The sequence below is a fragment of the Aulonocara sp. 'chitande type north' Nkhata Bay genome, linkage group LG8 (assembly GCF_057382095.1).
Source record: "Aulonocara sp. 'chitande type north' Nkhata Bay isolate Kocher_YH1m ecotype deep benthic linkage group LG8, A_spYH_male_GT1.1, whole genome shotgun sequence".
NCBI classification, from domain to species: domain Eukaryota; kingdom Metazoa; phylum Chordata; class Actinopteri; order Cichliformes; family Cichlidae; genus Aulonocara; species Aulonocara sp. 'chitande type north' Nkhata Bay.
Genome location: NC_141351.1, coordinates 4,882,443 through 5,026,621, shown reverse-complemented (window position 1 = coordinate 5,026,621; position 144,179 = coordinate 4,882,443). Strand labels below are relative to the sequence as shown.

Here is a 144,179-nt window from a genome sequence, read left to right as displayed (position 1 = left end):
GAAGAAAATACATAACATTAAACATGTTAACAACACAAAAGCCATATTAAACGCAGACTACTTTAGACCCGGAAGTAGGATTCATCGCGTCATCACTGAACAACAGGATAGCAGGTCATTTCATTTATTCTCGCCATGAAGTTTGTTCATCACCTCATTACCTCAGGGTGCAGGCCGTGATAAAATACTCAAACAGGAAGGACTTACTGGATTTAATATCTTCAAATATTGGCTCCTAAGGGCCCCAATGATCAATTACTTCTTAATGTTTTATAGTTTTCTGTGACCCCTCCATCTTTATGTAAATAATTTTTCCACCTCTCCACTTGATTCCTGTAGATGATCTGAGATATATGTGAATATCCATGTACTCCTAAATAAATATATAGGCCACAATCCTGGGGTCGTGTTAACAATCCATTAAAATTTGGGTTACAGCCACCAAATCTTCAAGGTCATTTCAGTGATTTATTGGTCGATTTCATTTGACAAAAAGCCTTAGAGACTGTGATTCTTGCAAATGTGCTGTGTACTGTCAACATACAAAAAATACAGTATTACATCACATCTGCTTCAAGGTCAATAGATTGACCTGAAGGTCAGAATGATAATAATCCTATATGGAGCTATTCAAAGCTAGTCATCATGCAGGGACTTATATATGGGAATTCTAAATATTCTCAATAAGGACCTCTTATGTCTTTCTTAAGAGCAAATAAGTTCAAGCTTTTGTAAAATGTATTTTTCTATATAGGTATGCTTAAAATTCAAACAAGCAAAGAAAACAAAATGAACATACACAAAATATAATACTGTTTTGCTAAAAGTAAATACAGCCTAGAGAGTGAGTTTTGTGTTCTTGGAGTTTTTTCAATTTCTAACTATAAACATGTTAAAACTGTATTCTTCATTCATACCTTTACAGCACATGGGAAAAGCGATTGGCCGTAAGAGTGCAACCACTTGAGATTCTCGCTGCTTTTGTTTTCTGATAAAGGTGTAGTACTGGAACATTGCAGAGAAATATATTTTTGCAGATAATTATATTTATACAGTGCTGGATCTGATTCTGTCTAATGAAATAAGTGTTTTGCATACTAAGTAGAAGAAGTGCACATTTACAGTATATTACATCAGGTTTCATAGTCACTGCATATGAATATTTTATTTTGAAAAGTCCTTCCTTGCAATGTATTGAGGACGCTGACTAGGATAATTTTCTTCACACAGAAACCTGTACATCATAGATACAGCAGAGTTACAAACACTCAGAGCTTATGCACGACTGCAGTGCCGTACAGGTCTCTAAATATTTGAAGAAACTGGATTTTACTACATGTTAAACTACAAAAATTTTCCTTCATTCTGCAGTTCTGGACAAAATAAGCCAGGCTTTAGTCTGAGGTGATCTCCTCCAGATGTTGTGGCCTCACACTGCAAACTGTGTTTCAAAATATTGTGCTGGAAGATGCTCCCCTTTTGCTGTAGCTTCAGCACATCAGCTGACCCCTATTATTTTTGTTTTTGATGGAGATCCTATAAATTTAATGGAATAAGAAGAACCCTACCCCCACGCGGCTCTTCCTTTTATTAGCCAGTAGAGAAAGATCCCACAATTCATTATTTTCTTCCTCAGATGAACATGGTCAGATTCCCATGCTCTTAAGAGCAGAGTGAAGACGGCACAAATAGCAGCAATACGCTGTGGATTTCTATTCAGCAGTGACTGGAGGGTTCATATTGTCACCAAATCCCACTGCACACATTCTGAGAATAAACCCACTTTGAAGATGTTAATTTACTGGAAGTGGTTGGGCTGTGTGGAAGAATAAATGCCCCTCTGGAGCTCAATAAGGACACCATGGTCTCCTGCTGTGATGGATTGAGGAGTCCTCCAGGACATGCAAATAGCTTGACAAACACCAACTGGGAGTTAATGTAGCACTGACCCGCACCTGCCAGCTGCTTGTTGCTACACACTGCAAATATGCACATGTGTTTAACCCTTTAGAGCCGATCGGAGCGGGAACGCTCTGTTATGCGTAACTATTTTTAAATCCCAGTAGCACTGCAACCAAGTAAGCTAGCGCAAAAATTTTTTTTGCATATGAAACCGGAGGAGTTGTACTTACATCTGATGCCATCAGCTTGTCCTAGGTCACGGTTTCCTTCCACATAAAGCTTTGCAAAAACTGCATAAAAAGCGCTTGCAGGAACAAAAACATAATATTCCAGAAACACGCTTTACCGATCTGATCAGCTGTTCAAAACACTTCCTACGTTGGAATAGACGTCAGCGCGAACTTTTGCATTTCCGCCATTACCTGCCCGAAACCGGAAGTGACGTCATTTTCGCGGAAATGTAGTCTTTTTTGCGATCAGGGCCTCAGGGCCTATACTGCTCTTTTTAAAAGTTATCTTTGACTTTATGACTTTCTGTGTCGTTTCTGGGATTCTTAGGACTCATATTGCACTGCTGGAAATAGTTTATTTTGATGCATATGCTGCTTTTTTGCAAATTTGCAGTATAATATTTATTTTCATTTTTCCTGCAGTGTATAAAAATTGGTGTATTTCAAAAATAAAACTATGAAGACACTCAAAATAAATTTCCTGTGGTGGGAAACTATTTTGTGCAACTTTTTTGTATTTACAGTTTTGAGGGATAAGACTCTTAAATTTCTCTAACTACAAATATATGTTAAAAAATCAAAAACGATTTTCAATTTTTTTGTAGTTTATTGCACTTTTTTGCAATTTATGTAATTACTATGCACTTAATGAATACATATTATTAAAATCTGGGCTATAATGGTTGTATTGATGTATAGCAACTTGAAATGCTCCCAAAAATGGCTCCACAGCATGTAAAAATATAATATAAGCTCTGGCGGACTTGGTTCTATGGTAGGTCTTAAAGGGTTAACCGGAGACAGGTGGGGTGCTGTCGGGCACTCGTCTTGTGCGTTTATTCGTTGCCACAATCGGCTGCCTGACTCGCTCCTGGAAACACTTTATTGTGTGCCCTGGGTGCAAGTGGCTCATGTATAGCTGCCAGTGGAACAAAATGCTTCAGAGTAAAAAGCAATCCCGAGGGGAGTAAAGCGAATTAAAGAAAAAGACAGTGGTGGCCACGAACGCTTCCCAGAATTTTTTATTAACATGCAAGCATGTATGAAAAGGTGAAATCCCATCTGGGAAGCCGACACGCCCAAGGAGACGACAATGTGCAAAGTGTAATAAGAACTTTTTAAATATTCCAGCCCTTTAGACACCCTGAAATTGTTAACGAGCTCTGAGTATACTATAAGATGCTGGTACGGGCACATTCTCGCATAACCGAGAGTCCTCTGTGGTTTACCTTTGCAAACTGTATGTGCAAGAAGTACTGAAGCCTGCAAGTTTGAATAAGGGCAGGTATTTCTGGAAGGAAGCTCATCAAAGTCAAAACTTCACAGTTACTGCTGGCTCTATAAAAAGAAAAGAATTAAATAAAAGTGTCCGGGCCTGCCAGCCACCAGTATTCACGACACATACATAGAATTTCCACAAACTCTTGCACCACAGCTTCTCCGAGACACTGTGCTCTGAGATAAATGTGTCTGAAAGTGATTTTTAACATTAATGATACTGGCTGGAAAAGCAAATTTAATTGGCAGTGGAACAGATGTAGAAATTACATACACAGTCTGAGACACAAAAACAATTACACAGACGTTGTGTAGACGGAGAAAAACAACAAAATCACCTCATGTTGGACTGAATGAAGACAAATGAGGTAAAACTAAAATTGATTTTCATTTAAATTAGAGGGCAGTGAGAGTAATGAGTCATGATGAGAAGCAGTTTGACCAGAACCGTTCAGTTCCTGAAATAATTTCCTACAATTAAAATTAGACTGAAGTCAAGCCACCACTTTGTTTTTTCAGCAAAGATACACGTTACTTAAATCTGACACATCTACTGCTCAGCTTGTGGTTCCTCAAAATGTCATCATGCCTGAAATACCTGCTTCAATCAATGGCAAAAAATCCAATTTCCACAAAATTCAATCTATTTGTTTTACTTGTTACCTCTTACCTCCAGTGGCTGATCAATAAACCTATGTCATAAAGTTTAGGCAGCTGTTATTTGTGTGCATGGAAAAAAGGACATTTTGTGCCCATGAAAACAAATCAAACATTACTGCTATGGGACCTTGTTAGAAATACACATTTATTTAATTAAATTCACTTTTATTTATATAACACCAAATCAATTGCCTCAAGACTTTTCATATTGTAAGCTAAAGACCCTATAATCATATAGTCAAAACACAGAAAACCACAAGAATCATACGACCTCCCTATGAGCAAGTGCTTTGGTGACAGTGGGAAGGAAAAACTCTCTTTTAACAGGAAGAAACCTTTGGCAGAACCAGGCTCAGGGAGGCGCAGCTATCTGCTGCGACTGGTTGAAACAATCTGCATAACTGTTTTAAGTAACTGAAGGCATCTCCTGATCTCCCATTTTCTTATTCAGGGATTTTCAGGGATGCGTGGGTTATTCATATGGTAGAAACTTGTTTTTCTGGTATTTAGACTCATAAATATGAGTACAATCACATTCTAGCTCTGTCCTTACAAGTACAAGCTACATGAATCTACCCCTTGGGACTAAGGGTGCTGGCATAACGTGTTCGTTATTTACAGCACAGAGACAAAATTGCATATAAGAAGGTGGGAACTAAAATATTTTTGTTACTTATCCTGATGTATTTCTGGGAGTTCCTACCTCAAATTGCTTCATATAGGGAGGAGAATATTCAAATCAAGTGTACAAACTAATTTACTGTACTAACATCTGCAATATATATATATAATAATAATAATGGATTGGATTTATACAGCGCTTTTCAAGGCACCCAAAGCGCTTTACAATACCACTATTCATTCACTCTCACATTCATACACTGGTGGAGGCAGCTACGGTTGTAGCTACAGCTGCCCTGGGGCAGACTGACAGAAGCGAGGCTGCCATATCGCGCCATCGGCCCCTCTGGCCAACACCAGTAGGCAAGTAGGGTAAAGTGTCTTGCCCAAGGACACAACGACCAGGACAGAGAGCCCAGGGATCGAACCGGCGACCTTCCGGTTACAGATGTGATTCCCAAGTATATATATATATATATATATATATATATATATATATATATATATATATATATATATATCTTCATATATTGCTGCTTCCTTTTAAGGCTGAATTAAACCCATTTAAAGATAGCTTTTCTTTCTGTATCTTTAATAGCAAGAAGATTCTTGTTTCAAGCACACGTTTATGTGAGCTAGATACACTTCTACTGAAATGCCAGTCCTTTTCCAAGTGACTGTGTCTAATTTTTGCACTTTCATATTCAATTTAGCATAATAACCTTTTGCTGCAAGATTATTTCCAGAGGTTCAAAGCTGGTTCAAGACTGGGTTCTGTAAGATATGAACCACAAGGGTCATTGTAACCTTAGAGAGTACCCAGTGACAAGCTGTTTTACTATTAATTTTCTGAGTGAAGGCAAACTTACCCTCAGTGTGAACAAGACTTAGAGAGGTCATGCTCACTGTGTCTTTAGGAGTCCAGGCTGCATTAGGAGTAGTAGTAAGTAGACACTGATTGTTGTTCCATTAATGCAGACACTGGAAACCAGTGTTAATTTCCTACTTCATGCTGCATCACTGCCCTCATGCTACTTGTAACTATTTGAGTGCTTCATCTTGTTATGTTCTCATTAGTCATTTATGCACAAAGAAAGGACTTGAATCAGTTTCTGCTCCCATTAAACTTTACAGCTCGGTCTCAGCCCAACACTGTTGGCTCTGATAGCCTCATAGCTGTTCATTTTTGAGCATGTCCCTATGAAGCTTTCAGATTATAATCATGATCCGAATACAAGGATAATTGATTATTATTATTAATAATATATTTTTCTGTCTCATTCTGCTTGCTGATGTGGAAATATAAAAAGCCTTCCCAATTAAGGCTGATGGAAAAGTGCATATATTATCACTCACTGATCAAGTGGACTCGTTGTTCCAGTGGGGAGAAGAGAGACTTTTAATAGTAATTACGACCCTTAATTTAAATGTGCTTAAACCTCCAAGGATGGGGGAGCTATTTATGGAGAGCACTTTATAGCACTTGGAAGCTCTTGTTGTTGAAACTGAGAAATAAAACTGTAATGCTCACAAACAGCAGAATTCACATAGAGCACGGACAGCAGGGACCTCTTAATCATAGTAATAAGAACGTTGTTTAAGACAGGTTTTGCACAGCTTAACCAGTTTGCTTATTTTCTACTCTGAGCTTTTTATTATTGGAAGTTACGTGCTTACTACAACAAAAACCACGCAAAATCTTTTGCCGTCTTTGCCCTCAGTAATTGAAAATAAATAACAAAGTAGCAAACTCAACAATGACAAGTGAATGATAAAAAGCAGATTGGAAAAGATGAAAGACCGCTTCACACCTTTTATTACACTGCCACACTTCTTCTGAAACAGCAAAGACAGGTTTTCACAGAAGGGAAAGAGTTGGAATAATACATTAGAGACGTGATTCTTCCGACAGCACCAGCCAAATGACTGGGGAGGGGCAGAGATAAGTTGTCGGCCAGAGTTTGAGCCAGCCAATGTGCTCTGTAATTATAGCCCTCCTTTCACACATGCACACCGCTGAGGCACAAATAAGGAATGTGGAAAAGTAACAGAGAGGGAGGGTAGGATCATACACACAACACACTCATTGTAAATCACCTATCCTTTAAAAATTAGTTTTGTGACAACCAGTTTAGAGTTACGCATGTCGCTGCCATACAAGACCATCCTTTCACTGTGTTTCAGTTTTTAGAATAATTATAGTGGGTGGTGATAATTGATGTTATGCAGAGTCACATAATAATTAGGTATTTTTCAAAATATTAGGTTTTTCTTTAGTTAGATTGGAGGCTACAAAGAACATGGTGTGCATCACAGTCCTCCAGACATTTGATCAGCATGTACTGGACAAATTATTTGTTCGCTGTGGGCTTTTAAATTTTGATGGGACTGATTCACTGGGAAAATGTGAACAGCCTGTGTTGAGCAAAAAAACATAAAACAAACAAACTACTAGTTTTACTGAAACTCTTTATTAGACATTTTTTGTCATTGAGTCAACTCTGTAGTAGAATTATGCATAAAAATGCAGAAAGTGGAATATGTTTTCTTACCAATGATATAAGCAACAAAAAGTAAATATGTGTGAACTGAGTTAGTGCTAAGCTGTTGTTGTGACACCACAGTGATTATGTAAGACATGCAGAGCCTTACAGTTTTAGCTTCTTTCACCTCTATTGAAAGCTGGTAGAAAAGCTAAGGGTGAAGTAAACAGCATAACACGCCCCACAGTATCACAATATCCATTTAAATGAAAGAAAAAAATCCAGAAAGCAGGAAAAATCTATTTTGTCTTATTCATCATTGTAATTCTATTTTTAACATATTATAATTTGTAAATATGGTCACTGGGTCGCTTTCTTTACCTTCATTCATTTGATAAGTACAAGCGTCTCAATATTTTGCACCAGTAAATTTATACATAATAGTATCAGTGAAGAAAGTGATACAATATACTGGCGTATTCGGCCATTACTGTAAACTATATGTTACATAAGTGGCCACCAACCTAAAGCATGACATTCAATCATCCCCATTAACCTCGTGCTGGCTTTCTGGTCTTGGGGTCAAAATGGCCCTGACGTTTTCATGGTTGTGGTAGCGGTGATGAGACAGTTGTGTGCTTGCTGTTATTGTGGGGTTGCGGGATTTTCATGGGTTTTCTCTGTGGTCATTGTGTTTTACTTGACGTGCTTCTTTGTTTTCCTGTTTATTTACTGCTTGTCTACTGGAGCCTGCTGATCTTGGCCAGCGTTTAAAGGTCTCGAGGAGAGGCTGCTGCCAAGATGCCGCTCAAGAGGTTTGAGTCCCGAGATAAACCTGGACACAAGAGTGGTCCTCCAGGTGACTGAAGAACTAAGGCCTCTGAGCTCGCTTCCCTGGTGTCCTAGATGCCCAAGAGAAATGCTAACGTGTTGCTGCACCACAGCAGAAGGGCCAGAATCTGCCCACCGCCATCCTCCACTTCACTGCCAACAAATACAGCTGGCTGCTACATACAGCTGTCGCAGGATGGCCGCTTGCTGGCTCTCTTCTACAACATCGTCAACTTGTTGGTGTAAAATGCCTTCGTCCTGTGGCGAGAAGTCCACCCGGAATGAATGGCGGGCAAGTGACACAAGTGTAGTGTTTCTCAAGATGCTGTTTAAGGCACTCGTAGTTCTTCTCATTTGTGTCATGGATTGCGTTCCTAGCGCAAGCACAGCATGGAAAATGGTGAACCAAGTCCAAGTGTCTCTGTGTTTTCTGTACCATTGGCAGTAGGAGGATCAAGTAAGAGGAAGAGGTGCCAGGGGTGCTCCGTGAAAAAAGACTGTAAGATGCAAAAAGTGTGTGGACGGTGCAGCAAGTACATATGTAGAGGTTGTGCTGTGCTCTACTATTCCGTGTGTGCAAGCCAGGTCTAAGTAGGGAGCAAGTGGTCTTGGGGAAAAAGAAGAACAAGAAGCTCATGGTGGGTCAGAACGACCTTCTAGGACACTGAGTGCAACCAACAAAGAACGTGGAAAACACGCTCACAGTGGGTTAAAAGGTTCCCCTTAGGACAGCGCGTGTAGCAGAGTCGGAATGAGTGAATTAAGACACAGAGACGAAGGGGAAACACACACTCAAATACCAGTCTCCAGAATCAGTCTTCATTCATATTTTAGGGTCTTGATATTGAGCTTATATAAACCAAAAGCAAAGAAGGTCTTAAATATTGCTCATTGTTCATATCTAAAATACCAGAATGTAGAGTTTTGTCCCATTAAAGAACTTTGCTCTTAGATTGCAAGTTTACTTGTATTTCTTAGAGTTTCAAAAAGTATGGCAGAGTCCTTTTGCTATCAGGCCTCTTTCCTGTCCAACAAGTTTACACTTGGGAGACAGACATCTGTACTTAGACTTAAAACTCTCCATTTTGATAAGGCTTATATTTAAGGCTGCTTCGGGCTCACCTGAAGACTCACACTGCATGAGGACTTCCCATGATGGACAGGATGTCTTCTTCACTGACCTCTTTTCACTCCCCTTTTCTTTCATTTTCTTTTCTACTGCATCTCATTAATTTTTGTCTTCTCTTTTCTAGAGTTTGACTCTCTATGTTCTCCTTTTTGCTCTTCTCCTTCTTCCACTGGCAGATGGCTATCCCTCCTTGAACCTACTTTTCCTGGTGGTATTTTCCTCTGAGTTTTTCCTTCCCACTGTCACCAAATGCTTCCTCAGAGGAAATTTTCTAACTGTTTGTACTGAAGGGGCTGTTGTTGTTCATTTTTGCAGTTAATTGATAAAATAAATTGAGAAAATTGAACAGAAGAAAGTAGAAGAGAAATAACCATAAAACATAAACTAGTGACACACTGGGGCCTGATCAACCCTGGCATGGCCTCCTTGGACGAAGGTGTCTAGTGATAATGGCCGAAACACCCATTGAATACAAGGTCCACTGCTGATGATGTGTCCTAAAATTTTAATATTAAAATCTAGATCAGATTTCTAATTCCTAAACCTAACCAAGGAATGTAAAAAGAAACTTAAAAATTGCAGAATAACTTGTGATAAAAGACCAAAACACCCGTGAAGTTGAACAACAATGCATCGCGCTGGTAACGTTTCCGGGCTGCTTTTCCTCATAGTATCCATCCCTCAAGACTTTCTCCATTTAAAGCAATGCATTATCAGGGATTGTAACGTCTAGTCCTTTTAATGAATCAGAATAATTGTTGCTATATGAATAAATTTGAATTGAACAGAAGACGGGAGATGGGATTAACAGTAAAACATATCTGCTTAGTTGTGAGGAAAGTAAGTGTACCGTTCTAAGGGAACTATCACAAAATTACGTGGTAAGCATCTCTCACTGATGGTGACAGATCCAGAAATCTGTTGTTGGAATAGTCTGTCTGTGGAGCTAAGATAGCAAAACCCTTAATTAAAGGTGTTTCTTCACCACCTGCCACAGGGACTTTGTTAAAAAAAGAGTTTTACTTTAACACGAAGGGAAACTTTTTATTAGAAACAGCAGTGCAGTCAGCAAATAGATCAAATACCACCCAGAATCGTGTACCTTTTAAATTATATTTGGAATGTGTTGTGTAGTAACAATGTATGGGTAATTAGCATTTAATAATATTTCATCCACTGTGTCAAAACAGTGACTCTCCATCCTAAATGTAATTTTGCAGATGAGGACAAAGTAACAGGAAGATAAACCTGAGGAGGAAGGTCGTGAGCGGAGCATGGTCAAAGGTTCCTGCCTTTTCATCCACATCCAAATGCCTCGGGACGTTATACTAGAACTTGATGTTGACAGTCTGATCATCCAGGATAAATTCATGCTGCACGGCCATGAAAAGAAACTTGCAAATTAAAGAAGAGCACCTGAATACAACATGTACAGAGTTCAGGTGGTATAAGTGGTTAGGACAAGAGTAATCCAAACCTTAAAAGTGATTCACTTTTATTACTTAGAAAACTGTGTAATCTGTGTTCCTGTTTGAATAATGGGCTGCCCAAACATAAACACGCAGTAATGCCACTCTAATATACCACAGGTTGTGGCTTATATAATATCAATATAAGTTTGGTTATTTTGTCTCGAGTCTTGTGTTTATACAGGACATTCCTATTATTTGGCAAGAAATGTGTTTATTTATAGCAAAAGAGTGGGAATAAAGTCTAAATCCCAACAGCTTTGCGGGCGTTTGCCAGTACATTATTTATAGTGGGTGTAATGTACCCAGTGCCTGGTGTCCACATCACTTGTGATTACCCTTAAGGCTCCAAGGCAGTGAATACTGCACAAACAGACAACGTGTACATTGTGTGCCTTGATTCTCAGCTTTGTTCACTCTCTCCCACCACCCTGTCCTGCTCTCTGTAAATCTATCATCAGCCTTCACAGATCTCTACTTTGATTTGATTCTTGTGTCCTTCTCCTGACTTACACCATTGCACTCTACCTCTGCCCTTTCCCCCATCGTTTTCTCCTTTTTTATTATCTACTTCTTTCCATTCCCCATGTAACTGACCTCCACACACCTCTCCTTTATTACTCTCATGCTTCTTGAATTTGAAAAACCATTGTTTTAAATGAACAATGATTTCGCCCTTGGTTACTTCATGTAAAGTTGGGATGTCAAAGAGACTGACTTTCCACATTAAACCTCCGTGTTGTTTCACCTCGTTTTAAAACAACTCTACTAAGAGGCATGAATTATCCATGAGTAACTGATGCTGCCATAAAATACACAGTACTTACTGCAATCAGTTATTCTATGATACTACATTTGCTGTTAACCAGTGCTACAGCAGTTTGAGGCATAGATATGAAACCAGAATGTTTTAAACAAAAACAAAAGATAAGCAAAAGCACACAAAACAAACACAAAAACACAACAAACCACTCGAGGAAAATACAGACGTCCACATACTTTAAATACAAATCATCCCCAGAACTAAATGTAAAGAACTCAATCACTGTTGACTTTCTCTAATACTGAAATCCTGTTTTAAAGTTCATCAAGGTTGCCTAAACTCTTTCTGTTTGCCTTTATGCGCTGGATAAGACAGATAACTCAGTCAAACTGGTTAATGGGACTTTTTTTCTGGAACAGTTCTACAAATGTTATTAAAACCCGAGGTTCATTAAGGTTTATTTTATTGTAATCGTCTCCTTCTGGATTAAAAAAAAATAAAAATAGCAACAGATTTTGATTTGATGAAATTGTAAATAATCTTCTCACATGTCACTTTCACCTCTTCAATAACATAAATAATCAATAACATGAAGACAGATTGTAAGAAAGAAAGGACAGGAAAGAACATGAGAAATTATTAACAATGGTAGGGACTACTCAGATAGTAACAGAATTTTTCATGTGGAAGACGCTACGCTTCTTTCAGCTGCTCCGTTGTCCACCAGGGGTGACCCAAACACACTGCTCTGCATATTTGGTTTGGCAGTTTTGATTTTGATTTTTCACATCAAACCCATCCTGACTCAAACCCCAAATCCCTATGTTCTCAAACTGGTTACCTTGAGTGTGTTAGGTGTCAGTCATTCTAGAAGTAAAATAGGATGGTAACCTCCATGTGACCAGGAAAAAAAATAGTGGTTTACTGTTGGGAACCAATGGCAACTGTTGTACAGCACCTTCAACCTCTGGTCGTTGGTCCCAAGACGATTACATAGGTCACATGGGAGGTACCCTGTCTCCAAACAATGTCAGTCAGACTCAAACTGATTTGCAAATAACTGCCATCTAATATCTAAATGTAGTGACACTACCAACACTTTACAGTCAGTCTGCGCTGATGAACCCAGTTTATCTGCTTTATCAAGTTAGAATACGCCATGATGGATCACACAAACATGAGTTACTGAAGTTTGTGGTGGGTAATTTACAGCAAATTGTGTTAAATTTTATTCTTAAAATTTTTTTTTTGTCCAATATATGTGCTGCTAGCATACACAAAGCACACTTCAACCTCTTCAGGCCCTCTTCTTCCTCTCTTCTGCAATGTCATCTGCAATCATCATAGTCCATCATCAAAAAAGGTAGGGGATCAGAGCTGATGCCTGATGTAATCTCATCCTCTCATCTTGACTCCATCTGTATCTCCTACTGCACACCTTTCTTTCTCTCCATGAAGCCAAGCTTGTTGATCATCCCCTATCTTCTTAACCTATCTTCAGCAAATCCTTCTCATAGCTTCATGCTTCATAGATTTTATTCCTTTGCAATTACTACAGTTGTGCACATTTCATTTGTTCTTGAAAACTGTACCACTACTCCATTCGTCAGGTGTCATCTCACCCTAACCAATCTGGTTAAAAAGCTTCCTAGGCATCTCCATAGCTCCTACATGTATGCCATCAAGACCAACCACCTTTTCATTATTCCTGGTAGAATCTTGGTTATTAATGAAATGCAGTAGCTGCATCTGTTTCTAAATGTGTAAATTAGAAGTTTGATACATGTAGATTTGGCCCAGTCTTTGACTGGGGGTTGTGCCCGATGTGTGGATTCTGAATGGTCTGCTAGTGTGGAGCTGACTGAGGTACAGCACCACCTGATGTAGACGACAGCAGATTGGATGTAAGTGCCAACCTGGCCCCTTCAAATTTCTGTCAAAAATTGATAACAGACTGTCTCCATGTCTTATTCCTCTCTTGAGGCACTAAAGTTGATTTAAAGATGGCAGCTGACAGTGAGTGGTCTAAGAATAGAATAGAATAGAATTCAACTTTATTGTCATTGCACATGCACAGGTACAGGGCAACGAAATGCAATTTGCATCCATCCAGAAGTGCTTTAGTGATATAGATATATTACAATATATATTAGCAATAATATAGATATGTGAGTATATTACAGAAATGGGTCTATTATAGTATGTTATAATGTACACGGTATGAAGTATGTTGTGAATATTCTATAACTATAAGTATGTACAGGCTGTAGTGAGTACAAGCTATGTACAGGCTATAAACAGGATATAAATATGAAAAACTATACAGAATATGAAATAAATAACTACAGAAATCTGAGATATACAGTTATACAGAAATGGGAACTATGCAAGTTGTAAACAGTTGTAGGATTAAAAATTATCGAATGTACAGAATGATTATTTACACAGAGCTATACAGTAGTGCAGTTAAGATAAGTGAGATATAATTCCTACAGAGGCTATATAAAGTGCTAGTGGTTGTGAGTGGTGGTTCAGTCCATGTTATTATTGTGTGTTTGAGGGTACAGTTGTCCATTGTGGGTGTGTGTATGTTCAGTCCATGTGTTAACGTGGGTCAGATGTCAGGAGGCAGAGTTCAGGAGTCTGACAGCTGTGGGGAAGAAGCTGTTCCGGTACCTGGTGGTCTTAGTCCGGAGGCTCCTGTAGCGCCTCCCAGAGGGCAGGAGGGTGAAGAGTCCATGTGATGGGTGACTGGGGTCTTTGATGATTTTCCCAACCCTTTTCAGACACCGCTTCCTGTAGATGTCTTTTATGGCAGGAAGTGGTGCTCCGGCGATGCGCTGGGCAGTTTTCACGACCCTCTGCAACGCCTTCCGGTCCGAGGCAGAGCAGTTCCTGTACCAGACTGTTATACAGTTGGTCAGGATGCTCTCGATGGTGCAGCGATAGAAGTTCACCAGGATGTCTGAGGACAGGTGGTTCTTCCTCAGAGTCCTCAAGAAGAAGAGGTGCTGGTGAGCCTTCTTGACCAGCTTGGAGCAGTTGGTCGTCCAGGTGAGATCCTCGGAGATGTGGACTCCCAGGAACTTGAAGCTGCTCACACGCTCCACAGCCGTCCCCTTAATGTGGATGGGAGGATGTGGGTCAGCATTCCTCCTGTAGTCCACGATGAGCTCCTTGGTCTTCTCGGTGTTAAGCAGCAGGTTGTTTGTGTCGCACCACTCAGCTAGACGATCCACCTCCTCCCTGTAGGCGGCCTCATCGTTGTCACTGATGAGGCCAATCACCATGGTGTCATCTGCAAACTTAATGATGGTGTTGGAACCATCAGCAGGTCTGCAGTCGTGGGTGAAGAGGGAGTAGAGGAAAGGGTTCATCACACAGCCTTGTGGTACACCGGTGTTCATTGTGATTGTAGATGAACAGCGGTTATCCAGCCGGACATGTTGGGGGCGGTTGGTCAGGAAGTCCAGTAACCATTTGCAGATGAGGGAACTGATGCCCAGGTCTGTCAGTTTCCTGATGAGTTGTGAGGGGTGGATTGTATTGAACGCTGAACTGAAGTCTATAAACAGCATTCTGGCGTAGGTGTTGTTGTTGTCCAGGTGTGAGAGGACAGAGTGCAGTGCGATGGAGACTGCATCCTCTGTGCTCCTGTTCTGGCAGTATGCGAATTGGTGGGGGTCCAGGGTGGGGGGGAGACAGGATTTGAAGTGTGAAGTGAAGTGTCTAAGATGTGATGCCTATCATTGAAGATAACCTTTGAAAGGCAATTGCAAGTTGATTACACATTGTTGCACAGTGGACCCCAACCATTGTTTTCCAGAGTGTAACTTTAGGGTTTTGTTTTGAACAAGTGTAGTAAACTCACAAAGTACAGTGGAAAGGACAAAAGTTCCAACATCATCCAATAATCCAGTGCAGATTCATAATTCATCACTGAACATCATTTTCATCCAATGATTCACGGCCCACAATCACGTCTCTGTAAGCCCACTGTAAACATGTTTTGTTCTGTTTAGGCGTTCGAGCTGGTTTTCATTTGGCTTTTCTGGATATACTCTAAATCTTATTTCATTCAGCCCATTTCTTATAATTCTATTACAAAAATCACTCCTGTTTCTCCCATTTATTTTTCATTTACTTTGTCCTTACTTGTCTGTTTTCCATATTTACTGGTTGCAGTTTTGCATCACGATTTTTGAAGACATCTTCTCATGTATCATTTATAACCTTTCAATTTTGTTGTCTCACTATGAGTGGCTGTAGCTCAGGTGGCAGAGCAGGTCAGCCACTAATCAGAAGGTCGGTGGTTCGATTCCAGGCCAAATATCCTTGGGCAAGATACTAACCCCATGTTTGCCTACTGGTGGTGGTCAGAGGGCCCGGTGGCGCCAGTGTCCGGCAGCCTCGCCTCTGTCAGTGCGCCCCAGGGCAGCTGTGGCCACAATGTAGCTTGCCAGTGTGTGAATGGGTGGATGACTGGTTGTGTAAAGTGCTTTGGGGTCCTTAGGGACTAGAAAAGTGCTATACAAATGCAGGCCATTTACTATGAGTTGGATTTCTTTCTTGAAGGAGTCTCTTGTTGGGTTCATGATTCCTTTCAATCGTCAGGAGCAGCAATGTTAAGGTCTGCAACAACTCTATTTAGATTCAAGCAGACATTTGTTTTAAAAATGCAAATTACAAGTTGTTTCCATAATTTTTTACTTGAGCTGGTTTTGACTTTATTTTTAATGAAGTGCTTGTGCTGCTATTGTAAAAAAAAATTGACTCACAATGCAGTTTGAGTATTTGCTAAATAAATTAAGAAATCCTAATATACATCCAGTTATAGCAGTTCCACATTATTGTGTCGTGTTAGGTGGATTAATTTTATATGCTTTTACAAAATGTCTCAACTTTTCTATTCATATATTACACACAGATGATAACAAATGACATATAAGAGCTTTCATGCAGATCTTGGATATTTAGACCCCCAGAGCTTAAATGTCACATCTGCTCAACCTAGTGTAAAAAAATCATTATACCATACTGACTTATGTGTAGACATCATAGTAAATGTAATCATACTTGACAACTGCATTACCAATCCACTTTTTCAGGGTTTTTCTCCACTCTTTCAGAGTATAAATACATAAAGCCAACACAGTTTCTCCCCACAATTTTAAACATAAAAACATATGGTATTTTATTATTATTTTGAAATAAATTCTTTGGGGTAAAAAGGATGCTTTGGACATGGCTCACCACTAAGAGACCCCAGGGCAGACCCAAGACATGCTGGAGAGTTTAGCTCTCTTAGCTGACTCAGGAATGCCTCAAATGAGCTGGAGGAAGTGGCCGAGCAGCAGGAGCTCTGCTGGTTATCCAGGTCTGGGTCTGTCCCATGATCCAGACCTGGATAAGCATCAGAAAATGAGAGAGGCAAACATATCTTTAATATTGCTCTATAAATAATTAAGACAAGTATGTTCAAACTTTTCTCTGATACTGAACATATTCCACAGTCAGTTAATTTTGGCATTTTTGCTGGAATAGTTAAAAGAATTCCTCTGAGATCTGTTGTCCTGCACCAGCTTTCCTTCCTGTAATTGAGCCAGGTTGATCTATTATATTGACAGGAGAAAGCTAGTGTGGGAACTTGGTGAACAGCAAGAGCTCCAATCCCTTTGTCTATTCACAATCGGGCTTAGGTGCATGCTAGATTTACTCAAATCTTTGTTGATCAATCGCACAGTTTCACAGCTGAGGCCGTGGAGTTTGACAAACGCCTGTGCTGGATAGTTGTGCAGTTTCAGTTCACCATCAGCTTTTCCCATTTCTTCTCTGAACATTGTAGATATAAGAGCAGCCTGTGGCTTTATCTCACCAATGCTTATCTTACACTTTCTGTCTACACATTCAAACTGTTTCACTAATGAAAATTTATGTGACAGTGTGATGCACAGGAACATGTGAGAGATGCTCGATAATGCAACCTTAAATGCACATTTTGTAATTGAATATTTCTAAATGTAGCCAAAGACAACAGGAAGAGAGAACAGTGTTTTAGTGTGAGTGATGTTTAACGATGTCGTCTGTCACACTACTGACTACTGGGATAAAAAAACAGATGGCCTGTAATCACCCAGTTAGCAGTTTGGTATTTTTTTTTAAAAGGGGTGATTATAAGATACAGTGACTTTTATATTATTGAGCAAAGGCACTGGGGATTTTATTTTAAATAGGTGTCTAATCAACCTACGGATATCAGTAATTACACACTAAACAGCTTAAAAACCTTTTGAAGTATAAAAATGATTACAGCTGATAAATGTCGGCTTTAGCAAACTTTAAATAATTAAAACAGGTTAAATCATTCATTGCTACGTGTCAAAGCTTTTATCTTCATGCTGAAAACGTAAAATAAAGCTCCCACTGTTCTTTTTCTCTCACCCACTCTGTTTGCACAGTTACATAGTTACATGCACGTTATGTTTGTACCACACAATAGATCTAAAGTGGAGAGTGGAAAATGCTACATTAATCAAGCGTAAATCATGCCCCATTCTCCCTGTTACAATCACCAAGCTTAACAAGTTTTGAGCTGAAAACCCTGCATTGCCACTTACAGCTATAGTGCTGTGCCCCATCTGATGATTCAGATCCTGATACAAATATTAATATTAGTTTTAAAATGATGATTTCATTTGTTAAGGAGAAAAATAGCTGGTGCTATAAATAAAAATTAAGGTTTTAGAGTGTCTCAGCCGAAGTCCAGACTTCAATCCATTTGACATATTTGGCACGACCTTAAACAGGCCGCCCATGCCCAAGACCCCTTCAGTGTGGCTGAATTAAAACAGTTCAGCAAAGAAGAGTGGGCCAAAATTCCTCCGGAGTGATGTGGTTGGTTGGTTATCGTAAACGTTTGATTGCAGTTCTTGCTGCCAAGGGTGGCACAACCAGTTATTAGGTTTAGGGGATAAAATCAGAATTTTATGTTTAGTTTTTCACACGAGGCCAGGTTGGTTTGGATGTCTGTTTTGATGAAATCATCTATAACAACATTTGTTTTTTACTCAGGTTATCAAATTTGTTTGATCTGAAACATCTACATATGACAAATATGCAAAAAAACCAACAAAAAAACGAAAGAAATCAGGAAAAGGGTAAATATGTTTTTTTCAGCACTGTAGCTGAGTTTATAAGCCGTTGCTATGTGGCAAAGACTAACACTCATACCTATCATCTTGCCAGCCTAGAAAAAAAATTATATCATCATGGATACCTTTATTCTGTTTTCTCCAGCTGTGAAAACTGCTTTGTTTTATTTTGTTTTGTTATTTTTGGGTTTTTTCTTTGACTGGCCAAAGGCTGAGCCAATCCACCTTTTTAGAGGAAGCTCATTTTTTCCACTTGTATCCAAGATCTTGTTTTTTCAGTCACTACCCAAAATATATGATCATAATTGAGGCTAGGAGAATAGATCAATCTGTTAAATCCACAGTTGAAAGCCTTATCGAAGTCCACAAAAACATGTAAATTGGTGGGGCAAAATCAAACATATCTCTGAATATCCCCGAGAAAATAAAGAGTTTTAGTTCTGGTGTTTCATGACCAGAACTAAAACTACACTGGTCCTCCTGGATCTGAGTTTCAACTCACAGATAAACTGCACTCTTCAGTGTCCTATCCTTCCCAGTTTCCCTGGGAGACAAAGATGATACCACCGCTGTTGGAACACTACAGCTCAGCTACAGAAGTCTGAAATCTTCAACTCTGCCAATCTAGGGCACCGTCATCGACTTCCAAAGGAGTCAGCCAAGACAGTCCCACAACATCAAGGGTTTTGAGAAACTCAGGGTCAATCTCACCAACCCCACGGTACCTACCACCAGTCAGCTCTTTAAAACTACCTCAGTGACCTCACCCCCGGTGATGGGTGAGTCATCCCCTTCATCCAGAGGCTCTACATCCATAACAGATGATGTTTCAGTGGGATTGAGGAGAACCTCAAAATATTCCTCTCACCACCTGTCAGTGTCTTCAGTTGCGGTCAGCAAAATGCTGCCTATATAACAGCCTCCCTCCCAAGTTACATGAGAGTTTGCCAGCATTACTTTAAGGCCAGCCAAAAGTCTTTCTACATGCTCACTAAATAGTGAGTTGTTACTTTTTCTTACCAACTTTTTTTTAGTTATACTTGCTTTTCCTACTGTCAAAATGTCTCTGCACCACCCACTGCTTTACATTGCATACATTACATACCCTAACCCTACTACAGATAGTCTGATAGGAGGCCACAGTCTCCAATCAAGGACTCAATTTTCAAATAAAAACAGATCTGAAATGAGGTACAGGAGTCAAGCCGCCTCTGAAACCACCTGAATGACAATGTGCTGAAAGGTATTACGGACTTATGTCCAGTGACAGTGACAACACTTTGCCTACCCCAGTCTTAAAGTGTTATTATTAATTCTTAAGTGGGAGTGTATTCTAGTGATTTCAAATTTGCTGAAAGACGTTATAATCCCAAATCTGCACCCAGAATCCAGAATAATCCAGATTCCTGAGTCCCAGTGCAGCAGCTGGGTTGTGTCTGGGTAGGAAAAAACATTCAAGATATGTACACATATGAGCTCTAATGTATGTGGTACGTTTCTAACCGCTTGCTCATGTTAAAAAGTAAGTAAGCATAAATGTCCTGTTGTGGTTTGTAAGGTTCCTTCATCTGGGAAACAATTTATAACACATTTAATACACTTTTGCCACAACCAAAGATCTTTGGGTAAATCAATAACCAGCCCATCAACAGTATATTAAAGCCCCACTGCATTACAATAAATAAAAATAAAATCTCCTTCCTTTTTTGTCATGTTTCTGGGTTTTTGAATTCTGAGCTTTTTGAGACTTTGATTCTTGTTTTTCATTTGTGTTATATTATTGTATCTTGAGCCTTAGTTCTTTGTTCCAGTTTATTGATATCTGTATTTTGCTTAGAAGGATACAAGGGGAAACCCAAAGCAATCACCGGAAATGACACAAAATAAACCCTATATCAAGTTATGTATCTTAAGTTCTTGTCTCTGCATGTAGTCACTCAATGTCTCAATTACTTCCTGTTTCATTGTGGTACCCGCTTGTCCCTTGGATTTAATTTTCCTTCCCACATCTTGTTATCTCTGATTAATTTCACCTTACTGTCCCCTGATTGGCCCTTGTCGTGTCTAATGACCCGTCTCCCATTTCGCCCTTTGTCAGAGGGTCTGTTAACGTGGCTTTGCATGTTCCCTGATTTCAAATGCCTTTGGCTTTATCGACTTTGTATTCTTTGGACTGCTCCATCGACCTTTTATTAAATGTGCACTTTAAGCTAAACCTTACCTGCCTCAGGAGTCTGTATTTGGGCCCTCATTTACCAATTTGTGATATTTTTTGTTAAAGCACCTGGAAGCTCCTGCTTTATTAATCATGTTTCTACTTGCATTTCATAAAAATCAAATTTTTACCAGACAAATTTAATCTTCTAGCACAAAATTACATTAGACACACAGATAAATCTAATGGCATATTTATGTTTGAATTAAAACGTGAAACATAAAAACTCACTCAACCCATTGCACAATAGGCCTGTTCTCAGAGACTGTACATCTTTAAGCCCTCTGTGTATGAATACATGCTTGTGGGCAGTGCCTCACTTACTCAGCTTGCCAGCATAGCACACTTACTCTTCTTGACCTGCCGGCTTTTAGGTCTGCAAAAACAGTTTGCTGCTCGCTCTTCTCTGAAATACGACACTTCATGTGTAACCTTGTGATGACAGTGATGCACTGTGGAATCAACCAGCAGTTGTAGTTATTTTACTCTCACTGTATCTTTTGTGGAGTGTGTGCAGTTTTCCATTTGTTATGTTATTTTTTCACATTAAAAAAATAAAAGCCAAGTAAAAACAATAAATGATGACCTCCAATCTGGAAGACCTCATGAGTTGTTTATCACTAATGTCTGAATATGACACAAAGCAGCACTAAAAACAACGTGAGATGTAGTTAGTGGAGACTAATATAATTTATTTCGAAATTCACATATATTTGTAAACGTTTGGTCAGGCTGTCACACAAACACTGTTCAGTCATTTGAAAGAAGGCAAAATCTTCCTTTCCGTTTGCTTCCACACATAACACCTGTGTGATGATGGATTCGAGCTTCCTCTTTCTTTGAGTGTGACTCATGCGGTATAGTCACATGAACCACCTGAATTTGCACTCAAAATCCTGACCTAGCTTTCATTCATAAATGCCATCGCTGCATCCATCCTTCCTGAGTGGAAAGGGGAAAAAATATCAAAATAGTTCATTCTTTCTTTAAAATAAAAGAAAAAAAGAATATACAAATTAAAAAAAAAAAAATCTAAATCAGCGAGAAGCCAATTTTAACAGGATTAACAGAGCGTAAAAACATTAGATTTAAACAGGATATGGAGGAATGTGGGGACTCAACAAGGCCATTTACATGAAAAGGGAAAGACCATCTCTGAACTGAGGAGGGGGGCTAACATCTTTCACCACAGTGCTGTCATAGCAACCATTCCCTAACTCTCTGGTGTCGTGTGATTGGCCATGAGTACCATTCACAAAGTAAATAACTAATAGCTAAATAATGAAATTACACAAAGGGGTCGGCAACCCTGGGCACACGGAGGGTTAACTGATGGCACGACCATAGCTGGACTGGCATGTGCCCAATGGCCAATGGTGATTTTTCGTTTTTATGGGCTGATGAATTTTTTTTTTTTTTTTTTTAGTAACGGTATAAACAATGAAACCTGGTGGATTGGCCAGGTGCTGGCAGATGTGTAAAAATAACTCTGGCGGAGTTTCCACAGGGTGGATGAGAGAAAGGGGAGGCAGGAGGAGGAGAGACCCGAGGCAGCCGCCTGTCTGAGTGTCAGGTGAACTCGACTTCAGGTAAGAAGTTATGACCTGCAGTCTATCTGGGTCAGATATAAACCAAGTTTAGGTGGAGTTTATTTTCGTTATGCTGACTTTTTACAGTCAGTTACAATAACTCGTACTGCTTACTAGCTAGCATGACTGAGTTTCTATACAGCTGGGTGGGTGCTATGATGTTACTGATAGTGAACTTTATTTTATTCATAAGGTTAGTTAGTAGAGTTGCCAACCATCCCATAAAAAACGGAATCGTCCCGCATTCAGAGAAAATATTACTGTTTCGTGTTGAGGTGAAAAGGAACAGTTTGTCCCGTATTTCAGCTACAATGAAAAAGACAAAGCTGGATTTATTCTGTGTCTTTACGCTGCAGCTGCTTCTTCTTCTCTCATTCTCTCCCCCTCTCTCTCCTGTTGCTACTTCAATCATGAAACTGATCAATAATTAGCTGATCAGCTTTTCTCTCTTGTTTGTTTATCGCCCACTTTGCACCAGAAAGAGGAAACCAGCGGATGTCGCGCTAAACAACAGCAGCACGTTTAACTTTGATCAGCTGTTGTTAGAATTTATTTAAAATTACTTTCTAGTATCAGCTGATGTTTGCTGGAGCCACAGCTGTAAAAGCTGCTGGTCATGATATTGGTGTTTTATGTTAATCCAAAAGGATTAACATAAAACATGTATCACCCTGGAGAAACGAAGAAGTCAAAAAACTTGAAAGAAATTGCAGGGCAGCAGAAAGGAGATGGAGGAAAAATAAAAATGCAATCAACCATCAAATACTTTGCGAGCAACTTAAAATGTACAATAATACACTAAGGAATTCAAGAAATTCATACTTTGCCAAAATAATCAGTAATAACAAAAATAATCCCAAAGTCCTCTTTTCCACCATAGATCATTTATTTAACCCTGATTTTAACAGCTCCCAAAGAACCCCCACAGACTCGCTCTGTGAGCAGTTTGCAGACCACTTCAGGGGAAAAATCAGCGCCATCAGATGTGACATTTTATCTTCTCGTGATATGATTTTAAACACATCTGAGGGCTCGATTGTACCTGAGGAGACACTGGACAGGTTTGTCGTGGTTAATGCTGAGAACCTTAAGAAAGTTTTCTCCACAGTGAGACCCACCACATGCCTTTTAGATCCAATCCCCTCTTCACTTTTTAAAACACTTCATGGATTTTTTTGAAGTTGAGCTTTTATACATGATGAATTGGTCTCTTCAGTTGGGTGTCTTCCCTGCTGCCTTTAAAACGGCGGTGGTGAGGCCCCTTCTGAAGAAGAGCAATTTGGATTGTAATGAATTTAATAACTACAGACCTGTATCCAACTTACCATTTTTAAGCAAAATTTTAGAAAAACTTTTTTTTACTCAGATTAATGACTTTTTGAATGATAGACAGATCCTGGAGATATTCCAGTCTGGATTTAGGGTGAACCACAGCACAGAGACGGCTCTCCTAAAGGTTTTAAATGATCTTAGATATAACTGGGACGCCCAAAAGCTCTCAGTCCTGGTGCTACTGGATCTGAGCGCAGCCTTTGATACAGTAGACCACGCTATTCTTTTAAACAGACTGAAACACATGGTGGGCCTCTCTGGTGCTGTACACAACTGGTTCACTTCCTATCTCTCTGACAGAACTTTTATGGTGAGTATGGATACATGCTCCTCTAAGATCCATAGAATGACATGTGGTGTGCCTCAAGGGTCGGTTTTAGGCCCTGTACTTTTTAATTTGTATATGCTCCCTCTCGGCAGTGTCATCAGGAGGCATGGAGTGAACTTCCACAGTTACGCTGATGACACTCAGCTGTACATCTCCGTGTCTCCTGATGACACCAGACCAATGGATGCCCTTTTAACTGTATTCTAGATATTAAATCTTGGATGGTAGAAAACTTTTTACAGCTTAACCAGGACAAAACTGAAGTTTCAATCGTCGGTCCTCTCTCACAGAGAGAGAAACTCTTGTCTAAATTAGAGGCATTTTCACTAAGTCCTTCACTACAAGTAAAAAACCTTGGTTTTTATTTTCGACTCTGAGCTTGGTTTTATCCCACATATTAAACATGTAACCAAAATTGGATTTTATCATCTAAAAAATATAGCCAGAGTCCGCCCTATTCTCTCTCAGGCCAACACGGAGATGCTGATGCATGCTTTTATTACCAGTCGCATTGATTACTGTAATGCCCTGCTCTCTGGTCTCCCCAAAAAGAATATTTCACCTTTACAACTTTTACAAAACTCGGCAGCTCGTGTGCTGACGAAGACCAGAGGACGGGCCCACATTACACCGGTTTTAGAATCGCTGCATTGGCTCCCCGTGTGTTTCAGGATCGATTTTAAAGTTCTTTTATTGGTTTTTAAATGTCTTAATGGTCTTGGGACTTCTTATCTCTCAGATCTGCTTTTACCATATGAATCCTCGCGGACCTTGAGGTCCTCTGGGCCTTTTGATTGTCCCTAAAGTCAGGACACATGCTCACGGAGAGGCAGCTTTTCAGTGGTATGGTCCTCATCTGTGGAACAGCCTGCCGGAGGAGCTCAGGGCCGCAGAGAACGTACATGTTTTTAAGAACAGGCTCAAGACCCACCTTTTTAATTTAGCTTTCACCTAACATTTATTTATTTTATGCTTATTTATTCTATCCTGTTATTCTATTTATATTATTAATTTAGGTTTTACCTAATATTTATTGATTTTATTCTTATTCATTTTTTATCTTCTTACTCTATTTATATTTATACTGTATCCCATTCTTATTTATTTTATCTTTTTATCCTGTATATATTCTTATTAGGTCATATCTCCAGTGTTTCCTCGGGGGAGGGGGGGGGGGCTGCTTTTAATCATGTAAAGCACTTTGTGCTACATTGCTGTATGAAAAGTGCTTTATAAATAAAGATTGATTGATTGATTGATTTGGATATGTGGTGAGAAGGAAACATGAAGATGAAACCAGGAGATGTTCTTACTGAACAGAGCTGAACAGGTGATGGAGAAACAGGTTTACCTTTTAGGTGACATGAATGAGTTGAAGGGAAGTTATGAACTGTTTCTGAGAGACAAATAACACCAGGATCCTTTTCTAAGCAGCTGACAGCTGGTAACTGTGCAGGGGCGGGTCTAGCAAAGTTTTGCCAGGGGCCCAGGTAGGGCATTAACAGGGAGAGGGGGGCACAAAGAAATACTTTTCTTTCTTATTCTCATTTAAAATGTCTCACTTTTAATAAATAATTATCTGAATCTTACAACCAAAGTTTTTATCTGATGTAAAATGTATGGAAATTATACATATACCAACAAGACATGCATTTTCTGTTGTACAGTTCATTTGCTGTTATGGATTTCTTGTTATGGATAAAAAGTGTATTTTTTTTGGTTTCAAAATAGCTGATAACTATTCGCTGATAGCTGCCAACATCTGCGAACAAATATAATTCTATAAAGTTGTTCTATATAGTGTGTAACTGTTGATATAGAGCATTATTATATTTATTGCTAATGCAATTATATGGCACACCGACTTCTGAGGAATGGCACTCATCATTAAAAAGGTTGCTTACCCCTTTTTTACACGGACAAAAAGGTGGAGTTTCACTCATCTGACCGTATGTGACATGAGTTTGACATCCATGCTCTAGATCCTTATGCTTACAGTGTAAATGAACAATACAATATTATGAAATATTACATTACTGTGGTGGAGCTGTGGTCTGCGCTCTGCGGCAGAGCAGCCGGGACTAATCTCCTAATCATGCCCTCCCTGTTTAGTAGCCCGCTGGGACAGGAGGAGGCAGGTCTGAGCTGGAGTCGTCTGGACTGTGAAGTCACTGTTATCGTTGTTACTGTTGTTGTTGCCGTGAAGCCGAAAAAATGACTCTCGACCTGAAACGCTTCCTGTGTGTGCTTCAAATTCTTTCTGAAAAAGCAGTGACTCGAAAGAAGGTGGGTTGGTTGAAAGACAGAAATACACACACATGCACAAATTAAGAAGGCTATTTTAAGCAAAATTGCTGTCCAGATGCGATCATAAAAAATGGGGCATTTAGCTGTAACAAAATCACGGTGACCAAGAAAACCTTCCAAATGGGGCATCTTTTTATTTCAGAGAGGAGAGTAAAGCTGAGCCACGCACCATAAAGCCACAGATAACTGGATGTTCTGAGGACTGGCAGGAGTTAAAAGCATTATAGGCCTGTGGTGAGTGAAGGATCAAGACTGCATACACTAATACCTTCTGTATTTTGAGGCTGATGGCTGAGGAATGTAAATTGGGAGCGCGGTCGGCTGCTGTTGCCAATTACTTTTCTCCAGGCTAAAGAACATTTCCCCTGAAGTTCACAAACTGATTAGTGATAGGAAACCCTAAGCTGGATAAATCCCTGAGGAGGAGGAACATTTTCTGACTGGGCCTCCTCTTAGACTTTGCACATTAAACTGACCATGAGGTGGCAGCTCGGGGTTTGCAGCTCTGCAGCAGGTTGACTTTAAGAGTTGTGAAAACCAGTAAAGAGGAGAAAGATTTCTATGTTATGGGCTAATTCTGAACAATGATAACTTCCATCTATCTAATAGGTTCATTGCTGCTTTTACCCGAGCTCCAGCACTATTGTAACAATGAACAAAGTTTTACACCAATCACAGATTCTCTGCTCTTCTTATCTCCGTCTACTTAATAACTTTTTCACTTTCTTCTAACTAGAAGCTGGGTTAATTGCATTTGGTACAGTAGTATATGCTCCTTCCCTATCTCCACCTTCAGACAGTTTGAGCCCCCATTATTCTACTCTGCCACCAACGGTCCATCAAAGAAAGCTATTAATGGTTCAATTTGACAGTTGAGCCACAGGCAGGGTGGCCAACTTTGCCAAGGTTGTCACACACCCACGTTATCTGCACAGCAGGGAAGCAGACCCATGTACATAACTCTTCCAATTACTGATTTCCACGGAACATAACTGAAAGGACAGGGAATGTGCATGTCTTCTTTCTTCTTTGTTCAAATAAGTCATGTCCCTCAGTTCCTTTTGAGAGGAAACAAGCATCAGACTCTAGTTGTCCAAGTCTGTCAGAGGCTTTTAACTTATGTCTCTCTTTGGCTTTCAAGATCATACTCTGAGAACTGCTGAACTTTAAAGAGCTTATTGAGTAAGTCCAAACATTTTGGCATAATTCTAGTACAATTGTAAGTTTTTACATAAACTGTTTAAACATTTTTTACTGTGTAGGGATTTATTGTTGTTTGTAATAACAATCTGCTAGCATCAGTAAGTGGTAAGTGACTGGTTGGGTCCAACAGTTGATGCGCTGGTTTTGGGAGATATTTGTTTATGAGCAACTTTGACAAGGATTGTGCAGGCATCTGTGGAGACAAGAACCAACGGCATAGGGTATACAGGACTGTCCTGTTCAATGAATTAATTTGGCCAAGCTTTAGCTGTCATACAGATGGCCTCACATTTAACTCTGTTTTATATGAAGAGAACATACAGTTTTCAGTATGATGAAACCGTTATTGTCACGGAGCGCTGTGCGGCAGGCAGGAGTAGGACCCAAAATGCAGGACTCACAGGCACGAGGGAATGAACTCAAAACTCAGCTTTATTCGCTGGCAGAACAGACATATAAACTAAACCAAACTGGGAAACCATAAACTAAGAACTCACAGAGAGACACACAGGGAGATCCACACAGCAAGAGGGACGACGTCACACTGAACAGAGGGAGACGCAGACAGAAATACACAGAGGGTTAACGAGGGAAGTGGGAACACACGGGGAACACAGGTGACACTGATAATCATAACGAGACAGGGCGGGGTGAACTGAACACTGACGGGAGAGGTGAAACAGGGAGCACAGAGGTTCAGACAGGAGGAGAGAGAGCACGAGTAGAACACCAACATAACAGGCAGGGGAGACACGGAATAAACACGAAAGGGGACGAGGGCTCATAAATACATAGAGGGGCACACAGGGAGACATGAAGGGCAAGGGATCAAAACTAGAAGCCATAGAATAAATCACACAAGTACAATAATACGAAAATCACAAAGAACTAAAAACGCTGGGTCAGGAGACCCAGGACCGTGACAGTTATACTACACTGCAGATATAAAAAATACAATAAAAAAAAAGCCACACTGCACATACAGCGCAATAACTTAAAAACGCGTACATCTTAACATCCACAGCTTTTATCAGTTAACTACAAAAAAGGGCTTTCTCCAAAATCACTCCATTACTGGTGCCCGACAAAACAGAGCAGCAGAGATGAACATATCCAAATGTTCTGCTAGCTTACATGTTAAAGTAGACAAAAGAAATGTGAGGCTGTGACGTCTTGATGCAGTGATGCCCACGTTTTCAGTGGGAGAAACGTTTTGTCACTTGCATACATTTGCATACCTCCCAGCCCATTGTTCCTTCAGTGGGCTGCTTTCAGCCATTATGCAAATGTACTGTTTATAAGATCGGGGAAACCTGCAGTCAGCTGAGACTGAAGAAGTCACTTGGATGAGTGACGAAACGTTTCTCCCACTGAAAACGCTGCGTCCAGATGAACAGAATCACCTTTTGGAGATGTGATGCTATAAGCTATTTTACAGACCAGCAGCTCGCCTAGTGGCACACAGCCCAGATCATCACCCCTCCACCACCATGCTTAACAGTTCATATGAGACGTTTTGAACAGAGTAGCCTCTGAATTTAAAAGTCAGAGGCTACTCCGTTTCCACTGAAACTGATACCATTAAATATAAAAATCACCAACAAAGATGGTGGATGAGAACTGATGGATAGACATGAGTAACGCCGTCTTAAACCTTTAACAACTTTATATACTGTTTGTTTTGCATGGATAACTTGGTTTGCCAGACAATTTATCTAATTTAACAGAGAAAAAAAACATTTTCTAGCTCCAACAACATTTTAAAGACGAGATGATATCTGGGATTATTTCAGAGGGTTTCAAATGTGCTGCTAGAGACACATATCACAGGGCACCTTCGGGGGTCTTGATTAGTTAATATCCCAGCTGGTCAGGACTGTTTTGGTGGCACTTAGTGGACCAGCTGTGCATTAGCCAGGGTCATCACGCTTTGGGTCATCAGTGTAATCGAATCGTCCTTTTAATAGGCATACTTAAGCCCTCAGTTATTCTCTTGCTGCTAAACCTGCTGCCACACAGTTCACTTGAAAGCTGCCATGCCACTTATTGTTACTGTTTCTGGCCCTGTGTTTTGAAAGCCTAACCCATGGGGGTGTAAATAAAAGCACAGCAAGGGACGTTATCATGGGCACGCTCCAGTCTGCAGAGCTGAGCTTCGATGCTTCTTCATGCCAGATTAAACCAGGCGATAGAAGTTACCTTTAAATGTGTCAGCACTAATCAAAATTAATATGTCACTTGCCTATTTGCAAAAAAAGGAAGAAAAATCAGCATTGGATGTGATAATTAGAATAAATGAATACTTATCCTAATAATAAACAAGTATAGAGAAAATGAAAATGAAGAGTCAAATTTAAACAAGAAGCTTCAATTAAATAACGCCAACATTAGATCACAACAACTGCTGCTTGTCCTCAGCTTTTTATTATATTTTATTATATATTTTTCTATTATATTCAATTCTCTCTGTCATCTTCCTTTTAGAAGTCTACAGCCTGGGGCTCGCTCGGGCCACTTTGGGGGTGGGGTGCCCTCGGCCTGGGGCTCGGTCACTCTGGCACAGCTGGCTGCCGGCGGAGCTCACGGGCACGTCACTGCAACTCCCCCTGGCTTCTGCTCCGCGTCTGCTGAGTGAGCCCTCATCTGGGACTCTCCTCAGCTCTTACTGGGACAGTGGCGCAGCTGCCCCTCTGTTGGTCTTCCTTGGTCTCTTGTGCTCTGAGGGCCTCTGGATGTCTGGAGCCTTGATCTCCTCCATACCTGCTTCATGCCCTGGAGGACGGGGCAGTGGCCCCCCCACACCCTCTAGCAGATCATTACATGAAGGAACCTTTTAAAAAAACAAGCGCGTCCATGCTCACAGGTGTACACACGGGGACTCACACACACAAACTACACCCTTTTTGGCTCCTGCCTCAAAGCACACTGTGCGCTGTCGATCTTACAATAATGTTTAATATTCAGTATTTACTGTCATATTCCCATATATCATTGTGATGTTGTTTATTCTATTACACTTGTTCTCTTCTGCTTGTTTTCTTTTTTCATTCTCAACAGGTGAAATTAAAAAAGTATCTACTGTTATTTATTGTTAGCTAGTTTATTGTGATGGTGTTGTTTTTATTATGTTGCTCTTTGTTGTTTGTTTTCTCTTCTGGTTTTTTATCTCCATACAGGTGATCCAGGTGTTTTGTTTTTTCTTCCCCCCTCTCTCACCGTCTCTTCTCCCCTTTGGTTTTCTTTCTCTCCCTCTCTTTCTTTCATTCTTTCTCCCTGTCCTATCCCCCAGTCATGTCTGTCCCGTCTTTAAAAAATGAAAATAAAATAAATACATAATTATAATAAAGGTCAATCAAACGGACCAATATGGCAAGGCCATGATGATCCACTATTTTTTTTTCCAATTATAGAGGCTTTGGGATCCTTTTGGGATTTCCTGGAGGAGCTCTCTGGATCCTATTGTTTGTCTTAATCAAGTCCCTAGAAGACTTGGAAGGGAAATAGAGACTTGCATGAAAGTGCACACAAAAAAGCCAGACAATGTCTTCCACAGTTTTAAAGTGTGATTGCTTAAAGATCCCAGTCCAGCTTGGTGTCAGTGCACGTGTTAAGTGAACATCGCTTAGCAGTTCAGCAAACACGGGAACAACACGGTGGCCCAACCGTCAGATCGTCATTTTTAAAATGCAGTGCAATCACAAATGAATGTGATTGCCATCAGCTAAAGCTATACGGTTTCCTCTTTGTTTCCTTTATATGTTACAGATATATTCAGATATTCATTACCCTTAGAAAGTACTCTTCCCTGAGAGTCCTTTGGAGAGTTATCCTCAGATTAACTTTTGTCAGAACAAAAAAGCTCAAGTTAATTTATCAGAGCACCCTCCTTTTGAAACAGAACTTAGATCCTACAGCAAAATACTTTTTCCATTTTAATAAAGAAATATCTAGTTGCCTGAGTGATTAACATTTAACATAATCGCTATGCTTTTCTCCACTGACGATAGTAATATAAAAGTAACTTGTAAAACACTCTTTATTTAACAGTGCAATATTACCGGAGTGATCTGTAGCACAGAATCACAGACTGTAGATACCAAAGTTTTACCTTGTACAGCTGAGGGCTGCAAAAATGACTGGAAAGTGTGTCTTTTGTTACTAGCAGTGAATGGACAAGTTTGAATGCAGTGAATTTGAGGTACTTTTTTCAAAGCGGTACCACATCTCATACACTCATCTTCCAGTCATACTGTAGATATATAAATGCCTTCCTGCACTACCCTCCCTCACCTTTTCTAACTGGATCTAGCTGGCCTGCGAGCTGCCCTGTCCTTAATAAGGACCTTCCTCAAATCACAGTCTCTGAAATATCATTATTTTAATTTTTTAAAAGTGAAAATTGTGTAATTGTATTTTTTAGCCCTCGGTGTTGTCACTTTCAGTAAAATGATCTGTTTTTAACTAAATTCAAACTTTGGAAAGGGCCTCAGAGATATCCCAGTTTAGTCTTTCTAATTAGTTTTTATTTTTAATTTCCTTTTGAGTTTTTGTTTTCATTGTGCTTTAGTTTCAGTTAGTTTATAGTCTTGAGGTTTTTTTTAGTCTTATTTCAGTGTTATTTTCCAATTTTATGTACTTGTTCTAATACAAAGTGGGTTTTTCAGCGGCAAAATTAATTAAAATTAAAATAGTCATTAAAGTTCAAATGCAATGATTCATTCATTGTAGGCAGTTCACTCTTCTTTGCTTAAAATCTTCTTAAAAGTGTAGCCTTTTCTTTTCCCAGTTAATGTCAAGTTTGCTCCTGTAAAAGAAAAAAAAATACTTTATATTGTATCAACAAAATATAATTGGTTTCGTGGAAGCAAATCAATCCCTGGCTGCTCCAGCCTGCATGCCGAATATCCTTGGGCAAGATACTAACTACAACTGGAAACGAAGGGCACCCAGCAAGCTGCATCTAAACTTCTTGGAGTAGCAGGAAACAGCGTTCCTTTACTCGAAGAGAACTGAAGTGAATGCGAACCCTGAGGAATGCAAACCTCTGCCACAGAAAATAGGAGAGAGAAATCAGCAAATCAGTGTTGGCCAGAGGGGCCGATGGCGCGATATGGCAACCTCGCTTCTGTCAGTCTGCCCCAGGGCAGCTGTGGCTACAACCGTAGCTGCCTCCACCAGTGTGTGAATGCGAGAGTGAATGAATAGTGGCATTAAAAAACGCTTTGGGTGCCTTGAAAAGCGCTATATAAATCCAATCCATTATTATTATTATTATAAAATTGCCCCGACATTGTCTGTACGTTTTTTCACTAAGCTAACTACCTTTAATTTAGTAAACTCCCACCGTAAGGGTGTGTTTTAACTGCTGAAACTGTGTCGTACTCAGGCTCAGACATCTGATTGCTGCCTTTTATAAGCTTTATTGCACAAGCATAAGCTAACACCAGTACAGTAACCGTGCCTTTACAGAAGCCAGGTAATCAACTGAAAGACACAAAATAAAACAACCATACAACATTAACAAAGCAACACTATTAATGACAGTACAGTTTAGCAATAGTCATATTTATAGCTTTAACATGTTACTTAGTTAACACAGAAACTCACCAGCTCGGCTTCGTCAGTCATAACAGCAATATCAATGAAAAGAAGATCCGGCAGGTAGGATCTATAAGCGGCCGTTAATACGTACCATCCCAGACTTACATAAATCACTCCGTCTTAAATAAATTTGTCATTTAAAGCAAATATGGGTGTGGCTGATAATAAATCACAACAAACAAATTGGCATGTTAGTAATATGGGAAAAAACCACACATTGTCAGTGACACTGCCCTGGAAGCACGGCTTCCTCAAGCAAAGGAAAATCCAAACTACTTGGACTAATTGCAAAATTCTTATTAAACGGAAAGGGACAACAGAAGCACTCATAATTATATGTACAAGAGAGAATACTAGTCATCACAGCACAACTAGAAATGTACCCAACATATACAAAAAGAACAGTGACTGGCTCCACCCATTCAACCATGTTCAAAGACTATACGTTCTTCTCAAAGGATTGTTGAACATGATGTACTGGACAGAATAGGTATGGAGCATTAACTTTTTTACCAGCGCCATTAACACTTGCTGTTACCTCGTGTGTGAACAGTTCCACAGACAGACAAGATAGTAAAATATCAATTACCCACTTTAACAGCAGAAGCCTATTTGCCAACATCAAAGAATATTCAATCAAATTCGCAAATCCTTTCAATGCAACAGCAATAATAGTGATTTGTCTGGAGAAGGGAGTAGATATGGAGCTTGATGGATATATATGAACAGAAAGGGCAGTGAGCACAGGGCCCACTAGAGGACGTTGGGCCCCTCAGGCCACCCTCGCGAAATCGGTTTCTGATTGTTTGGTCAGAGACATTCACACTAGTGTCCTACTGGAGGTCATCTTGTAGCTCTGGAAGTGCTTTTCCTTCTTGCACACAGCAGCAGATACCAGCCCTGCTCATGGTCTAAGGATTTTCTATGGTCTTGTCCAGCTATTGGTGAAAGACACAGCAAACTTCTGGCATTGACACTCTGATTTACCACTCTGGAGGAGTGCAACCTCTGTAGGGTCCAGGTATCGTATCACACTGTCAGTAGTGACACCTACCCTGGCCAAATGCAAACTAGTTTCATCAAGGAAAGATGAAAAATGTCATTTCCCTTCTCCTGTAAAACCATTCCTGTTTTGGAGTTTGTCTCATAGTTGCCCCTCTAAAGCAAGTGAAACTGATCAATCCCCTCTGATACTTACCTGACCAGACGTTTACTAACTAGACCCTATACTCTGATCAGAAAGTGTTCCCTATGATTAGATACATTAAGCTTCACTTGGGAATCAGGTGTTTATAGGCACATGGGATGCACATTATCTCATATGTATATAAAAACAAGTTTAAAAACGGTACCATTCTCAGGGACTGTACAAGGAAGTACAAAGCCAAAGCTGGCCACATGACAATCCTGACCTAAAATAATCTTGTTGATGTTGTTTTTTTATTGTACTATAGGTTCTAGGTGGTAATTCTACAGCTCAAACCTTAAGAGTTGCTGGGGGCCTGATCGGTGTTGAGTTTATGACATCTGATGTAAACCCAATGTTTTGATCTCTAAAAATCGCCCTTGTCAGTTCCAGTTAAGCCTGAACAAAAGCTTCTCTCAACAAACATTTTTCTCTTTCAGGGAATATATTACACTCTGTTACAGCACCAAACTGTTAGACTCCAATCTAATTGGATTGTGAGCAAATTTCACATTAACCTCCTATACCAGGGGTCGGCAACCTGCGGCTCTTTAGTCCGTATAGTGCGGCTCTGCCTGGTTTGGGAAAATAAATTAGAAGTGTATTTTATTTATGTTAGTTCTTTTTTAACTTGTAGTTCTAAATTGGAAGATGATTCTGATATTGAAATATAAAAATAAAATTATATCCTATTATTTTTTCATCGCTCAAAATAAGCGTCACACATAGTGCTTTTTTCCAATTATTTTTTAAAAGTCAGGTCAAGGCTCCAAAAGCCCAAAGGCGATATAAGGCTGGCTCACAGCAGTTTTTGTTTGCTACATCATTTTAATTCAGCTGGGTGTCTTTCCTTTTGATATATTTCTTTAAAAGTTCAAAGTGTGTTAATTACATAAATAAAATGTAATTTTCTCTGTAGCACTTTATGGATTTCATAAGCAACACATACATAAAGGTAAAAAACAATATATACAGTGTTATCTTCATTTTTCAATTCAATTTAATTCAATAAAACTTTATTGATCCTGAAGGTTGACCCCAATGATTGGGTACATTTTAGATGTCAAAAAGTATTTGCGGCTCCCAGTGTTTTCTTTTGCGTGGAAACTGGGTCCAAATGGCTCTTTCGGTGTTAAAGGTTGCAGACCCCTGTCCTAGGACCTGGCGTCCACATATGTGGACATCACATTGTGGGTTGTCTAGACCAAAATACTAAATTTTACTCTGCAAGGGCCTGATATCCACTTACGAGGACATTATACTGCCACTGTTCAATCAAAATTTTAAACTAATATCCTCATATGTGGCTCTCATTTTTCTTAGAAACAGAAATCAGGTAAAAAAAGAAAATCTGGTAATTCTTTGTTTTTACATTCATCAGGTCCCAATATGGCCAAATATCAAAGAGAAATTAAAAATGCATGCCGTGGAAGAGTTCAGGTCTTAGGAGGTTAAATTAGATCAAAAGAAAATGGCTTGGCATTGTTTCTGCCTGTGAGATGAGAATGAAGAGCAGGCAGAGGCTAAATGGTCCCAGGTTTAGTTATTTGATGACAAAACCACGTGTGAGGCTTTGTCCACTTAAAATATTCACAATAAACAGGCATCAAGCATGAGTGCAAACCCTGGAGTAGTTTTAAAACTTTTATTTATCAAAAACGAATGATTAATACAAGTACTAGTGGTGGGCAGATCGATCCAAATATCGATTGTATCGTTACCAAGTCAGCATCGGTATCAGATCAATACTAGCCTGGTAAGATGGATTCTTTACTTTAAATTCCGCTCTTGTTTGCAATGGTGTGGTTTCGGCAAAGACGAAACAGCCAGACTCGCCGCTATCGTGTCAGCGCAGAGCACTTTCCTCCCCCTCCCCCCTCTTGTGTTTAGATGTTGCGCTGTCACGTGACGTGACTTAGACGCTTTTGGGGTTGTTAAGTTGTTTACGTATTATTTATGTTTTCACCAGTTTTTCTTGTTGGGAATTTTAATTGTAATTTTGTAATATAGTTTCTCAACTGTACTAATTTTAATTTGTTTATTGGCTTGTATGCACTTTTTATTTATGATTTTTTCTAAAAAGAAAAATTGATAATAAAGCATTTTCTATTTAATTATAAACTTTGTCGTGATTATGTCCTGGGTTTTAACTATTCAATAATAAAAAACACATAAGGTCATGAAAATTAATTGAGATTTTGCAACTCAGTGATGCATCCACCTTATTTATTGTCAAGTATCGGTATCGGGGATAGTGGCCCGTATTTACTTGGTATCGGATCGATACCAAAACATGTAGTATCGCACACCGCTAACAAGTACATTGATTTAATGTCTCCTAAATAAAAATCTAACAAACACAGGAAATCCAAGGAAAATATATCCACCAATCCTTTGACCAGTTTTTTAAGGTAATGAACTAAAGAAATCTTTGTCCACTCTTCTTTGCAAGCATTCATTTATCCACAACTCTGAAGGTCCCACCATAGCATGTCAGTCGGGCTGAGGTGTGTCCTTGGGATCATTATCCTGTTGTACGAACCAGTTTCGGCCAAACTTTAGCTGACAGACAGATGGCCTTACATTTGACTCTAGAACATTCTGGTTTAAACAAGGCCTAATTACCAGTTCTCCTCCTCTCTGCTTGACATTTGCTCTGAGGTGTTTACCTAGCAAACATCCCCCATTGGGGCCCATGGGTCTGCTCGCTTGGGGCATGCCCTATATTTTGCACCAGTCTGCAAATAGATTGAGTAAGCTCTTACAAAATAAATAAGATTAGAAATTAATTCATTGAATTCATTAAATGTGAGTCAGTATGAACAATATCAGGACACTGACATTGGTGCACCTGAACTTAATGCAAACTGCTTTTGGTCTTTGACAGCTTTTCTAAATATTCTCTATGAATTTTTCATTTGACTCTTTGTGTGAAGTTGAATGACAACACAGACATTATAAGGGAGACCTCTCACACTTAACTCGATATCTAAGAGAATTGTGTCATGCCCAAGATGACAGATGCCCAGTTCCTCCTCTTTAAAAGTTGATCATTTACTATAAAACAGCAAACCAGGTTACAACAGTGTTGCTGCACAAACTCAGATACACAGCTAAGGTTCATGAAATATTCAGTTGTCTGGCAGGAGGCATATGTGCTCTTTATCACTGTACAGATTATGGGGAAAGTACAAGAATCCCACCTCAGTGACAGTCAGCTCATTTCAGCCTGTTTTATCTTTGCTGTTTGAGCTGATTATTCATGGCAGGCCAAAGCATTCTTCAGGCCAACAGAAATGTCCTGGTGCTCGCCATGGCACTTGGTCATGTGATAACTCACTACAGTGATAGTTTGTTCTTACAGTATAAAGCTGAAAAAGACTATGAGGCTGTTATCTGTGGTATGAACTGTCAAGTTAAAATATGTCACATTTGATCTCTGCGGTCCCCAGCCTTTTTTGCGCCACGGACCGGCCTTTAAGGTGTCGCTGATAAATACAACAAAATAAAAGCAGTACTGGTACCAAAAACCCAGATTTATTCGTAACACATGGGAAAAGACACAGGGAAACCGAGTTAATGATAAAAAATAACGATACAACTGATAAAAACACTGAAAAACATAAATTTCACGCCTGAGCCTCAACTCTCACGGCCCGGTTCCAAACGTCTCACAGACCTGTACCGGTCTTTGGTCCGGGGGTTGGGGACTGCTGATATATAGGGAATGGTTTTGACCTCTGGCTTCTTCAAATAACCTCAAAATTTCATAAAATGTCATAAAATAAAATTTTGTCTTTAAAGCTATGCCTCTGACCTCAATTTTACATTTCACATCTGCCTTTCTTTAAAGTTGACCCCAAAATGCATTTTAACTTTAAGTACGTTATTATCAAGGGGAAGAGAACGAGCTGGCTGGTTAGTTAGAAATTTACTGTAGTGTAATATTATTAAATAAGCTCAGTTATTATTGTCCAGATATTTACAAATCATTAACTGGTATCCAAGACCTACTCCCACATAATGTTGGTGTAATCAAAGAAAACCAAATACATATATAGAACATACAAAACTATTGCGTTAAGAGTAAAAACTGCTCAGACAGTGAGCAGCCTTGGTGGAAGCTTCTTGTTAATGAACTGTTTTATTAGACAGGTTTGGTGGGTGTAATTGCAGAAGTTCTGTCTTAAATTCTACCTTCACATTTTTACACTTAAAAGAGGATTATGAACTAAGGAGTGTTGTGAGCAAAGGTCCTCTCTGCGTGATGGAAGCCCAGAGGGAGCCTGCTGCATTCAGTGCTGGACACTTTGTGAGGATCAGCCGATGTAGTTTTATTACAGACTTTAAATTCCCAGGTGGCATTTAACTTTGAGCCGGCCAGAGGAAATGTGGTGCCGCTGCGGTATGATCTGTGCTGCTGGCAAATTCATCAGACTCACAAAGCTGCCCGGCAAATGTCAGGCTTAGAAAACCCCTGTAGCACTCATGGGTTTCCTACAATTTCTAATGTGTATCTGAGATGCACTCTAAGAACACGTTTGACTGGATGAAACTTTTGTTCCTTCAGCATCGAGCAATTAGGTTTCCTCCTGCTGCTGAAAGAAAAACATTCCAACTCAAGGCTCCCCGAGAAATCCTGAAACTACACAGGTGCTAAAACACTCACTGTGCTGCCCACTAACTCCTATATGTCAATGTTTATGTCTCATATCTGTTCATGGAGGTTTGTACGTTTTTGTTTAACTGCTGCTTAATTTGGTATTTTAAAGATACAGTGAACTTATTTGACATTTTGGTTTAATAACATGGTCCTGACTAATGGTTAATGGGCTCTGTGCAGACATGAGGAATGGATATTTTCAGTGTTGGAAATAGTTGTTGAGGTTGTAATAGTAAGAAAGGATATATGACTGCTTTTAGAAGAGTAGAATAAGAAGGCTAGGAAGCCAAAGGACAAATTATTACCTCTGACGCATGAATGACATTTAAGTGATTCCACATGAACCACATTTTCTTCCACCAGAGCATCATTTTCAAACAGAGATGAGTTCATCGCTATGCAATGTGTGCGCCTGTATGATAAAATATGCCAGCAGATGACTGGAGCATGCTGTTCCTCCCATCAATCCTCCTGCTCTGTGCTGTGCTTTGAAAAGACCTGCTGACCCACCTGACAACTGACACAGTGATGAGGAAGACACTTTTCATCGTTGCTGTCATGTAGCTGTCTCCATGTATTCAGCTGACCCCACGATGTTCGATTTGCAGGTTTCTTTTCCGAGACTCTTATTGTAGGTTTGTTGCACTGATGAAAAATTGGTAAGCTCGCTTTAAGCTCGCACACTGTGTGTGCATAATCTCCCAAGGGTCATGAAAGCATGCGGATGTCTTTTTTACTGCCAATTTGAGATTAAAAAAATCACTTTATGATGATATATATTTGTATAAAGATTTGCCTTACTTCTATTTAGCTTAATTTTACTTCCCCCTATTTTCCCAAAAAAGATAAGAAGCTAAGAAATGTAAAAAATAAATAAAAAATTAAATCCCAGCATGCAATGCTGCAAACAATTTAAAAAATATATATTTTATTTTTTTAATAGTATAAGCCAGCAGCACTTCAAAGAACTCAGAGCAGGGGCTGATTCTCACTTTTTTCACGTCTTCTTTGAGCAAGACTCTTGAAGCGTTTGAGGACTGAGCTGACCGGCTGCTCTGGTTTAGTTCTTGATTTAGAGCTTCAGCTGCTCCAAAGTTCACAGCCTTCTCTATCACATTTTCTTCTCCAAAATGTGCTAAAAGATTATTTCATTGGGTGGGAGGTGTGAACTGCAGGGAGGCACCTGGACAGTTATTATGGAGATTTGCCTTTCAAAAACATGTAGATTTGTAGGTTTAGTGTTGTTTTCTTGTTGTAATCAGAGCTTTCCATGAAAAGGTCACGAAAGAGTTTTGTTTTCTGCTTATATTCAGAACACTTAGACTGTTTTGGGGGTTAAATCCCCAAAACAGTCTAAGTGTGACAGGAAGCAGTATTAAAAATAGATGGAGGAACATGAGCAGGCTGTTTGGTTGGTTTTAAACACCTTATTGCCAAACTGTTAGCAGGCAGAAGCATAAATTAACTTCAGGGAGAGCCAAGGCCAACACAATGAACAAAACAGTCCTAACTTAAAATAAAACCCCATCAACAGATTAACCTACACCTCGACTCCCTGTCAACCAAGGAAGACCAGGAGAAAAGGGTTGATATTAAAAGAAAATGGCAGCTCTTCCCCTCAAGCTTCTTCTGAAGGTAGAGTCAACAACCAAAATCAAGCTAGCCAAAAACATTAGCCTAGCAAAAACAGGCACGCAAAACTAAGACTAGCAGCATATTCAAAAACACCTACAGTATCTAAGCTTCAGTCAGCTTATATAGGCTCTGTAGTCAGCTTTTATGGTTGCATGACCAGACCTCAGCCAATTACAGGAAAACAGGCTCAGCAGGAGCCAGTAGGAGGGAAGGGTGGGACTCAGAGGTCAGGACCTGGAAGCAGCGTAAACGCTGAGCTTATGCATTTTACATTCTTCTAAGAGAATGTAACAATTGTAAATGGTAGTATTTATTTTATTTTGTTAATTGTTTTTATGTATATTTTTTTAAACCAGATAGAACAGAAAGTCTTTGATATGGATGGTTGTTCTCCTTGTTCTTGAGCTGCAGCCACATCGATACCCCTGGAAAAATTATCCACTGGGTTCCCAGATTGTCCTCTTGCTGACATTAGGAACCTGACCAGATTTTTCTTCAGTCTCAGACTCTGCACAGTCGTTTGTGGCTTATTTAACACATAGAGTGTTTTTAAAAGGGTACTAAACAGGGCTGGATCCAGCTGAGACTACTTGTACATTCCTGCTATTCTGTGTAATTGCCTCTGGTTACAAATGTCATCTGGTTGTTTCTGTTTTTTGTTTGTTTTGTATTGTTTTATATAGAGTGGAACCTTCTTGTTTATCAGAGGATATGCATGTTGTAATCATGTGGGAATTCAATGCAAATAAATTAGTCTGTCATTTGTTTTCAGTTGTTGGAAATTGGTGCAGAGGACCTCTGCTGCTGCTGCTGCAGTGGTGTGTGGGTAGCTGTGTTTGAATCACTGGGGAGTAACTGCATCAGTGTGTGTGCAGTAGTGTGCTCACATACAGACACATTTATCTGCCATCTCTACTGTAGGCTATGTACTAAACCTCAACAGAATCAGTTTTTAGGTTATTTCTTATTTTCATTTTCTGCTTTTGCAAATTCAAATGCGTAAATGATATTTAAACTTTGTCCAAAGGGACAATAAATGCCCAAAGTTGTGCAATACAATTCAGTGCACTGAAGCTTGCAGCTTGAAATTTGTACAAAAAAATGAAACAAGCGCAACACAAACAGGAAATGGAGAGAGTTCATCTTCAAAATAAAAACTGGATCTTTTGTCAGTTAACGGCAAGTGGTAAAATCTACAGACTGAAGGCACGGTTGGCCTTAGAGATCAAATGCACTGTAACTTAAGAAAACACCAGCAAATAGAAAAACATTGCAAATGCACACAAAACACAGCAGAAGCTGAGTAAAACACAATCAAAGTGCTTTTGATTGGATGGGTCATGGGTCATGATCTACAAGATTGCATTGAAATGAATGCAAACCATCATGCTTGAATGGAGCCGTATTTAATATAATTACTTTCACCTGGAGGTGCATACAAAGTGTTTACAAGGAACAGAACACAAAGTACAATTTATGGATAATACATTGTGTATCATACATGTATATCTGTTGTTCAAGAAAACATAATTGTTCTCAGAAGTAAATTCAACTTTTTAGTAACTAAGCAACTATTCATGCAATGGACAAATTACAGGGAGTGCAGAATTATTAGGCAAATGAGTATTTTGTCCATATCATCCTCTTCATGCATGTTGTCTTACTCCAAGCTGTATAGGCTCGAAAGCCTACTACCAATTAAGCATATTAGGTGATGTGCATCTCTGTAATGAGAAGGGGTGTGGTCTAATGACATCAACACCCTATATCAGGTGTGCATAATTATTAGGCAACGTCCTTTCCTTTGGCAAAATGGGTCAAAAGAAGGACTTGACAGGCTCAGAAAAGTCAAAAATAGTGAGATATCTTGCAGAGGGATGCAGCAGTCTCAAAATTGCAAAGCTTCTGAAGCGTGATCATCGAACAATCAAGCGTTTCATTCAAAATAGTCAACAGGGTCGCAAGAAGCGTGTGGAAAAACCAAAGCGCAAAATAACTGCCCATGAACTGAGAAAAGTCAAGCGTGCAGCTGCCAAGATGCCACTTGCCACCAGTTTGGCCATATTTCAGAGCTGCAACATCACTGGAGTGCCCAAAAGCACAAGGTGTGCAATACTCAGAGACATGGCCAAGGTAAGAAAGGCTGAAAGACGACCACCACTGAACAAGACACACAAGCTGAAACGTCAAGACTGGGCCAAGAAATATCTCAAGACTGGTTTTTCTAAGGTTTTATGGACTGATGAAATGAGAGTGAGTCTTGATGGGCCAGATGGATGGGCCCGTGGCTGGATTGGTAAAGGGCAGAGAGCTCCAGTCCGACTCAGACGCCAGCAAGGTGGAGGTGGAGTACTGGTTTGGGCTGGTATCATCAAAGATGAGCTTGTGGGGCCTTTTCGGGTTGAGGATGGAGTCAAGCTCAACTCCCAGTCCTACTGCCAGTTTCTGGAAGACACCTTCTTCAAGCAGTGGTACAGGAAGAAGTCTGCATCCTTCAAGAAAAACATGTACCAAGTACTCCACAGCGTGGCTGGCAAGAAAGGGTATAAAAGAAGAAAAACTAATGACATGGCCACCTTGTTCACCTGATCTGAACCCCATTGAGAACCTGTGGTCCATCATCAAATGTGAGATTTACAAGGAGGGAAAACAGTACACCTCTCTGAACAGTGTCTGGGAGGCTGTGGTTGCTGCTGCGCGCAATGTTGATGGTGAACAGATCAAAACACTGACAGAATCCATGGATGGCAGGCTTTTGAGTGTCCTTGCAAAGAAAGGTGGCTATATTGGTCGCTGATTTGTTTTTGTTTTGTTTTTGAATGTCAGAAATGTATATTTGTGAATGTGGAGATGTTATATTGGTTTCACTGGTAAAAAGAAATAATTGAAATGGGTATATATTTGTTTTTTGTTAAGTTGCCTAATAATTATGCACAGTAATAGTCACCTGCACACACAGATATCCCCCTAAAATAGCTCAAACTAAAAACAAACTAAAAACTACTTCCAAAAACATTCAGCTTTGATATTAATGAGTTTTTTGGGTTCATTGAGAACATGGTTGTTGTTCAATAATAAAATTATTCCTCAAAAATACAACTTGCTTAATAATTCTGCACTCCCTGTAGTAACTTGATATTATTCACTCTTCTCTTTTTGCACATTTCATTGTGTTGTAGAGTTTGTTTTAAATGGATAAAATTGGATTTCATGCCGACTCAATCTGTGGGACACACCTGTGTTTGAGGTTCCACAATTCCTATGACATGTCAAGACAAAAAAGAAGTCAGTCAAGTATAACAGGCTCTCTCAAGACCTTTGTGATAAAATTGCGTTGGGATGTTGATCAGGACAGGGGGCATAACATCATATCTAAACTTTGAGTGTTTCTAGCGGCGCGAGTGAGTTAATAACAGCGAAAAATGAGTTGTAATCAAGATTATTTCTGAGAGTACTGTGGGCAAACTAACAACAGGAGGAAGGGGTTTAGTCACTGTAGTGAGTGGTGAATATTAACTGTAGCAGAGCTTCTACAGAGATGGAGGAATCTGGTTTTTGGGAGGGGTGTCTAAGACAATGCTTGGTGTTCTTCTCAGTTTTTATATCTGCCAGAAATCTGCAAGTGTAAGAATTTTTTCTAAGAAATGAAAAAGTATTTATTTTTGAAAACACTTCACATTTTTATGGGATAATTGTGTCTGAATCTGCAGTTTTATCAATTTAAAGCCATTTACTGTAAACACAAAGGCTAACTCTCTTTACTATGAAGTCAGAGAGAAACATGTACCAGGATGAGCAGCTGTTCAAGATTAGTGGGCTATCTGCAAATCATTTTATATATATTATGGACTACACTACATTGTGTTTCAAGTAGCTTTATTTACAAGCCCAAGACAGAAAGACCTACTTGCTTTTAACAGTCTGCATTTGATACCGAGGCAACCAGCAGCATCAGTAGGAACAAACTTCATTCACAGACACTGACAGAATAGCTTTGTGCTGTTCAGTCACCGCCAGAGAAACTCCACACAGATCATCAACCTCCCTTTACTCTTTGGCTTGAATTCCTGTTTCTTTGATCATCTGACTATGGAGCCAGCAAAAGCCAACTATTTATTGGCCGACTTCTTCACTCCAGCCTACAAATCTTATTACCTCTACTCTGTGCAGATGGTAGTTGTTTCAGCTCAAACAATATTTGGCAATCACAACACGCTTGTCTTTGCTGGAAGCTATGTATTAACTAAGTAGAATGAGATAAGACTGTTACTGTTTTAGCAGTTTGTTCTGCAGAGGTGTACAGATGACAGAATCCTGGAGTCAATCAGGTGTACAAGTGTTGAGGTAAACAAGACTGGTGGTAGTATTTCCCTCACGGACATCTTTCAACACTTCCCCTCAGAGGAATACCAGCAGCCTTCTGAAGCGATGACCCTGAATACTCAGGTCGACTTCAGTTTGAGCCAAAAGCTTCCAAAACTACTACATTTGGAGGAGAGCTTAATTAAAGTGTGGTTGAACACTGTTGTACTGTGGTGCTATTATTATGTACATTTAAATGTAATGGTGACAGGTGAACGGCAACGAACTTCTAATTCTTTTGTTTCAGTTGGAACAGAAACATTCCTCACTAGCTTAAATATGTCATAACGCTGTGAACGTTGTGTTAAAATTCTCCTAAACCTAAATGCAATTTAAAAAATATGTAAATATATAATTAGTTAATATATAATAAAAAGCAGTTACTAGATAAGAGTGCAATAGTTGGATGTTAAGAGTGTTTAGTGTTCATTCAGTATACATTCAGATATGTACAGACCCCAGTGTGTGCTGACATGTGGGTGTGTAGTCACATGTGTACGTTCACTGCTCTTGTACATAGTCATAGTCTGACAGCAGCTGGAGGAAAGACCTCCGAAATCTCTCCTTCGCACACCATGGGCGCAGCAGCCTGTCACTGAGGAGCTGCTCAGTGCTGCATGGGGTGGGAGGTGTTATCTAACAGGGATAACAAGTCTCACTACTTTAGAGCCATCTTGAAATGTCTATGGACATTTTTCTAATTTATTATTATTCATCGTATATTTATTTTTGTCTTTCTCTCGTGTCGTCTCGGGTACTGCAGAAGCTGATGGAAGTGTCAAGAGCTTTGCAGATTGGTAAGTGTAGTACAACTAGAACTGCATAAAATGAATAAAAATATTGAATAAAAAGTTAACTCAGTGGAAGTCATCATGAAGTGCCTGTGAATATTCAGCATGGAGATTTTGCGAATTTGGCTCCAATTGATCAAGTAGTCCAGTAGAAACAAAGCACAAACAGGCATAACTGTTAACCTCACAGTTAGAATAGTTGAGGTGTCATAAGGTCATCAAAACCCACAAAGACCCAGCTGTGAACATCTGCCAAATTTTATGTCAGCCCAAAAAGCACTATACGAATTATTCTGTATTGCGCTAGTGTTGGTCAGCTGGCTGATTTTCTGACTAAGTGGCTTTCTGACTAAACAAAGGGCTACAGCAGTGTTTCAGCACATGCCCAGTGTTAGCTGTAGTAGCTGAGTGGGTTTAACTAACAAGCATGAGTTTCAAGTTTTCATTTAAAAAGTTGTTTCTGGAAAAGGGGACTAAATATATTTACAGTCCTGAGCCCCCACTCACTGAAGACTGATGATTAAAAAGAACAAGTCCTTGTGAGCTAACCTGCTTGTTAGTTTACAGAAATGGAAAGGTAAATGGCTTGATAATACCAGTTACTCGTGATGGTTAAAACTGGTACCTGGAAATATTTACAAAGGAAAACTGTGGTACATATCCAGTGGTATTTAATCATTATTTATTTTTTAAATTTTGCATTTTGTGGAGGTTTTTTTTTAAGTCTTCGATTTAAAGACTATAAGAACAGACAAGCAGATAAGTCACTGCACAGTGTGTATAGATGTTGTGCTGCAGTGTTAACAGAGCCTGACTTTTTTAAGCTAATGCAAGAAGTTGAATAAAAATTAGATAATACTTTAATGACGCTTTAGCAATTCCACCAATTTGAACAAGATGTTTAACACCACTGGCTGATTTTACAGGTTGTAGACACTCACTGCTTTACCTCTGTCCTGATGCCTTTGCTCATCCTCACTGAGGTGATTTCTGATGGCTGTTTCAGCTAATGTGGATCTAGGGCCAGATGCATTTCTGACATCATGTGTAAAGTCTTTGCTGGATTTTTTTAAATTTCATGACTATCAGATACTATTCAATTGCTATATATATATATATATATAGCAATTGCACATCATGTATATATATATATCATATATATATACAGAGAGAGTGAGCAGCTTCCGGTTCCTTGGCGAACACCTGGCTGAGGATCTTACGTGGTCAGTACACACAAACAAAACAGTGAAGAAGGCGCAGCAGCGCCTCTTCTTTCTCAGGAGACTGAAAAGATTCGGCATGAGCCCCCGCATCCTCAGGACCTTCTATCACTGTGCCATTGAGAGCATCCTCACTGGATGCATCACCACCTGGTATGGCAACAGCACCGCCTACAACTGCAAAGCTCTCCAGCGAGTAGTGCGGTGCTCTGAACGGATAATTGGAGGTGAGCTTCCCTCCCTCCAAGACATCTACAGGAAGCGGTGCCTGAGGAAAGCGGGGAGGATCATCAAGGACTCCAGTCACCCCAGCCATAAACTGTTCAGACTGCTTCCATCAGGAAGGAGGTTCTGCAGCATCCGGTCCCGTACCAGCAGACTGAGAGACAGCTTCTTCCATCAGGCCATCAGACTGCTGAACACGTCATAGACACCTCAGCTTCACTGCTGGAACTTCAACATTATGCACTCCATACTGTATATAAATGCCACTTGTTTTGCACATATTCAACTCTGTATATTTTATATATTTTATTATTATTATTATTATTATTATTATTTTATTTTATTTTTTTACTATTTAATTTGTAAAAATGTGTATACACACACACACACACACACACACACACACACGTAGGAAAATATTTAGTATACACATCCAGAAATGCATACACTATTATATATTGTACATATATTTATTAGTTTCAGGTTGGCCATTCTTGTATTTTGCTCGTTTGTGTTGTTGTGTTTGCACATCTCTGTTGCTTGTGGGGCTCGCACACAAGAATTTCACTCGCATGTGCTGTGCCAGTGTGCCTGCACATGTGATGTGACAATAAAAAGTGATTTGATTTACATTATATATATATATATATATATATATATATATATATATATATATATATATATATATATATATATAGATATAGATATAGATATAGATATATAGATATAGATATAGATATATATATAATAGCTTTTTGGGAATCAGCTTGTTGGTGTTATTAAATTCCGTTCATTTGAATTCTTTTGGCGACAGAGAAAAACTGGACTCAGAGTGGTCAAGCTCAAAAAATGATCTTTATTTTTACATTTCCAGAAATGGAGGCCTGAACAGCAGAAAAATAATATTGTAATGCCTGTAAAACGGTGTTAGCCTTGGCATTTTTTGGTAGATTCAAACAAACTGATATCAATTATGTGTTTTTCTTACATCCTGCAGGTAACAAAGAGCCTTATAAATTGGTTCTTTGTTAAGCCGTTGGTGGAAAAAATGACTCATCTCTTGAGTTGGGTGCTTTCTTTATGCTTGAATGGTTCAGAGGTTAGAGTTAAGTGGTTTAACAAACAAAAAACGTTCCCCTGAGAATAGTCAAGCACAAGAATGGACAGAAAATTTGATAAAAGTCAGCCAATGTCTAAACAAAAACGTTAAAAGACCCCCAGAGAGCCTGAAGAAGTATTTTTGAAAAAGAAAAAACAAAGGTTTGTCTCCTCGGATGCAACATGTGTATAAATAAATCATGGATCAAAATCTTTGCACTTTATTATTCAAAGTTTAGTTCCTATATCTGCCCATCTGGCTATAAAGAGGCTTCTAAAACCCCAAACTGTAGTTTATACTGCAGCATAATAACATGGGTGAGGAAATGCATTATTGGTTTGGGTCCATATATCCAGGCCAACAAACTGGTGATATGTATACCAGGTAATTGATTTAATGCGCATCATTTTTAAATTTTAAACACTTTCTCAGCTCCTGTGGTGATCAGCAGTTACTATCACTCAGTATCACTGTTACTGTTTAGGTATAGTCCAATTAATCCAATTTCTAAGCTGCAATCATCAGATGTTTTGCTATCTTGGTACCATTTTCTGATTCATCTCTGCAAAATGATCAGGAGAGCATGCACAATCCTAATCAGCAGTGGATCTCTCGGGACAACATATTGTGCCAATGTCTTCATGGCAAAAACTAAGACACTGGAGCTCACTATCAAGTCCACTACAAGCTTCGTACCATCCATGGTTAAGATAACCATTTTGCTTGAGTGAGAGCAAAAATATCTTGGTCACCAGCTATGGGCTAGTGCTTGCACTGTGGTATCAAATGTACAGAGGAGTCATATTAGAGTTCAAAACCTATATTTCAGTATAAGCCCCAGTCCATCCCATCTGTCCATGAACATCATTAAGGGCACGCCTGACCCAGTTTTTACTAAATCTAGAGGATTTTGGTTAGGTGGCTGAGGGCGGGAGGGAAGGATTTTCTGCAGAGGGTGACTTCAATGTGAGCAGAGACTTCTCAAATCTTTTTAGCTAATGGTGCCCATAGTTAACAAGTGAGGAAAACTGATATGTAGTAGTGAAGTTTGCCTTTAGGATTTTCTGGCAGAGGGGCTCTGTGCCAGAAAGGTTTTAAGAAGTCATGTGAGGTAATATAAAGAATAAGGTTTGAAGTAGGAAGCAGTTCTGTTGATCTTTCATCCAGATGACTTTGGTTTGTGTCTCGTTTAACTTAGTTAGCTTATTATTTTTAAGATTTACTTTATTATTTTCTGTTTTAGTTACAGTTTGGTTGGATGTCAGCCAGGGGCGTAATTTCCACGGGGGTTAGGGGGGTTATGACCCCCCAATAATCAGACCCAAGCAATATAACCCCCCCAATAAAATTATGAATTATCTTGCATAAATAGGCTGTTGATTTTCTTTACTCATTTCAGGTATTACAAGCAAAATAGTTGCAATGTTTAATCATCTGGGAATTTACCCAGATTTATTTATTTATTTAGACAGAGATCTTGACCCCCCCAATGTTCAGCACAAAGTTACACCGATGATGTCAGCACCAGATGGACTTAGTTAGCTGTGGGAAAAATTCATGTTTAGCTTAAATGGATTTAGATGAATATCAGTGCGTGTATTGTTAGCTAGCATGCATGTAATAAACGGTCACAAATGCTTGTGATGGCTTCATTTGTCTCATGCTCAACAGGAAAAAAAAACATGTATAACATGATAAAATAGTAAGTGGGGTTAAAATCCATTAACTCCTGAATTTGATTTTACAATATATTCTATTAAAAAAATAAAGACGGTAATAGGCAGGTCAAACATATTTTTAATAACAATGTACATAATTTATATCACTCACTGTCATCACTGGAAAGCAGTTAACAGACAACATCTGTTTTACACAGTAAGGCCGCTCCAGGTGTCATTATACCCACAGGAACAATGCGATTAAATATAAATACACCATCTGCTGAACTGCACACAAACCCTTGACTGGCCGTGTTGTGATTCTTTTTTTTTTTTTTTTTTACAACACTCTCTAATTAAGCAGGTGGAGATTCATACAGTTTACTAAAGAATATCCACCCACAATGAAAATCCCATTTATGGCCACATCAGCATGCATAAAAAAGTTTTCCCTTTGAAACATTTGATTCATATTTCCCAAAGCATTAATAACAGGTGTGAGTAAAAGAGAGAACAGGCAGCTAAAAGGTCCAACCTTTGATTTTGGATATATTAGCTGTACAAATACCCTTTGCTTGTGCATTTAAAAAAAAGAAAAGAAAAACTTAGATTAGGATGGCAAATATTTGTAGTCTTGAGCTGGACTGGATTTAAGTCTAGCCTAATGTAACCACAGTTTATATTAAACGGGTTTAAACTTAAAGTGCAGCTAGCTAACTGCAAACTTGTGCTAACCCTTTTTGTTTTGAGTCCTTAGCCTTTGTATTGTGGAAAGGCTTGATCCCATCTTGGCTTATCTTCTTGACATGAAATATATTCACTGTTATAAATGTATTTATGTCAACATAACATGCTGCTGGTACAAAAAGCACAGACTCCATCCAGAAAGTTATAGCAGTGTAGCACCTACAGTGTGCTAATGCAGCACTGGATGTTTGTATGTTATTATTATTTTTTATGGGTTTATTTCTTTCAGATTAAAGATTGCATCCTGACACTTTTCTGACACAGTCTTAAATATCTGAATATCTTATTCATAGTGGGCAGTTATTAAGGAATTGATTCCCCATGGTAGTTTCACTTAAGCATACCTGAGAAGATTTGCTAACATTCTAATTACATAAGGGCTTTTGGTCCCTTATTGACAATTTCCTGTCACATTAATCTACATAATTCAATCCTATGTGAATATTAAAGGGCTGCTACAATTCCAGGTAAACTCATGAGAGCTGGATTAACAATTGAAAAATCAGTGGAGCAGTAGAGGTCCCAATATCCTTTAGTCTGAGTGTGGGAGCATTCCAAACATGCTGGTCACCAATTCCAATTTGTTTGTTCCTGCAAGGCAAATGAACAGTCTTTGAAACTCTGCACCCTTTGCTTGTAATCCTTGAAAAATGTGAAGTATCCTGCCCCAAGCCAATAAAACTCTGATGAAATCATGAAGTTAAATTTTTTCAGTCTTTCGTAAACTCTCAAAAACAAAACCAAATACACACATCGGCATGCGAAGCAGTTCTGTCAACTGATGCTGATTTTTGAAGGTGATGGAGTTTGCTTTCTGACTATTTAGGGCCCACTGACCTCTATGTTTTATAGATGAAACTGTAGATAAGGGATGGGCAATTCAAACGGTATGATTGGTTGATGATTACAGTTCAAATGTTCTTGTCATTAAAAGAACCTCCTGGCCTTGCCATAAATAACAATTGAAGAATAGTAGAATTTCTCCTTCTTTATGTGTGTATAAACAAATTTAAACAGTTATGGTTATGTGGGAATGAGGCTCAGTGCTATTGTACAGACTAAAAATCATAACCTCCCTCTCTTGTATGGGACTTGCTGTTCACTCAAAGAGTATGAAAGAAACCAAACCTTGTCATGGTCTTTGGCTTGCAGGCAGTTCCATCTGCAGCCAGAAAATAGGTTTATTTATGACATGGCAGACTCAGTCTCAAGGCATGAAATCTGGCTTTACTCTTTTTGCATTAAGCCCAGCATAGAAAACCTCCCAAAATCCAACAGGATTTCTTCAGAGGATAGATTTGTTAAAAAATGCAACAGCCCAGCTCGTCTCTTGCTGCACGGGGAATAGAATCAATAGAGATGTAACATGGTGGCTCCAACCAGTAACTCTGTTAGCTCTCTTTCTATCTTTTCCTTTATCTGAATCGAAGCCATACGATGATTAAACTGGCCCAGAATGACAATGCTGGCCTCAGGGGAGTATCGCAGACCTGAAAGAACACACACAAAAGGCGCCTTTCGCTTTTTCAGTGGGATACTGTAGAAACCGATAAGACTGCAAAGAAGCATTAAAAAGGAACGCTGACATGCAAAGGATTCAAACTATACATAAACAAAAAGAAATTTGTATGCAATATTAATAAGGGGAAATTTTGAGAACATACACGATGGCTTTAAAAAATCCTCAAAGCACATGACTGACGATATTTTCAATTCTCCAGCAAAGAAGAAAAGCTACATTGTGTCAGTTCATCCCATATTCTGTTTTGCGTGTCCATTTGATCATACTGAAGAAATAAATATATCAAGCTAAATTTTGTTTTAAGCTGTAATAATTTGAAGAGCTTCTTATGTTAGTTTATTGTGTAGTAAGTAGTACATTTCTTGCGTACTATTTTCAGCTCTGGCTTTCTGACAGAGCAACAGCGGTATGAAAAAGTGCCCCACCCCCTCGTTTTAACATAAATTAGCTGTAGTGTCTCACATTTTTGGAAAGCTGAGTTTAGTTTCACTTAAATATGACCTGCCTGACAAAGTGGAGTAGACCAAAAAATCCTCAAAAGCCAGACATCATGCAACGATTCAAGGAAACTCAGGAACAAATAACAAACAAAGTCATTAAGATCTTTAACTCTGGGAAAGGTTATAAAACCATTTCTAAAGCTGTGGGACTCCAGCAAACCACAGTCAGAGCCATTATTCACAAATGGTGAAAACATGGAACAGTAGTGAACCTTCCCAGGAGCAGCCGGCCAATCAAGAATGGTGTTGTTAATAGTATTGGTCCAGGACGAACATTGCAACTGACCAGTTGTTGTGACGTCATAGCTTTGCCCATATGGAAAAGAAATAGAAAAAACTCATAAAAGACTTGCATAAGATGTGGCCTACTTCATATAGTGAATCATATAAGGCTTATATGATTTACTCATGAAAGTGGCCACTTTCTCATTACTTTCATATACTGTTTTAGTAAGTATCCAAAACATACAAGTTTCATTTATATAATTTTTCAAGGGATCTTATATCTGTTTTCACTCTTGTATGCTTTTCATACAAGTTTTACACAAGACAAATACAAACTTTATAAGATTTATATATATCTTTTCCATATGGGTGGAATGTGGAGAAAAAAGAAATTAAACGTCTTTGTTTATATAAAACAGCAAAAATAGAGAGAATCCCAACAATCAGATGACCCCACCCCTCCATGTGCAAACACTTTGGTGACAGTGGGAAAGAAAAACTCCCTTTTAACAGGAAGAAACCTCCGCCCGAACCAGGCTCAGGGAGGGACGGCCATCTGTCATGACTGCTTAGGGGTGATGGAAGGAAATGTTTTCTTTATTAATTTGTACGTGATATTGTTGGCTTGCAATAGTTTTAACAGCTTGGCTAATGCTAAGTGAATGCTAAGACAAGGTTGTTGGTCAGTGTAGTGTTGATCGTGTACCAACATTATTATGACAGTCTAGGCAAAACAACAACACAGTGCTATCATGCCGTGCTCTAACCATATTGATGTGTTTTTAGCAGTTTGTGAATCAAGCTAAAGCTACACATAGCTATAAAGACATTTGAGACCTATTCATTCTTTGTTTTGGACTCTTCTTCACACTTTTTCTATGCAAGAAAATACAGGATATTGCAAGCCATAGCGCTAATTTAGATTCAATCCCGTTAAAGACAAAGCTAATAGGCTATATTTGTTCATCAGTTCATGGCAATCCAAGAGATGCAGTGGGGGAACAAACCCATGACTCTGAAAGCTTTTTGCAGAGGAAAACACCAGGTATTAATACGGAATTTGGCAGGAGGAAGAACTCTTAGCTCAGGTGTAGCGTGCAATATGAAATATCCAGATCGCTTCAGCAGTACAGATCGTATATCTGATTAATAAAAACTTAAAGGACATTAGATTTAAGCTTTAAATTTAAAGATTACATTAGAAATCTCCTGTTTTATTTTTTTCACATCTTTTTGAGAAGAAATGATTACACATTAACATTTGTTTTTCTTCCCTGGATAAAACGGCAACTGTTCCCTTAACTTGCTGTTAAATTTTGTGCCAAGCTCCAAATAAAGTGGTTGCGTATCATAAGCTACATGTTGCTCTGTGTGAAACACTGAATTTGAAATTTGAAAAACTTCTGTACCGCTAGCTAGACGCTGCATCACAGGGATGAGATGGAAAAAAGGATTTTCACTGAGCGGGCTGAATCATGTCACCGCTTTAATCTCGCCATGGACCACCGGATTGCAGAACATGAAAACTGAATTTGCATGAAAGATTTTTTTTTGTGCCCCCTTTTCCCTGTTAATGCCCTATCGGCCCCCCTGGCTAAACTTTGCTAGATCCGCCCCTGCACAGTTACCAGCCGTCAGCTACGTAGAAAAAGATCCTCGAGTAGAAAGTAATATTAAATACATTCTAACAATAGCTGATCAAGCTTAAACGTGCTGCTGTTGTTCAGCCGCTGGTTTCCTCTTTCTGGTGCAAAGTGGGCCAAAAGCAAACTAGAGACACGGACTCGCGACAGAAAAGCCGATCAGCTGATCATTTAAGCAGTTTCATGATTGAAGTAGCAGCAAGAAGAGGCAGTCGCTTGTTAAGCTTAACGCAGGAATGCTTTACAAACATTCAGAGATGGACTTACACACTTGCTTTACTTCTCTCGGGATAACTTTGTCGGAGATGAAATGCCGGGTTGCTAGCGAAGCTCCACATGCTATCCAGACCACTGACAGGTCCCGCATGCCACAGCCGCTCTATCATGTGATGCATACTGCTCCGACGTGCTAACCTGAGGTGAGTTACGGTGTGTTGCAAGTTTTGTGAGGTGCTTTCGTGATATTTAATGGATTGGATTACATTTTTTATTTTTCTCCGATATCCGATCCAGTAATTTAGGTCAGTATCGGACCGATACCGATACGTAATATCGGATCGGTCCATCTCTAGTTTCTGTAGCTTCTGTGCTCACAGCCAGAGCCATGTGTTTCAGAGAGTGCTGTTTGGGATATCTGACATCAAACTTGGCTCTGTAGAAAAAAAACATGTTTTGAATCCAGGTTAAGACCAGTCTGGAGCTGGATTTTTTGGCTAACAATATCTTTATGACTTAAAAAAGGGGAAAAGAATATAAGATGGATTATTGATTTTTATTTTTGGGCATGGCAGGAAGAGTTGAAATTTCTCCTTTTTCCTGTCGTTTTGAAAAGGCTTCTATTTAAGATGGCTTTACATTTAGAGCGCAAAAAAAATTGCACCTAGCAGCCAATCTACAACAGCCATTCAATTTCCCATCCATTTGTACAGAAATTGGCCGTAATGCAACCAGAGGGTGCAGCAGGGTTGCTCACATAAAAAAGCCTCAACAAGACTGGATGAAGCTAAATGGCTAAAATAGTTATTTACACCTGCTTCTAGACAACAAAAGCACATATTTTATTTTTATTTTCACAAATACACAATCAATAATGTGTCTGCACTGAAATAAAACACTACAAATACCCATTAGTTTTACTTACATGAAAGCTGTTTTTCTAAAAGATGCCAGTATTTTGCTATTTGATGTTATTGGTTGGTAGGAATTCAAGAGAGGAGAAAAGAGGACAAGCATGACTTGAAATTTTGAGTTATTTTGTTGGAATTTTGACTTAACTCTGCAAATCAGGAAGCTGCTTACCCAGAAGCAGATGGCATAGACAAATGCGTACTGAAAATCAGGTAGTGATATCATCAATGTGCTACCGAAATGTAGTAAACATGAACAAGCTACTTTTATGCTAATGCCTGTGAGTCAGCTAATAGCACATTTCATCATTTGTAAAGCCATGCTGAGAGTACTCAGCAGTTTGAACATTTATTTATTTTACTGGGCCATTTTAGCCTTTATTCAATAGTAACAGTGTAAAGAGACAGAAAACTGGGGAGAGAGGGGAAGACATGCAGCAAGGCCCACGGATTAGAATCAAACCAGGGTCTACTGCTCTCCCTGGCCATATAGCATATGGTCACCTGCTCATCCCACTAAGCTAACCCGATGCTTGAACATTTGAACATTTATGACAAGCAGCAGTAGCGCTGGTAACTCAGCCGAATGCTGCTAGCGTAGTTGTAGCATTGCTAGCTTAGCTATAGCACTGGTAGCTAATGCCTTCCATGTTCTGCTTCAGGATAACATCGAAATGATGGTTAATTTTGGTAAGCACCTCATAGTATAACAGTCATGTTGACTACAGCGCTTCCTGATTAGCCGAGTTATTTTCTTAAACATTTTAGCTGATTAACTCAAAACTTTGAGATACATGAGTTATGGATGGCTAAAAAAAACATTTTCAGTGGCGGAAACAAGCTTCCATACAAACCAGAGCAGATGAGCACATCAGTAAAGAAAAGCAGCTCTTTACGGTGGTTGCAGAAAATCACCACACAATGTACATATTTGGATTACACCTCCTTAGGGCTCCATTAATTTTGGAGTATCTCATGATAGCTCTTTATAAAACAGGAAATCAAGAGAGTGGGAGTTTAGAAGTTCATAACAGCATTCATGTTTTAGCATTTACAATTTGTCTTCATTTGTAGTCGGTATCTTTTTCTACCTGCTGTTTTGAAGAACAAAACATTTACAGTGCCCTCCAAGAAGGGGTCGCAAGGACCAGCTAAAGACATTGTGTAATATTTTGCCACTTGACCAACGTAAGTACATTGTTTTTTGTTTTTGTTTTTTATGTGTTATTCAAAATCAAACCCTCGATTCCTGTTTTTCCTCCCACTTGTGCGTCAGCAGCATGTACTGTACACCTCTCTCAGTCACCAGGAAATAACAGCTTGACCTGGGCCAGCATGCAGGCTGACCCAGTGCAAGCACAGAAAGCAAGCATGGGAGAAAACCCGAAAAAATATGACGAGTCTGTGTTTTTGAGACGTTGATCTCTCTCTGTGCAACAGGAAGTTCTGCAAGTGATGAATATGCATGCGAGGGTGGTGAGGAGGGGGTTCTGTTTTGTACATTGTGTCCAACAGCACTGGTTCCTCCAGGTGTTCATTTAACATAATTGTGTCCGCACATGTTAAAAAACAAAATACTCAAGACATCTTCTCTGTCCTCAGTCTCACTTGTGGTCGAATGGAGTGAAGTGGAGTTCGGGCTCTGCTCCCATCTGTGTCTCCAATTGCTTCTTCTTTTTATGTCCCCTCACAGCGCTCAGTCATATCTGTCAGGGACACACAGGACAGAGCATGGCTATAATTACTGTGGTTGTAAATCCTCTAAAAAAAAACTTGTACATGTACACACACAAACACTTCTCCCTACATGTACACACACAAACACTTCTCCCTACTTGCACAGTGTGTCCTCTTTGGAAGCAACATGGAGGTAAAAATAGCAAAGAAGCTGTTATCAGCTCCAGCGTGCGTTTACGAAGGTAGTCACAGCTTTTTTCTCTCTCTTTTTTCAAGTTGCTTAAACAGACATCTTGAGCTCAAAGAAATCATTACAGTGTGATTTAGAGTGCACAGTAAACAGGATTGCCTGGCAGGATCAGGTTAGCAGTAAACGGTGTCTACAGTTTCAGTGCTATCATCCCTGGGGTGTTTGGTTTTTGTTCCAAAAGAAAGTTTATCACCGTGCACTATGTATAATCTCTTTAAATGAACTGCGCCTCTGGAATATGGAGCTGAAGCTACAGCTTTTCACAGACAAAATGTGTCCATCCTTATCATTCCTGCAGAATTGTTTGAAAGTCCATGAGGGTACTACGTTTCCAAGATTTGTTCCTATGGGTTATAATTGGTAGTGGAGAATCAGAATCTTGCCTATAGGCACAAAACAACTTAGTTAGGTTTGCAGTTACAAATACAGGCTCTTCATTGCCATGGTCACAATCGTAAACACCAATAAAGGCGTACAACAGACATTGTCAAGTAACTTGGACTATGGAAATAAACAGCATTATCTTGCATTAACTTCCAATGTTTGACCAACCCATCCATCCACCCCTCCATCCATCCAACAGGGACTATTCGCGCTACAATGTCCCTCAGGCCATCTCCGCACGCATCTTTTTCTCTCGCGTCACAGTGTGGACTGCGAAAACTGAGATTTTCGAAAACGATGACACATTTTAGTCATATATGACTAAAACTAAGACGGCGGGCGGCATTGTACAGCAGTTTTTTTGTTTGCTCCTAATTTTGTCAGCCCTATTACAGATTAATATCAGTTTGGACATGCTCCAGATAGCTCCAGATAAAACTCGGCACTTGACATTTTGCCACGCCGTTTCAAAGAGCCGGAAAGTAAATAAATGGCAGACGAAAATGATGCAGGTTGAATGGTCTTACATTTGATGCATGCGCAGTACAGGGACATTTTCAGTGTGGATGAAACAACTGAAAACGGTCGCGGAGCGTTTTTAGACAAAAACGCTGTTTTCAAATTTATCAGTGTAGACGTAGCCTTACTCACATCACTGCTTCTGCAGCGAGGATGTGAGATACACGAGGGTTTGTGAGATACACGAGCCAAAACCTCCAAATGAGAAATCTTTTTTTCCCCATAGCCACTCCTGAACCAAGTCAACCCAAGCAATCAAAGAGTTGTTACCAGTAGGTAATGAAAGCAGAGATGAGTAGTCATGCTTATAACACTGGAGCCTCCATTTGTACCTGTACTCACGCCAACAGAAGAACTGCTGTGGCCACATTTTCGATGAAGTGATCTATGGGCTGGTTTTCCGCTTTGCTCTTAGCTTTGTGTTAATATTTAAACACCAAAAGAAAGCACTTGTGTGCATGCTGAGTAGGATAGGGATTTGTGCAAGTGTATTGGGAGGAAGCCTAAGGTATGAGAATGCAAAGCAGATCTCACTTCCTGCTCTGCTTTGGGCCAAATTACTTTGGGCACAATGGGGTGTTGCCAGACACAAACATAATTTATGAGTAGAGCCCTCTGCATTACTTCTTCTTCTTCTTCTTCTTTTTTTTTTTTTTACAACAGTATATGACTATTGCTAAGGGAACAACTTTTAAATAGTTAGCTTAACCCCAGCTCCCTTTTAAAAACAAAAATCAATCTTCATAATCTGCTCTGTTGTTATCGTCTTTGCAGCTTTACTTGATGGATTTCAATCTCAGCATTGGAAAGCATAAGGTGTTATAATCATAATAATCATCTTATTCAAAAGTAAGTGCACATTTATCTGAGTTTAATCAAAAAGGTCAGAGAAATTATGCTAGAGTCTTCACAGGCCTTTTGCAGGCAGAAAATTTCCCGAAAGTCTGACCACAAATCAAGGATGCTGCAGAGAATGCACATCTGAATCCAGATGTGGAGCTCATCAGTAGAGGAGGATTGCCAGAAGAACATCATTAAAGGTAGTTACGGAAATGTGATCAGAAAGTGTTTTTTTTAAGCAAAAGACAAAAAAACCCCATTAAATAACCACAAAATGTGTTGCAGACTCTTCAATAGTAATTTTACATTTGTGCTCCTCAGCACGTACTCTCATAGATAAAACAAGTTTGCCACATAAGTCAGTCACTACTGAAGCATCCTTGTTTGGAGACAGATAATGAACACACGTGCAGCTAATGAGTTGTGTGATAAGGAGGTTTATGTAGATTATTCACCCATTTTCATAATCCCTCATTTAACTTGAGGTGTGGGGTGGGGAACCTGGACAGGCACACGAACCTGGAAGCTCTATGCAGAGAGACCCCAGTTTACTCCTGTGAGGCAACAATATTAACTCTTACACTACTGTAGTCAACAAGTCAACATGACTGTTATACTATGAGGTGCTTACCAAAATTTACCATGGACTATAATCACTCATCATTCATGGGACTGATTCTTTTTATTGTTAAGGCCTAAAAATAAACGGTGTGAAAACAAAGTTGACATCAAGCGATGATGAGCTGCTCCTGATGGGGTTTTTTGTCGGTTTTGCTCCTGATGTTTCAAAGAAAGAAAATTAAGAAACTGAGAATCTGGGTCCATCCAATTTTTCATGAGAAGAGAGAGGGGGAATTTCATGGTTTGACCCAGGTCTTGCTGGCAGTGTTGGAAACACATGTGAGGAGGGAGAAATAATTCCAGAGAGCCGATTGACCTGGAGCAGCATCTTGCTGTGTGTCTGAGGTAAAATAATGTTATTTTACCAGTGTTACCTGCAAGTTCTGAGCTCTGACCGCTTGTGCCAAATGCAGTGGTGCAAATACATTCTGCGAGATTACATGGTCGGCGTGAACAGCGGCAGTAAGAATGAGGGGACTCTCATTCTCACTCTCTTTTTAACACATATTTAATAATATTTTTTAAGTCCTGTCTGTGTTAGTTTAGATTTTACATTATATGTGGTACAGTATGACAATGTCTAAGGGAGGACAGGCAGGAAAAAAACTGCACAGATTTTAGGTGTCTGGTGTGTAAAGGCCTTGACTTTACACAGTATGCATTACACAATACTTTACATTATTTTTGTGTTGTTACTTTAACACGGCCTTGAGATGGATTGTCACATATTTACCATTTAACAAAGTAAACTTTAGGCCATGCAATAACATAAATCTTGATCCTAATATGGACACACACAAGACCTTTTCCTGGTGTTTTAGTATTAACACAAAGCTGAGTGCAAAGTTGAAAAGCAGCCCAAAGATCACTTCACAGAGATTGCCAAAGCAATTCCATTGTAGAAACAGGTGCAAACAGGGTACACATGAAACGAGCCTGACTGCTCATCACTGCTTTTGTTACCTGTTTGTCAGGCTCTGACTGCTTGGCCAGGGTCAGCATACACTTCAGCTTCACTGTGTACTGGCTTAGTGCAAAGAGTCCATGTCAGGTTATCAGCAGTTGTTTCAAGGCACACTGCTCTTTCTTGTCCTTTTGTGAAATAAAATTACACCGTGTGTAAAAGGTTGTGGACTCCTCCTGAAGTCAGATACCAAGTAACAAATCTTTGCCACTGTGTGATTAAACTGCAGTGTGATTACTGAAAATGACTCTATATGTGCTGTTAAAGAAAAATGTAATTACTTTATAGAGATTTACTTCCAACATTGTTGATCAAGATATATATGACTTAATTGGTAGATAAAGGATGACATGAAGTGGGAAGACTAAAGCAGAGCACTGCAGAGAATTTTGGGAGGTGAGGGTTGCATTCGTCACTGAACGCCTTGCCAATCTGATTAATTGCTGTATTACTGATTGTTCCAAATTATTGAATAACTTCATTCACTGCTGCTGTACTAATCAATATATTTTATTTGTGATGAAAACATATAGATTGTACATGCCTCAGCCAAGTCCATAGAGCAACAAGCACATAAGCTCTCGCTAATTGGTCTAGACTCTGAAAATAACACGGAGCTGCCATTACTCATCGTGTGTGCTTTGATATAAGCAGCCCTGCTGGCAGTTTGCAAATGGATTAAGACAATTAACAGATGGACTCTCCTTCACCTCACCTTGTTTTTTTAAATTGATCTTGTTTAATTGATCGTGGAGTCATGCACTGTAGTACCAGAGCAACAGCTTAATGGCATTACAACAGACAGCATCAGTTCTCTTAAGCACTTTCTACAGCTAAGTGCAACACTACTAGCGGCTTATTGAACACGCTAAATAATCATCATGTTAGCATCACCGCAAGCTTTATTGTTATAGATTGAACATTCATTCCTTTTTGGCCTCAACCTAAAATGTCTTCTCATAGCTCACATTTACCTAAGTCTGCGTTTTACCACGGTCCTCGTTGTTATTCTAATCATATGGATGTGGGTCAGATGCAAATCCATCCATTCGGCATCCGTTCATCTTTTTACAGATTTATTGCGGTTACACACAAGTAGAAAAGCCCATGCAGTTGGTGTTATATATGCCATTCCTAGTATACTGACACAAAGAATCAATTAAATTTGGTCTTTTCTGGGCTGAATAAAGGCATGCTTAAATGATGGGTGGTCCAGAATAATATTATCTGCTATTTTCAGTGTACTTCTAACTTCATTTAAATTATTAAAGTATAGACAGATTGTTTGCAATGGTCTTTTCACTTGTTCCACAGAGACACTCAATGAAGACAAATTCCAGTGCAATAAAAATGACCTTTCCTGTTCACTACATCTTGATGAACCCAGGCCCTTTGATTAATGAATATTCATCAAAGAGGCTGTGTTTTTCTCAATATCTGCAGACTGTTCCCAAATGTAATCAGTATCTCCCTCGGAAAAAAGAACAAAAGAAATAAAGAAAAAGACCGGGCACTATAATGGAATCTAAGGCGTAATTTGAACAATGCGTTTAGTATCTTTGAGATGGGAAATATTTAATTAGTCCGTTCCCAGTAAGCTCACTGTGAGAGTAAAAATTTACAAATGGTCCTCAGCTATTTTCTTTTAATATTTTACTTTGAAATAGTGATGCATAAATGTCCTTTAACAGCATGTAAAATACTTAAATACCCTAAGAAAATACTGATGGTTAAACAACTCACATTAGGTTTTTAATGCCAGATTGAGGAGGTGGTAACATTTCCCAATTGTGTGTTATGTACTGTGTGTTGAAATTGTTTATAGACCAGTATCCAAGCCTGTTAATGTTCACTGTTCACACACTGATTGCTGTGACCCCTCGAGGTACCCTAATTTCTGCTTCTTCTGGGCTATATTCTCAGCAGCATATTAAACATATCAGGTCCCCATAAGGAGAATCATGTGCTAACAGCTGTCTAAATGACTCAGGTAAAGTTTGTAGCATGCGTGCTTGTTGTTTTTGTCTGCTTCCACTTGTCTTTGCACTAGGACGATGTCGGCGTAAATGTGCAGTCATATTCGTTGTGTTCCCACTAGTGCTGTCAGGTTAATCTCGTTGAAATGACATTAACGCCACAACGCGGCAAATCTCCGTTAATGAGTTACCGTGGATCGCCCCGTGCGTGGGGCTGGACGGCCAACACCTTAACGAGCTAACTGCGCTAACACACTAGCTCCCACCAATTGAGCATTGCGTGGCACATCCGACATACTGTTTTACTTTTGTCCATGACGCACTTACCATCAGGGTCATGCTTCACATGAAGACCAAGATAGTTTCAAACGCCAGATCTGAATGAGGGTGGGGGAGGTTCAGTTTCGGGTAGCGTTGAGGTAGTTGCCATGTTGCAACGAGCTTAGCTTCTGTCTTGCTAGCTTGCGCTGCGCTCAGTGGATCTGCGCTCGACAGTGCAGCCTAAGCAGAGTAGTCGAACGCAGATCCACTGAGTGCTCAACACAGACAGCATCGTCAGAAGAAAAGTTGATAAAATAAATAAAAAAAATTGTATTGTTCGATACATATGCGTACCAAACCGAAAGCACTGTATAGAACGGTTCAATATTGATACGAGTATCGTTGCACCCCTACTGCTTATATCTTATCGCAACGGCCCAGCCACCCCGGTCTTTCATAAACTGGTCATCATTTTCATTTTACATTGTTGTGCAATTTAATTTGCATCAAAAAAATTGTCAAAATATATAATACACGTTTTGCAGCTGTGAGTCATGACTTGGTCTCATTTGTTTTCATCACCCTAGTCTGATTCTCTTTATACCCACTCATTTCCCCACACTTCCTTTACCCTCCAGCACTGTGTTTGTCTTACTGCCTTTATCATTCCAAGGAACTAAACACAAACTAATGTCACTAGTTTCACAGGTGCACAAAAATACTGTATAATTCAAAAATTGTACTAATGGTGCTACTTGTAGGGAGAATTGTCCATTCAGACATTCACAGTCCATCGAGCCAAATTCAAAAACCATCCTGGACCAAAGTGGTGGACAGAGTAAAATGGCCATCTACCTAAGAATGTATATACAACACGTCTATTCAACGTAAATTCATTATATTATTGTCTGAACCTTTGAAACTTAGTGCTGAAGGCAACACAACGCTGAAACCAGTGCGGAGGACACAATCTAAAGGCTGGAAGAGACAAATTAAAGCAATGTGAAGCAACATAAAAGAGAAAGTAATTAAAAACAGACTTAGAATGCAAAGACAAACGGAGAGTGGAGCAAAGACAATGCAGGGACAAAGGAAGACATTTAGAAACCACAGGCGAAGAACCAAATGACGACTAAGTAACGCGATCGTGAACATGACCTGAATGTTCTAAAGCACAAAACGTTGAAGGAAATGAGCAAACTGCATTAGTCTTTGAGCTCTCATTATGCTTTAATATCTTTCTGAATATGCTGGACCCGAGCAGTACTTTTAGCTGCATTGACTTTCAAGTGTAATGCGTTCGCCTCCGAATGTGTCAGTACGTATTCGCGTGAGCGGATGCTTTTTGGATGTGGAAACACATGTCAGTGTTTCCACATCCTGTATACTGGATCCATTTGACTGGAACACTTAGCATCGCCCTGCCCTGTAAAGGTAAGCACTCTGCAAAGTGCAGAACGCACACGTGTGCGCTCACAAACTTGGCACACAATAGGGATATTTAACGACATTCTCCACTCTATTGTGTTGTTTGCAGGTGCTGTGACAATTTCTGGAAGAGAGAATCATCAGTTTCTCATTCAGCCTTTCCTCTGATTCAATTTCATTCTGGGTTTTTTTTTCATAGTACACAGCAATAAGAAGTCACGCAGAGACTCAATGGACTCTTATTTGGATGCTTGGATACTTCAGTACCTGGTTTGCTGAGACTAAATGTCCAACTGATCTGCAGTAAAATATTTTACGGATTTCTGCTTGCATAAATCATGTTTTCCACTTATTTATTTTAATACGCACCAATTAAAATGACATATAAGTGTCTAACAATGTAATAAAAAGAGAGAATACATGTTGGATATACCTAGGGTTAGCGTTAGGAATAGGGTTGGAGACCTTGGAAAATTAAAGGCGATCTATTATAATAATAATAATAATAATGGATTGCATTTATATAGCGCTTTTCGAGAACCTCAAAGCGCTTTACAATTCCACTATTATGATGATTTCCACATCCATGCTTTCATTTTTTGTGCTACTCAAATAGTTTTGCATGATTTGTTGTAAGAACCCATCCCTATGATATCAAACTGTAACTTATGGCAGGCCATCAGTTCAACTACCAAGCTTTCCATCCATCCATCCATCCATCCATCCATCCATCCATCCAAGAGGCCCCTTACTATAGGAGTTTATTCTGCATTAAACACATGTCTTTTCTGCCAATCAGTGGGAGCTGAACATGCACTGATTAGCAGTGTTCTGTGTTTGTGAGGTTAGACAGGTGTATGTGAAGTCACCTTTAGCTCATCAGATGAAGTGGGACTGTGAGTAAAAATTCATTAGGTGGTTCAAGTAAAAGTTCTCAGATCAGTAGGTATTCGCTCCAAATAAAGCCAGCATTCATGCCATCTGAACATATGTCTTCACCTAGCTATTGGTGCTTCCATAATTATCTTTAAAGTGCATGCAGCCCAGTTTGATAGTCAAGCTTAGAGAAGTTTCTGCACCTTAATTTAGCAGATCAGGGGCCAATTGTCTTCACTCTTTCCCTGACAACCACCCCAGTACTCTGTAAATATCCATAAAGATGTGGTTTGATGACCATTTGAATAGTTTCCTGGTTTTGGGTACCTACAAAGACAGAGACCATCCTGACTCATTCCTGATGCAAACCCAGTCATTTTGTTCTATAAGCAAGCCTGAAATATGACAGACACCACTCAGATCAGAGGAGAGCTTCAAGGATGGTCCTTAGTAGGTGTTCAAGGAGCAAAGAGTTAAAACTTGTTACCGTATGTTGCTTCAGTTAAGTTAGAGTAGCCTGATAGGATCCTGTTAAATGACTTTATTATACTAAATATTGCAAACTCAACTCTACTTGCACACTCCAAGTGTTTTATACAGTCTGATCCACCCATTTACACAAGCTCTTGTTTCCTACGTTGAAGTGCTTTCTATCTAAGATTTACACACATTCACCCTCCAATCAGCAATCACCAACACTCTGTCTTTCATGACGTCATGGTTAAGTGTTTTTTTAATGAGGGCACCTTAACTCCATCTATTAGTGACTAACCCTAACCCTGCCTTCATAATACAGTCAACGAACTTTCTGTCCTCAAAGTTCAGATGGTTCTCTCAGGTGACTTTGTAAGCACATTTAGACTCACACAACAAAGATAATAGCAGACACACAGACAAACACTTAAGGAGTGAGAGATATAAAGAGAGAGGGAGAGAGCATCATGGGACCTTGGACATACAAATCCACCTGGCTGAAATATTCAGAAGTGTTAACAAGCCCGAGACGGGATATGTGGGACTTCCCCCTTCTGGTCTACTTATCTTTGCCTCTGCTAAAATTATTTTTATCCCTGGTAGGGACAAGACACACATACCCCTCCCCCCAAAGTCTTTTTTCTTTTTTTTCCCCTTCACAAATCACACTCTGCTGAGGTCTGCACTACGAAGCTCGATTTGGGCCTGAAGGACAGTAACCCCAGGTTTAGCCTTGGTGTGACACAGATCGTTCACTGCTGATCAGTCAGCAAGTATATATGTATATTACCTGCTTATGCATATTGTCCATTGTTGAATACTGCTGTTTTGTATAGTCATATAATGCTAAAATAAACTGAACTTTATAAGCTAGTTATTGACCTTATACATGTTATATTCATAGTTGGTTTGTCCTACAGCTGGATACGGCCCAGGCTGTAAGGCGAGCTGCAAGTTTATATTATATTTATATGGTTTATATTTGAAAAAAGAAAAACAGCTGTACTATGAATGGTCAATCACTGCTTCAGTGGACAATTGTCTGACTCATTGCTGCTGACTAACACAGCCATGAAATATTCATTGTTGGCTTATTATCCGATGTTTTTCCAGCTTCCTGCTTTGGCTGCGAGCACATGCTTTATCTCCTCTTTACTTTGCAGCATGCATGTCCCACTCAGGTCCTAGCGGGCATGAAAGTAAGGAAGATGAATCTTCGCTTTTTGAAAGGATTTTTTCTTTATAGGAGGCACACATTTGGGGACTATTTGACGACAGCGTGCTTATAGGGTATATAAATGAACATTCAAGTGTAGTTTTTCTCCTCAAGATGATGTTTCATTAATGCAAGCTCTACAGTTTGGAGCCGCCTAAGCTTGCTGACTCTTATCTGCATCGCTCTAGCTCACCACTTTGTTCTTCTGCTGTTAGAATAGCACTGGGCAGAAAATAGAAAGTTGAATGACTGCTCATTGGACACCTGTTGACTTGAGATTGCTATGCATCTGGCTTTGCACCCTTGCACTGATCTACCTCCTCCATCACACCCCCTCCCTCCTCCTCCCACTGTCATTTTCTCCACAGTCATGTTCCAGCAAACCTCCCCTGTGTCCTCAGTGGCAGCCAAACCACCTTACAGCCCACTTGGCAGCATCCATCAGGCAAGTTGCACCATCTTTGCCAAAGCCTCATTAAGAGCTCATCAGCCACCATGTGGATCTCAGTGTGCTGAGGAAGTGAGGGCTCACTGATTTCCTCTGCCATTTCCTGTATATCCACATATGTAAATTATTCAGCTAAGTGGGGAAAAGAGCAAACTTCAGCGTGGTTTCTTTCTCCATCTTTAAGGAATTGTGGGACTTTTGTTTGAAGCGCTGAAGGAAGCATTTAGCTACCAGCCCTTCAAACAAAGTTGATTGCAAAGCATATTAGCGGCACAGTGTTATAAATCTCCGTGGAAGGGCTGGGAGAAAATCTTACAGGCTAATTATTGTGGTTATCAGAGTTTCTATTGTTATGTACTTCACATACTCTGGACCATGTTCAATTTGGATGCCAGCTTGTGGAATTTGGACTACAACACTACACTTCTGGACGAGAAATAGATCAAGACGTGTCGAGTGTAAAATCGCGTGTGGGGGTGTGTTTGGGCCTGGGTGGAATTTTAACTGAATGTCCGGGTAGAAGACGGGTTAAAAGTAGAGCTGGTGTTCCAGTTTTGTATTCTGCTTGTTATGGCTTCTTATTCTGACTCCCTCTGCTCTGGCAGGACACACAGACCTAGCTCATAGCACTTGGCTTAACACCCATAGCTCAGTGGCTTGTTCCTATCTTTGCCCTGCAGCACTGCAGGCCTCATCCACACATGCAATCACAACACTGCACACAAACATCTATTAATGGGAGAATGTGTGTTTTTTTTTTTTTCCACAAATACACTTTTGATTTAAGCTTTTATTTGATAATTAACTTTAAACGTTCATCAATTGAATGGTGTTTTGATTTACTCATTACGGTGGTGTGGTAATTAAATTTTCTCACTCATTACATATGCAGATATATTAATATTATTTAAAAAAATTTTTTTTTTAATATTATTAAAATCTTTATTTATGTTTTGCTTGGTGCTTGGAAAAAGCAACGTAGCAATAACGCTGATCATTTTCTAGCAATGCAATGTTTCTTGTTAATTGTTGTTAACGTGTCAATGCACTTTTCTATATACAGCACTATATATGTGCATGTATGTGATGTACGTAATAAAAATTAAATACTACACTAATGAGTGGTGTAGTATTTAATTTTTATTACGTACGTTCGACTGTTTCATTACAGCAGCAGAATACAGATAGAATTTGGTATCTAGACTGCAAGCTTTTTTCTCCATGCAAATATAATGCACACAGAAATTGTGTAAACATTCCCCCTGAGTCCCCAGAGGGTGGATGCTGGAGTGGTGGAGTGGTTTAAAGTGTGGGCTGCAATGCAGGACAGCAGCAGCACTGACTTGTTAAAGAGAGAGAGTTGCAAAATTTGCAGCTTAAATCAACCACCAAATTGGAAAGGCGTAGTTGGAAAGTGGCAGGATGCCATGTAGCTTGAGTTGCTTGCCTGAACTAGCTCAGAAAAAAAGGCAACATAAATGATATTTAAAATAGGAAAAAGACAAAAACAACTATTCTAAAGGCTTTAGGTTTCCTGTGACTGTTTCCACTGCCGATGGATTACATGCTGCATATTGTCCTCTGAGGCCTCTGACAGTCTGAATCCCAAGTTGAAATCAGCCACTAACAACAACAGATAACATACAGTGATTAGGCTTTATGACCCCCCGCCAAATATTTGGTTGGTCATACAAATATTTACATGCATCAATAAACCTTGGCTGCCCATGACCCTGTGGCTGGTTCACCACTGTTCCTTCCTTGGATCACTTTTGATAGATACTCACCACTGCAGACTAGGAACACCTCACAAGAGCTGCAGTTTCGACAATGCTATGTTTCAGTCATCTAGCTATCACAATTTAGCCCTTGTCAAACTCATTCATATCATTTCAATTGCCCATTTCTACTGCTTTCCTTCTAATGCGTCAACTTTGACATAAAAATGTTCATTTGGTCCCTAATATCCCGCCCATGACAGGTCTCATGATCAAGAGATAATCAGTGATATTTACTTCACCTGTCAGTGCTCATAATGTAATAACAGATCGGTGTATAAATGTAGTTTGTGCATGTACTGTATACAAGGACACTTTTATTAAATAATCTCTTCTGTTAAAGAAACTCTGTGACTTTCAGCCTAATTAGTTTATGTTGTTTTTAGTGTCTGGGAATCAAAAATGCAGCGAACCCCTGTTCCCAGCTTTTATGTGAAAACTATTTGTGTCCTAAAGCGTGAAATTAGATCACAGTTGCTCCAGGTTACGACTGACTGATTTTTAAAACAGCATGAATTTTCTTGGCTGCACCGTAAGCAGATAAATGAGTCGTTCCTCTGTTGTATTTCTGACAGAGCAGTTCTTCGCTGAGTGTTTGCTTTATTGTTAAACTACAGGTGCTGCCAAACCCAGCAGATGGGCACACATGCATCCTACTGTCAAGGCCAATGCTATTTTTTAAAGAAAATAAGTGTGATCCACGGCCAGTTTTAACTGTTTCTTCACTTTTCCCGTGTTCTACCAAATTTTTTGAAACACAGCAGGGTTTTTTTTCAAGCTCACATACAAACAGACAGACAGACGAGCTTGGCAGGTTCACCTTGGCAGAGGAACGCACCGGGGATGTCACCGCTGGGTGCCTTCGCTGACAGGTGCAGGTGTGAAGTGTGTATGAAACATTTTACCTAAGCAATAACCCAGAGTGTCTGATACACCACCAGGTGTGGATTCCCATGGAATCACTTATGGACAACAGAACAGCAGGCTGACTAACTTTTAAACACTCTTTTGCCATGAATCGCTGTAAACGAATGCGATTTCTGATATGATTACAATACAAGAGCTATACATGAACGACCACTACAAAATACACCCAAACATGATTTTGTTCTTGTGCACAAACAAATCAGTATTCCAGGAGTCACTATATTAATCCACAGTAGGTTTATCTCAAAGCAAGTTGAGGACATTTTTTCATTTTCATGACAACGTACCTAACTAAGACCCTCCATTAGTTGTTTTATAACTGAGAAAGTCTCTTGAATGGAGAGTAGAAACATCTTCATGAACCTAAAGAAGTCCAGTTGCCTTCTTTTCAAGCACTTCAGACTACAAAAAAGAAACCACACCTGGTCAGTACGGGGCCCTGAAATGACTTTCTAACGGATGTGAAACAAAAAACAAAATCTGAACACAAGAGTTCTGAACACATTTACCACATATACTATATTTCCAAAAGTATTCGTTCATCTGCCTTCACACTGTAAGAACCTTTATTATGGCATAGCACCACTAGGGGTTGTCATCCTATTATTGTAGTAGTTGGAAAGTCTCCTAGTGTGAGTGCAGCGGCAGCCATTACAGCCAAACATGCTGCTGTCCGTGCATCTGTTTAGAGAGACCGTACCATTGACCGTACACATGTATGTACAAACAGAGTAGAGCCGTGGAGACCTGGCTTGTACAGGGAGTGCAGAATTATTAGGCAAATGAGTATTTTGTCCACATCATCCTCTTCATGCATGTTGTCTTACTCCAAGCTGTATAGGCTCGAAACGCCTACTACCAATTAAGCATATTAGGTGATGTGCATCTCTGTAATGAGAAGGGGTGTGGTCTAATGACATCAACACCCTATATCAGGTGTGCATAATTATTAGGCAACGTCCTTTCCTTTGGCAAAATGGGTCAAAAGAAGGACTTGACAGGCTCAAAAAAGTTAAAAATAGTGAGATATCTTGCAGAGGGATGCAGCAGTCTCAAAATTGCAAAGCTTCTGAAGCGTGATCATCGAACAATCAAGCGTTTCATTCAAAATAGTCAACAGGGTCGCAAGAAGCGTGTGGAAAAACCAAGGCGCCAAATAACTGCCCATGAACTGAGAAAAGTCAAGCGTGCAGCTGCCAAGATGCCACTTGCCACCAGTTTGGCCATATTTCAGAGCTGCAACATCACTGGAGTGCCCAAAAGCACAAGGTGTGCAATACTCAGAGACATGGCCAAGGTAAGAAAGGCTGAAAGACGACCACCACTGAACAAGACACACAAGCTGAAACGTCAAGACTGGGCCAAGAAATATCTCAAGACTGATTTTTCTAAGGTTTTATGGACTGATGAAATGAGAGTGAGTCTTGATGGGCCAGATGGATGGGCCCGTGGCTGGATTGGTAAAGGGCAGAGAGCTCCAGTCCGACTCAGACGCCAGCAAGGTGGAGGTGGAGTACTGGTTTGGGCTGGTATCATCAAAGATGAGCTTGTGGGGCCTTTTCAGGTTGAGGATGGAGTCAAGCTCAACTCCCAGTCCTACTGCCAGTTTCTGGAAGACACCTTCTTCAAGCAGTGGTACAGGAAGAAGTCTGCATCCTTCAAGAAAAACATGATTTTCATGCAGGACAATGCTCCATCACACGCGTCCAAGTACTCCACAGCGTGGCTGGCAAGAAAGGGTATAAAAGAAGAAAAACTAATGACATGGCCTCCTTGTTCACCTGATCTGAACCCCATTGAGAACCTGTGGTCCATCATCAAATGTGAGATTTACAAGGAGGGAAAACAGTACACCTCTCTGAACAGTGTCTGGGAGGCTGTGGTTGCTGCTGCACGCAATGTTGATGGTGAACAGATCAAAACACTGACAGAATCCATGGATGGCAGGCTTTTGAGTGTCCTTGCAAAGAAAGGTGGCTATATTGGTCGCTGATTTGTTTTTGTTTTGTTTTTGAATGTCAGAAATGTATATTTGTGAATGTGGAGATGTTATATTGGTTTCACTGGTAAAAATCAATAATTGAAATGGGTATATATTTGTTTTTTGTTAAGTTGCCTAATAATTATGCACAGTAATAGTCACCTGCACACACAGATATCCCCCTAAAATAGCTCAAACTAAAAACAAAGTAAAAACTACTTCCAAAAACATTCAGCTTTGATATTAATGAGTTTTTTGGGTTCATTGAGAACATGGTTGTTGTTCAATAATAAAATTATTCCTCAAAAATACAACTTGCCTAATAATTCTGCACTCCCTGTATGGTCTTGTTCTGTTAATGCCTGTTTTTCTATTTAACTGAATGGCCTCTGAGTGGTCCGGCTAACCTCCACCCCACATGCCTGCTGGACCTGCTAGCTGCCTCGCCAGACCGCCGTTACAACACTCATATGAACTCGACTGACATCCCATTATTAATCTATAGGATTTAATATTATGTTTCCCACATTTGCAGCTATAACAACTTCAATTTTTCTGGGAAGGCTTTCCACGAGGTTTAGGAGTGTTTATGGGAGTTTTTGACTATACTTCCATTTGATGTCAGACACTGATGTTGGATGAAAACTGGTGGAACCAAGGGGCCAAGTCCAACTCCTAAAAAACTACCCCGCACCATAAACCCACCCCACCCACCAAACTCTTGACTTGGCAAAATGCAGTCAGACAAGTACCGTTGTCCTGGCAACCACCAAACCTAGACTATCCAATCGGATTGCCAGAAGGAGAAGGGTAATTCATCACTACAGAGAACACATCGTCGCTAGAGCCCAGTGGCAGCGCGCTTTACACCACTGCATTCAGCTGGGCTTTCTAATGTGCTTGGTCAAGGCTCAGATGCAAATGCTTGGCCATGGAGACCCATTCCATGAAGCTCTCTGAGTACATGAAGTTTGGAGGTCTGTAGCGTCCGACTGTGCAAAAAGTTGGTGACCTCTGTGAACTACAGAATGCACTTCAGCATCCGCTGACCCCGTGTATGATTTTACAAACTCTAACACTTCGCGGCTGAGTTGCTGTCTTTCCCAATTGCTGGAATTCAATGACCGCCTGAGAGCGACCAATTCTTTCACAAATGTTTGCAAATGCAGTCTGCGTGCCTAGGTGCTTGATTTTATACACCTGTGGGCATGGAAGCGATTGGAACACCGGAATTCATGTCCATATAGTGTAAGCTACCAAATTGGCAACAATACTTCTGAAAACCACAGCGACAGAAAAAATGTCCTGACATGTGACATCTCCTTTTTCCTTCAGGCTCATCAGTGGTTATCAGTCTGTCTGCATGCTCACTGCAAGCAACAGAGAAGAGGAGGAGAGGCTGTGCAGCTGCTGTGCAGTGACACAGTGAGTGTGTGTCTATATGCAAGCGTCGCCAGGGAGTTAGTGATTGTAAGAACCCATAATTCATGTTCATATTTTGGAGATATAAATGTCCAGAAAATGAAAAAAGACCCACGACATTCCTTGCAGAGCATTGTTGTTGCTATTTTCTTTTTTTTTAAAAGTCAAGTGCTTCTTTCATGTTTTCTTTCCACACCTGTACACACAGTATATTACATCATTTACGTTGTTTAGTCGTTTGTGTTTCTTTAGGAATGTTACAGAGAGGTTATGTTCTCAAATAGATGCACAGAGATCTTCTCTTGAGACTCTAAGTAAGTAACTAGAGGTGCATTATAATTCACTTGTCGCTCTTTCATGAACAGCTCCTATAAAAGCAGTGAAGATCAGAACAGCCTTTTAATATGTCTACATCTCTCTGGATGCTTTTACGGAGCGTCACACTGTGGCTGAGGTTTTGATGTGTAAGAGAACAAAGAGGAGTAAGGAAAGGTCGGCGGGAAATAAAGGCTTTCTTCAGAAGTAGGAAATAAGGAAAATTATAATGACGCCTGCATCACATGGCAATGGGACAGAGCTGAGCATTGTTTCGCTGCAGGGAAGCATCAAATATAAACCCTCAGTGCCGCAACAAGGGCAATCCTTTGATCTCATCTCATATTTGAATGTCACTTATCAAACTGCTCCACATTAACAGGAAATCTCGGCACACCTAAATAAACTAAGCTCAGCCTTTATTTTGGTGTTTTTATTCACCTATATGCCTTTAAGAAAAACTTCAAATCAAGAAGTACTAAGCTTTTTGCAACCGTTTACAGTGGCGGGTCATAAATGTAGAACCGAGCACTTCTTTCTTTTATTAAAATCCTTGGTTTTATTCACAGCTAAAGAACGATCACGCTGGCTATAGCTTCCAATCAAGGAAAAATAGGAACTTGAAAGAAGACAGAACAAAAGACTCCCGTTTGGAGAACAATATCTCATAGTTAAATTTAGCTAATGGTGGGTACTGGTCAGCTTGCTGGTGTAGCAGCCTAAATCCCAGTGTATTGGTTTGTAAGTTGGTAGCACATTAAGCTTGGTGCTGTTTCACTTTGCCAGAGTTACAATGATTGACACAGTCACAGAAATTTGAAATCCAAATGAATACCATGGAGTATTTATTTATTTACATAAACACAGACATGCATGATGGGGTTTAAATTCATAACAATTCTTTAACGAGATAAAATAGATGAGATTAAACAAATACTGGAAAATAAACAGCATAGGAAATATCACATGACATTGAAGTGGTGCAAAGTGCAGTGTGGTGGATACTCCAGATCACTAAACTGGTTTATTGTGGTGCTGAATTAGTGTGTGCTGTTGCCTGCCTAGTAAGTGGTGCAGAGGTTGCTCAGGATTATCCATGATGGATGACCGTTTGTTTAGTGATCTCCTCTCCATTACTGCTTCAAAAGTGCCAAGTTTTGAGCCAATCACAGCCTCACTCTGTGTGGTCACCAGCAGACCAAAGCAAAGTACAATGTGCACGCCACAACTGAGTGATAGAAACTCTCCAACATTTTCTAAGATCTCAGATTTCTTAGTAAACAGAGCTGGCTGTACACAGCCCCCTGTGTCGGTCGTCCGGTTCAGCCTGTTGTTGATCTGGATCCCCTGGTACTCCACGACATTAACATCCTTTCCAAGGATAAGACGCATCATATATCATGTGTCCTTTTTCATGCGAGGTCAATCACCATCTCTGCAGTAATTTGATTTTTCTTTTAATTTCTATTAGGTTACTATCATCAAATCGGGGGGTCCAATGTTGATTCATCCTTTGGCCCTCTGATTAATGCAGCACAATATCATTTAATACACATTTCCTACTGCTGCAGCTTCATTTGAAAAAACTGAAGTTGTGTAACAGAAATAGACTTATAGTATCTAGTGGTATATAGAAAATGTAGACCAAGATTCTGAATAACCGAACGCCCTTCAACTTCTGTGGTTGCAAAAAGAAACTTGATCATGATTTTCTATTTAGTTTATGGTCCGTACTTCTAGTTTCAATACTTGTGTCCACAGCATGCCACATTATTTTGATGCAAATGTAGCATTTTGAAAATAAAATAAAAGTTTTGACATGTTCCAAAAGGATTAGATCCATTATATTAATAATAATAAGATCTAGCAAAAATATGTGGAGTCAAATTTTAGCAAATACAGGTGTAATATAACAGCTTAAAGGCCTTTTTGACTGGGAAAAGGGTGATAATCCTTTGTGGTTTTATCACTAATCCCGTTTCCCCATGCATGTAGTCATGGGATCAATCTGAAAATAATTTTGAAAGCTGCTTTTGTAGTCTACATGTGATTTGCACTGCAGTCTTTGGGAATCTGTTTTCATGTGGGCAGAGCTGGATCATATTCAGCATCATGAATATGAAATAGAGATGAATGACAAAAGGTATTTGATTCATTTTGAGGGTTTTATTTTGTATAAGATCTTTAAAAAGTAATGCCTGCTCAGCCTACGAGCACATCTTAAAGTGTAGAGCTGGTCCAAATCTGACAGATTACGCTTTCCCTTTAAAGTCCTGGGAGGAATATCACAGTGAAATGCTTTACTTTGCATTTTACTTTTTAAGAGCAAAGTGTCTAAAAAATTGCACCTGGTCAAAAGGGACTAGCCGATGGTAAAGAACACCCAGACAACCACAGGGCTTTACTCCCCCTTTTTGTTTCCATTAGCCACTCTTTCCCTCTTCCTTCACAAGATCCCACGTTAGGTCTTTTATCCCTTCTCCCCCTTCGATCTCCCATGCACTCTTTCTCGTGTGTGCTCATTTCGCAGCTCTCACTTGGCTATTTGTGTCAAGGTGGGTGAATATAGAACAGATATCTTTATATTTCCAAGTGTCACATTTCACAGGATGGATAAGACTTGTGAGCAGAGATCTTCAAACCCGTTGATCCACTTTGAACAATGCCGGCTCAATTCCCAGGAATCATTTTTTGATAAAACAGCCAACCGACTTTCAAGCGGTCCCTTATTTATTTTTTTCTGCAGGTGGTTTGATTGTGTTGACCCCACGACTGCTTTACTGTGATCCCAGGCTCCTTTGGGTCTTTTAATAGTCTGGACTCTGCCAGGGTGACAAAACCAGTTGCTTGAAAGCAGAAGGCCTGGATGCAGCTGATAAACGCAAAGCAGTGGAGGAATAGAGTCGTGCTGTGGCGCTAGCAAAACTGACTGGAGAAGTTCCGTTCATTCATGGTATTTTAACAATAGCACAATACTGTGGCAGGTTTTATTTTAAGTTATACTTTACCTGCTATCATTTGATCCCAATTTAGTATCTCACTTTGTGAATTTAACAGCTATTCATTTCAATTGCCTTAATGCTGTAGAGCAATTTTAAAAGCGCTCACTTCATGAAGAGCCCTTCGTGAGCCAGGAGGCATCTTTAAACAGCGTAGGCGTGCATTGTTCAGTGAAATGAATTTCTGCTTGAATGAAGTGCTTCCATTAAGCTCCTACACCACTACAACACAAACTGCACACTATCCATGTGCTTTTGTGACATATGGACAATTCAGCTTTTTAGATGCTTGTCAGATGCATGTCATTGTGAATAATGACAGACTGGATTTTTATTTTTAATTGTTGTTTTTGTGTCAGCAGTAGTGGCGCCTGCAATCTCAAACTGCTTCTCACTGGATCAAAGCTTCCTGAATGGCATTTAAGCATTTTCCATTATGCTGTACTTTCAACAGCTTTACACCAAATCACTGTTTTATCCTCCTGTTTTGGTTGATGAAGGAATAAGTCCAAAATGACTGTTTGGCTTTTAGAAAGTCTAGCAGTGTGAAAGACCATCTGCTGGTGTCTGTACTCACTGATCGTTTTGAAAAGGAAATCTGATACTGATAAGAGTCAGACCTGTTGGAAAACCTGACTGGGACTGCCTCCCAAAAAAAGAAAAGAAAGAAAGAAACAACAATAGGCTATGTCTCCTGACAGCCTAAATCTAGCCAGACTCAGTATTAGATAAAATCACACTGACTGTCAGTCAGTCTGAGAGAAGATTGCTTTTGAGGGGAGATAGAGTGTAAGAACACAATATCATGTGAAAATAACTCATTTTCTCTCTGACTTTATCCGTCTCACACATTTTGACCCACTCTCCTTTACAACATTGCTTCAGTTCATTGAGGTTTGATGAGATTCGTGTATTCACAGCTCTCTTAAGGTCCCCTCACAGCATTTCAGTCAGGTTAAGGTCTGGACTTTGAATGGAACCTTTGCAAAACATTGATTTTCCTTTTCAGCCATTCTGTTGTAGATTTGCTGTTGTGCTTGAGATCATTGCCCCATCGCACGATCCAGTTTAGGCCAAGCTTTACCTGTGCATGACGGCTAAGCATAGCCACTTTGGCCTCATCATAGCATCTGAACATATCAACTTCTGAAACAAACCATGTTGCTTTTTTAGGTATTTTATGATTCAATAACGATAACTGTTAAACTATGTAAAATGATACATATAAAAGCAAAATGTTTGGATTCACATTTTAATAGATATTTTGGATCAGATTTGTTTTAAATTGATATTCCAGAGCATCATTTGCCAGCAATGGTTGGTGCTTCCCTTCCAAAGTGTGGGGTAGGGTTAGGGTTAGGGTTAGCACACCTGATGACTTAAGCTGGACATACACAGGGATTTTTTTTCAGTCGCATTATTGAACTCCTGCCCAAACTGTATGATTGAATCATAATGGAAATCAGGGGTTAGAAGTTCGTAGGTCACGATGCAGGGTCTCACACTATACAGCCCAATGCTATGATGCGACCTGAGTGCTCACACTGTGCGTCCATAACATGAAGCTTATAACTTGTGCTGTCAGCGTTAATCTCGTTAAAATGATGTTAACACCATTAATGCGGCAAATCTCTGTTTGCAAGTTACCACGGATCACCCTGCACGGCGCTGACACGTTAGCGAGCTAACCACGCCCACGCCTTGATGACGTGCGGCTCCATGCACGGGGCGATCCGCGGTAACTCGCTAACGGAGATTTCAAACAGGTTTGATTTTCTTGCAACCGTACGATGATCGGGAGCTGGTCGTGAGGTGTTAATCGCTTCTTGTTACCCCATGTATGCTACACGATGCACGACTCACGATTAAGGCGAAACTCGGGCCGATCCCCAAAACAGTCGCACGACTGAAAAATCATCTCAAAATTAGCCAAAAATTAAACAGTGTATGCCCAGCTTTAGAGGCTTAACGTGCTAAACGAGGCCTGTGGAATCTGGGGTGTCAAGGGGACGTCACTGCAAAAGATTGGGGCATCATGCTAACACACACCTGACTGTCATACTGTTGCTGTGACAGAGGTGCTCTCACTTGCTGATGATCAGTTAATGAAGTGCATCTGATTAGCAGCACCTGGTTGCTACTTTCACTCTTCTCACACTTTTCACTCTTAATTCCTTTGGAAGCAGTATGAAACCATCATTTCTAGATTGTGCAGGACTGCATCTTTTCCATATGACTGTGATTTGCATCTGATTCTGATTCTGACTCCTCTTTGGTACCAATGGGGGGAGCAGAGCCACTGTTTGGTAATGAAAGGCAAAGGGGTTCAAGTTCCTCATTCCTAAGGGTTTAGCTTCACTGTTGTCATGCGGCCAGTAATCACACAGCTCATCCTTTGTATCCCGCACCCCCACTGAATAACAACGGCTTTGATCGACTTAAAGTTACACGTGTAGCCATAAAAGCAACAAATAATTGCATCCACTTGCGTACCACTTCTTTCATTAGTCTGCGGCAGGTGGTAATTATTGTATAATGTTAGGGCACTTCTTAGAATAGCCCTCAAGCATTTACTTTGAAAACTTGCTATAAGCAGACTCCTTTCATTAATTGCTGTGTTTCAGAATCTTGATTGTAGGGAGAAAAAAAGTAAAAAAAAGTATTACCTCCACTCTGTGTGTTTGTTTGCACGCATGTTTTCAGAGTTTTTCCTTTAGCTGGTCATTATGTAAATAACTCACATTTACATATATGTTATAATAAAATAGAGGCATTCTTTTATTGTCGAGTTAGATGGTTCATAAAATAAAAAACGATTCAGGCCGTCTCGCCGAGCTGCGTGCATATGTATGAGTTAATGAGATTTTTCCACACAAACTGATGGCATTTCCAATTAATCACATCTGCGAGTCGAGGTATGTGTGGTGTGTCGCCGTGACATCTTCTGTTGCGGTTGCAGAAGTGGATCCCTAATTAAGGTCTCCATACTGATGACCTTGCTCTTATCTGAAATGGCACACATATAAAATATGCTTCCCGGTGACATCATTCTAGTCGTGCTGTCACGTTGTGCTCTTTGCCAAAAACCTTCCAACACATCAAGAATTGTAGTCCTCAGAGGAAGTATCTGAACAAAGGACCAAACACTACGCCAACACAGGAAGCATGAATCAGAGTAGCAGCATAGCTGAAAATGGCTTGTTACTTTATTATGTTTCCTTTCCATTTTTCTCTAGAATCAAACCAGATAAGAAACTAGTTTAGTATACAACTCCTCAAAACAAAAGGAAGGATTTCCATATTTTTATATTAACATGATAGCACTGACCATAATAACATTTTCCAGTGCTCTCAGAGACTGTATACTTGCTAATATTAAACATAAATGTGTATCATAAAATGAATTTTTTGCACTTTTTATGCCATCTAATTCAAACTTGTATATCTATATATGCATATAAGTGTTACAACAATTTAAAAGCATAGAAAACAGAGCTCTTCCCAACAGAAAGCAACGTTAATGCACACGACCTCAATAATGCACGAAAGAGAATGACTGTGATGTTTCCTGCAGCGCAGTACAAAATGTGCCTCTCACGTCTTTATTCATTGAACAAAGAAATCCGTATGGAAAGAGCCAAGTGTTCTTCAGGAAGTGAGATTATCGAATCTGTGTTGTGAAACAAAACTGCCACAAGCTTCTGGCACTTTAAAACTAATGCCATCTTCCTGCATTCTGTATGAGCAAGCGTGTTGAAAGTTGCTGAAATGATCTAATGCTTATACTCACTCCAGCTCAAGTCCCTCCTTTTTGTTCTATGTTGAGGAATTGTTAAAAAAGCAGCAGAAATGAGAAATTACTGACAGTCATCAAATTGTGTGCATTTACTTCACTAAATTACCCAAAGTGCATAAGCTGTCCCAGAAACTTTGGTCTCTGTTGCTTTTTCATATAGAGGATATTTCTCTCCTGTAAGTGTAACGTCAATCTTTATGTTGGCCATTCAGTCCTGGTATGAACTGCAACTTCAGTTTATTCCACTATCAAAGATTATTGTTGGCTGGTTAACTTACAAGTTACTGACAAGCACTTTAAATTGTTGTCTAAGCAGATAACATTTACCAAAACCTTACAAGCCACAAAAACATTCATTTTAATGAATAATAAGATAACAAGATTATCTTATTATCTAAGTATGTCAACACTTTGATATATGAGAGAGTGAAGGCCAATTATGATGTGATCAAACTGGTGAAAAAGTTAAGAAAAAAGTGGATATTTTAACCAATAAATTATGTCTCTGGCTTTTAGAAGGACAATGAACAGTGTTGTGGACACTAATTACTGTCTTCACTTTCCAGTGTGATTAGCTTGAATCAGTGTTTTTATCTGAAAGACCTCACAGGAATGGATAAAGGGATTATCTGCGACAGTGTTTCCCAACCACTGTGCCACTGCACATAGGTGTGCTTTTTATTACATTTTTGTCTGGTTGTGTGCCATGTGATTTTTCTGATGTGAAATATGTGCCGTGGCTCCAGAAGTTTGGGAAACACTGATCTACGAGACTATGCAGTCCTCATCCTTGTAGAACCACCTTTGGCAGCACAACCCAATTTTAACCAAGCTATAGCTGTCGAGCTCGTTTGACTTTATTGTACTAGTATAGTTATATATTACAGTAAGTATACTGAGGAGTTCATAGTTGACTGAATGACTACGAGGTGCCCAGGTCTAGTTGCGGCTAAACAAGCTGAAATCATCACTCCTCCAACACCGTGTTTAACAGTTGGCATGTAGTGTTCATGATTATATGCTGTCACAAAACATCGCTATGTGAATTATGGCCAATCATAGCAAATCATTAATCATTCAGGGCATTATTCTCTACTATGATTTCCCACTGCTAGGCAAAAAGCTATATCCCTAATAAAATCTTCTGATACTAATACTATCCTGATAGTATTAGTTAGAATTTTATCCTCAAGTGAAGTCTTGTTATTCTCAGAGACAAAATCAAAACCAAACTTTTAACAGCTATGTTGCAAAACTACAGAACATAATTCCTCGAGCTATTACAGGATCAAGCTCAATAACCTTCATTAAAAACCAAAACTATGTTCACTTCTTTGAGCTTTAGTTAGCATTTTAACTTCAGGCTTTGCTATTTATTTGGTCATGGTTTTAATTTTCACCAAAAAAGCGAGGTAGTGTGACGTTACTTTACATCTCTGTGTGTCTAAGAGTGTGTGGGCAAAAGATCTGTAGTGTTTCTGTATGTTTGCATGTTTTAGCTTTGTACTGAAGGAATCTCTGGGGGGGCTGGAAAAATTTCACATTAAGCAGACCGCAATGTCCGCCCAACCTTCGCACTGTGTGATCTAGCTGTGATAAGCACAGCATCTGTCTGCCACCAGCCTTCACTGCCCTAACGTCAGCCTCCTTCCCCTCCACTTCTCTCCTCTGCAGGCCCTCTTCATCTTTCAATAGGCTTAGTCCAGCTCTTGCATATGCTTCCATCACACCCTGACTCACATGGGTAATCTGTTTAGTGCGGCGAAATGAAGATGGGCAGACTCTTTATGAGATTTCATCTCACCTAAGTTGACATCAAGAATGCTTTGCTGTAATATAGCATCTGCAAGTCCATAATTGGGATGCAACATGCTGTGTGTGAACAGATTTCAGAAAGGGTAATGAAAAAGTTGTCACATGCACCAAGTTTGATTTACAGTAATCTACAGCGTCAGAGAGCTATTTCTGTAATCAGGTCCAAAGGACACTTTTAATCTTCCAAGGACTTTGAAGGACTCAGATATCTCAAAGTACTGTATGAAAGTGTGCAGGATGTACTTCCCGCATCTCACAGTTCTGAATGTCACTCCCCCCTTGTCAGCTATAAAGTACCAGAAACCACATTTGTGCCAACTTAAAATCTCTGATTGAAGAGTTCGTAAACAAAGTTAACGATCTTCACCCATCAGGGTTCTGCCTTCATCCACAGCAGGACGTTTAAGTTTTATTTGTTTATTTTTTGCACACTTTTATGAAGTTTACTTTTGGTTGTGGATCACTTGAAAAATAAACTTTGATCAGAACATGCAGAGGACCCGGTGAACTAAAAGTTAATGGAAGAGAAATAAGCTGCATGCTGAGAGATGAATGGTCTTTTCACCAAGCTCAAACTTCAGAGCAGATAGCAGGTGGCTTAAAAGTGCCTTTAGTTTCCTACAGTGAACGATATCCTTGCTTGGACCAAATAACAGATGCTTTGGAGTTTAGGCCAAATTAGCAAGAATCCAGTGCGGTCATCAAATGTACCAGTAATCTATTATAATGAGTCCAATGTCACGGTCTGCAGAGACAGGCCGTGCGGTGGTGTGTGTGATGGACCCAGGTGCATACACAAGTGAGTAGACGGGAGTGAACTTAACAGAAAGCGAGCCTTTATTATGGCTGAAGACAAAGTGCACAAACAAAGCAGGGATGGCGTGACTAGACTATAACTAAACTGGGAAACTAATACTGCGACAAACTAAGAAAACTCAGACTATGATGATCACTGCAAGGACTGACCGTGAAAACATGGAGGTGAGAACACAGACGACGCGACACAGACTGTACGAAACACAGAGACTAAATACACATGAGGGATGATCAGGGGAAGTGGATGCACACGGGGAACACAGGTGACACTGATAATCATAACAAGACACGGCAGGAGTGAACGTAACACTGATGGGAGATGGGCAAAGTAAAGCAGGAAGTACACAGAGGTTCAAACAGGAGGAGAGAGAGCACGGGGAGAACGCAGACATAACGGGCTGGGGAAAACATAGAATAAAGCACAAAGAGAGACGAGGGCTCATAAATACACAGAGGGGCACACAGGGGGTAAGAGTCACGAAGGGAAAACACATAAGGAACAACGTAACAGATCAACCCAGGAAGCATGGCCTAAATAAAGAACAAAATACAAAAATACATGAAAACTAAGAATACTGGGCCCACATGGCCCAGGACCATGACACCCAAAACCTGTGAAACAGAAAAGGCAATAGTACCCTCCCTACTGTCAGTCTGTGAAGTCCAAGATAACCATTGTCTAAGACTAAGGAGCTTGGAAAGAAAAGCATCTGGACTTCTTTAAGTTGCTTGAAGATGTTTCACCTTTCATCTGAGAAGCTTCTTCGGTTCTAAGGCCAAAAGGTGGAGAGTCCCAAATTTAGGTCCTAGGGGAGTGCCCCCCAAGGGCGTCAAGAAACCCCCTAATGATCCTCTACCTAATCACATGAGCCAAGGTGTGAAAACGGGTGTAGGTCACAATCAGCCAAGGTTTCGCGTGAACCCGCTGTGAAACCTAGCCCACCCTAGCATGTGATTTCCTGATGTCAAATGCGAGTGGGTGTCAGTGGGTGATGGGATTCTATGTTTTTCTTGCTAAGAGCAAATAATTTGAAAATATCAAGAATTATTCCAAATATTTACTCTCCTGACCCGGAGACTTCAAGAATCTCGGGGTCTTGTTCGTGAGTGATGGGAGAAGGGAGCCGGAGATCGACAGACGGATTGGGCCTGTGGCTGCAGTGATGCGGACGCTGTACCGGTCTGTTGTGGTGAAGAGGGAGCTGAGAGTAAAAGCGAAGCTCTCAATTTACCGGTCGATCTACGTCCCTACCCTCACATATGGCCATGAGCTGTGGGTAGTGACCAAAAGAACGAGATCGCGGATACAAGCGGCAGAAATGAGCTTCCTCCAAAAGGTGGCTGGCCTCTCCCTTAGAGATAGGGTGAGAAGTTCAGCCATGTTCAGGGAGGGGCTCAGAGTAGAGCCGCTGCTCCTCCACATTGGAAGGAGCCAGCTGAGGTGGTTCGGGCATCTGACAAGGATGCCCCCTGGGTGAGGTGTTCCAAGCATGTCCCACCGGGAGGAGGCCCCGGGGCAGACCCAGGACACGCTGGAGAGATTATATCTCTCGGCTGGCCTGGGAACGCCTTGGTGTTCCCCCGGATAAGCTGGAGGAGGTGGCTGGGGAGAGGGAGGTCTGGGCTTCACTGCTTAGGCTGCTGCCCCCGCAGACCAATTGAGGTCTATTGTGTACTTGAGTAACTTTAGTTTGGGGCAGTCCTCAATAGTTAAAGACTTCACAGAATCATGTCCATGAAGTGTTTAGATTGGATACCATAAAAACTTAAACTCTTTCAGTTCCTATAGAGGACAAAAATACCATACATAAGAGAATACATAAATAAAACAACAATTCAGAAATATCTTTTAAATTACTTCATATTAAAAGTTAAAATCTTATATAATATCAGCAAAGAATACAATATTTTTTTAATCATGTGTAAGTTAGACATCTGTTCCAAATTGTTTTGAGTAGCCCTTCTGCTCACATCAATGATACTATAGTTTTTGAATGAAAAAATAAACTTATAAAAGCTTGTGTTTCTGTTGAAAGGAAAAGGGCAAGTGGTAAAAAGAGAAAACTCAGATGTAGCTTTCTTTGCGTGTCCTTTGCTGGGATTGGTATTTGTGCTGTTTGTGAAAAGGAGACCTCACTTTACTGATGTTAGTCAGACTCTAAACTGTTCAATTCATCGTGTTCTCAAGATTGTTTCCTTAGAAAATAAACGTGGACACATGACAAATATAAAAGTGTCAGTCTTGTTTCGTGGCAATTTCTTTGATGGATTCTAATAAAAACAATGCAACCAGTGGCTTAAGGTCCAGTGTATTGATCTAAATTGATAATTCTTGAGTTCCTTTATTTTCAAACTGGGTAATCACTGTGAGGGTCAAGACTGGAACGAGTGCTTTAGGGATTTCTTATGTGTGTGTGTGTGTGTGTGTGTGTGTGTGTGTGGGGTCTTGGAAAGTTCTCCACATATCTATGGAGACATAGCACACTAATTGCAACTGTGGCCGTTTCAGAACAAATATGTCTCACAGCAAAATTAGTCTGTGAGAACCAGCAGTAACAAACATTCAATCTCGAGTAGAATATTTAAAATTATTAATGGTTTGAAAGTAACCCTGTGGGTATTCGTTCTTGGCTTCCATTGGTTTCTGTCTCTGATTACTTGTTACACTCCCTTCCATTACATTGAATGTCTTGATTACTGACTCTTTTCTACCATTGTTTTTTCCCCATCTGTCTTTCCCTCCCCAATTTGCCAGCTAGTTTGTGGGTGAGAGCATTTTATGAGGTTTAAAGGTGCATGCAAGGGTATGTACTCTGGATTTGTTATAAACTACAAAACACGAGAGCAAACTTCTGAAATATCCTACACTTGGCTGCCCTTCAAAACCACTGGGACCACCTTAAACTTGTTTTCCTCACATAACCACCATATATGGTGGTTATTAACGCCACCTCCTGCTGTTATCAGTCTTTATGGGCTCACATTCACCTCAACAGAAGTTTAAACTTGTTTGTATTTTTTCAAGGTATTGTTGAAAGGCCGGCATTGTTAGACGGTGAATCACTCTACCCCTTTAACCAAGACTGAATTATCGGAAAGGAGGAGAATATTCAGAGCTTTTCCAGAGCTGTAATGTTTATGGTCATACACGGAAACATCTTAACTCAATAAACTTTGATGATCCATCAACTTTTCATAAAGCCAAATAGGTTTAAAAAGAAATTTAAAAGTTAACTGATGGATATTCAGAGTTACACTTGGAATTGAACCTGTGGTCATGTGAAAAAAGTTCTCACAAGACTCTTTTTAGTCCTGTGACACTCTGATATTTACTGTAGTAACTTGTTGATGTGAATGGCATTAATGTCTCTCAAATTGTTGTTTTGACCCACTGATCTTTATAGTACAGCTTAAAGCTTAAATTCATTGAGGTTTGCAGGGAATTGTTATGTTCTCCTAAGGCTTCACCCTATAAGTTCAATCAGGTTGAAGTCTGGACACCCTAACGCCTGGATTCATTTTTCAGTCATTCTGTTGTAGATTTGCTGTTGTGACAGGGGTCCTATTGCATCCATCCAGTTTTGGCCACATATCAACTGTAAGACAGATGGCCTCACATTTAAATACTGTGGTAAAGAGAGGAGTTCATGGTCGACTGAATGACTGCAAGGTTCCCAGCTGTATTGGCTGTGAAGCTGAAATCATCACCCTTGCACCACAATGGTTGAAACTTGGCATTAAGTGTTTGTGCTGATATGATCTGTTTGGTTTTTGCCAAATATGGCATAGTGCTTTATAGCCATGCATCTCTACTTTTGTGAAAAGGACATTGTTTCGGGAGACTTGTGGTTTGCTCAGACACCACTTTGAAAATTGAAGCTGTGCTGCCATGTTTCTTTTGGAGATTTGAAATGTTCTACTGGAATCTCTTCCAAACAAACCATACTTAATCAGTGTTTTTTCTAATTGTATTCCCATCATTTTTTAACATTAAACATACTAACTGAGGTCTGCTGCCAGAGCTCTAAGAGTATATACTCTGAGCATTGCAGAGTCTAACCTTGAGGTTTCCAAAGTGTAGCCTTTGTCTTTTCCATCCAACCAGAGTCCCAAATTTGATAAATATCAACCGTTTCAATTTATGACAGTGAACGGTTTGGATATGGACTGTAAGGGCTGTATATTTTTTGGTGACCTGGTAAACATCATACACTTATTTTGAACTCTGATAAAAACTAAGTTTAAATATATATTAGAAATCCTTTGAAATGTGTCAAACACAGAGTAGATTTGCAATGGCTTTCATTATGAGATGGGATTTTGATTGGATAGAATTTATGGATTATCTTAACTGGAAGTCTGCTCATAAAATGACTGGACAGAAAGAACAGGTACAGGCATCTGTTCATGACTCTTCCAGAATACCAGACATCAAGTTAGGCATCAAAAACAAACAAAACACATGCATTTTACATAGATTCACAGGGATTCTGCTATAAATTATCCCTACCAAGGGTAACCGCATAAACTGTCATATGCTGAACAGACTCTATAGTTGCTTCAAGAGAATTAATAATTTATGAAACTGGGCTAATCATTGATTATCCTTCTTTTTAGGTTCTCTGTGAAATTGAACAAGCTTAGTTTTCACACACACACAAATACATTTTCAGTTAACCATTCACAGAATTAGAGAGAGGAGTATGTACTCTGATCACAGGCAATATAATGTATTTATAAATGACAGACCCGTTATTGATTTGTTAAGAGTGATGGTAAAGATAGCTTGGCTTTTCCAGTGAGAGTTTCCCAACAGTCAAATCAGGATAAAAATCTACATGGAAAAAGCATGTTATATTTAACAGTTCATTTTCACATTTTATTTCCCAAAGTTATAGCAAATAAGACAACTAACAGTAAAACCTATAGTTGAGAATATGAATTGCCACTGCACATATACACTGGAGGCCTTTAATAAAAAGCAGCAGAATCTTGTTAAGCCCTGAAAGAGCATTTGTAAATTCCACATTAAACAGTGTTTCTGTTTCACTCTCAGCGGCAGCATACCGATGTTTTAATTTGATGGATCACTTGATCCCCTTATTTGTTCAATTAAGGTGACAAAGCAAGGGCAATGCTCAATGTGTCTCTGGGGTGCAAACTAGTCATTAATCTGGGGGATTACAGGGGAGCCAGCTATTTTGGAGCGCTGCATGATGGGATGGGTCAAAAAGAACAGTGGGTGTGGGCTAAACGATTAAAAAGGAGAAAAGAGACCAAGCAACTGGCCTTTATATTTATTCAAATATGAATGCTACACTGTAAAAATGTAGACTTTATGAAGAATTAAAAAATAAAGCAGCCCACTAAGGGGGCAGTTAGGTGATGGTCACACAGGTCCTGAGACCAGTCAGCAACCTTCAATCACCACGGGAAAAATGTGCATTCCTCATTGGTTTACAAGTGGTTGCTGGAGGCTGCTGGTTGTTGCCGGGTGAATTCAGTTGCTTAGAACAGCATTTTTGGTACTGGTGGTTTTAATTTGTTGTATTTATCTGCGACACGTTAAAGGCCTGTCTGTGAAAATATTGTCGGACATAAACCGGTCCAAAAAGGTTGGGGTCCGCTGACTTAGAGCTGTAGAGAAACTCTGTGAGAAACTGTAACGCAAACCTTCGAAGTAAAATTTGTGCTTTTAAAAAATGTTGGATTTAAATTTCCAGTTTATGTCACACTTTTTATAGTTTCACGACCAATTCAAGCAGTTTAAATGTGTTTGCAGACAAGTCAGTGTCTTCCATGTGATGACTATGTCAACATGCTAATCACCAAGCAAATCGCAAATAAGTTTTCCGTGTTAGTACACCCGTTTGTGATCAGTTTCGCACCAGCGACTGCCAACAACCACTTGCAAACAGAATGTATATTTTTCCTTTGAAACAAGTGGTTGCCTGGTGGTCGCAAACTAGTTTCTAGAGCTGTTACTTAGGTATTTATTTTATCAAATCAGTTTAACAAGTTTGACTGTTTTAAGTTGACTTTGATTTAACAAATCTGCAAACTGGCCTTTGTTAGTTCCGGCACAGCATTTACAAAGATTAAAGGACTTAAAATGTTCATTTGGAAAGCCACATCAGTGGGAGCTTGTGTTTTCATTTTATGCAGATTAAAATAGACATTTATTTAAAGACATGTAAGAAATGAACTCTTTTAAAATTAGAAATATAGGTATGTTGGTTTGGGCACTGACGAGTAGCCTTTTGTGTGTCTTGCTGATGACTGCTCTACTGTTGTACACCAACTGTGTGTTTTTAACAGCTCTTAACTTTGTTTGTGCAGTTGGTTCTTTCCTTGCCATTTTCTTACGTTTCTCTTTAATTCAGCTGTACACTGTTCCAAAAAATAGTAATGTCAAAGTATCTTACTGTATATTTTACAGTTTTGTACTGTCTTTCTAGAATATCATGAAATGTACATAAGTAGACTGTGATTTTACATGTCAAAGGTAAAATAACATAACATCACTGTACATATAGTAAAACACAATTTACTTTATTTGTACATATGCATATTTGTACAAATAAAGTATATATGCATATTTATTTGTAAAAATACATAACTGTATTTTCACAAATATTTGTCTGTTATGTGAGAGAATGATCTGTTAAATTCAAATGTAATACTATGGAAAAATATATAAAATGATCGAAAATGAATGAGAATAATCAATAATTAAAGGAGTATTTGAATTATAATTGTGCTGAAAATTTCATGTCATCTAGGTCTGATTCAATAATTCAGAGGTAACAAGTGAAAATATAATTAATAGGAATAAAAACTAAAAAAACCCATATAAAACATTGCATGGCCACGCTGTGCTAATTATATATTTTAAAAAATAAATATAGAGCTAGGAAGTGCAATTAATATGAATCTCAAAGTATTCACAACATTCCTGAACAGAAATAGGCCTCTGCACCTGGGTGAGGGTGTGGCCATGAAAACAATGTGACGTGCCATTGGATGTTGGGACACATAATAACATGACGCTAAGCATCGGCCAATGAATGTGAACTAACAACCACAAGGTCGCGGGTATGGCTGCACTGTAGGAAAAAATCCTAATATAAAAGTATTTTACTGTGCATTTTACAGTTTTGTCATTAAAGTTACGTAAATAGACTGTGACTTCACATTTCAAATGTAAATTAACGTTAAATCATTGTAATGTAATAAAACATAATTTTCATGATTATTAAATGTATCTGTCTGTACATATGCATATTTAGATTGTTAAAATACATTCACAAATGTATCATGATTTCAGAAACATCTGTTCGTTATTTGAAAGATTGAACTGTTGAATTCAAATGTAATGCTATGGAAAAGTATATAACATGATTCCTATAAGCTTGTGTTACATCACATAAGTATTATTATCATTGCTATTTAGGGCGATCGTGGCTCAAGAGTTGGCAGTTCGCCTTATGATCAGAAGGTTACCGGTCCGAGCCCCGGCTCGGACACTCTCGGTATTGTGTCCGTGGTCAAGACTCTTCACCTACTGGTGTTGGCCAGAAGGGCCGATGGTGCGATATGGCAGCCTCGCCTCTGTCAGTCTGTCCCAGGGCATGCAATCCATTATTATTTTAACCAACTGTTAACTGTATATTTCTGTACATTTACGCATTATGATTCATATTGCCACATTCATTGACCTTGTTTACAGGTAATTTCATTGTTTGATCACGTTAAAATGTTCCTAATTTAATGTCTAAAAGCAATTGGAAAAGGCAGAATCCCATGTAAAATTAGCGCAACAAACTCTATTTTCATTACTGAAAATAACTGTATTTTCATGAGAAAGTTATTTTCTGTTATTTTACGGTAGTTTTTTGGCGCCCCAGCTGCCGGAATATTACCGTTTTTTTAAGATTTTTTTGTAACAGTGTAGTTTATTTATATTTTGAGCTTGTGAAACGTTAAAACAGAATGCAGTTTCATTTATAACTCCAAAGCCAGATGGTATTTGCTTTTGATAATGTTTCAGTAAACTCTCAAAGCAAACTAAACTTCTGATGTGGGAATTAAAAACGAAGTGCCTTGTTGTTTACACTCTTATTTTGAACTAGTAATGACTGCTCTCACTTATTTTGTTTGCGACTGCAATTTCCATTTCAACTCCCTATCTACATGTTAAGGGTTAGAAATGTGTAGCTTGTAAACTGATAACTATTAATGTCACGGACCCGGCTCTGGGGACTCGGGGTCCGTGGGCAGTGGGGACTGTGACTATTATGGTTATTATTATTATTATTATTATTTGGTGTGTTGTCTGCACTGCCCCTATGCACATCTGTATGTAGGCAGGTATGTGTGTGTGTGTGTGTTTTGCCTTTCTGCTGTGGCCAAGTTACAGGCACCTTCAGCCCTGGGGGCGTGGTCTAACTTGAGGGCTGGCCACACCCGAAGTCCTGGCCGCACACCTGCTCCTCATCTGGGCTCGTCGGGGGAGCTATTTAGATGAGCGATGGAGCTTCCACCGACGCTGGATTATTGCGTTTGACTACACGTCAGTCTTCAAACAAGTCAAGTGTGAGTGTATGCCTGCTGGGATAAGTGTTAACGGCTGCCTCTATTGTTTTCCCCTCAGGAGGAGTGTGGGACAAGAAGGAGCAGTGAGCACGGGGAGTGCAGGGACACTGGGGCAGAGAGCACTACACGGGGACTTTTGGGAAGAAGACACTACACGGGAGTCTGGGAAACTGGGGATTTATTGTTGTTTACTTCACCACCTTGTAAATAAACACTGTTGCACTGAAGAGTCCGGCGTTTGGGTCCTATTTCCCCATCTCCCCACGGTCTGCCAGCCAGACCGTGACAATTAATAACAACAGCAGCAGCAGCCAGACTGTGTCTTAGTGTCCTGAAACACAACAAACCTTTTGAAAAACATACTTTAACGGTCCTTGTCTCTTCTAACCACACTATATTTTAATTTTCATGCAAGGCTCTGCTTTTTCCCCTTTCATTTTATTTAACTGTGGTTTTAATTTCTTACCGTGTACCTCTTTTATAAGTTGATTATTTTTTTAAAGTATAGGCTTTCATTTGTACAGTTTTTCTATTTCTAATAACTATATTGTTTGTAGGATTGTTTGTTTTCATATACAAGCCACATTCATTCATTTATACTGTACTTTATTCTGTGCCCTTTGAGCAGCAAGATTTTCTTCTACTGAAACCGTGAGATGCTCAGTGATCAGTCAGAATAATTCTTTTGAAAACCACAGTCCAGTGTCCAAGTCCATTAGAACACGTTTGCTTTGTTGTCAACTGAATGAAAAAGAACACAGTAAAGAGAGTCGTCTACCTTTTATAAGAATAGCAGAAAGAAGACTTCCTGGCGAGACTAAACCCAAATGTAGTTTATGGAAGTTTATACAGGCTCACTGTTGTTGAATGTAATCGATCACTTATAGTGATGTACTCTGCAACACTCTATGTTGAAGAGATTTGGATTCAAGCAAGGCTTGAAAGTACATCGTGCATGCCTGTAGCTTATTGTAGACTCTACCTTAGAATATAAAGCGCCTTGAGGCAACTATTGTTGTGATTTGATGCTATATAAATAAAATTGCATTGAATTGAATTAAATTACTTGAGATAAAGAAATTCTGGCTAATCTTCTCAGTGTAACTTCAGTGAATGAATAATAAACAGGTTTTAACCAAACATGCATGAGTTACAGTTTATGTCAAAGGGAGATTTCTTGTTTGTACATAAGGTTTGCTGTATTAATGTTATTCTATCTGCTGAGCCTGCTGTGCCATTTGGAGAAGTGAAGTAGCACCATATACAAATATTAGTTTAATAATGATTTGGAAAAGTGTTTCTTCTACTTCGATTTATTAGATCGTAATCATGTTATTTTTATATAGTATTTTATTTTTTGCTTATCAGTCTTTAAAATACCAACATTTGCACTATATTTATGTAACATTTTTGTCTCTCTAATTATATAATTTTTAAACATTAAATCAGATGTTCTGATCAATTACGCAGTACTCAAGTACCCTTTTTTACTGAATAAGTTTTTTACTTAAGTAATTTCTGGCTACCTTTTACTTTTACTTCAGTAAAACTACGTTGAGGTAGAGCCACTACTACTTGAGTACAATCTTTTGCTACTCTACCCACCTCTGATTATAAGTGTGAAAGAGTCTGTTGTGATGAAAAGATTTCATAGAGGTTCCAGGTTTCGCACTTTTTTGCTTAAAGCAGGCGGTTTTCTAAAAAAATATCTAAATATATGAAGCCTTCTGTTGAATCCTGCATATTTTTAAAGAGTGCAAAAGTGGGAGAGATATTTGACATGTAGGCTGTTGGATGACCACATTCCCAGACATCCCATTGATTGTATCGATAGTGATTTATTGCAGCAGATTAGATCCTGCAGAGTGCAGAGCCCTCAGCAAACAGACACACGCAAACCTGTACACTGATCTTTGTTCCCATGGATACTGGTTCAGTTTTCCCTGGTAGCACTTGCTACAACCTGTCCATCAGTGGTTAATATTCTGTTTGGATGAGGAGTTAGGAGACAGGAAGCTAAAGCAAAAGAGAGATAGACTAACTAGAAACTTAACTGCGATGTACACTTCCAGTGTTCTGATATATAACTTAGTAAGACAAATATATGGCATCTAGTAGTTAATGTTGTTTTTCTATTATAACAGTGCCTTTTTTCCACTACCACAATTCACCATGTTTACCATGAAATAGGGCTAATTTGTATCTGAGGTGAGTGTGTGGGTGAGAAATCACTGTGCCGTTTCCCAGAGCTGTAACTCAAATCTCAACGCACAGACATGATAACCATAGTTTCTCATTCACTGTGACTCAAACCCCATTATTTTAAAGAAAAGCACATTTGCATTTATTTAAAACATTTACATTTGCAAATGAAAACATTTTAATGAGTGTAATCATAATTTTAATGAGACATAAATTATTTATGAATTTAAATAGGCGTAAAAAAAATCAAATTTTCTGCATACATCGCTTCTGTTCTCCAGTGGCATATGCTCTCTAATACAGGTTTATTGTATTATTTTTTTCAAATTTAAATAACAAAAGCTTTTCCAATTATGTTAGAGCCATTAAAAAACATTGTGCTGATTAAAGAAGCAATAAATTTGGTTTATAGAATGTCTGAAGCATCAGACTTTCAGGGTTCAATTATATTCTTAAAGGGCAGAAACAAAGCTTGTTTGAAGAATAAAGGGTAGTCAATATGGAAGCTTGGCAAAAACTCAATATTCCATGCAGCACTGTGTAACGTTTGCTTCACAGACTAGCTCAAAATGAGAAAAAAAGGCAAATTTATCAGTAGTTTCTCTGCTGGAAGCTTCATTGCATGGTAGAAACAAAACCCCAAACTGAATGTTACCAGTCATGAGGCAACTGGAGGATGTAAAGATTTAAACAATCTCACAGGAACAGAGACATAGATAGCTGCTAATTATTGCTAAGTGATGGACTAAAAAACAGATTTTTACTCATAAACTGAAGCCAAAACTTTTTAGATGGTCTGTATCATCCATTAAGGGATAATATTAATCAGATAACCCATTAAAAATGCCCCCAAAGGCACTAATAGCATTTCCACAGTGGAAAAAAAAGCTCCAGTGTGATGACTTGAAGGAGTGGCTGAGGCCCGGCAGATGCTGAGCGGCTTTATTGAACCCACAATCAACACAGCCACTCTCCGACTCACATGGACTTTAAAAAACAAACAAACAATGTGGCAGCATGTGAACCTGCTTTTTAATGCTGTATAGTTGCACACGTTAACATGCCTATAGTAGTCACAAGACGAACTGTAGTTTTGTCCACTTATGTACTGGCTTAATTTTTTATGCTTCAGAAGCTGCCTTTGGAACTTAACACAGGTGATATGTGAAAAAGTAGGAAGCAGACTAAATTCAATAAAAACACTTAATTTAGAATTATGTTGTTTTTGCATGACAAAGGTTCTTCAATTATCTCTAAAACGTGTGGACAGAAAGAAAAATGTGTTTCAAATCAAATCACTTTTATTGTCACATCACATGTGCAGGTACACTGGTACAGTACATGTGAGTGAAATTCTTGTGTGCGAGCTTCACAAGTAACAGAGTTGTGCAAAATACAATAACGTAAAACAAGCAAAATATAAGAATGGCTACATCTGAAACTAATAAATATATGTACAATATATATATATGCATACAGTATATGCATTTCTGGATGTGTATACTAAATATGTTTTTCTGCGTGTGTGTGTGTGTGTGTATACATATTTTACAAATTAAATAGAGTAAACAATAAAATAAAATATATAAAAATATACAGAGTTGAAACTTTTGATATCGTGCGTAATTTGCGCTTGGTGCCGAAATTTGATGAAAGAGAGCCAGATGCCTTTTTCTCCCTTTTTGAACGCATTGCCAAATTGAGAGGATGGCCAGAAGCTGACTGTGTGATTATGTTACAGTCTGTGTTGACTGGAAAGGCTCAGGAAGCTTATTCAGCACTCAGTGCAGTTGATTGCCAGAGTTTTGCTACTGTTAAAGAGGCAGTTCTGAAGGCATATGAGTTGGTACCAGAAGCTTACCGTCAACGTTTCAGATCATGGAGGAAGTCTGATAAGCAGTCGCATATAGAGTTTGCGAGGGATTTAACTAAACACTTCAACAGATGGTGTTCGGCACTGGGAGTGACAACTTTCCAGGATTTATGTGAGTTGATGGTATTGGAGCAGTTTAAAGAGTGTGTTCCTCCTGTGGTTGCCACTTATATTGCCGAACGGGAAGTGACAACCGTTTCTGACGCTGCTAAATTGGCAGATGAATATATCTTGGCACATAAGGGGCAGGTTGGTAGAAACTGTTTTCCAGTTGGTGCTCCCGCTAGAGCTTTTTGTCAAACTAAGTTTATGGCATCGGACCCTGCGAAGGCCATTGGTGGTGTGAAGCCCAGTAAGTTTGGTCAAGCATGCAACTACTGCCATGGCGATGGACACTGGAAAGCAGAATGTCCCTTGTTGAAAAGCAAGTTGGCACGTACAGGTAAACAGGTTAAGCCTGCGGCTCTTACCATTCCTGCACGGGAAATTTCAGTAGTCTCTCGGGAGACGCCAGTTTCGACTAAGTCTGACTCGGAGAGCTATTCGGGGTTTGAGGATTTTGTGTCAGATGGGTTTGTATCACTCCCGGGTGATGTTCATAAAGTTCCTGTAAAGATTTTGCGTGACACAGGAGCGAAGGATTCTTTTATCTTAGCCTCCGTGTTGCCATTTTCACAGGTTACTGATACTGGTGAGTGTGTGCTTGTTCAAGGCATGGGTTTAACCACTATCTGTGCCCCATTGCATAAAGTCAGGCTGTCATGCAGTTTTGTGGATGATGATATCTGCCTTGGTGTTCGTCCTGCTTTGCCACTTGAGGGCGTACATGTGATTTTGGGGAATGATTTGGCTGGAAATCGAGTCTGGGCTGACAATTCTTTACCTGTTAAATCTAGAGTTCTGAATGAGTCCCATGAGTGTGAACAGGGTTTTTCTGACTTTGCAGCTTGTGCTGTTACGAGTAATGCCACTGTTTTGCACATGTCTCAACTCTGTATATTTTTATATATTTTATTTTATTGTTTACTCTATTTAATTTGTAAAATATGTATACACACACACACACACACGCAGAAAAACATATTTAGTATACACAGTATGGAGTGCATAATGTTGAAGTTCCAGTAGTGAAGCTGAGGTGTCTATGAAGTGTTCAGCAGTCTGATGGCCTGGTGGAAGAAGCTGTCTCTCAGTCTGCTGGTACGGGACCGGATGCTGCAGAACCTCCTTCCTGAGGGAAGTAGTCTGAACAGTTTATGGCTGGGATGACTGGAGTCCTTGATGATCCTCCCTGCTTTCCTCAGGCACCGCTTCCTGTAGATGTCCTGGAGGGAGGGAAGCTCACCTCCAATTATCCGTTCAGAGCACCGCACTACTCTCTGGAGAGCTTTGCGATTGTAAGCGGTGCTGTTGCCGTACCAGGTGGTGATGCATCCAGTGAGGATGCTCTCAATGGCACAGCGATAGAAGGTCCTGAGGATGCGGGGGCTCATGCCGAATCTTTTCAGTCTCCTGAGAAAGAAGAGGCGCTGCTGCGCCTTCTTCACTGTTTTGTTTGTGTGTACTGACCACGTAAGATCCTCAGCCAGATGTACCCCAAGGAAGCGGAAGCTGCTCACTCTCTCCACAGCAGCGCCGTTGATGGTGATGGGGGTGTGTACTTCTCTGCACCTCCGGAAGTCCACTATCAACTCCTTTGTCTTTGCGACGTTGAGGGTGAGATGGTTGTCTTGACACCAGTGGGTCAGGGCGCTGACCTCCTCCCTGTAAGCCGTCTCATCACCATTGGTGATAAGACCCACCACTGTAGTGTCGTCCGCAAACTTCACAATGATGTTGGAGTTGTTAGTGGCTGTGCAGTCGTAGGTGTAGAGTGTTTCTAACAGTGTGTTTCTAACAGTGTGTTTTTCTACCTGTGCACTTGTGCTATTCAATTCAATTCAGCTGAATCAGTTTTATTTATATAGTGCCAAATCACAACAGTTGCCTCAAGGCACTTATTGGTGCTACAATCAACTGATTTCGCTTCAGTGTTTTCCAGAAAAAGTCAAGAGTGCAGTGATAAAGTACAAACTTCATCAACGACAAAAGCAACACAGAACAGTGACTCTTTGCATTTATCTGCACAAACAGCATATTAACCCACTGCTAGATCCCAGAGTGATGTTAAAGTTGAATATAAGCCAACCAAAGCCTGATACTCCACAGGTAACAGAAGCAGTGATGACCAGTCAAACCTGCATGTTTTAGCCTCCATTTATACTGGTATATGTTTTTATAGCATCGCTTTGAAGTCTCTTTAGACTGGTTTTCAATTTGGCAGTGCAAGGACAAACACTGATCCTGGCCTATGCAACTATTAGCCAGAAATCAAATGATTCCCAAAATGTTAATCTGTCTAGTTAACTGTTAAGCTCTTTAATCCCAGTTGTTCCGTGTGGATATAGCGTGTGAATGTAAAGTAGACACCGCAATCCTGATGGTGGTTCTGGAGTAATAGTGAATATCACTGCACATCTGGAAAGCATTCACAGCAGTTCAGTTGTTCCACACCTTGTCATGTTACAACCTTATGCCAAAACACATTCAGTTCATTGTCACTACAAAATTCTACACAAAATAACCCGTAATGATAAAGTCAGAAAAGTTTGCTCAAATTTCTTGCAAATTTAATAAAACAAAAAAACAACAACAAAAACATGTACATAAGTATTCACCGCTGTTATTCAGTCCTTTGTTGAACCACCTTTGGCTGCAGTTGCAGCCTTAAATGTTTTTGAGTATGACTCTACAAGCTCGGTACATCTATTTTTAGGCAGTCTTTCACACTCTTTTTTGCAAAACCTCTCAAGCTCCAGCATGTTATAGTTGGAATAGTTAGTACACAGCTATTTTCAGACCTCTCCAGAGATGTTTGGTCAGGTAATAGACATTCACAGAGTGGTCCACTCTGTGGCCAATCCTTTATTAACTTGGCTGTGTGCTTAAGGTCATTGTCCTGGTGGAAGATGAGCCTTTGCCCAGTCCGAGGTCCAGAGTGCTCTGAGCATTGCTGTACATTGCTTTATTCACCCAAAAACCATCCCCACAGTATGATGCTGCCACCAGAATGGTTCACTGCAGGGAATGTACTGGTCAGGTGATGACCGGTGCCTGGTTCCCTTCAACCATGACCCTCTGCATCCAGGCCAAAGAGTTTAATATTAGCTTCATCAGACCAGAGAATTTTATTTCTTATGATCTGAGATTCCTTCAGATGCCTTTTGGCAAACTCCAGGGGGGCTGTCATGTGCATTTTACTGAGGAGTGGCTTCTGCCTGGCCCCTCTACCGTACAGGCCATATAGATGGGGTGCTGCAGAAGTGGTTGTCATTGGAGCTCTTCCAGAGTGGCCATCGGGTTCTTGGTCACCTGACTGACTAAGGGCCTTCTAACTCGACTGCTCAAATTGATAAGTTGCGAATACTTATGTACATGTTATTTTTTTTGTTTTGTTTTTTATTTCTAATAAATTTGGAATTTGAAAGACTTTCAATAAACTATCTATTTTGTAATAATGCTGTAACATGACAAAATGTGGAACAAGTTAAGCGCTGTGTATATTCCCTGGACACACTGTAAAGTTTCTGTTTGGTCACTGAGTTGAATGCCAGAATGCTATGAATATCTACTGCCTGGGGACACGACTTCTATGCAATCAATCAATTTCAGCACCTTTAAAAATACTATTGCTCATTTTTCAAGGTCAGCATCCATCCAATGATGTCAGCCTGAACACAAAAACTGATGTCTCTGCAGGTCCATTTACTACTACTATGAGATGCAGTAATACTTCATACTGACTGACGCCAATGTGGAGAGAATCTTCATGGCTCAGCAACTTCCACTGAACTGTATCACACAGTTCTTCTCACACGCTTCCCTATAGAGGAGCTAGGGGATGCAAACGGAAACAGAAGGAGTTGAATAGGGAAACAAAAGCTAGCTGCAGTATTTGGAGGTGTTCAGTACATTAGACGTGGATTCACAGAAACTAGAGCAGGGCTTATTTTTAATGCCTTGTTGTTGAATGTGAAATTTATTGGCCACTGCTCGAGGATGCCAAATTGTGTGCAGATGCCAGACACTTTTGTCCAGGGTCAGAGGATAAGTATTTACAAGCACGTGTGCAGCCTGTGGACTATAAACACATACAGCTGTCCTGGGTCAGTCACACACTTTTTACACAACCCCAAATCCATAGCCTCTTCATCTTCCTAACCCAAATGTCATCACACTCCTGATAATGTACAGAACATCACCAAATTCCCTAGGCTAGATTACCACAAAGACAAAGTAATCAAAACTGTATATTGGTTATGTAATTCATATAAATGCAAATTCATTGGATTTGGGCAAAGAGAAAAGTACAATAACAGCTATCACAGTTCTCATTAATTCTTAATGTGAGCTGTTTTGATGTGAGTTTTTTACTTTGTTTATTCTTTGACTCTTAAATAATTTTCTATTAAAAAGATACTTGACACCTTCATGGTGAACACGCCTCTGGCAAAACTGTGTTTAATAGAGAAAGCAATGCAAGTCTCCTAACTTTTACAAATAAACCTTTAATTAAGGAGCCCAATCAACATGAAGCGGAGCGAGAAAAAAAAGGCTGAGGCAGAAGGAAGAGCCTGTCTCTGTGGCTCATCCAACATTCAGGCAGATGAGTTGCTCTCAGCAGTAACCCCAACACGATCACTGGCACATTGTTTGAGCTGGTTTAGCCTGTCCACGATAGCTATGCGTTGCAACTTCCTCCTTAGCTCCACCTTTTATGCTGTTCATGATGTAATCAGTGTCCGCAATGCCAAAAAAAATTACTGCAGTTAGAAAATGTCTTTTGACTAAAGTAGTCCCGATTTGTTCAGGTTTTTAAAGGTTTCCAGAAAATTAATCTTACTGACTTCAGCAACACCTGCTTCCCCTGATTTTTTATTGTTCTAGTACCTCTAATATTGATGACATTACCAGCAGCCTGACCTTGCATTGCCACTATGAATATGAGAACATGTTCCTCCTTGATAGTGGACTTCATGAAGACCAGGAAACACTTGACCCCTGTTTCAATCCAGGGGGTCAGTGTTGACATTGTGGAGGACTATAAATACCTTGGAGTTCACATTGACAATACACTGGACTGGGCTAAAAACACCACAGCACTTTACAGAAAGGGCCAGAGTCGTCTCTATTTTTTTGAGGCGACTGAGGTCCTTCAACATCTGCCAGAAAATGCTCAGGATTTTCTACGAGTCTGTTGTGGCCAGTGCGATCCTCTATGCTGTTGCATGCTGGGGGAGCAGGCTGAGGGTCGCAGATGCCAACAGACTCGATAAACTGATCCCTAAGGCCAGTAATGTTGTGGGGATGGAGCTGGACTCCCTCAAGGTGGTGTCGGAGAGGTGGATATTGTCCCACCCACTCCATGACATGCTGGTCAGTCACAGGAGCACGTTCAGTGAAAGACTGAGATTACCGGAAGCACCACTGAACGACACAGGAAATCATTCCTGCCTGTGGCCATCTCTCTGTACAACGCATCCACTTAACACACTGTTTACTGCTACAGCTACACATGTTTCTTTTTCAGCTATTTATTAATAAGTGACTTTTATATATATATATATATATATATATATATATATATATATATATATATATATATATATGCATAGGCCTGAACCCCCTCAGTGAGATCATTAACAAGACTGGCTACGGATACCGACTACGGAACGGAGCAGTTGTCAGCCACCTCCTGTACATGGATGACATCAAGCTGTATGCCAAGAGTGAACGAGACATCGATTCACTGATCCACACTACCAGGCTATACAGCAATGACATTGGAATGTCGTTCGGACTGGAGAAGTGTAGTCGGATGGTAACAAAGAGAGGGAAGGTAGTCAGAACTGAGGGGATTGAACTACCAGAAGGCAACATTGCAGACATAGAGGACAGTTACAAGTACTTGGGGATCCCGCAGGCGAATGGGAACCATGAAGAGGCCGCTAGAAAAGCTGCAACCACCAAGTACCTGCAGAGGGTCAGGCAAGTCCTGAGGAGTCAGCTGAATGGTAAGAACAAGATCCGGGCCATCAACACGTACGCCCTGCCCGTGATCAGGTACCCTGCTGGGGTAATAGGCTGGCCAAAGGAGGAGATAGAAGCCACTGACATAAAGACAAGAAAGCTCCTTACCATGCATGGAGGGTTTCACCCCAAATCCAGCACCCTGAGGCTGTACGCTAAGCGGAAGGAAGGGGGCCGGGGACTGGTGAGTGTCAGCACCACAGTCCAGGATGAGACAACGAACATCCAAGAATACATTGGGAAGATGGCCCCAACTGACCGAGTGCTCAGTGAATACCTCAGGCAGCAGAAACCCAAGAAAGAGGAGGGAGACGAGGAACCATCATGGAAGGACAGGCCCCTGCACGGTATGTACCACCGGCAGATAGAGGAGGTGGCTGATATCCAGAAATCCTACCAGTGGCTGGACAAAGCTGGACTGAAAGACAGCACAGAAGCACTAATCATGGCAGCACAAGAACAAGCTCTGAGCACAAGATCCATAGAGGCTGGGGTCTATCACACCAGGCAAGACCCCAGGTGCAGGCTGTGTAAAGATGCCCCAGAGACAATCCAGCACATAACAGCAGGGTGCAAGATGCTAGCAGGCAAGGCATACATGGAACGCCATAACCAAGTGGCCGGCATAGTGTACAGGAACATCTGTGCCGAGTATAACCTAGAAGTCCCGAGGTCAAAATGGGAGATGCCCCCAAGGGTGGTGGAGAATGACCGAGCTAAGATCCTGTGGGACTTCCAGATACAGACGGACAAAATGGTGGTGGCTAACCAACCGGACATAGTGGTGGTAGACAAACAGAAGAAGACGGCCGTAGTGATCGATGTAGCGGTTCCGAATGACAGCAATATCAGGAAGAAGGAACACGAGAAGCTGGAGAAATACCAAGGGCTCAGAGAAGAGCTCGAGAGGATGTGGAGGGTGAAGGTAACGGTGGTCCCCGTGGTAATCGGAGCACTAGGTGCGGTGACTCCCAAGCTAGGCGAGTGGCTCCAGCAGATCCCGGGAACAACATCGGAGATCTCTGTCCAGAAGAGCGCAGTCCTGGGAACAGCTAAGATACTGCGCAGGACCCTCAAGCTCCCAGGCCTCTGGTAGAGGACCCGAGCTTGAAGGATAAACCGCCCGCAGGGGCGTGTTGGGTGTTTAATATATATATATATATATATATATATAAAAGTCACTTATTAATAAATATATATATATATATATATATATATATATATATATATATATATATATATTGTACTATTCTTAGTTAGTGTATTGTCTGTCTTGTTAATGTTTGTTTATAATGGAGCACTGTAACAAAAAATAATTTCCCCCAGGGATCAATAAAGTATTCTGATTCTGATGTTGATGTTACGATTTAGATCCAAGAACCATGGTGCAACTTTAGCCTTACCTAGATACTAAAGCATTACAGCTGACATCTTGATTTTTTTTCTTTTAACAGTTCAGTAGATACTCAGCCACGGCTGATTTTCCTATTTGTCCATTGAAGACAAAACACTTGAGTCTTAATGAACATCGCACTGGACCAACAAGAACTTTCGTTCCAATCAGTCTACATATGTTTTATGTCCATAAAATGTCCATATGGTCCATAATTTTGGGCCATTAAGTCCCTGTACAACCATAGTTGAGGCTCAGTTATTATTGCACCTCTCTGCTTTTTGCAAATAATGTGGATTTTGCCATTGTATTGGACTTCCAGGTCACAAGTGGGGGCAGCTTGCAGCCAAAGAGTCTCCTGGCTGTAGCTCAGGAGGTAGAGCAGGTCATCTACTGATCAGAAGGTTGGTGGGTTAATCCCTGGCTATTCTGCAAATACCCTTGGGCAAGATATAAACCTTAAGTTGCTCTCTAATGCATCTATTGGAGAAAGAATGGTGGTGAATGTTAGTTAGTAAGCACTTAAAAGCATAGAAGAAAGTTCATGTTGCATGAAGTGCTTTGAGTGCTCCAGGAGAGTAGAAAAGCGGTGTATAAGAATCAATCAATTTACCAAATGAGTTAACTTATATGAAATATATCAAAGCTTCAGCTGAACAGTATAAGATTTCCCACAGATTTCTGCATTTAAATACCAAAGGCAGCAAACAGTGTTTCCAACAAACTGCTGGTTACTAAAAGAAAAAAGAAAAGGAAAAAAAGAAAACAACAGGCCACCAACCATAAATGGAGAATGAGCACAGACTTTATTGTCAACAAAATTCATTTTTTTGAGTATGTCAAAGGTTGATTTGGTTAAATTAAATTGATTACATTTTGTCCACAAAAACTTCAAACTCTCCCACAGAGAACCTTCCTTTTGCTTTCTCTTCTTGGTCAGTACTGCCATGCAGTTTCCTGAGAGACACTCACAAACATCGTAAAACCTATATTATGTTTCACACATTGCAAGTAACAAGCTGTAACTGTGTCATTTGTAGATTACTCATACGTCAGCTCATTTACAACCCTAATTAGGTCTATGATGGTCATTTTGAAAAGGAAATGACTACAGCTCTCTGTTCGTGAATTTAGAGAGAATCATCATCGCAGGACCTTTTACTCACAGCTATGGCTTTTCTGACTGAAGCCTTAAAAAAACACCCTGCTCAGTAAATCTGGCCATAAATCTTGTAATTGTCTTATTATCAATGTTGCAAGAAATAAAAATTTCCATCACTGTAAATAATCAAGTTTGAGGCCTAATAAACAGGTTCTCTCTTCTTTTTTTTACTGTGCCCATTTAGACTAACTCCTTTTGCAGGATCTGAAATGGGCTGAAATGTTTTCATTGGAAACTGAATGTGTAAAAATCACACATATACTGAGTAAACCATATGAGAAGACAACCCTCAGCAAAACTGCTAAGTTTCTTATCAATTCCTGTGCACTTACTTTGCTAAACTCGTGTAATTCCCAGTCCATTCAAAGTGTCTGACTGGAATCTGGGACAGAAAAAATAAATATAACATGAGCTCTTTAGGTGCTGAAAATTCTGTGAGTGTGACCCGAATCATCTGTGGAGCCAATGTTTCATCAGCTTATGACCTTTCTAAAAGAGCGCTGGACCATTAACATGAACCCTGGTAAGATAAGGGAGGCACTCAATCAATCCACGTCTCTATACTGTATAATCTTGTTGAACAACAGAAGCGGGAGAGTCAGGGTGCTTATTGATCACACCAGAGACTTTCTTTGACAACACAGTCTTTAGCTATTACACTCAAAGTTTCCTATCACCTGCGACCAGAGAATAGCAATTCCCATTTCCAATTCCCAGGTTGAGCCAAGTCAATGTAATCAGCTTTCAGATAAATGACTGGGCGATCAATAAACCTTTTAGTGTCATGAAAGGAAGGAAGAGAATTAGCATCTGCATTTCTGGAGTGACCTCTGCTTGATTCAACCAAGCCATGACCAAGTCCAAATGCATTTTCATTTGGCAGCTGAAATTAAAGCGTTATGGGAAAGGGGCTATAAGATGATAACCGAGTTAATGAGTGGCCTATCAATAACTCTATAACATTGTCTGCTGCAGCCTGTGAGAGATGGGGATATCTTTTAAGTGGTGTTGATGTGCCCGGCTTTGGACATGGGATTAAAGTAATTATAATTAAAGTTGGAACATGTCTGGTCTGACAGGGAATGATTATGCAGCGCTCTAGCAGTCAAGGATCCTCCTGTTTGATCTTCCAGTTCATCTGGAAAAAATGTGTGCATGGCTGTATAGGCTATAGAGGCTGTGAACATGTAAGACCTACTAGACATATTTTATAGCTTTGATCATTTATTGAAATAACAAGCATAGCAACCAAACATATATGCATAAACAACTTTGAAACTGGTCATACAAGTTGGACTTTGGCCCTTACAAAGCTGTGGTAATCATATGGTTAGCAAAGATACATGAGAAAGAAAGTCTTCTGTTTAGATTCATAACTCAGGTATCATGTGTATCACTAAAATGAGAAAATAGCAGCTCTTTCCAAAATAATGTTCACCATATTTTTAGTTTAGTTTAGTTTGTTAGCATTAAACCAAATAACCAGTACTCTAGTTTATAAGCCAGAGAACGTGTCAGTTTAAAGATGTCTACCGTATTTCCCGGACTACAAAGCGCACCTGAATATTAGCCGCACAAGCTAAAATCAGGGGAAAATCCTGTTTTGTACATACATTAGCCGCACCTGACTAAAAGCCGCAGGTGTTTCAATGTTGACTTATCATATGTAAGAGAATATGCACAAAGGGAATTGTCAGGAAAGAGATGGCTGTTTGGAGACACATCACTTTTATTAATATTTTGAAAAACAAGTTATGGGTACATATTTGCACATGTAGTACATAACAGTAACCTATAGCACACCAGAAAAATAGATTCGGACTACCTTTTAGGCTCAGGTGCAGTGACACAGCTTTAACAAGAAGAAAAGTCAGTCATTCACCACCATCTTTCTCTTCTTCCTGCGCACTAAAACCACCAAAGTCCTCTCCTCCAGTGTCGGATACAAACAGGCTCAGGATGGCTTCGTCATCCACTCTCCGCTTCTCTCCTTCGTTGTCACTTTCAAAACCAAAGAAATCCTCGTTGTCAGTGTCAGAGTTGAACACCCTCAGAAGGGCCGTGGCGGTGTCCTCCTCTCCATCATGCAGCAGTCCAGCCCTTCAAAATCCGTTGGTGATCGTGGATGTTTTCACACTTTTCCACGCTGTCAGAATCCACCAGTGGAGTTGGGCATAACTTGCTTTTCGCAAGTTTATCGCCGCTCATCATCCACGCCTCCAGCTGAACGCGTAGTGCTACTTTGAAGTTTGTTTTTCGCGCTACTTCGTACGGCACTACGTTGCCTGGCGGACGGACATGTGACTAACATACCACTCTTGAACCCCGATCCTTCCGCCAGGCAACGTAGTGCCGTACAACAGCGGAACAAACAAAACAAATCGTCTTACGATATGACAAAAATCATGGACAATCCATAGAAAAGCCGCACCTGACTAAAAGCCGCAGGGTTCAAAGCTTGTGCAAAAAGTAGCGGCTTATAGCCCGACAATTACGGTAAATAGTTCTAATGCCCATATGAAAAAAGTTGCATCAAGTACAATGGAATCAGAATGTTCACTCATTAAGCATCACTGAGGTTGAAGACATGTTTCTAAATGAATTCCAACTTAGAACAAAACTAGCTTTCAGGATTTGTTTAGCCGACTCCTCGTGCCTGCTTCCGTCCTTAGACAGCATCAAAGATGGACGTGACTATCGCGACGTCATTGGTGGTTTGTGTAGTTCTTCATGTCTCTAGCGTTTTCGCTGCTATTTTGGTTTACAAAACAAATGGATGCAGAGAAGGCGAGTCTGACAATAACACCAACTAGCAATGCCAGTGACTTGTCTGTCACAAGTCATTAGCCACAATTTCTTATTCAGCATGACCTGAAATGAGGAACTGATCCTGTAATAGTAAAATATTTACATAGATCAAAGCAGAAAGGTTTTTTTCGTAGACTTCTAATGACTTGACGCCTCCTGAGTGAGGTGTTCTTGGATTGTCCTACCGAGATGAGGCACCTGGGCAGACCCAGGACATGCTAGAAAGATTATATCTCTCGGCTGGCCTGGGACAAGCTGGAGGAGGTGGCTGGGGAGAGGGAGGTGTGGGCTTCTCTGCTTGGGACTGCTGCCCCCGTGACCCGGCTCCGGACAAGCGGAATAAAAATGGATGGATGGACTTCTAATGACCAGAAGTGTTTTTGCAACCACAGCTATTGCCAGCTCGAGATGTTGAGGTAGAACTCAGGTTTAAGGCACTTCCCAGAAGCTACTACAAGTTTGTTTTAGGCATGTAGCTTAAAGCTACGTTAGCTACGACTAACATGACACAGTTGAATAAGAAAGAACATCTGGTGTTCTACACTGATTTTTAATTTGTGAATGAGTGAAATTGACAGTTCTGACTATGGCAAATATAAGAGAAAACGCTAAATCGTACTTTTTCAATAAGTGCGCACGTTAAAGTAAATTGGACTCTGACGTTAAGAAGAGTTCTCAAAAATGATTATTTTATTGTAATGTGCAAAAGTTGCACATAAACTAATGGTAGTTAAATAGTTTGGTGCACAATATTTAAAGCTGAAAGTGCCTGAAACCACAGGGCAAAAACTTTGGGAGAATAAAATATGTATTAGCTGTGTTGTTCTGAGACTCAACATTTTGTGCAAAGACAGATATTTGAATAATTAACTACAGAATCTGATCTGAGCTTACTTACAATATAATATGATTCGCCATTGTCAGTGAACTATTAAAGCTTCACAATAATCCAGCAAAAATGTGTTGAGATATATTAAATGACGTCTCTAACTGAAGATAATTGCCACAGAAAGCATAAAAGCATACTCATGAAACTTTATTACATAATGATGCAATGTTTCAGATGAGATCAAAGTGGCAGGCTCTCACGCAGACCTGAATTTCCATTTACAGAGTGGTAGGAGCCCTGAATGAGATTTTATCAACAATTGCAACTTTAATCCAGGAGTCTCTCTTTTCCCTTTGCTTTATTTGTTTTCCTTTGCCTTATTTTTTCCCCCTAAATAACTCACAGGCATCAGAAGACTTTTCCTGGGACCAAAATGAACATATAAAATCACTGAAAGACAGTGCTTTAAAAGTAATGAATAATTTATTGGAGGCAATTGTCTGTTTTTGTGTATGAATTATTCACTTTTTATGTTCAAGCACCGACAATCATTACTGCAAAATCATTCATGCATATTCCCACATCCCTTGCTGACTAATTTCCTCTGCTTATCTGGAAGGAAAAGGGCAAGCATTTAGACCTGCCACTGCAATAATGACATTTTACTGTATTTTTAGAGCATGCTACACAAAGCTGCTGTTCAAAATCATATGATGTACACACAAAATATGTGAATGTATAATGTTGTTGTATATATGTATATAAAAAAGAAGAGACTACCGTTTCTTTTTCTTTATAGCCATTCATCTTTTACAGTACAAATATAGAAGAATTCAGTTTGTCAAGGACGAGGTTCCATATGGTCATGCACTGACTGTTAAACCATTGCCCTGTTTAACAACAAAACCCTACGGGATACATTTTCCACACTAAGTGCATAAAAATCCCAGTTTCCACCTATTTCTGGCCTAAGCTGCAATAAACATGCTTCTACGAGGACGCATTAGGAGTTAGAGCACTTTGACACAGCCTGCCAGGCAGCTGTCACCATGTACAACCTTTAATGGAGGGAAAAAATTATCCATTACCTTCACATTTAGTACAAAAACGTCAGGTAGCACTTGCGCAATGTCAAGGGGCCATTTTACAAAAAGTTGCTTTGGCCAACCAAAGACGTATGTGGACACTAATAAAAAGTAAAGTTACAAGTTTAAAAAAAAAATTAACAGACGCAATGAGCTCATTTGTTACAAATTTGTCTCTCAGAAGGTGTTTAAGTCTCACTGGGCCAGCCTTCAGCTGGAAACATGCAGCACTTTTCATTAGTCAGGAGTGTGAAGCAGCCTTTGGGTGTAGGGAGGGGAAGATGCCACTATGCAATAGTTGAATGATTGAGATAAATTAAATATTTTTTTCTTTGACAGCTACGTATCTATCCTGAAACATTTTTTTTTTCTTTGTGAGAGTTGCGCAAAGTATATTGCTGTTTGACAGTCAAAGAATCCTGGCACATCCACATTTAATTCCAATCTACAATAACATGATATAAAGTCAATCCACTTGGTGATAGGGGTCCAAGTGCCTTTTTCCCCCCTTGGCAAAGTTTATGATAGCTTTTAAACCCCCCTGTGTTTCTTCAGGGAATGTAAGCTGTTCAAATGGCATTATAATTAAAAGTTCATACTTAAAACAGCAATTTAATATATTTTGCTGAATTAAATTAAAAAGTGTCAGGGGATGTTGTGATTGCCTCTGAGAGGGCCAGCGCTTAGCAGCCACCTTAAGACACACATGTATTTTCTGTATATAACACAAGTAATAGACTGTTTAGAAAAGAAAAAACTTTAAGCATGTGCCAGGTTAGAATTAGCCAGTAATGCTTAATGCTAACCTAGCTTAGTTAGGTTTATGTTAGCTTGTGTATTTGTCTAGGCTTTTGTTTTTGTTAGCAAAACAATGGTTATCAAGTGTAAAATCAATAATATATCTATATTTTCTCTGACTGGTACCCTATAGTAGTATACGGCAACACACAGACGATTATATGTTATAGACTGTTTAGAAAATGAGAACTTTAATTATCTGCCAGTTTAGCATTAGCTAGTGCTAAATTCTAACTTAGCATCTTAGCTAGTATTTACTAGCATGCGTGTTTACTGTAGGCTTGTGTGTACAATACAGCATACCCATATTTTTCTGTATTTTTTGGTCCTACAGTAGTATAGGGCAACGCATGGACAATTGTACTGTTTTTGTTTTGTTTTGTTATACTTTTAGCAATGTAAACCTATTTCTGTTTCAAATCATGTTTGTCAAGTATTCTGACTAAATATTCTTATCATGAGTAGAGTTTCAATTGACCATAAGACAGTATAAGATGATTTCCTTTTAACCACTAGTCAGCCCAGACTACCATGCGTGTCATTTACATTAGGTGTTCCAGCATAAATCCAAAATAAATGGAAACTTGTACACCCAAATCTTGTTTTTTTACATCCTTAAAGATGATTGCTGTACAATCATTACACCCTGGAAGAAGAACAGTTCAAAGAAAACTTTAAAACCCTCAAATTACTATGACATTCATGCCCATGAGTGGCTGTAAACCACAACTGTATACACATGAAAGCCTTACTTTGATGGTAGTGGTTAGGGCATTAGAGAAGAATAATATGTGCATGCATATATGTGGTGGGCGTCACTCAGCACATTGTTATCCAACAGTGGTAGTATATGACACACTGCTACTCTCATTGACAAACCACCAAGTAATCAAAAGTAAAGCCCTACCAATATATTAGCTGCTCGTAAATATTGGATTTTCCTGCTATTTGTCATTTTGTGGAAAGAAAGAATCGGGATGTTATTGTGAAACATAAATGAGATTCGTTTCATTAGTAAATGTATGAAGATAAAAGCTGAGCTGAGCTGCTCAGCTGTGATATCCTGTCGTGTCCGTCTGGACTTAGATATGATCTGCATTATAACTGCAATGCAATCAGTTATTTCTATAGAACATAATCTGTAAAAGAACAGCAAGTTTTGCATTGTACATCAGCTGGCTACACCCATAGCAATCCTTCCAAAGCTCTTATTGCCAAGCTGGTCTTTGTGTGTCCTGGCACCTCCACCTTTTCTAATCCTCGCGCCCCCCTTCCCCTGAGTTCATCCTCTGTTTCCCTCTGCTGCACTGTCGCCATTTCTCCAGCTTCCTCTGTAATGAATAGTTGTAACCAAAATTTTCAGAAGTCAAAAATAGGATATTCAAGTACTCCAGAGTTACTGTTAGGGTACTTTATATCATCAGGGGTGACTCCACGATTTATGACTTATGTAGACTTTTGCTAACAATTTTATTTATAATAATACTAATAGATTGCATTTATATAGCACTTTTCGAGACCCTCAAAGCGCTTTACAATTCCACTATTCATTCACTCTCACATTCACACACTGGTGCAGGCAAACCACAGTTGTAGCCACAGTTGCCCTGGGGCAGACTGACAGAAGCGAGGCTGCCATATCGTGCCATCAGCCCCTCTGGCCATCAAAAAAAAAAAAAAAAAGCAACAGCGCTATTTCAGAAATACCATCTACCTCTGCCCTTGAACTTGAGGTCAAGGTCACTGAGATTCAAATTTGTCAGATATTTTTAGTAGATATGCCTATGGCAGGGGTGGCCAACTCCAGGCCTCAAGAGCCGGTGTCCTGCAGGCTTTAGATAACACCCTGGGTCAACACACCAGAATCAAATGATTAGTTCATTACCAGGCATCTGGAGAACTTCAAGAAATGTTGAGGGGGTAATTTAGCCATTTAAATCAGCTCTGATGGATCAAGGACACATTTAAATCCTGCAGGACACCGGCTCTGGAGGCCTGGAGTTGGCCATCCCTGCCCAATGGTATCAATGAAACTCCTTCGTCATGGACAAGCTTGGGTCATCGCACCACCTGCCCGGCAGGTTGACGACAATACTCCATCAGCCTTTTATATCAAATTATTGACATTTGTCAAAGCCCACAGTGAGGCTATAGTGAAACAGACCTCTCTTCCATTTCATGACATACAGATACCTGATCATGCCCCTTTACATCACATTTAAATGCACTGGACATCGTAGGCACAGTCATGATAAATGTTATGAAAGAGCATATGAATCTTTCACCACAGCTTCTGACAAAATATTAGTGTGAGTGAGTTGTAACCTGTTAGTCCATGTAGATTTCAAATAACTATAACAACTTAGGACTTACTAAGAATTCATTATTCATGATTTCTGATGTTTTACCAGCTTTCTAACTTTTCCGTATAAGATGTTATCTCCGTGCCTAAGAAATAAGAATACTAGTCTGCATGTCACATCAGCATACAGAGCTCTGTCAATGCAATCAGTGAAGAGTAAAATGTCCAATACACACATTGCGACAACAGTAAAACAAAGCAGTTATGTTAATGATATCTGTGAGTCAGACATGACGCCTGTCAGGTCCATTTAGTTGACGACTTTTTTAAGATGTTTGGTTTGGCAATTTTGATTTGGCTCTTAGATTGTTTATTGGTACATTTCAGTCCCTATGAAAAGTTTTGTGACAACACCCACACACCCACAAACTCAGTACTACTGATAAATAGTTTCCTTCCCACGCCGACTGTGAGCCAACAATAATGACTGAGATGATTGTGAACAATTACCTGTCAGCGTTTTGGGAAAACGACTGCTTAATATTGATTTGCTTTATTCTACTTAGAAAGCTCCTTTTCTCAGCTGTGTTGTCTGTACAATTGTGCTCTTCCCATTGGTGTTTGTAGTCCAAAATGATGGCAGTGCTAATATAGATGAATCAAGCAACAGTTATCAAAAAAGCGCCACAGTTTTGATGTTGTGCATACCAGCAAGTAGGAATTCTGAGAACATGAATAGACGTGTTCAGCGCTATCTGCAATCACATAACTCAGTCTTTCCTGTTATAGAAAACCCCAACAAAGCCACCAACTCTAAAGCATGCAATGACTCTCATTTTGCTGATGCCTAATTGCCAGAAATGACCAAAGCACAAAGCTGTACTTAGCAAATTTTATAGCACGTCTTGTCTTGTTCTCTTATCAGTTAAAATTTTAGGAATGTTAGAGAAAAAGCTGCTCCTACCTCACAAACTGCTGTTATGAGCTCGTAGTGATGCCGTGTGCGTGAGCATGAAGCTCTCAGTGCACTGCTGACTGCTGGCAGATGGCGATCTACGCGGTGAACGTTGAAAACGACTCCTCCTGTTGAAGTAATTGCCAGTTGTCCACAAGCGCTTGTTCTTCCTCAGATACTCCTTGTAGTTCTTGGTGAGCAATGTGTAGAGGAACGGGTTGATGCAGCTGTTGGAGTACGTCAGGCATGTGGTCAGGTAGTTGATGTTACGTTTGGCTTTGGTGGAGAGAGGCAACGAGGGGTGAAATTGACCCAGCAGTTGCCAGATCCAGAAGGGCAGGAAGCATGCCCAGAAGAGGAGCACAATTGTAAAGATCAAGTAGAGCACCTTCAAGGACATAAGAGCACAAAGAGGTGCCATCAGAGAGACTCAGATTTCACTTGATATTGGGATGTAAAATGCCAAGCTAATGTTAATGCATACATGCCAACCCTCCCGAATCCCGAATTTCAGTGCCCCTCCCAAAAATCTCCCGGAGCCATCATTCTCCCGAATTTCTCCCGATTTTTCACCCGGACAACAAAATTGAAAAACCATATCCCAGAATTCAAAGCGCGGCCCAGCCAATTCCAGTTTCCAACAATGGCGGCAGCTACTTAGTTTTAATATTACTCTTATTTCTCTTTCTGGGTCGCAAAATAAACTTTTAACATATTGTCAGGCGAGAATGTAGCTGTGTACAGTTCAAATATTTGAGCCGGCGAGAACAGCAAACCCCCGTCTTTCACTACTCAGGTTAAACATGATAAGTCATTTAGATAACTTAAAAATGTTATTGTTTGGCTTTTTTCAGTGTTTTATTTGTTCGTGAGTAAATCGGTTTGGCTGAGATTAAAGTTATTAGATTAGATTAGATTAGATTAGATTAAATAAAACTTTATTAATCCCTCAAGAGGATTCGTCCGGGGTTTTCACACAACTGAATAAACGTCAAACAGAAAACTGATTAAACAGAAATGTGAGACGGTCGAGAATTTACGCCAGCATCCGGTTATATTTTAGATAGCAAGGAGCAGACGGCTGAGTTTCACTCCACCTAGAGATCTCGTGGCGTAATTCTGACCGTCCAGTTATATATATATATATATATATATATATATATATATATATATATATATATATATCCATCCATCCATTCGCTTCCGCTTATCCTTTTCAGGGTCGCGGGGGGCGCTGGAGCCTATCCCAGCTGTCATGGGGCGAAAGGCGGGGTACACCCTGGACAGGTCGCCAGTCTGTCGCAGGGCTAACATATAGGGACAGACAACCATTCACACTCACATTCACTCCTAGTGACAATTTGGATTAATCAATTAACCTATCCCCACAAGCTGCATGTCTTTGGACGGTGGGAGGAAGCCGGAGTACCCGGAGAGAACCCACGCAAACACGGGGAGAACATGCAAACTCCACACAGAAAGACCCCGGCCTGATGGTGGAATTGAACTCAGGACCTTCTTGCTGTGCGGCAACAGTGCTAACTATATATATATATATATATATATATATATATATATATATATATATATATATATATATATATATATATGGGTGGGTGGGTGGATGGATGGATGGATAGCAAACATAATGGGCAATACAATGTGCAGACTTAAAGTCTTCCACACCAACTTGTCAAACATCACAATAACGTGCTATAGCAACATATATTACACTAACTTTGATTTGCTGTAAAATAGTAGCAAGACCATAGTAAACTATTAGTACTGTTCATAACCGAACATCTGCTTCTTTAATGTGATGCCTTATGTGGTGCTGCTAGGTCAAAAGACTTCCGGTAAATGTCACTATATCATGGCTATTTTGTAGAAGGTCTACCGCACTAAGAAAAAAGACATTTCAGTCATATCACTTTAGCCAAGTGAAATTACTTAACCCAAACCCTACAAAACCCCTATATTTTGGAGAAAGGCAAAACCAGCTTTTGTGGATAGAGTGTAAATAGTTTTTGAGTTGTATCAGTTATCAGAATGATTTGTTCCCTAAGTGATAAGACTTTGGAGGACAATTTAATAAAAATTACATATTTTGATTGGGTTAAAGGTCATTATTAATGATGAGTTAGTCGTCAGAGGGTAAATAAGCTACCAACCAATTTCTGGTTATAGGTATGGTTAGGATTATGTTAACATAAGTCAGATTATGATTTTCACCTATTTAGCATACTTAAACAAAAAACGTATTACAGAAAGGGAAAATGCATGCATAAGATGTTTTGGCGACTCAAATTATTCGTGCACTGTAATATCAGTGACCAGTAAATCTGGTTGGCCCCAGATCTTTAATAGTGTCCCTACACAGTAACGCGTCTAAGGTATTGTATGGAAGCCAATGTTAACTCATTAATCCTTTCAGTAACTTCCTATAGACTTTGGTTGTGTTGTGTTTCTTGTACTCTTGTGTGACTTTAGCAACTATTGCAAACTATTTCCCTGTGGGGAATACTGACGTAATTTTCTCTCATTTCTTGGTGCAGCATGATAACAGCAAGAGATTCACAGTGAAGCACAGCCCTGGTAGGGAAGGAGAGAATTGTTAGGATATCAAATAGTAGCAATTTTAAAGGTAGGGTAGTCTATATTTTCCCTTGCGCTTCAAGATTCTCACCCTTAAATGCAAGTGATGGGTTACATTTAAGCGTGTCGGGAGAGAATAAAACCATCTTCAGCCCTGCTATGAAACAAAATGGAATGTGCATCAGACAAACACTGCATAAAGTACTTCTTGTTTATTATTGGAATATCTATGGAAGTTTGTACAGCATCACTGTGTCTAACTTCAAACATATTCATTAGGTTGGTGTTGATGGATGTGTTCATCTCCTGCTGAGCTGAAAACTGGGAAAGATGCAAGAGACGAGGTCGAAGTTGAGGTAGCTCACCAAAAAAGGAGAACTGAGATCGAGTTGGAGAGTCTGTGTGAAAATAACTGAAGAATTTTTAAGATATTATGTGATGCTCTCTTATTGATATAGTTGTTTCAGAGTATTGTACATAACTTGGCCTAAGAGTAAGATTTATTTTTTCATTCCAGCTTTTATATATGAGGATGTGCTTGGCTGAAAAAATAATGAGCAGATAAATCTAGAACATTATAATTATCTGTAGACTAATAAAGAGTTTATCTAATAATAATCATTTGATACAAATAGTGTAGTAGTCGCACGCGCCATTTCTCTGTGGTTTTTGTTCTTAAACTAAAGTTGTGTAATTATAATTACATATTCTTAGTTATGTAACATACTAATACAGGATCTTTAATAGTAATGGAGTCACTAGCAGATGACAGGAAGGTTTTTATCTCATTGTTATCAGTCTCACCAAGCAACCTCTTGCAACCACTTGGCAACCAGTCAGTCATGACATTGACTTTTCTCTAACAACCGGTGGTTACCAGGCAGTCACCAACCAGTCTCTAAACCTGTGTGACAAGGGCTTTAAATCTGTGGGAAACACTGTATTGCCCTTTTGTTTCCAGGAAGAAATGTGGGTTTGAATAGAATTGGCATAGATAGCTGAGTAGTGGCATTTAAATATTCAACCCACACAAAAGGATTTGATAAGTGGTAAGACAGTAAGTGCAATGATAAAGCAAAATAGTCACATTAAACACATTAATTTGTGCTTAACTTACCTTTTGATTTGGTAATTTTTTGGTCTGCTTGAATGTCTCTGTCTGTGAAATCCAATAAGTGCGTGCAAGCTGGATGTAAAGATAGCCAATAATCAGTCCTGGAGCGACAATGCTAGTGCAAAACAGGAAGGAGATGTAAATCTTGTAGGAGAGCGGTGACAAAGTGGACTGACACATAGGCTTGGTGCCCACTGCCATCAGTTGAATTCTCACGATCATCGGTAGGGTGAGGATTAGAGAAGCTACCCAGACAAGTAGGGCAATAGCTTTCCGATAACTTTTCGATCGTTTCACTGTGTCGAGTGGCTTGAGCACTGCAAAGTAGCGTTCTGTACTCATGATTGTCAGAGTAAAGATGCTTGCGTGCATAGTCAGGAAGTCCATGCTTATCAGAATCCGACACCCTGCATCTCCAAAGTACCATCCCTTCAGGAAGTGTGTGCAGACTACGAAGGGGATGGTGAGAAGATACAGCAGATCTGCTAAAGCTAAGTTTATGATGTAGATGTACATGGAGGCTGCAGACCTCATGGAGTGGCACATCACCACCAGGGTGTAGATGTTCCCGGAGACTCCAATGAGACACATGATGGAGAGGATGGTTCCAATGGTAAAGGTGGCGGCTGTATCTTCAAGTGAGTTCAGAGGAGGGTCAGTTGCATTGCCGCCCCTTTCCACCAGGACTCCCACAGGCTCCATGGACACTGTTGTCATGTCTGGATGCAAGAGAAATGTATGGGAACAGGGAAATGATATATTAGCTCTCCAATATAGCCAATGCATGGAAGCTATTTTAATGAAGTGGATCTTTTGGGGATTTATAAACAGATTGCTAAAGTGTTAAAAAGACTATACTGGCATATTTTCTGCAAGCTATCATCTCCATTTTGAAAAAACACGCCAATAGGTAGAGATCTAAACCATCTCTCACTCTGAGTCTCTGACTCATTGCATATTTACAGAGGTGGAGACCAAAAAGTGTCAAAACTACTAAACAAAAGGTTAAATTTCTGTCTGACTAAAGTTTAATCTGATTAATAAAAATTACCACAGCAGTGTTTTAGTAAGACCAAGTTGGTCAAGAAGTGAGGCGTTATCCTAAGTTTTGAAACTGTAGTACTAATGTTTAGATTCAGTCTGCACACTGTGACTCAAATGATGCAGAAAATCTGACACTGAAATAATCTTTGATGGAAATTAGCGCTCTTGTTATTGAGTGTTATCTGTCTGATTAACATTAGCACAATCTTAAACTCTGGTGACAAAAATGTGTCATAATTCTCTGCAAGTTTTTAAATGGGAAGAAGTTCATTTTTTTTTTATCATGCACTAACAAATATGTAGCCTATGGTCTTGTATGTTATTCTTTGAATAAGCTATGACTCCGTGTTATGAATCAGAATTATGACTTATGTGCTGAACTTAAAGTAAACATACTGTGAATTTCTAACTTGGTCAGTTGGTTACACATTTAGGTCTAGGCTGGAACCATGAATCTTAGTTTCTAAAGAAAATTTTGCTTATTCCCATTTGATTACCGCACAACTTAAGAAAAAGAGTCTCATGAACATTGCACAACTGAAAAATGATCCAAGTCATTTCTCAGAAGTAAGACTAAAGCTAAATGTATCAGAGTTGATCCAGTTGTTGCACTGATGTCTTTACTGAGTCATAGACATCTTCTTGTCAAGATTAATGCTCACCTGTCAAAATTCAGACAGAAATCACTAAGATGTAATTTCTCCGTTGTGACTTAAGTAGTACCAAAAAGCACCAGGGGCAGAGATAAAGTCAGGCTGGACTTATATTACATTTTAGCCTTCAGTAATAGAATTTCCTGGCAAGCTCAGAAAAGAACAGCAGTTCCTACTACATGCATGTAAATGCACAATTACAAATCTATTTGGGAAATAAAGTGAACTGGCTGACTTACCTGGGCTGCCTTACTGGACAGAAGAGGTTCAACACTCAGCTGTGGTTCCACTGGCCATGCTCTGTCAAACTTCACACTTGCTGGACAAATTTCACACTCCATAAAAGTCCCCACAGAGTGTAGAAAGGAAACCCACAGGTGGAGCAAAGGAAAAGAAATTTATATCCAGGAGTCCTGAAGGAGGAAAATGACCTAAATGACTCATCGACTACAACAAAAACCCTTCCACTGTTGACTCGTCTCTCGACAGCAAATCAACCAATCTAACGTGTCTTGATTCAAGAGAAAGTGCACTGATAGCAGCCTTAAAAGTTCTCTCCTATTCCCTTCACTCTTTGTGCACCTTAGCAGCATCCACGTACAGGATGTCAGCATCGGCAGAATCGGAAGAGAGAGAGAGAGAGAGAGAGAGAAAGGGGGGGAAGAAAGCATCAGTGAAACAATCACAGAAGTGAGAATCACGTTCAGCTACAGCTGGCTATGGAGAATCCTCTGTTTGACTGAGAGAGAGAGAGTTATAGAGAGAGTGTGAGTGTCAGAGGTAGAGAGGGCTGAGCAAAAGCAGGGAGAAAGGGAGGGAGGGAAACAGAGCTATCAGTGAGGTACTCTCGCTGAGAAGCCTGAAAGTGGGAGGGAGAAGACGCAGAGAACGGACAGCAGAGAGGTATGCAGGAAATGCATTCTGCTCTCTCTCCTTCTCGCTTTCACTCTGTAACCCCTGTGCCCTCTATTTCCATGTGACAGGGGCGTGTGCAACAAACTGATATGCAATAACAGGACTTGAGACACACTCGCATGACAGCCTCACAGACACACAAAAAAACATGCAGTAAATAAAAGATATACAGCAATGGCAATTTGTTAGATTGTGTTTGTTATTTTAACTGAATGGTTACAAAGTCAGCGTCAACTACCACTGCAGCAATTTGCCTCAGACTGCTGCAGAGAAGCTGATATAAATTAAACAGTGTTGTTGGCTTTCTGTCACTGCTACATGCTGAATATGGACTACATGTTAATACAACTGCATGTCAGGTCAAAGACGCGTAGTTCCCCCTTTTTACCTAGAAGAGCAATTGTAAAATTACAGTGTATAAAATTTTACCACTAGGTGTCAATAAATTGCAGTCAGCTGAATTTACCCCCACCATTTAGCCTGTGTAATACTAGCTATGGTGACCACTGCAGGACAAAAAAGGACTAGCTGCCATTCATCTGTAGTGAGTGCTTGCTGTTAGTTAGCCGTTTATCTTAGATGTCAGTATACTGGTTATCCTCGCCTATTTTCTGTAGGGAAGACAGTAAAACTTTGTGAAAAGAGTCTGATATGAATCAACGACTTAGTGAACCTCTCTTTTGTCTGATGATAGTGATACTGAAGAAAGTTGTTGAGGATATCCTGAACTTTTGTCTTAGTAAGCGTTGTCAGGCGATAGCTGCTGTTAGCCTCCGTTAGCGGGCATTGGCGAAACTGTCTTTGAACATTGTTGGACTTTTACTCTTAGCTAATAAACTTTCATAAGATGTGAGAATGTTATAAAACTGTTTATCAGAGGGGAAGTGTGATTATCAGACTAGAGCCTAACATTAGCTGGCAAAATTTTAGCTTATAACCATCTGTTGCTGAGGTGAGGAGGTGGAAAAGAGGAAGAAGAGAGAACAATGGAGGAAGCATAGAAAAACATAATCAGAAAGAAATAATAAAAATATCCACGTACAAATAAAGAGCTCTTTACACTCTAATAAGTAAAACATTGGTTCAAATAAAAAAAACATGTTAACGTTTTCCACTAGAATTTTTGAGTTAAGCCAACTTCTGGCAGAATAACATTAATTCAAAGCAATATTTTTGAGTATGGTGAAGTAGCTTTTTTGGCCACAATTAAAAACATTCTTAAGTAAAATTAACTTAATAATTTTCGACTAGAACACAAAAATTTAAGTTGATCCAACGTGAATTTTATGTATAGTGAAGTTACTTTTTGGCCACAAAAAAAACCACATTCTGAGTAACATGAACTTAATAATTGTCAACAAATACACAGGAATTTAAGTTGATCCAAGATTATATTTATGTATGGTGAAGTAACTTTTTGATCAAAATAAAACACATTTATAATTAAAATGAACTTAACTGTCGGCATAAATAGTATTTATGTTGGTCAAATATGATATTTTGGTTACAGTGTAGTCATTTTTTGGTCCCACAGGAGATTCTATAAGGCCATTTACCTGTTTCCCAGCAGGCTAATTCGCTCCAAAATACAACCTTGATCATTTGGCTGTGTTTTATAACCATGACTACCGCGTAGGCAGGCTCATGCATGGTGGTGCCTGCCCACAAAGAAGTCAAGGTTCTAAGACCTTAGAAACTTGTCGATCACTTTTTTCCCCAAACGAACGTCAGCCTTAACATGGGCTGTGTGTGCGCTTGTGTCATGACCTTCAGAAAAAAGAAATGGATGTTGTGTGTATTTGTTTGAATGCAGCAGATGTGATGCCAAATACCTGGACATCAGCTAAGGGACTCGTACCTGGTGCTCAGAAAGAATAGAAATTCAGACAGATGTATTCAAATGAGTTAGACCCATTTAATTACAATAACAAACATCACAATTCTTTAACGTGCGTGCGAAGTGCAAGATTTGTGGGCTTCAGTTTCCTAGAACACAAATTGCCCGCTGAAACTTAAGGAACTGTGTATTAAAATTGTAATAAAACCTACTACTTGAATCCTCTTTTTTTTACTTTAACATGTGACAGTGAATCAAAACAATAGATGACAGGCTGCTATACATTAAATGCACTAATTTAAACATAAAATGAGCAAAGCTTCTTTCATTCAACTTTGTCAGCACTCTTACAAAGTATTCTTGATTCTCTTCCATATTTGACTTTTCACCCTCAAGATTAAGGCCAGCTAAAGAGGGCATTACACAAACTTTAAAACACACCAATACCCTCAGAACACAGGTCATGGGAGAAATTAAACGCATTCCTTAAAAATGTGCAAATAACAGCATTTAAGACACAGCAAACCATTAACTCAGAAGACTTAAGAACAGCGCTTTAAAATTTAGTAAAACACAATGAAGTAGTGCCAGAAATGCAGGAATAAGGTTTTTGTGAAACTCACTCACGAATGGTCTATCAAGTCTGCTCTAGAAAATACCAAACTTAAGATTCATTACTTTAGAGCTGGCTTTTTGTCCATCAAGCTCAAGGCATAGCTTTTGAAATACCTCAAAGGTAAATTTCAGCTGCTTGGGATAGGTAAGGTTCAGAGCGTAGATTACTCCCATCATCAAAGCACAGGATCTGGCAACATCAGTCCTCTCCAGGATCTTGGATCCCTCAACGATGATGGTTGGAGGCCCATCACCAATGATAGCAATCTTCATGATTTGCATTGCAAGGTCTGCATTGACCTCCTCATCATCCTTGTAGGAGAAATTAAATGTTAGGATGTATAAAATACATAGCTCAAGCACTTCAGGATGACGTGCATAAGGGAATGAACTACTACAGGTAGGAAAATAAGCTAAAACAGGTTGTCTTTTGTGTTTTTCAGTGATTTTACTTTGTCATTCTGTAATTTTTAAAAGCTAAATTAAACCATAATCCAACGTTTAAAATAAAAAATGTCTTGTTTTTCACAGTTTTGTTTTTCCACTTTGAAAAGAAAATCTAATAAATCATTTTTAAGGGTTATTCCACTTCTAAGTGAAATTTTATCTATTGCCATATTGCCACAGTTAGAAAGTGAGAAACAAGCCTTTTGTAAACAGCACACTAATTCTCCTGATCCGGAAGCAATCCATTTGCTTTAGCAGAGCACAAACAATGGAAGTGAATAGCAGGTGCTAGCATGTTGTGTGCAAAAGTGATTAAAATGACTAACAAAAATGAAAACAGTAATGAAAACAAATATTTCTTGGGAGCTCAGTAATCATGTTCACGGCAAATGAAAAGTGCAAAAGTAACACGGAAGATTTGCAGAAGCTGATTTAGACTTGAGACTACATTGCAGTTACAACAAACACCGCTGTAAACATCCACTGCATGGTGCATGGATATAACGCAACAGTTGGAAAAGCCTCCAGCTTCCATAAACAAACACACACAGCCACTACTATACAAGCATGGTAAGCTGCAGTAACAATGGATGGGTCTTTGATTTGTTGAAGAAATATTGCACAAATAGCATGTTGGTTTATAGACACTGGTCGGCAGTGGCTTCAACTGCTGTGTTATAACCATGTGGAGGCTTACAGCAGTGCTTTGTCGTAAAGTAGTCCCAAGTCTAAATCGGCTCCTGAAAATCCTTCATGTCAATTCATACTTTTCATTTGCAGTCAGCATGATTGTTGAGCTCCCCAGGAATACTTGGTATCATTATTGAGTGATTTTAATCACTTTTGCACACAAAATGCTAGTACCTGCCATTCACTTCCATTGTTTATGCTCTGCTAAAGCTGCTGCCAGATCAGGAAAATGACTGCGCTGGCTACAAAATTTTTTATCCTGTGTGTTTATGTTGCACCTTATCACGGAAACAGGTTTCTATTCAGCAAATTATGTTCAATGACAATGGCAATAAACATCTTCGGATTGTAATTCTGAAATGCTTTTTTCTCACTTACACATGGCAATAGACATATCTTCACTTAGGGTTGGAATGTCCCTTAACTCATTCAGTGCCAGCCACTCTCAGATTTCATACTCCCCTCAGTGCCAGAGATATTTAGCTTTTTCACTGATTTTGAAGGCTCACAGAATATTTTGTTCTATGACTATGTGAATTCTGAAACCACCATGACAAAAATGAGTCTCTCTTCTTTCAGCAGCAAAAAAAAAATGTTTCTACCTCTGTTATTTAGAAATCTGCAGTAGAAAAGAGAAACTTTCATGACAAAACACCTGTTTCTGGATCAAAAGCGCTTTGTGTAAATAGGTTTTTCTAGCAGATCAGTGACTTTGATGTAAATATTTCGTGTTTCAATGATTCATGCAACATCTCAACTATGTTTTACTACTATGAAGTAAAAAAATCACCTGTAAAAATGTACTTTTGGCAGATTATTTTTTGTATAAAAATAGTTGTTTATAGACAATTTCAACATTTGAAAAATATATAAGAAAAAAGCGACTGATTTATGATTCAGAGAGTCTGTGTGTGTGTGTTACTCCCGCATGTGCACAAGTGAGTGCGCGACTTAGTCTGTTCACCCCCCACCCGGCCATCGGTTCGTCTATCAACAATTTCTGTGCGTTTTATGCAGCAAATCGTTCATTATTCTGGTCCCTGCTGCCTTCAGAAGTTTCTAACAGGAGATACTGGTCAGATAAATCCGGTTCATGTTCACTGGAATCGCTAGAAAAACCATGACGTCAGGCTGCAGACACCTCAAGCTCGAAATGACGAGCTGGATCAAAAATCGCGCCACAATACTCGTTCTCAGTAGAGCGTTCGGATTCATTTTGACGTCTAAAGACGTCTATGGCACTGAATGACTTAAATACTCAACCCTGAACAGAAAATCCAATGAACAAAACACAAAGACCCAACAGAGACATGCATTCAAAACTAAACAAAAAATTAAAAACCAACTCAAGTACTTGCGCTGTATTGTTTGAAAAGATCCTCCTCCTTCTCTCCAAGATAGACTATGAGGCAGCGAATAGCAATTTCTCTGCGCTTTTCAACTGTGTTGTCCTGATTGATAGAAAAAAATAGAAGGTGTTCAAAATACTCTTTTTCAGTGGAAAATGTGCCCACATTACAGAACTGACAACAGAAACTGAGTATTTCAGAGGTTCTCATTGTTGAGTGAGTTGAGTGTTTCCTTGATATGTGTGATTTTAGGCTACCCCATGACTTAAATGAACAAAAACAATCTAGGTAAGGACATGGCAGAGGCTGTACACTGGGGATATGGCGTAACCTATAATGTTTCATCAGCTCTTCCTTAGTGGAGGTTGCAAATTTACAGATTTTGCAAGGCCAATCCATACTTCATGATTCTGAATTACTCAATTCAAGCTTACTTGTTAAAGCTTACTTCAGAAGGTCCCTTGGTATTCGATACCAGGAGAAGATGATGGTTTGAGCCTTTGTCCTGGCAAGAAACACAGCAAAGTAACTGAATATTTTGGTGAGATTCCCACTTTCTTTAGAAGGCTGACCACGTCTTAACTGGAACCCCTAGATCTGCAACGCCAGGACAGTGTATAACACCAGAAAGTTGTGCCTGCACAAAAATACAAAAGATGGTATTTTCAACTTCACCTGTGAGTCTTCAATACAGTGAATAAGTTTCACCTGTCAAAGCTGTGTGAGCTAGAACCAAACATTCAAAACTACATAGACCTGAATACACTGGGTGCTGGAAGGCCTAACGTGGCTTTCCATAGATCAAATATACATAGAGGTGACATGGACTGGGCCAGTCTGTTGGAGCGTGTATCCCCAACGACCGCGATCTTGGAGGGGTCTCCACTCGCCCCCAGTGCATGTATTTCTACTGAGGAATGTGTTAACTCAAAAAAAAAAAAAAAAAATATATATATATATATATATATATATATATATATATATATATATACATACATACAGTGGGGCAAAAAAGTATTTAGTCAGCCACCGATTGTGCAAGTTCCCCCACTTAAAATGATGACAGAGGTCAGTAATTTGCACCAGAGGTACACTTCAACTGTGAGAGACAGAATGTGAAAAAAAAATCCATGAATCCACATGGTAGGATTTGTAAAGAATTTATTCGTAAATCAGGGTGGAAAATAAGTATTTGGTCAATAACAAAAATACAACTCAATACTTTGTAACATAACCTTTGTTGGCAATAACAGAGGTCAAACGTTTACTATAGGTCTTTACCAGGTTTGCACACACAGTAGCTGGTATTTTGGCCCATTCCTCCATGCAGATCTTCTCGAGAGCAGTGATGTTTTGGGGCTGTCGCCGAGCAACACGGACTTTCAACTCCCGCCACAGATTTTCTATGGGGTTGAGGTCTGGAGACTGGCTAGGCCACTCCAGGACTTTCAAATGCTTCTTACGGAGCCACTCCTTTGTTGCCCGGGCGGTGTGTTTTGGATCATTGTCATGTTGGAAGACCCAGCCTCGTTTCATCTTCAAAGTTCTCACTGATGGAAGGAGGTTTTGGCCCAAAATCTCACGATACATGGCCCCATTCATTCTGTCCTTAACACGGATCAGTCGTCCTGTCCCCTTGGCAGAAAAACAGCCCCATAGCATGATGTTTCCACCCTCATGCTTCACAGTAGGTATGGTGTTCTTGGGATGCAACTTAGTATTCTTCTTCCTCCAAACACGACGAGTTGAGTTTATACCAAAAAGTTCTACTTTGGTTTCATCTGACCACATGACATTCTCCCAATCCTCTGCTGTATCATCCATGTGCTCTCTGGCAAACTTCAGACGGGCCTGGACATGCACTGGCTTCAGCAGCGGAACACGTCTGGCACTGCGGGATTTGATTCCCTGCCGTTGTAGTGTGTTACTGATGGTGACCTTTGTTACTTTGGTCCCAGCTCTCTGCAGGTCATTCACCAGGTCCCCCCGTGTGGTTCTGGGATCTTTGCTCACCGTTCTCATGATCATTTTGACCCCACGGGATGAGATCTTGCGTGGAGCCCCAGATCGAGGGAGATTATCAGTGGTCTTGTATGTCTTCCATTTTCTGATGATTGCTCCCACAGTTGATTTTTTCACACCAAGCTGCTTGCCTATTGTAGATTCACTCTTCCCAGTCTGGTGCAGGTCTACAATACTTTTCCTGGTGTCCTTCGAAAGCTCTTTGGTCTTGGCCATGGCGGAGTTTGGAGTCTGACTGTTTGAGGCTGTGGACAGGTGTCTTTTATACAGATGATGAGTTCAAACAGGTGCCATTCATACAGGTAACGAGTGGGGGACAGAAAAGCGTCTTACAGAAGACGTTACAGGTCTGTGAGAGCCAGAGATTTTCCTTGTTTGATGTGACCAAATACTTATTTTCCACCCTGATTTACGAATAAATTCTTTACAAATCCTACCATGTGGATTCATGGATTTTTTTTTCACATTCTGTCTCTCACAGTTGAAGTGTACCTCTGGTGCAAATTACTGACCTCTGTCATCATTTTAGGTGGGGGAACTTGCACAATCGGTGGCTGACTAAATACTTTTTTGCCCCACTGTATATATATATATATATAAAAAACACCCAGCACGCCCCTGCGGGCGGTTTATCATTCAAGCTCGGGTCCTCTACCAGAGGAGCTTGAGGGTCCTGCGCAGTATCTTAGCTGTTCCCAGGACTGCGCTCTTCTGGACAGAGATCTCCGATGTTGTTCCCGGGATCTGCTGGAGCCACTCGCCTAGCTTGGGAGTCACCGCACCTAGTGCTCCGATTACCACGGGGACCACCGTTACCTTCACCCTCCACATCCTCTCGAGCTCTTCTCTGAGCCCTTGGTATTTCTCCAGCTTCTCGTGTTCCTTCTTCCTGATATTGCTGTCATTCGGAACCGCTACATCGATCACTACGGCCGTCTTCTTCTGTTTGTCTACCACCACTATGTCCGGTTGGTTCGCCACCACCATTTTGTCCGTCTGTATCTGGAAGTCCCACAGGATCTTAGCTCGGTCATTCTCCACCACCCTTGGGGGCATCTCCCATTTTGACCTCGGGACTTCCAGGTTATACTCGGCACAGATGTTCCTGTACACTATGCCGGCCACTTGGTTATGGCGTTCCATGTATGCCTTGCCTGCTAGCATCTTGCACCCTGCTGTTATGTGCTGGATTGTCTCTGGGGCATCTTTACACAGCCTGCACCTGGGGTCTTGCCTGGTGTGATAGACCCCAGCCTCTATGGATCTTGTGCTCAGAGCTTGTTCCTGTGCTGCCATGATTAGTGCCTCTGTGCTGTCTTTCAGTCCAGCTTTGTCCAGCCACTGGTAGGATTTCTGGATATCAGCCACCTCCTCTATCTGCCAGTGGTACATACCGTGCAGGGGCCTGTCCTTCCATGATGGTTCCTCCTCTTCCTCCTCTTTCTTGGGTTTCTGCTGCCTGAGGTATTCACTGAGCACTCGGTCAGTTGGGGCCATCTTCCCAATGTATTCTTGGATGTTCGTTGTCTCATCCTGGACTGTGGTGCTGACACTCACCAGTCCCCGGCCCCCTTCCTTCCGCTTAGCGTACAGCCTCAGGGTGCTGGACTTGGGGTGAAACCCTCCATGCATGGTAAGGAGCTATATATATATATATATATATATAGTTTTTTTTTTATCAACAAAAGCAAACATAAGGTGTGGCATGACAGGACAGAATCATTTCTGACAGTAAATACGAAAAAAAACCCAAACTTTTTTATACACAAGCTACAATGTCAATAATCCCACTTGATCTGTTTTCATTTCATTCTCCAAAACCAAATTGGAATCAATGCTGAGTCAGCAGCTATGGTCATTTTTGTGCACCCTAGTGTTGCAAAAACCATATGTGGGATTATTGACCTTTCTTGCCTTATCTGTTTGGAAAAATATTTAAACATTTTCCTTATTTACCATGGGTGAATACATTCCTCAGTAGAAAAAATGCACTGGTGGCGAATGGGGACCCAACCAAGATGGCGGCCCGCTATTGATTTTTTTCTTATTTTCAACCTTTATTGAGGCATATCAATGTTACAGCCAGTGCCAATGCACGTCGCCTCTACGTCTCTACAAAACACGGAAAGTACCCAAAAATTAGGGACAGCTAACTAGCCTACCATATGCGGCACAGTGCACTTAAGTCTGGTCTTTTACCTGTGAAAATAGGCCGAGCAGCCGGTGAAGAACCGCTCTTAGCGGTCAACAGACACACCGGACTAATGGCGACCGCACTTCCTGCGCAGAAGCCAATGGGGTTGAACTTCACCCCGTAACGTTACGAAAATTTAGAAGCGTTTCTTAACAATTACTAACATAAAATGCTTCCCTTCAAAAAATAAATTTCACATTTCAAAAATAAAATCACAGTGAACACAACTTAGCTTGGCTAGCTACGTTAGCATAGTAGTTTGCGCCGGGGCGAACAACGTCCGCTATCTTTTAAAAATTATAAGACAATTACAGTGGTCTGCATTAGAGTAACGTCAGTGTTAAATTTTCCAAAAAGAGCCCAACAATTTATGCTATCGCGGATTTAGCTGCTGTGTGTATATTAAAACACACAAACGCGGGGGCAAGCTAAGATGTATGTTATGTATGTTACGTCGTTGTTTTAAAGTAAACTAACAAAATCCAGAGCGACTGCAGGTATGTGTAATTTCGCATAAAATTACTCACCGTTCGCGACGAACACAGCTCTTGATAAACCTTGAACACGTGCTGTTGAATATGTCCGCTTGTGTAGAAGAAGGGAACTGTGAGCTGTTTACACGTCATCAAGTTGTATTTTACATCGACAGAACTTAAAATTATGTTGTTTTTTGATTAAAAGAAGATTTTAAATTCAGACAAATCACGATTATATATTGAGTAAAGAGGCATAATTTATGTGTCACCCGAACTCAATAAAATAAAAATTTTAATTAGGAAGTCTAACAGTATTTATGAACTTGATTTTTCATTTCACAACAACATATATATGTAAGTAATGACTAAAGATCCCATTAATTACTTTTTAGAGTGTATGATCTTTAAATTAAAAGTAACTGATAAGGCGCACATTTATTTACAACAATAAATAAAATATATTATACCTTATAATATAAAGTGCCTTGAGGTTACTGCTGTTATAATTCTGCACTATATGGATAACATTTAATTAAAGCACAACAGTGTATTTTTTCTATTAAATACCCACCACCCAAAAGTACTTGCTGTAGCTTTAAATAAAGCAGTAGCAGATAAAATGCTTTTATCCAATGAAAGAGAAACAGGATGCAGGTCAGAGTAGAGGACAGATGTTTAATGTGCTTACTAAACAACTTTTATTGAAAGGAATGCGGCACAATCTTTAAATGAAACAGCTCTATTACGATTATTGTAATAGGTCCATGGGGGACGTGCAAAATGATCCACAGGCAGAGGTTAATGATCATATTGGACAGAAGTCAAAAGACAAGTGCTGGCACATGCACATTATCCATAACATGTATTAGCAAGTGGATACGTCAGTAGGGTAGAGTAATACTTCAGCTAAGGAGTTTTTGTCTGCAGAGTATTAGGCCAACTCCCATTACAGCCGTGTACTCTATATTGTCTGTTCTTGGTGTTGTCTTACACTCTAAATATTAACTTCAGTTTGTCACAAATGCCTGACAAGTCTTTTTTTATCCTGCGCATGTTTAATGGAATGTGACAGCTTAATAGTTCTTCTCTTAGAGGTGTGACACCATGAGTGCAGTGGGTTACTACCAAACAGATCTTCCATTTGATGCTATTCAGGCTTTTTCCAACTTAATCTGTGTTATGTCTGGTGCCACTGACGCCTGCTCTATTCCAGAATATATACATGGAATGGTGCGGAGGGCCCATAAACAGCAGGATGATAATATGAACACTGTTTTATAGTAGAAAACAATTTAGGCTAATGCGAGTGTAACCCCCACCGCTTTCTGTTTGCTGTTTCCCACTTATCTGATCGGAGTTGGGCTCCAGGCAGGCTGATTTTTCACAGAGATGGACATTCAGACAGGCTCTCACATTTATAGCGGTTACCTTCTGACCTCAAAGGTTGGAACTCCATTTATCACAGTACAGCCTCTCTTCACTGCGAGTCAATGTACACAGACACTCTAGCTAGATGATAAACTGTTTTCAACTAGCAGCCATGAAGTATTCATGAAACTTCAGCAAATGCATGCTGGCAACAGAGGTGAAATGACAAGTGGCTGCTATAAAAGAACACTTAGGAGGCTCTAAAGAGACAGAAATCTTTTTGACAGTGTGCATTTGCTTTTTGGATGGAAATGAATGTTAAAGAATTGCTATCAAAATCGAGCGGGTATAACCGGATGCATGCGCATCAGTTAAAAAAGGCAAGCGACCTCTCCAAAGCACTCTGCACAAACAATAGAAAATAAATTATCAGGTGTTATGCAATCCCCTGCTCTGGGGGAGTGAGTGTGTGAAATGGCCCTGGAGTTCATAATGTCTGTCTGTGGGGTCTTATCTCGACCTGGGTGACATTGCTTCTGCATGATGTGTGTGAGAATGTTTAGACATCACCCTCACCAAAAAGCTATATGGAAAAAGGGGTTAATAGAGCTGTGATGAGCAGCTATTACATCCAGATTAAGACTGCCCATGAGAAGTGATTGCATGGTAAATTATGCAGTGCAACTGCCTGTTGCAGATTGCTGCAGTCATGAGATTTTACAGGATGACACTCACATCCGTGTCATTACCCGCTACACGCTCACACACAGGAAGGGCCAATTGAGACTAGACTAGTAACAAAAACAGTAATCAGGCCGTACACAAAGACAGATTGTTATCCCCATCAAACTGGCAGCTCTGTTGCATATGTGTTCACACATTAGCGTGCTTACCCTCATTCACCATGCTAAATGCCAGGCCAGTCGATAATGTGTAGTCACCAGTCAGAGGCTCAGAAAATTACACACTTTAACCTATTATCTTTAATCTGAGCTAAATTGCAATCTGATAGAGTAAATAAATGCATCTGCAGTCACATTCATAATTCCATGACCGTGTGTGTGTGTGTAATGACAGGTGTGCATGTTGTGTCCACCATTTGACGCCGATTGTATGAGCACATAGGATGCATAATGTGTCCTCATTGTGAAGTACTTTCTACATCAAATGTAGAAATACAAGGAAACAAATATTAATGAATAAAAATGGGCTGCAGATACACGTGGTCATTCCAACTGGCTAATTTGTGTCAGACCCAGGTTTTCCAGTTTGGTGACTTTGCATGAATGATATGGTCATTCTGGCATCACCGACTCGTGAAGTCCAGCTCATAGTGGAGCCAAAGCAGGAGAGGTGAGAATTATCACCTTCATGATGGAGCCCATGGATTCTGAGTATAAAAAAGGGTAGACTACACACTACGGGTTGCTTTGTCCCAGATTGTTGATGTCATGAGTATACAGGGGAATAGTGGAGTTGGAGTCTAGATGGGAAAGTCATTGGTGCCAGTCTGTTATAGTATCATAGAGTGTGAAAAGGCAAAGTTGTCGATTTACTGGTCGATCTACATCCCTACCTATAGCAACATCACCAAACAGTCAAATCAGTAAACAGTAAAAGCAGCAGTGGCGGCTCCTGAAAAAAATCTCAGGGGGGGCAATTTTTATGATATCGACTAAAATGACCCATTTAACCCTTTAAGACCTACCATAGAACCAAGTTCGCCAGAGCTTATATTATATTTTTACATGCTGTGGAGCCATTTTTGGGAGCATTTCAAGTTGCTATACATCAATACAACCATTATAGCCCAAACTTTAATAATATGTCTGCATTAGGTGCATAGTAATTACATAAATTGCAAAAAAGTGCAATAAACTACAAAAAAATTGAAAATCGTTTTTGTTTTTTTAACATATATTTCTAGTTAGAGAAATTTAAGAGGCTTATCCCTCAAAACTGTAAATACAAAAAAGTTACACAAACTAGTTTCCCACCACAGGAAATTTATTTTGAGTGTCTTCATAGTTTTATTTTTGAAATACATCAATTTTTATATACTGCAGGAAAAACAAAAATAAATATTATAGTGCAAATTTGCAAAATAACAGCATATGCATCAAAATAAACTATTTCCAGCAGTGCAATATGAGTCTTAAGCATCCCAGAAACGACACAGAAAGTCATAAAGTCAAACATAACTTTTTAAAACACATAACAAGTAAAACACAAGCTCATAAGGCCTCGATCGTGAAAAACTACATTTCCGCAAAATGACGTCACTTCCGGTTTCGGGCAGGTCATGCGGTCATGTGATAGTTCGCGCTGATGGACGTAGGAAGTGTTACAAACAGCTGATGGATCGGCGAAGCGTGTTTCTGGAATATCATGTTTTTGTTGCTGCAAGTGATTTTTATGCAGTTTTTGCAAAGCTATATGTGGAAGGAAACTGTGACCGAGGACAAGCTGATGGCATAAGATGTAAGTACAACTCCTCCAGTTTCATATGCAAAAAAAATTATTGCGCTAGCTTACTTGGTTGCAGAGCTACCGGGATTTAAAAATAGTTACGCAAAACAGAGCGTGCCCGCTCCGATCGGCTGTAAAGGGTTAATGAGTACATCAAACAACACAATTTTAATTTAAATTTAAAATGAACAACCATATTCTGGCCATTTGTATAGATTTGTAAAAATGAACAACCATATTCTGGCCATTTGTATAGATTTGTAAAAATGAACATGAACAGATTTTTTTTTTTTTTTTTTTTTGAATGAATGAAAAATAACTATTGAAAACAACAACTGTAAACTGATTGGGGGGGTGGGCTAAATGCGTCCCCGCATTGCTAGCTCAAAAGCACCACAAAACTTAATACAATCGATGATTTTAGATAAAATATGACGGTTTTTATCTACCTCTTCGTTGTGCCTTCTTAAAGCAATCCGATGTCCATCATCTAGCTGCGCCGCTATGCTAGTTTTCCCTAGCACAGCTAGCTTTACACTGTTGTCCATATGAACTCGTGAGCTTTCATGTTTCTTGATTCGTTCGGAGAGGTGCTTTAAGTCGGTTTGTCCAGATTGTGTCCACGTCAAATCACACTTGTCACTTTTGAACAGTATGCACGGGAAACAAAAAAGTGCATTAGCTGTTCCACAGCCTGTCAGCCACGACTTGCGCTGGAACCAACTCCGACAAAAAGTCCTGTTGTATGCTTTTGACTTCTCCTTCGTTGCCTGGGTTAGTTGAATTTCGGGCTTGTCAGGTCCCAACTCTTTAACTTGCAGTTTTTCTGCCATTGTCCTTCTGGCAAAAGGGTAGGTTAGAAGCGATCTAACCGAATTTGGGGGAGGCTGTGCCTCAACCGTTAACAATACCGCTGCCATCGTCTCTCTCTGACCTTATAGCTCACTTAGGCTACTGACTGAGGTAAAATTCTAGAACAGCAAATCTTCGCGCGTTTTCTGCAGGGGCGCAATTTTAAGCGCCCCCAAACCATTTAATTCAGCGACGCTGATAGGTCAAATATTTATTATTTTCCCCTGGCAACCATTTAATGATAGGCTATTTCGCTGCATATCAAGGGCGCTTTGACGAGCGCCCCAGAAGAAGAAAAACACCGTTTGTTGGTTGAACTTTAATGAGTCAGCTGGTGAAAATGTTAAAATACGCCTGGCTGTATATGGGCACACACATAGTAAAACTATCATTGATGAATTTTTTAAAAATATATATTTTTACTCCTCCACATTTGGGGGGGCGGAGCCCGAGCGCCCCCTATGGGCCAGCCGCCACTGAAAAGCAGTATTCCAATTTAGGACACACACTGCTGTCACATGTTACAGGTTTGCATTTAATGGCGCTGAGAGCTTTGATGATGGGATACAAAAAATATGCAAATGAACTATGAGTAGGAATCTTTATAAACTTTAAAAAATAACGGTTATGATGGGTGAACATTTTTGTACAACATGCAAAAACTTGTTCACAGGTGTTAAATAAATTAAAAATGTCCCTTATTATTTAAACTTAGTGCTCAAAAAAATGAAAGGAACCATATTTAATCAGAGTATAGTATTAAGTTAAAGATAGATCTGATCAGTTAAGTAGTAGAGGTGGTGGATGGTCAGTTTTGACTGCTTTGGTGTTAATGAAATTAATATTAATGTTAATGTAACAATGAGACAACCCATCCAAAACAAGAATGGTTTTAAAAGTGTAGGCCACTGACATTTTTCCTACCTCATTTGTTCAGTTGTTTTTATTTTCTCTAGTTTTGCATTTGGCTAGGGTCATTGTCACTACTGGTAGCATGAGACAATACCCTGACCCTAAAGAGGTTAAACAGGTCGTCTGACTTCTCTAGGATCAATATTTGCCATTACCAGAAGGTTTACTGTGTCTCCCAGCACACTCTCAACAACATGGAGGAGATTCCAGGAAACTGACAATTACTCTAGGAGAGCTGGACAGGGCCGTAGAACGTCCATAACCCATCAGCAGGACCGCTATCTGCTCCTTTGTACAGAGGAAGAAGATGAGCACTGCGTAAGCAAGAAAAATTACCTCCAGCAGGAAACTTGTATGAATATCTCTGATCAAACAATCAGAAACAGACTTGAGGGGTGTGTGAGGGTCCATGTCCTTTAGTGGGCCCTCTACTCACTGCCTGGCACTATGGAGACCGACTGGCACTTTCCATAATACCAGACTGGAAGGTCAGCAGATGAGAGTGTAGGATCTGACAGCTGTCAGAACCTACACTGGTGCAGTGGGTCCTGGCTTCCTCGTGGTATACACCGATGCCCTGGAGGATGAAGGAATTGATACGAGTGACTGGCCCCCATGCTTGCCTGACCTAAATCCAGCGATCTCAGAATACCCCAAACACCATCCACAATCTCATTGTGAGCGTGACCCAAAGTGGTCATGCATCCATTCAAGCACGTGGGGGCCATACAAACTACTGAGTACCATCCTGAGTTGGTGCAGTGAAATTTCAGCAATTGAAGAAACCTGCCGCATCATTTCTTTTCACTTCAATTTTCAGGGTATCTTTGAATTCAACCCTCCTGTTGGTTGATCATTTTAATCTGCAATCAAATGATTTCACTCCTAACACATTACTCAGTCCATCATCATCACTCCATCAGTACAGATATCGAGCATGAATTTTTCTCCTCCATTGAGATCTGATGTCTTTTTAGACATGTTCATTTGATTGTTTGAGCAACGTTGTTAGCACTGGATCAGGTGTCCCTAAACCATTCCTTGGTTATGCACTAGGCTCAGACTTAATGAGATGCACTGAGCACTCACCTCTTCCCATGTGTTTATATACCACAGGAGCGTGTGTCATTAACTTTTGGTCTTCCCTCCCCTTTGGTCTGTGTTTTGACCTGCACCTTGTGCTATGCTCGCTTTCTTTTCTCTTCTACACATTCAACCAGTTGTGACAGATGGCTGCCCCTCCATGAACCTGGTTCTGTCAAAAGTTTCTTCCTGTTTTTCCTTCCCACAGATGAGGCTCATGCGTGGTGGTGGGGTCATGTCGCTTGATTGTTGGGGTTTTCTCCAGAATACTGTAGGGTCTTTACCTTACAGCATAACATGCTTTTTGAGTGAATTCTGCTGTAATTTGGCACCATCTAATTAAACCTGAAATTATGTGAATTTAATTGTTTTTAAAACTTCACCAAAATGACTCAACACATCCTTATTTTGCCTCACTATCATTGCCTCAAAATGATGAAAAAGATTCTTGATCTCAGCACCCAGAGGGCCTGGTAAACAAAGTGCGGTTTGAAGTTCAACAAGGATTTGGGCACAAGGGAAATTAAGGCAATCTGCACCTCAAACCATGTAATTCACCATCAAAAGAGATGAAAATGGTCTTAAATATGCACAACAGGCTTTCAACCAGCATAAAGAATCACAATGACTCACATGAGAAGACTGAACAGAGCACAAGGGGATTCATGTATGAGCAGTCTGACAATCCTTTCTGCCCGTAGAAGGCTGGTACTTCCAAGGGTAGGCAAGAGCGATACTTCTCTGTCCTCATCCTCAAAAGAAAATAGGTCCAAGGAGTCATCCATATTTGGCAATTGGGGATAGCAACTATTTTCTGTGAAATTTTTTTTTCAAGTTATTAAAAAAATCCATACAATTAAATCTTCAGTCACATAAGAGTAAACATAGGACAGCAATACCTTGGAACTTGGAAAAATCTGTCGTTGAATAATGATTACACTGAATCTTTTTGACCTATTGGTGACTTATTGTTGTGGCAACCAACTGGTCACCCATAGATTAAACTCTCTGAGGCACTTTTAAATGGAAGATGATTGCACAGGTCAACCTGTGGGAGGCAAACAATGGCGGTCCGGGTTCGACGGATTGCAGATTGTCAAAGGTTTGCAAATAACTGCCATCTAATTAATCAACTGCAATCAGTCAGAGTCAGTCTGTGACCAAATGGTAAATGGTCTGTATTTGTATAGCACTTTACTTGGTCCTAAGGACCCCAAAGCGCTTTACACTATACACAATCATCCACCCATTCACACACACATTCACACACCGGTGATGGCAAGCTACAGTGTAGCCACAGCCACCCTGGGGCGCACTGACAGAGGCGATCAGTTGCAAAATAATTGATAACTTATGACAGTCATTGGTTTTTGGGGAGGTCCTCACCCCTTTTAGTCCCTAGTCCCACCACTGTTCATGTTCCATTTCAACTGGTTATGCCACCATTATACTATCACTGTTTTGGAATAAAAACTACCACTGACTATATAAAGATAAATTAAAAGGATTGAGTTTCAGATTTAAAAGCAGACTCAAAGAAACAAATCATAGAAATAACCTTAATAAGTGTCAGATACGTACCTGATCATCTACATCAGAATTCTCTACAAAGGTAAAACCTGCAGCTTCCTTTTTGATCTTGTTGAAATGCAGTTATACAGCAGGGTTTCTGTCTGTCTTTAATATCCCACAGTTAGAAAGCCTTGCTATGCAGCGGTCTGTGAAAAACTCTGTGTACAATGTTGCTTTTGCAGTTGATGGTCTATAGCTGCTGTGAGGAGCCACACTCCTGTGAGAGAGGATTAGGCCTGACCTGAACATCATTCACTGCATCATTCACAAGTTAGAACTTGCATCTGATAACGTTGCAGAGTTGACTCTTGAACACCACAGGTCTGCTCATGAATAGAGATTTAAATTTGTGGGTTAAAGAGGGGTGATGATACACAAAAGTAGGTAACTAATGTAAATTGTTTTATTCGAAATCAGGTCCAGCTTATTGGTGTTATTTTCGTCATATTGACGAACAAAACACACTTTGTAGAAACAACTGGTCCATGTCCTCACAGCAGCCATTTCACAGGTAACAAGATCACAAGTTCACATTCGCAATAATATTAGTGCTGCGTTCTCCAACCACTGTTTTCTTTAACATGCATTCTACCATAAGCTATATGTAGGGCAGTTTTCTATCGTTAACCAAAGCTAATATTTATAATACATAATTTGATGTGACTTTATGATTCCCTAAACGGCCAATGGGTGCAAATAATCACGCAGCGTAGTCAAGAATACAGCAGTCCCCGATCGTTTATCACGGGAGTTATGTTCCAAAAATAACCCGCGATAGGTGAAATCCGCGAAGTAGCCAACTTTATTTTTTACAATTATTATAGATGTTTCAAGGCTGTAAAACCCCTCACTACACACTTTATACACTTTGTCAGACAGGCATGAACATTTTCACACTTTTCTCTCTTGTTTAAATGCTCTCAAAGTTCAAACCTTCGTAGAAAAATAAGTTCAGTATTATAGAATGAAACCAAAGACACCTTACCTGTGTCTTACCTGACGGTCCAAAATGTTTTGTCAACATTGTTGTGTTTGTTGGGGAGAAAACTTACAAACATACAGTACAGCACTTCTAGGGATGGGTATCGTTTAGGTTTTATCCGATACCGGTGCCAAATCGGTACTTTTGAAACGGTGCCGGTGCTCAAACGGTGCTCAAACCGGTGCTTAAAGAATGGAGAACACAAAATTGGTCCAAAAACCTCTCATGTTCAGCTGGTTTTTTGTAAAAAGATAACAATGTTAGCCTTTTCTGCAGCTATGGGGCATATATGGTATCACTCTTGGCTGGAAGCAGTGCTTAAACAATGGAAAAAAACACAAACTTTGTCCAAAACCTCTCATGTTTAACTGTTTTCCACTTTTTCTTTGGTCATTTTAGCCTTTTTGGCCAGGGTGAAGGGAGTATCTGCCATCAAACAAGAAGACAGCTGCATGTAGCTATGATGATGTTTGCTAGTTCACCTTACATGCATTAATGTAATAACGTGGTTAGCCTACTCAACGTAAATTACACTCGAACAACATGAAGCTACTCACGCAGAAAAGAACGGCTGCTGCTGCATCATCATCCTCATCATTTCTGCTACACTGGCAGGGCTAGGGGCCAGGACTCTCCTCTTCGTGTTTTTGGGGGATGTTGCATAACAGGCAACCCACCCGCAGTAGATGCGCTCGGTGTGAGGTCTCGCAGCAAGCTATCAAATACGGCGCATTTCTGGGCTTTTAAAAAAAACGCTATGCGTCGCCAGGTGTTTCATCGGATTTGAGGTGTTACCTCCTTTGACAGTATCACAGTATCAGCTTAAAGCACTTGTTGCAGGCTGCTGAGTTTGCATCTTTTGCTGTGAAGTACAGCCAGACTTTTGACCGCTTCGCCTTGGACATTTTTAATCTGTAGCTCTGCTCTAACAGAACGTACGTACCTGGGCCCGCCTACTATCCTCGGAAACGTAAAATGATTGGCTAGAATCTAAAGTGTATCACAGCTCAGGAAAAAAAAGCACCGAAATAAAGCACTGAAATGTGCGCTGCTTTTCGGTCTGGTTACTACCGTTTATGTCAGAACCGGTGCCATCATGGCACCGTACACCGGTACCCATCCCTAAGCACTTCAGAGCGCTAGTGATCGAAGATTTATGTAAATTTGACAAGCTGGAAAGATTCTGTATTGGACAGGAGACACGGCACGAGAGTGATTGACAATGGTCTACAGCCAATCGGGATGCAGGACACAATGTGCTTTTAAAAAATAAAACAAAACAAAACATGGAAAATTTCACCAAACAAATCCGCGAAACACTGAGGCCGCAAAGGTAAACCGCGTTAGCGAGGGACAACTGTAATGGAACCAGCCAACTTCTAAATTAGTGCAACCACAGTTCAGAAATTTGTTAATCAGTATTCTGACACAAGAGCCTCATTATTAACATAACTGTCACCAAGTGAAGAAAGCTGATGCCAGAGATTATAAGTAACCAAAACTTGGTGACTGGGGAAGGTGGAGTGACTGGGAAATATCTTCACCTCCCACTGCCACACTTTCACCTAACAAAAACAGCAAGCCTGGAAGCAATTGTCAAAATCATTCTATGCATAATAATATTATTTAAAATAAGAAAAAACATCTCAAATCACTCTGCATTGTGAGGTTAACACCCTGCAATTTCACCAAGAGGACCTCAATAGTCTGATAATTGCCTACGAGCATTTCCTACTGAATCAGTTTTTTCAAAAATGGCTGAATAAATTAACACTAAACAGAAAAAATATTACATAAATCTGTGAGGTTTCAGTTTTTATTTTATATTAAAAAAAATCTGTAATGGCATTTTTAATACTTTATCACATACTGCAATATTTGCTACCATCGTTTAACACCAATAACTTTTTTCATGGACATGGAGACTATAGTGAATCTCACAATTTCTTCCTGTTTAAGAATTAATATAGAATAGCAATGCAGTGTAACTTGCATAATATACTATGCATTTTAACACAACTTTGTCATAAAAAGATACTTTTGCATCTATCAAGCATACTGATAGAAAAAAAAGCCAATCTTAAAATCACATAGCATGAAGCCTCTCTCAATAAAACATACCATTCAGTTAGCTTCAAGATTTATGTCTATATGCACACTGAACAACAGCAACACATTACCAGCAGTCACTACTAACTATGGCTTTATTTTAATGTGCTGATAGTTTTTCATTACATTATTTAAAGCTCTCATAAGAAACTGGATGCTGTGAATAACTTTTTAATTTTACAGTATTGCTTTTGCTACAAAAGTTTTTATATTTTAAACTGGATCGACAGTGTCTAACAACATGGCTGCTCCTCCATTATTATTTTTCCTATTACTAGTACAAGCTACACCTCTCTTGCACTGAGACGTGAGCTGTCTTTTTATGCTCTACGCGTAGTGTGAACTTTGTGACACATTAGTGGGCAGAAAGCTGGTCCACTTGGTTTTGTGGGTGGGTTATTATACTGCAGCAAATTGAGGCTTTCTTCCAGGTTGAATAAAGCCAACTACTTCATTATTAGATCTGACTTATTGGCCACATCAAAGCTGCTTTCAGCACAAAAACAGAGGCGGCGACCACAAAGAGAGAACAGCAGAGAAATGAAGTCTTTGAGTTATGTAAGGATTAGTTTGCCACTAAAGGCTGGCATCACCGTTCATTCATTACACTGACAGACAGTCAATCTTCCCACATGGACAAGTCTCAATCAAGACATGTTTCCAATACACACACACACATGGGTGTCAGTCATTCTTTGAGATTGGGAAGGGATTTGATTCAAAGACAAATCCCTTGTTTTATTCTCTTATGGGTTTGAATGTACATCTGCAGCCTATCAGCATGACCTTCATTACTCCTTCATAGAAAACAGAGCAGCAGGAGGCTGCATTATAATGAGATATCAGGGAAATTCATAACATGGGTGCAGGTTGACTCCCGTTCAGAACAATGCCGCTTGTATCATCAGATATGGCCAGAATCAATTCCTAGATGTATCTTGTGAAAATGGAAATTTCATTCATTTCATTTCATTTATTTGTTCATTTCCAGGCACAACAAATACCTATATTGAACATAAAATGCACAAAACAAAAAACAAAAATTGCCTGAAAAAGGAGTGGGACGAAGAAAACTTATTAAATCCCACATATTAAATTACATATAACTATCAAAGCTTCAAACTATCCATAGAGTGGGGATCCAATCATCTCGCACAAAAAGACAGACATGGTTAAGAATAAATGCAGCAACAGAAGATGCAGACTGGTAATTTTCGGACTAAAAAGTGGGCAGAGAATGAAGAGGTTTCACAAAATCTAATCTTTAAGCAGCTATAAGGTCATCTAATGTATTTCTGTGTTTAAAAAAATATATATAAGAGAACTGAAGAACAAAGGACATCAGGGTGAGATATAAAAATCGATTTTCCTTACCAGACAGGTGGATGGCCTCGTTTCAAGATAATAGTTTTATTCTTCTTGTGACTGCTGTTAAACACGCATCGTCCATAGCAGGGCTTCCAGAAATATGATTAGTTCACTCAACGATATATGTATAAACAAATCTGCCAACTTACCAAGTGAAAGCAACCTGCCTACTTGCATCTTGAACTACAATCCATCCAGAAACTTCTGGATGTTTGCATCCAGCCTCTAAACTACCACTTTGTACCTGCAGATGGCTTTTGTCTCCGGAAGCTAGCTTGACATTTCGTGACTTGGAGCTACTGGAATCTAAAGTTTCTGTTATTCTCTTGGGAATGTCTGCGTCCCAGACTTTTTCTGGTTGTTTGCACAAACATCTAGTCTTTGAGCGTGAGAATTCAAGGAAAGCAGAATGCTAGACAAGCTACACTAGTCTTGGCTCAGTTTTTACTGCTCTCCATGCTTTTGTGCAAATGCACACCTATCTACAAGAAAATTAGTCTGTGATTTATCACCAAAAGAGATATTTTTCTCTGACTAATTTCCTTGGCCAACATGTGTTATCTAGAGCAGCGGCCCCCAATCCCCAGACCACAAACCAGTACCGGTTCGTCAGTGTTGGGAAGGTTACTTTTAAAATGTATTCCACTACAGATTACAGAATACATGCCCCAAAATGTATTTTGTAATGTATTCCGTTACTCAATGAGAGTAACGTATTCTGAATACTTTGGATTACTTAATATATTATCATGCTTTTTACAACTACATGAATGTACTATTGTTGTGTGACTTATTAATTTTACTGAAGGTTATTTGCCATACCAATACCAACTAGATTTTAAAACTTGATATAAAATGAGTAACAGTAGGTTGACATTAGGTAAGGCTGCACTTTTTGCAGCGATCTCGTATAGAAAACTATTCCGCACCTGTGAAACAGGTTCGCAGCTCCGAACCGTCAAGGCGTAAAACCGTAAAGGGACCTCTGGCTAATACGTTGGGTTCTGTCAGGCTCGTAGCTGAAAACTCCCTCCCTCGCGCTCACAGACACATAACGGGTATGGCAGTCCATTCTCCCTGCAGCACAGACTACACTGCTCATAAGGCTACATTCTTTAAGGCAATGCCTGTAATACTCTGCCTATTACCTTCACATTGAATAATTTTTGTGAATAATTTTTAAAAATATTTCTTCACATCATTGAGTAACATATGAAATGGGAAAATACCGCCGTGTAATCCATTAATTTCAACAAAGTAACTGTATTCTGAATACCACCTTTTAAACAGTAACTGTAATGGAATAAAGTTACTCATAGTTTGTATTTTAAATACGTAACTCCGGTACATGTATTCCATTACTCCCCAACACTGTGGTCCGTGAGTTGTTTGGTACCGGGCCACAAGAGTTGAGGCTCGGGTGTGAAATTCATGGTTTTGAGGGGTTTAATCAGTTTTTAGCTTTATTTTTTTTTTTTAACATTTTTATCGTTAACTCAGTTTCCCTGGGTCTTTTTTTAGATCTTCTTTTTTTGGTACCGGTACTGGTTTTATTTTGTTGTATTTGTTCCCGACACCTTAAAGGCTGGTCCATGAAAATATAGTCGGACATAAACCTGTCCGTGGGGCAAAAAAGGTTGCAGACCGCTGATCTAGAGGAGTTAGAACAAAGTATCAAGAAACGTTAAATAACTTTAGCCTCGGAAAGCCTTGATTGACAGACCATGTCAACTCTTGTCTACTACGATTGAATATATCAGGCAAGTTTAACAGGTGCTGTCTCCACCAGCATTTTCAGATGAATATATGTGAGAAATAATGTGATTACACTTAATCAGTTGTGTATTTAATGAAGAACCATTCAGGAAACCACTTTTTCATTACGGTTTGAAGGTATTCACAGT

At 39.8% G+C, this 144,179-nt stretch overlaps 1 protein-coding gene and 1 non-coding gene across 2 annotated transcripts; one reads left to right on the top strand and one right to left on the bottom strand.

Annotated features, from left to right (window-relative positions):
- Positions 1-50,252: 50,252 nt before the first annotated feature.
- Positions 50,253-119,735, bottom strand: uts2r1 (urotensin 2 receptor 1). Its single transcript, XM_086302862.1, has 4 exons — positions 119,255-119,735; positions 117,322-118,037; positions 113,619-113,997; positions 50,253-57,401 (listed from the first exon to the last, which is right to left on the bottom strand). Exons 2-3 carry the CDS (start codon positions 118,033-118,035, stop codon positions 113,620-113,622), a joined length of 1,092 nt encoding a protein of 363 aa, XP_086158988.1. The 5' UTR covers positions 118,036-118,037; positions 119,255-119,735; the 3' UTR covers positions 50,253-57,401; position 113,619.
- On the top strand, positions 118,471-118,542 carry LOC147322889 (small nucleolar RNA SNORD36). The gene has a single exon (XR_015130851.1). It is a non-coding gene; the product is annotated as a small nucleolar RNA SNORD36 (small nucleolar RNA).
- Positions 119,736-144,179: the final 24,444 nt, after the last annotated feature.

Coding starts and splice junctions, on each gene's coding strand:
- uts2r1 (XM_086302862.1), bottom strand. CDS start 118,035: ATGACAACAGTGTCCATGGAGCCTGTGGGAGTCCTGGTGGAAAGGGGC. Junction 113,998..117,321: donor AAAAATTACCAAATCAAAAG/GTAAGTTAAGCA, acceptor ATGTCCTTGAAG/GTGCTCTACTTGATCTTTAC.